Genomic DNA, 144179 nt, shown 5'->3' with positions numbered 1-144179 from the left:
TTAACCACTTTTAAGTGTACACTTCAGTGGCATTGAGTACATTTACATTGTTGTGCAACCATCACCACCATCCACCTCCAGAACTTTTTCATCCTCCAACTGAAACTCTGCACCCATTGAACACTAATTCCCCATTTACCCCTCCTCACAGCCCCTTGTAACCTCTACTATACTTTTTGTCAGTGAATTTGACTACTCTAGGTGCTCAGGCAAGTGGAATCATACAGTATTTGTCCTTTTGTGTGTGGTTTATTTCACTTAGCATAATGGAAACCCCAGTTGATGTTGGTGACCAGTGATTCACGGTAGCTCCAATCTGTGAGACTGAGTGATTTTCTCCAGCCGTACTCTTGGTATATAGAAATCAGAGAGATGGACCACTCCATGGGTGCTTGGCCTTCACTAGACAGGAGTGATAATGGGGCAAGTGAATCAGCCAGGAAGAAAGTTGGAGGAGTAGGAGGTTGTGGCTAGAGTGGGATGTTAAAAGTTATCTGGAGAGCAGAGAGTTCACGTGATGGCAAGACGTGCAGGTGTAGTCTTTGTCATGGGAATTGAGGACTGAAGAAGAGTAGAAGTCGGTGATTAGGAGTCAGTAATTAGGAGAAGGTCAGAGAACTGAATCTGAGTGAATATTCATCACGTTTTCAAATAGTAGTGCTTTGGGCAACCCATGTATATCACAGTTATCACACCATTCACTTGGTCTTCCTTCAGTACCATGTTGTTATTTGAGGTGAGTTATTTACCGTTTAATCATACTTTCTCAGATACTTTATAAGGCAAAATTCTCATATGTTCAATAAATACTTGATCTTTTATGCCAGATTGACATTAAACCTCTATGGTAGATGCTAGTTAGGGTCTGGCATCTACCATATTTCTATCTGGCACATCAAAGGGCCCTCTTCTCTGGGAATTCCTAGGGTTGGGCCCCCACTGGACATGTCAGGACTACATGAATATGAACTACATAAATAGTATTGCCCTTAGACCCAGGCAAGAAGGGCTCCTTCCCTTGACCAGCCACTTTGAAAGCCTTATGTTTCGCCAGAATGCACAAGAAAATAATAAGTGTATTTACAAACACATGAGGCTCTGGAACTCTGTGCTGACATAACCTGATACCCTAAACATTTACTCTCACGATTCACACTGTTTAGGGGCCAGGGAAACCCTTAACTGCACCCAAAGGCTTTGAATGTGTGCAGATTGTGCTTCTGCTTCTGAGCATAGGGAGGCTCGGAATAAAGGAAGCAGCTGGGGAAGAGAAAAGACAAATTCATTAACTTGCCAAATTCTTCCCCAGCATGAGTATAATAAATACTTGCATTAAAATGGGTGTCATTTCAGTAGTCGAAGGGTCTAGATTTTTGTCCTTCTTCATATTCCAATGTGTATTTGCAACACTTGTCTATGGACTCTTTAAAAATTAGCAATATTAATTCATATTACTTTTTTTTTTTTTTTTTTTTTTTTTTGAGATGGAGTCTTACTCTGTCACCCAGGCTGGAATGCAGTGGTGCCATCTTGGCTCACTGCAACTTCCGTCCCCCCGGGTTCGAATGAATATCCTGCCTCAGCCTCCTGAGTAGCTGGGATTACAGGTGCCTGCCACCGTGCCCGGCTAATTTTTGTATTTTTAGTAGACATGAGGTTTCACCATCTTGGCCAGGCTGGACTCGAACTCCTGATCTCATGATCCACCCGCCTTGGCCTCCCAAAGTGCTGGGATTACAGACATGAGCCACTGCGCCTGGCCCACATAACTTTTGAATTGGTAGGCATATAGGTATAAAGGAAACATGCATGAAGTATGATATCCATTGTTTACATTAGTAACTAAATGGACAATGAACTTCAGAATTGTAAATTGTTCTATTTTACAAAAATCATAGAATTAACTAAATTTTCAAAAAATAAAAATATTCAGCATTATTTAAATAATTTGAATTTAAAATGTTGATACTCAATACTGTAATTTGTCTTTTAATTTTAATAGATAATTTAAATATTTTAAAAGAAAAATAACCGAAAACATTTTTAAAATAATTTTTATTTTTGCATTTCTTTGATTTCCATTTTTATGAGAATATATTAAATTGTGTATACTTTCAATACAGTTATATTCATTTAATCCTTTAAGTAACTGCTGTCTTTGGAACATAAATTATTAGATGACTATAACAGCATAGTGATTTTATTAAGATGAAAACAGGAAAAACAATTTTTATGGGCTTTTATTACTGTACATCCCTGACCCAGAAATGGAATAGCTGGATATAGCTGGATGCTCTGTTTTGCATCATCTGGCAGCTGGCTACAGGGGATCCAATAGAGAACACTGAGGCCCTGGGGGATAATGGAACCATTGATTTTTTTCTTGGCCATGGGGAACAGAACCACCCTCCCACCCTTATCCCTGCATTGGAATGTGACATGAGCGAGAAATAAACTTTTATTATATTGTACCACTAAAGTTAACATTGTTTGTTACAGCAGTTAATCTCCGATCAGAGCAAGCTGTACCTCATCTCCTGTGATTTTCTTAGCTGATCATTTTGGCTAATATAGATTATATATCCATATGTAGATAAAATAGATTGTACATATAGATTAAAACTTGGGTGAACACCTGTGAGGGTGTGCCAGGACTATTAGGATTCTCTGTGCTAGGATATTAGGTCAGTTACCTCCATGGATATCTGTCACATGCAGAAATCAACGGAAGATGACAGATCTTGGGGTGGAGCAAAATGTAACGAAAAAGTTGTCAAACATTCACTTGGCAGATGAGGAAATTGAAGGTGATAAAAGTAGGTCAGGAAGATATCTGCCTTGGACTAGCAGTGATGGTAAGAAAAAAAAAGTAAAAAAAAAAATTAAAAAATAGGTTAAAAATCATAGAATGTCAACAACTTTATAGGGTTCAACATAATATGATAGTATCAGTAGGACACAGACTTAATAAGGTCAATTTATTATGTTGTGTAATAAGAAGTCCCAAGGGAACACAGCTCCAGTCTTGGTTAATTCAGTGACTCACTACCACGTCATCAGCAACCCAGATTCTCTCTCTCTTTCCTTTCACCACCCTCAGCATGTGAGCTAGTTTTGGGGCCAGCCAGCTTCACTCATGGACTCAAGATGATGGTTTTAATCATCTTGTGAATGATTTAGCCATGACACATTTAGCCATGACAACATCTAACAGGAGACAGAAAATTTCTTCCTGTGCCTCATGTTTTAATCAATGAGGAAGCCTTTCCTAGAAGCTACCGAAGAGGCTCCTTCCACATCCCACCGGCCATGGTTGAGCCACATGACTTTTCCATCACCATCACTTGCAAGGGAATGTGATCCGCACGGTTGCTTTGGGCCAGTGGCTCACAGTCCCGACAGCCCATCAGAATCACCTGGGTCGCTTTCAAAAACATTTTCCCAAGGTGAGAACAATGAAATATGGATCTCTGTGGTGAGGCCTGGGCTTTGGCATCTTAAATATTTAAAAATACACAGCCAGAGTTGAGAACAACTGCGATCGGTTAATCATTCACAGAAAGCAGAGGTAGACACTGGAACAAAGCCAGAGTAGGGAATGACTATTGGGTGACAACTAACAGTGTCTGCTGAAGTTATTAATGTTTAATTTTCAAGTAAGTTATAAGAATATTCTGCTTTTAAAAAATAGAAAAATCATTTCCCATTAATCCTTCCCCAGGATAACCTCTCTTACACATTCATTATATATTGTTTTAGATCTTTTTCCGTGCTTTTACATACCTATATATGTACTCATAGAAAATATATATTATATGTGTGTAATTTCAAAATATAAGTCTTACTACACAGAACACATCATTCTGAAATTCAGTGTGATTTAGCCAAGTATATACGTGTATAATTATTTTTTAAATATAATGATTTTTGGAATAATTACTCCAAAATAATTATTTCATTGTATAATCATACAGAGATTAGTATATAATTGTTTATAAGTATAAGTATATTTTTATAAGTATATATTTATATTAGTATATATAAGTATATTAGTATGTAATCATTAATCATGTCAGATTGTATAATCATACCAGAGATTAGTTTTCCCCAACTGATAGACTTTTAGGCTATTTCCATTTTTTTGCTAATATGAGCAATGCCTCCTCTTTACATACATAGGCTAATGTTACTGCAGATATTAAGAAGCTGAATTGCTGATAGAAATGGCTTCACCATTTCTTCCACTCATAACAGCAGTGTATAAGAATATCTATTTTTCTATATTTTTGCCAATATTTGCTAAACTTTCAAATTTTTGACAGTCTCATGGTTTAAAATGGTACAATGGCATCTTGTTTTAATTTGTAGTTCTCTGATCACTAGTCAGGTTAAATATCTTGACTTAGGTATATTGGCCATTTGCATTTCTTCTGAAAATGTCCTATTTATAACTTTTGCAAAGTTCTCTGTTGGGTTCTGTGTCTTGTTCTTACTGAGAAGTAGAAGTTCTTTAGATGATAACTGACTGAGAGTGGTGGCTCACACCTGTAATCCCAGCACTTTGGGAGGCCAAGGTGGGAGGATCACTTGAGTCCAGGAGTTCGAGATCAGCCTGGGCAATAAAGCGAGACCCCGAGTCTACAGAAAAATGAATAAAAACATGGGTACTACTCTTTTGTGTGATACATATTATCTATATAAATATAAGATCAGTCTTATATACATATACATCTGCAGCAAATGCTGTGGTACACCACCCGGATTCCCTCCTATGGTTTGGTTCTGTGTCCCTACCCAAATCTCATCTGAAATTGTAATCCCCATGTGTTGAGGGAGGGACCTGGTGGGAAGTGATTGAATCATGGGGGTGGTTTCCCCCATTCTCTTCCCGTGATAGTGAGGGAGTTCTCATGAGACCTGATGATTTTAAAAGTGGCAGTTTCCCCTGCACTCTCTCTCTCTCCTGCCACCTTATGAAGATGTGCCTTGCTTCCCTTTCACCTTCCACCATGATTGTAAGTCTCCTGAGGCCTCCCCGGCCATGTGGAAGTATGAGTCAATTAAACCTCTTTTCTTTATAAACTATGCAGTCTCAGGTAGGATCTTTATAGCAGTGTGAGAACGGACTAATATATTCCCTTTAGAAATGAAGCACACAGCTAGGCCTAGTGGCTCATGCTTGTAATCCCAGCACTTTGAGAGGCCAAGACAGGAAGATTGCTTGAGCCCAGGAATTCAAGGCCAGCATGGGCAACAGAAAGAGACTGTATCTCTACCAAAAAAAAAAAAAAAAAAAAGAAAAGAAAAGAAGAAGAAATGAAGCACTCATTCTCCCAGATGCTGGAAATGTACACAGCTGCCAACTCTCAGCTGAGTTTTTATCTAGAACTTGCCCTCACCCAGGTCATGCCCCCTCCCTGAAAGCTGCCTACACCCAATTACTGGTCACTGCAGGTGTTTAAAGACCAACCTCCTTTCCTCAATTCAAGACAGCTGAGCTCCAGAGCTCCCTGTGGAACAGGATCGCCTAATCCTTTAGTGTGACTGCGTCGCAGTTCAACTTCACCCTCTGCCCTGTCCCACTTCTCTCACTCCCCTATAGATGCCAATCCCAAGAGTCCACCTAATAAATTTGCTGTGTGCAAATGTCTGTATCTCAAAGTCCATTTTCCCTAGAATATCTACCCTAAAACCATTTCAAATATGTTCACCAATATCACTTGACTTTGAACTTTATTTGTGGTATGCTTTTTAGATGTATTCCTCTTTTCCCATATGCTTTTTGCTTTTCATGTCTTAAGAATGCTATCCCTCTTCCAAGGACATAAAGGTATTCTCCTATAATTTTTTCCAATACTTTCACAACTTCTTTTGCCTTTTAATCCACATACTACTCATTTGTATGAATGGCGTGACGCAAAGAATCTAACTTAATGTTTCATTTGGATAGTTATTTGTCCAGCACCACTTATGACATTGTCTGTTTTTCTGACTGATTTGAAATGCCTCTTCTACAATATGAGAATATGATAGTGATATCAAAATAACACATACGAGAATATCATAGCTGTAGAAGAGGCAATACCCAATACCCAATACCCAATACCCAATACCCAATACCAAACTACAGTTGAATGCTTCACAGTGAGCATTTGACCCAAGCCAAACCTGGAATTTTTTAAATTCTAAAAATAAGAAATGGCTGCAGGAACTCTTCAACGATAGAGGGAGAGGAGTCTGGTGTTGCTTGGCGCTTGAGTTCTAGTTATTTCTGAGATACATCTCTGCCCATTCCCACTTTCCAGTTTCAACCCTTCCTTGAGTTTAAGAGCAAAATATTCCATAGTTTGAGACTTAAGTTTGCTCAAAGTGAGTGTCCATCTCAGAACTAAAAGAGACCAAATACACAAGGTATATCCTCCTGGGCTTGGGATGCATGGCAACATTGTATACGAAGTTGAGTTGGACAAGGGCCAAGTGCCAACCAAGGTAATCTGTGGCAGCTAGTCACCACCTAGGAAATCGGTGCTCTGAAACTGTTTGCTTCTTGAGTTTCATATGTTTCTTTGATTTCCTTTTCCTTTAGTTTCCCATTGAAGTGTTATTTTTAGGGTATTAGGACAGTCTTGGCCAAGCCAAAGAAAAGATTTTCCACCCCAGTCTACATTAGCTAAGGGTTTGAGGCTAAAAGAAGCCAGGAATAGCGAAGGCAGTGGAACTGGGGCAGTTAGAGAAGCATCTAGGAGGGAAGTCTGGAACAACTGAAATCCCTGAGCCCTTCTCATCTGGGATCTTGTTTCCTGTACGTTAAGGGGCACTCTGTCAAGGCAGGAAGCCATATCCATATCCAAGCACAAGTCAATAGCAGAAAAACAGCCCCAATGGTTGCAGGGGAATTCAGGGAGCCAAGATGGGAAGGTCGAACTGTGTCTTAGCCACCAATCCCCAGCATGGTTTGTGCAGAGTCAAGGCCTTTCACTTGCTCAGATGTTAACTTGGGGCAAGTCTTTTCTGGAAACATGACAAGAGGCCAAGACTGGCACATGTTCCTTGCCCAGGCTGAGCAGACTAGACGGTCTTTTTGGTGTTTGGCAAGACACTACAGAAAGGTGAGATGTAGCCTGAGAACGAGGCGATTCTGAAGAAGTAGTGCTGAGGGAGGCTGTGTCTTATAGGAGCACCTGAACACTAGAAATGATGGAGTCTGGAATCTGAACAAGGGGAACAACTATCACTTAATATTCTGAAAATGCCAACCACATGCCGAATCAATACCCATGCCTACCTTTGTTTTCTTTTGCATTCTTTGCTGCTCAGCTTCCCAATATTTGGTGTCACTTGCTGTTGGTTGTAAGTGCATCTAATAATTTGGGAAATGATGGAAACTTTCAGATTTTAAATATTTTCTCTAGCCAGATATTTAACAAAATGCCTTTAAATGAGAGGCAGTACAGCATTGTGGTCAGGAGTATCCACTCCCAGCCCTGTACCACTGTGAGCTGGCCAAGCTGTGATCCTTGCTAAGGATGGCAGGAAATGATGCGTTCTGCAAGTGGAGCCTCCTTCAGGAAGGAAGGAGATGGGGATAACACAGAGAATCGCACTCCTTTCCTAAAAGTCAAGGGGAAGAGTGTCTCCGTCATCACTCAAATTTCCTAAGGCCATTAGGCTATGGGGGAGTAAAATCCTTTCCCTTTGGGTGCCAGATTCTCACTGAAACTGCTTTTGTCTGTCTGCCTAACTCAGATGGATTCCTCCCAGCAGCTACAGACTCTGAGCATCCTACATTCCAGCTGCTGTCTTTGCCCTGAGTTCTAGGCCTAGGCCTGCTCCTTGCTATTCCCCAGTTCTTGTAGCCCAGATTTAGGCTACTAGTCCCTCACCCTCAGCAATTGGCCTCAAGGTTACTGAGTATCTTAGAGAATATCCAAAGAGATTTCTCAAATATTCAGGTTTCAAATATTTGACAGAAACCAAGAATAGGATGATCTTTTTTTTTTTTTTTTTTTGAGACGGAGTCTTGCTCTGCCGCCCAGGAGGATGATCTTAATTAAGCCAATCATACTAGCCAGTAGTGTGGCAAGCTTGAAAAGTTTATAAAATAGAATAGCCCAAAAGATTCCAAACACACAAAATATAAGGACTCCGTCTATACTAAGGAACACTCTTTTCAAGGTGTTATTCTGTTCTCTCAGAAAAAAAGGATGTCTTATAGAAAGAAGATTCTAGTGAAATAAAAATGGCTATGTTTGAATGTATGGAAATGGAGGAACTCAGCCTTGTGAGCAGGTTTGCTCAAGAACCCTGTGTCACCAATACCAATACCAGCGTGATGCTCCAGATGTGGCAGCTGGGGTCAGCACCTTGCAGCCCATACATGACTTGGTTCCTTCTGCCTACAGCCAACCTCATCTGATATGCATAATGGGCCCCAATCCAGGCCTGCCCCCTTGCATCACTGTTTACAATGATTAGCTCTTAGATCTGGGATGAACGCCTGGCACACATGTGTGAATCCTTGCTCTCACACCCACGGTTTGTTTGCTACACAGAGAGCAGCCCAGCATGCTTGCCCTTCATACTCCATGCTCCTGGTTTTCTGTTTGTTCAGCCCAGGGAAGATATCCAGGATCATCATCATCAACGCCCTGCATGCTCTGTCCCCCACCCTTGCATTACCTTTTCCTTGCTTTTCCCCTCCTCCATCTTCCCTTCATTCTTTTCCAAGCTTTCCAGTGGACCCAGCAGTGTATAAGGCACAGGTCATAGGTCCCTGTAGTAAACATATAAGGTTGCTTCCTCAGTATTATTTCCTCCCTTGGCCTATTCATGGTCTTGGATTTTTCCTTGCAGTGATTTGCAACTTCCTCCACCATGGGAAGCAGTAGGGAATGGCTGTTAAGAGTGCAGGTTCTGGAGTCAGGCTACCTAGCTCTACTCTATGACTTAGCAGGTGTGTGAACTTTGAGAAGCTATTTAATTTCTCTGTGCCTCGTTGGCCCCATCTGTAAAATGGAGTTAATGAAACCTATCCCAAAAGATTCTTGTGAGGAATTCTAAACTTATTACTAAAAGTGCTTTACATTAGCTATATTCTTCCCCACTGGGTGAGGTGAGAGGGATAGACCCCAGCTCTAGGTGGGGGTAGTGATTGGCTTAAGCCAATTACCATAGCCCATTCCCAGCCTCAGTGATTGGTTCAGAAGGGAGCCCAGGATTCACTTCATGCTAATGAGCCACAAGGAGATTTGCTAGGGCTTATGAAAAGAAAAGCTTCCTCTCCTTTCAGAAGGACCATTCTCTTTCCCTGATTTGTTAGACAAATGGGGAAACATGAACTCCAAGTATTAAATGATGTTCAAGAAGTATTAATGTTGTTAGGAGTGATAATGGTATTGTGGTTTTGTAAAAAGCAAAGGTTCTTATTAGAAACACATACCAAAGTATTTATGAGTGAATAATATGATACTTGCAATGTGCTTTAAAATATCCCATGCCCACCTCCCCCAAAAAATGTCAGAAACAAGATTGATAAAATGTTAATAATGTTGATGCTGGATGATGAGTACATGAGAATTCCTTATACTCTTTGCTCTACTTTTGTCTATTTGAGAATTTCCATAATAAAGGTTTTTAAAAGTCCACTTGCTATTGAAGAAAAGAACATTTTTGTCACCTGATGCCCTTTGGATGCCTTAAAAATGAAGCCAATAAGCATGACTTATTTTGTTGATCAGCTGAAAGATTAGGCACATCTCTCTGCCTATTCATGGTGACCGTCAACCCTTGAGGCAAGAAGCAGGTCACCTGGGCCACAGCAAAGGACAGCAGAGAGACCGGAAGTGGGAGAAGCTATGAATTTAGGACAAGAGATTATCAAGGCTTGGTTTTCCTGTATCTGTGGATCAAATGAAGTCCTACATCTGGCCTTAATCTGTGGTGGAGCTCGGCATATCTGTAATTGAAGACATTCTTCTCTTTTAGATAATAAAATGTTACCGCTGGAAGAAAATTAACAAACGACTCAACTGGACCATCTTATTTTGCCCCCAGATGCCATAGTCTAAGAAGGTATGGGTGGCTGGGTAGGGTGAAATGCTACTCACTAAACTAGCAGGCTGGTTCCCCTGCTTTGTTCCATTTCTCTTCCTTGCTGCCCTGAGAAAATAAATAAGACAATAAGATGAATGCAGTCTTTATTTTCTCTAAAATTTGAAAGGTAAAGGGAACACTTTACAAAAAGAAACCATCTGCATGATTGAAATGGGAAGGTCCAGGTGAGAGGAAGGAATCTACTTGACCAGGGTTAGCCAGGATCTTTGTGTGTTGGTCCAGACTCCAGGGTGGTGGCAAATAGTTTTAAAAAGAAAGAGGTCAACCAAGAGTTGGATTGTATAGCCCCTGGAAATAGGCAGTGATGATGCTCTTCTTGCCTCAGCTGAGCATCTGGTGCTGATGAAGGAATTGACCCAATTTCTCAGGCTCTTCTGCCACCCACATGCCCAGCCGGGGATCTACCCAGTCCTGCTGCCCCCAGAGGGTTGCTGACTCTCCAGGTCTTAGAGAAGAATGCTCTGTAGGTATCCACATCTCATGCCATAAGCCAGTCTCACAAGAGTGTGAAGAGTGCAAACATTCCCAGAAGGGTCAAGAGGATCAGAGCAGGCAGGATTCGCAGCACCAGCCAGCCAAGAGGACAATCCTTTAGGGTTGGCCTTCTCCTTGGTCCCCATTCATTATGGCATAGATTGGGCCTGGTAAAGCTGCGGCTCTTCCACCAGCTACTCCCACCGGATTCCTAGAAGCTCACAGCTGACATTCCATAGGCGCTCAGCTGTTTTGTTATTTCGGGCCCTTGGAGACACCCAGGTCCTCTTGCAGTCACTGGAGGGCAGAGGAAGACGGTAAATTCCAGGAATGAGAATTAGCAGTCTGGAAATCTTTATGGTCCCTTTCTCAGAATGTTTCTAAATGTATAAAATACAATATATGCCAGACTCAAAGAAACTAATTATATAAAATGCACTCTAAGAATATGTTAAAAACAAATTTGTGATATAGTAATACACAGGCTTATTTATTAATGTATTCTATAACAAGATCTAGTACCAGGTCTAATTATCAAAAGATTTCAAAGTAGTGGCGAGCAGAAGTGACATTCTAGGATACCTGCAACAACTGCAATGTGATATGAAAATATTTATAATTCTATTGACAAAGTCACAGGTATCACTACTACTACTACAGTTCAGTGCCTACATTCATAATTGAAGAAAATGCCAAATCTCAACTGGAGGTTAAACTAAAGATGAAGTTATTTTCCCATCCAAGTTCACAGGCCCCTTGAATTCTGTTGACAGGCCCACTTGCATCATGAACCCCAGACCAAGCCCTCCAGATTTGCTTTGGAATGAGCAGGGGGCCCGAGGACCAGAGGGATAGGGGGTGGGAAGAGAACACAGTTCTCATCATGTTTGTTTGTTTGTTTGTTTTTAATGTTCCTTTTTTCTAATTATAAAAGCCCTGTAAAACAGTTGGAACATGCAGTGCTGATAAAAGAAGAAAAGCCTATCATGGCTGGGCATGGTGGCTCACACCTGTAATCCCGGTACTTTGGGAGGTTGAGGTGGGCGGATCACCTGAGGTCAGGAGTTCAAGACCAGCCCGGCCAATATGGCGAAACCCTGCCTCTACTAAAGATGCAAAAAACAATTAGCTGTGTGTGATGGTGTGTGCCTGTAATCCCAGCTACTCAGGAGGCTGAAGTAGGAGAATGGCTTGCACCCAGGAGGCAGAGGTTGCAGTGAGCGGAGATCATGCCACTGCACTTCAGCCTGGGCAGCAAGAGCAAAACTCTGTCAAAAAAAAAAAAAGTCTCTCATTCAGTTGCTTTCTGTACAGTCTTTTTTCTTTGTTTGGATATAAATAGAGATGTAGTCTCTCTCTCTCTCTGTCTCACATAAAACCGGGATCATACTGTGTCTAGTTTGAGGAGGATTTTTTTTTTTTTTTTTGAGATAGGGTCTCACTTTGTCACCCAGGCTGGAGTCCAGTGGTACTATCACGCTTCACTGCAGCCCTGACCTCCCAGGCTCAAGCCATCCTCCAACCTCAGCCTCCCGAGTAGCTGCGACTACAGGCATGCACCACAATGCTGGGCTAATTTTTTGATTTTTAGTAGAGATGGGGGTCTCACTTTGTTGCCCAGGCTGGTGTGGAATTCCTGAGCTCAAGCAATCCTCCTTCCTTGGCCTCCCAAACTACTGGGACTACAGGTGTGAGCTGCCGCACCCAGCCTTAAAATTTTTTTTTTTTTTTTTTTTGAGACAGAGTCTCATTCTGTTGCCCAGGCTGGAGTGCAGTAGAGCGAGCTCAGCTTACTGCAGCCTCTGCCTCCCAGGTTCAAGTGATTCTCCTGCCTCAGCCTCCTGAGTGGCTGGGATTACAGGCATACACCACCATGACCAGCTAATTTTTTGTATGTTTAGTAGAGATGGGGTTTCACCATGTTGGCCAGGCTGGTCTCTAACTCCTGACCTCAAGTGATCCACCTACCTCAGCCTCCCAAAGTGCTGGGATTACATGCATGAGCCACTGCACCTGGCAAAATGTTTAAAAAATAAAAAACACCTAGCATAAAAAGATAAAAATCATCTTTCACACTCTGCTTGGCTCTCCCTAAAACTCCCTGGAAGTAACCACTACTGCCCAGTGGCTGGGTGTCCCTCCAGACTGTTCTCTCTATGTATAAATAATCATATAGTTTTGTATTCCAGTTTTTTTCCTTACAACATTATATCACTAACATTTTTCTATTAATTACGTATTATATAAAAATATGATACTTAATGACTGTGTATTTTATCACATATTTAAGGCAGCAATGTTAAACACTTAGACTCTAGAGTAGCAACTGTCCAATAGAAACATGACAGCAAGGCCGGGCGCAGTGGCTCACGCCTGTAATCCCAGCACTTTGGGAGGCTGAGGTGGGCGGATCACTTGAGGTCAGGAGTTCGAGACCAGCCTGGTCAACATGGCAAAATTCCATATTGACTAGAAATACAAAAACTAGCTGGGTGTGGTGGCGTACACCTGTAATCCCAGCTACTTGGGAGGCTGAGGCAGGAGGATCCCTCAAACCCAGGAGGTGGATGTTGCTGTGAGTCAAGATCATGCCATTGCACTCTAACCTGGGCAACAGAGTCAGACTGTCTCAAAAAAAAGAAATATGATGAGAAACACAAATGTGAGCCACATATGTCATTTTGAATTTTCTAGCAGCTATATTTAAAATGTAAAAAGAAATTGGTGAAATTTATTTAGTAACCTTTAATTATACATTAATTTATTGAGTTTTAAATAAACACTTTATTTAACCCCAAAATAGCAAAATCATTTTAGCATGCAATCAATATAAAAAATGAGATATCTTTTATCTCATTTAAAAATGTAAAATGAGATAATTTACACTTCTTTTTTATACTATAGGTTGAGCATCCCTTATATGAAATGCTTGGGGCTAGGCACGGTGGCTCACACCTGTAATCCCAGCACTTTAGGAGGCCAAGGCAGGTGCATCACCTGAGGTCAGGAGTTCAAGACCAGCCTGGCCAACATGGTGAAACCCTATCTTGACTAAAAATACAAAAATTAGCCCACATGGTGGTGGGCACCTGTAATCCCAGCTACTCAGGAGGCTGAGGCAGGAGAATTGCTTGAACCCATGAGGCAGAAGTTGCAGTAAGCCAAGATCATGTCATTGCCCTCCAGCCTGGGTGACAACAGTGAAAATCCATCTCAAAAAAAAAAAAAAAAAAAAAAAAATGCTTGGATCAGAAGTATTTTGGATTTTACGTTTATTTGAATTATGAAATATTTGCATTGTACTTACCAGCTGAGCATCTCAAACCCCAAAAATCTAAAACCTGAAATACTCTGAAATCCAAAACATTTTTAGCACCAACATACAACTCAAAGGAAATGCTTACTGAAATATTCCAGACTCCGAATTTTCAGATTTGGGATGCTCAACCTGTATGTCTTCAAAAATCTGGTATTATACTGCATCTCAATCTGGACTAGCCATATTTCCAGTGCTCAATAGCAACATGTGGCTAGTGGCTACCACATTGAATGGCACAGCTCTAGAGCCAGATTGCCAGGGTGTAAATCCCAGATCTACCACTTACAAGCTATATGACCTTAAGCACGTTTCTTAATTATCTTGTGCCTCAGTTTCATGTGAAAACTTGGGGTAATGTTACCTGCCTCACAGGGTTGTGATGATTATATGAATTAATACACATTACACACTCAGAACTGAGTACCAAACACATTATAAAAACTCAAGCAACATTAGCTATTATCACTTATCCATTCCCCTCTCATCAGACACTAAGATTATTTCCAATGCTTCACAGAATAAATACTGCACTGATGAAAACCTTGAACAAAGAGGGACAACAGAGCAGACAGGGCTGGATTCTGTCATGGAATCGGAAAGAGATTTCACCCTGGGCTTCCCTTTATTCCCAGACTCTAGTTGCTCATTGAGTTCATGATAAGATTCAGCACTAAAATTTCTACATCTATATTTCAACAGATAGTGCCAATCTTGGCAGCATTGAGGGACAGAGTTCACACCGAAGAGAGAGGACATTCCCCCAGCACTTTGTGCTAATTGGTATTAAAAAATTCATGAATCAAGTGAGCCAAAAGCTTAAAGAAGGAGAAAAAGGATCCAGAGGGTCTGCTCACATTCTCTCCATGGCATAACCAACAGCAACAGTCTTCTTTAAAAGCTTTCAGAAAGCTGCAAAGTTTACATGGAAAAGTGGCACACGGGTATAAAATAGAGCCAGAAAAGCAACTCTTCCCAACACATAAGTTTGTAATGTAAGTTTCCTTAACAAAGCAACAGCATTCTGTTTGCAGGCCTAACCCAAACCTGGATTGCATCATCAGGAACAAACTTAGCTGCTCAGGATGCACAGCCCAGTGAGTCCTACACCGCCCATGCGCACAGGTGGTGGAGAGAACCGCACTGCCTTCACACACCTGAAGTACTTGCCACTCAGGGGCTCCAGGCCCTCAGCCAGGGCGCAATGCAGGCTGGTCTGCGCCCCCTCCCGCGCCGTCTTGACAAAGGGGGAGAAGAGCCGCCAGAGCAGGCAGAGCAGGGAGGAGTGCCGGACCAGCTCTGAGCGGACAACACCTGGGTGCACTGCGTAGGTGGTGACCCCGGTGCCTAGGACAAAGAGGGCACAATTAGATCAGGGACACACTCTGAGCCCAGGAAAACAGCTTATCTCCTGCAGCAAAATACACAAGTGAGAAAGAGGGACTCAGGAAACATAACCCCCGGATTCAGCAGGTACCACTCCTGGCCAGGCGGAATTTGAACAAGAATGAATTGATCTCTTTCAGAAAGATCTATAGCCTTCTCAGCCTTCTATGTTCCAAAAGGAGTGCCTGGTTCAAGATCCTTCTATTTCAATGTTATTTTTATACTGTGGCTTTAGTACTAGTAATAAACATGACAACATGTAGTGAGCAGTATCAATTATTGACAGTGGTATCTTTATCATTTCTACAGGAGGAATTTAGGGGTAGCAGTCTGATTGGAAAGTGGTGGGTAGGACTTTATTTTGAGCTGCATTTGCCTGCCAAGCACATTTTATGAGGTATAGGTTGAGGGATGGTGATGCAGATTATGGGGGTTAACACCCCCCCAAGATATCCCTGGTGCCATCACTATTTTTCAGTACCAATTATGTGCCAGGGCTATACAACATGCTTTAAATGTATTATTTCATTTAATTCTTAAAGAGGCTTGTGAAATAGAATATTTCACAATATTATGATGCCCATTTACAGCAAAGAAAACTAAGTCACAGAAAGTTTAAGTAAATTGCCTAAGGTTATACCTGGCAGGGTACAGGGCCAAGATCTGAACTCTGATGTAAAGTTAAAAACATGGAATGGACTGTCTGCATTTGAATACTGACTCAGCTAGGAATCTTCCTTGGGCAAATTTCTTAATCTGTCAGTGCCTGTCTTTTCGTATTTAGAGTGGGGGAAAATAATAGCACCCACCTCACAGGAAAGTTGGAAGTATTAAGTTAAGATGTGTAGTGCATGGCACACATAAACCTCTCAATTATTATTGTAATTGTTATTGTTTATTTTTATGATTACCGTCTTCTTGTTCTATAGGCATTCTGGAAGTAAAGATCATTGTTCCCAAACTCTGGTTTATTCACAGTAACAAATGATCCCCTAGATCTGCAGATGTCAGAGCCAGCAGCTCACCCAATGCTCCAGAGGGGCACATAATTATTAAGGAGTAAGAACCGGCCTGACCTGATTTTACAGCTGAGAAGATGAAGTCAGCGGAGGTTAAAGGGGCACATCCACATCCACATCCACATGAGGCTATAGCATGTGGTAGAGCAAGAGCTTGGACCCAGGGGTCTGAAATCCAGCGCTAACTCCCTGAGTCCAGGCAGTGGCAGCTCTGTAGCTCAGATCACCATATGGACCTCAGCAAATGGCACCCAGAAGGAAGCACCCTAGGTTTAAAGCCGAGCACCCACATTTCAGTTCTGACGCCCTCACCTGCCATATACTCTTCAGCTGGCCATTTCCTTGGACCTCAGTTCTGCTCTATAAACCTGTTACAAAAGGCCTCTGCCACCAGATCACCTGAGATCAGGAGTTTGAGACCAACCTGGACAACACGGTGAAAGCTCATCTCTACTAAAAATACAAAATTAGACAGGTGTGGTATTGCGTGCCTGTAATCCCAGCTTACTCAAGAGGCTGGACAACACGGTGAAAGCTCGTCTCTACTAAAAATACAAAATTAGCCAGGTGTGGTATTGCGTGCCTGTAATCCCAGCTTACTCAAGAGGCTGATGCAGGAGAATCACTCGAACCCAGGAGGCAGAGGTCACAGTGAGCCAAGATCGCACTACTGCACTCCAGCCTGGGAAATAAGAGCGAAACTCAAGTCTCAAAACAAAACAAAACAAAACAAAACAAAACAAACAAAAAGCCTCTGCCTGTTGCAAAAAGCTATTGTGAAAATCAAATGAGATCAGAGATAAGATACGACATAAATACAAGGTAACTTTATGAGGTTCTTAACCCCTGTTTGATTTTAAGCTCCCTGGGGGCAAGGACTCTGTTTTTACTTCATTCATAACCTCATTCTCCTTAGTGCACAGTGCTATTACTGACACGTGCATGTTTGACAGCCTGACTTCCCAAGTTTTTGTGGACCTCTAATCTGGTCTGAGGACCGTTTTTGCTATTTTAAACCTGATCCTTTCTCCAGACTTACCTTGGAGCCTCTTCGCCAGCTCACGAGTAAAAAGTATATTGGCCAGCTTGCTGTGGCAATAGGCAAAACCCCTGCTGTAGCGCTTCTCGCTCTGGAGGTCGTGGAAGCGAATCTTGCCAATGTGGTGAACCACCGAGGACACGTTAACCACCCGTGCAGGGGCAGACACCTTTAGCCGCTCCAGGAGCAGGTAGGTGAGGAGGAAGTGGCCTGTGAGGAGAGCCAGTTGAAGGTGGAACGGCAGCTCAGGCTCAGCATGTGGGAGCCGAGAGGACTTCAGTGTTAGCTCACTATCTTCTGGGTGTGAACCAATTTTGATGCCATGAGTAACTCTAATGGTCAATTTGGTCTGAGTCTGTGGATTCCTCAAAGCAAGAGCCAAAGCTGGACTACAAGTAAGGCAATCATACTTAATCTATATTACTTTGTACCTCTGCCCTTGACCCACCTGCTGGCTTCCTACTCCCACTCTGTCCATGATCGCATAACTAGGGACCCAGGTACACTTGTGTATAGACAGAGGGATAGAATAGTCAGGGAAGATAACATCTGCTTAGGATCAGAAAACACATTCCATGCTCTCCTCCCTAAAGTCTTCGCCTTGAACGCTGAACCCCAGCCTGCCTTGTACCTCAAGTTCTCAAGGATTGCCTACCTCCATGGACCAACCTATGGCTTGGTTGGCCCTCATGTAGATGTGACCCCTCCAGCCAAGCCCAGATTCCTGCATACCCACAGGCCTGGCCCTGCCTGGCAAGTCTTGTACTGCCACTGCCCCATCCAAGAATGACATTCTTCTCCCTGGTATTTCCTGAAATTTGGGGCTTCTTAATGGTATGGGTAGGAGGATCTCACTTTTTTAGACTGATCAGGAGAGGTACAGCGAACAAGCCAATGGGTCCAGTCTATTGGAATTCCTAGGCTCTATGAAGGCCCCTGGACATTCTCCACATTTACACAGGGTCATCTTCCTAAAGAAAAGATAGTGGGTGTACCTCATTTTTTAGTCACCCAAAGATACTTACCCAGATGGTTGACTCCCAGGTGGGTTTCAAAGCCATCAGCTGTCTTGGAATATGGACACATCATTACTCCCGCATTGTTGATCAGGATATGGAGCTGCTTTTCCTCTATAGGGCACAACCAAGGAGATCCTGTGGTTAGCAAGGAATCCCCTGGCTGCCTGTCATAGACCTGCATAATTGCCCCTTCCCTTTGTTCATTAGTTGTCTTTGTTGGGGTAAGATTTTGATAGGAGTCACTTGCTCTGCCTCTTCCTTTTAAAACAAGGTATTGCCTCAGCAGTCAATAACTATCCTTCATTTGGATCTATCTCAGTGACATCCAATAAGCATTGTCACTGGGTTTCTAATGAGTAATTTTAGTTACTATTATCTTCCTGGACATTGTTCATTCATTTATTCAGCAAATGTGTACTAACTACCAACTCTGGACCAGGTGCACTCTGCTGGGCACTAGGAATCCAGTGGTAACACAAGCCAGACATGGTCCCAGGATGTCCCTCATGGATTTCATAGTCCTTGGTAGAAGTTGGTCATTTTCCAAGATCCAGAAGAACTTGCCAGCAGCACAACTTCGTCTCATGCCTATGGCCACAGAAGGTTGATTCTCAGGATGAAAGAAGAGAGTGGCATTGTGGCCACACCTTGATGCCAAGGTGCAAGCCCAGACAGGGAACTGACACCTCCAACATTCCCACTGCTGAGGCAAAAAGACGATAAGGATCCTGCCCAGTCTGTCTACCCACCATGCTCTTGCCAATTCCCTGTCCTGCTGGTTCATGTGGCAGAACCTGTCTAGTGGCATGGATCATGGTTCTGATGTAAAGACCATAGATGGTCCAGGATGGAGCAGCCACTCCCATACCTGATTTCCTGCTTTTCTAGTTACCCATCAGGACCTCACCTGCCAGAAAGGCCTCAGCAAAGGCTCGGATAGATTTGGTGTCTGATAGGTCCAATTTCCGCACCAGCACCTGGGAGTTCTTTGTATCCACTCGGATTTCACTGGCAGCAGACTCCCCCTTCAGTACATCTCTGCAGGCAATATAGACTCGGGCTCCTGGGTCCAAGACAAAAAGAGAGCAGTATGTTCATATCCTAGGCTATAAAAGAGGTACAGTAAGTGAGCTTGGGACCGGTGGACAGAGCATTCATTCTCCCAGCCCTCCCTCAATGGTAGAGTGGCCATATTGCCACTTTGGGCTTTTCACAGTAATTCAGTCTTCTTGCTGTCAGTTTAATCCCGGGCTGGGAACCTGGTTCCGAGGTTTTACATTCTGATATTTAATGTCGCTTAGTATCTCCTTTTAGAATAACTGACTTGGCTATACACAGACATCATTGTTTTCCTTATTTTATTTAATAGAGAAGGAGTAGGGAAGAAGCAGTTTATTGAAGGCCACAGTGTAAGTTGGTGTCACAGTTGGACTTGAATCCTAAGTTTCTTGAATTTCTAGTCAGAGCCCCCAAGCCTAGGAGGAAACATAAAGAAATATGGACAGAGGCCCCAGTGGAAAGAAGGGTGGGAGGCATGGCCCTTTGGAGACTAAAGGGGAAACACTTACCTCGGCTAGCAAGCTCTCTAGCCGTCTCCTTGCCAATGCCTGTGTTGGCGCCAGTGATCACCACTACCTTCCCAGGAAGCTGCACATTTGTTCTACACACTCCACCAGCAAAGAACTTCCTATCGGCAAGGGAAACAAGAGCGTCATGTACCATCCTTCACTAGCTCACACTAAGATACATTAAAAAATAAATAAATAAATAAATAAATAAATAAATAAATAAATAAATAAGCTATCCAGTCTCAAAGAAGGATATCTTTAAGTTGCAGTCAGGAGACTCATAAAAGCTCATCTTCATGGCACAACATTTTTCCATGGGGCAAGGTAGTCGCCTGTTCAGCAGTGCAGGTGGGAAGGTCACTTGCCCAGAAGCCACAAATAATCATATTAGCAAACAGAGTAAACGCTCTAGTCAGGGCCAATGGAGATTTTCCCTGTTAGATAATAAATACATCTAGCTCTTATCTCTAGAGGTTCCAGAGGAAAGCTTTCCCCTCTAACCTACATTCAAAACATACGCATGATAAACATTAGCGGAGTCAATATTCAGTAACCGTTATCATGAGTAACTGATGAATAGCACTCTGTGGTGGGTGATACACAGGTACTGCTCTTAGCACTCTGGGGGATGGCATACACGGGTACTGATCTTAGGCTGCCTCTCCAGTTTTAGGGAGTGGGGCATTTCCAAGGCTTTCAGCCATTGCATTAGAGATTTCATTCTGGCCAATGGCAAACAGAAATAAAATCTCCTTTTTTCAGATCTCTGGGCAGAGAGCACTCTTTTACACGAAATTGACTTCACAGGTCCCAAAACAGAATACAGAGGAGCAGAACTAACATTTCCTGCACAACATCTGACTGCCAATTACTAGGCTAGGCACTTTCCATATGTAATTTATTTTAATCCTCTCAACTTCTCCAGTATTATTTCCACATTACAGTAGAGAAAACTGAGGCTCAGAGAGGTTCATGTCACATACTGGTGGCAGAAGTGGGACTTGAACCCAGATCTCTATGGAGAACCTAGAATAACACTGCCCTTGGTAGGTCCATTTAACCTCCTTTATCATCAGAAATTTTTTAGGCTGAGCCCAGTGGCTCATGCCTGTAATCCCAACATCTTGGGAGGCCAACGTCGGGGAGGGTCGCTTGAGCCCAGGAGTTTGAGAGCAGCCTGGGCAACATAGTGAGACCCCTATCTCCACAAAAAATTTAAAAAGTAGCTGGGTGTAGTGGCACATGCCTATATTCCCAGCTACTCGGAGGCTGAGGCAGGAGGATTGCTTGAGCCCAAGAGTTCAAGGCTGCAGTGAGCTATGATCACACCAACGCACTCCACCCTGGGGTGACAGAGCAAAAATAAAAAAGAAGAAATTAAAAAATTCTCCACTTAGAACGCACATTTATTTGACACCTCTAGAAATCCCACAGCAAAAGAGTCATCCCAAAACACTAATTGAGGGTAGTCTTAAAGGGAAGAGAGTTCGTTTCATTCCCAAACTACCTGGTACTTAACAGCATGACAAGCCAGCAGGGCCACCTTGAATAGGGACAGAGTCTCTGAATTCTTCAGAGACACCCAAAGGAATAAAATGAAAAAGCAAGGACTCCCACCTAAGGTGTCTGTTGAGCTACTTGACAGAGTCATCCACGCAGCCTTCCGCTGGCAGTAGAACTCTCCCCAGAGCTCAGGTGGGGCCAGAACTCAGCCCCACCTCTACCCAGCTGCAGATGCTTCCTTCTGGTTTTCCACCATGGTAGCCACAGCACCCCCTTCCTTTCTGCTTTTCCTGCTCTGACTTTCTCTCCGTCAGCCTCCTTCCCTTTCTCTTCTTTCAGCACCTGAGAACCGGCTTCCAGTGCAGGTCTTTGTAAACGATTATTTGAGTTGCTGAATTAAGACAAACCTGATGGATGGAGCTACCACATACAGGAACGAGAAGAAAGAGGTGAGCAGTCCCAAGGTGACCAGCATCCTTCCAACTTCTGTAGCTGCTGTTGCTTTTGCTGCTGCTCCAGCTTCAACCCCAGCTCTGGCTCAGGCTCCTGATCTGGCTCCAGCTCTTGGCTGCTTCTGCTGCTTCTCTGCTCCTCTCCGTCCTGGGTGCTCAGCAGCAGCCTGACTCTGAGCAGAGCCCAGAATCCTATTTAAATCCGAGAGCTGTCAGAGCACAGCCTGCTGGGAGATGTAGTCCTGGCGGGGAGGGGACGGAGGCAAGGTTAGAAGCTTACTTAGGTTTACCGGCAAAGAGAATGTGGGTAAACTAAAGCAAGTACCCCCTAAATCCCCCATCCGCAATTGTTTCTCTTCTCTAGGAAATGTGTTCTCCCAACCACTGCCACCCCTACTGTATGATGGACTGTATAGAATATTTCTAACTTTAGCCACAAACCCCATGATGCTTAAAATACCGGTGGATTAAAATAGGACAGGAAGGAAACTCCCAGAAGAATGGTGAGAGAAGTCAGAAGAGCGATTAACCTTAGGGAGGAGGGGGCAGTGACTGGGAGGGAGATGACTGGAACCCCTGGAGGGTTGAGAGTGTTCTGTTACTTCATCCGGGTGATAGTAGACAGGTGTGCTCACTTTGTGAAAATCTGCTGAGTCATATGCTTTCGACTTGTGCAGTTTTCTGCAATTTATAGTATACTTCAATGAAGTTAACACACGCACATGCATATTACAAGGAAAGGGTGTGGTGTTTAAGTGCATGGACTCTAGCGCTGAATCTATTTAAAAGCTCCATGGCCCTGGGCAAGTTACTAAACCTCTCTGTTAACTCAGTTTTCTCACTTCTACAATGGGCATGATTATACATATATATAGTTTACATATATATAGTTTATATATATATAGTTTACATATATATAAAACCATATATGATATATATATATATCCCCACTTGTTTTAAGTGTTCAATTATTACATTGGTGGAAAATGAAACTAGCATATGCTAAACAGTGTATAAGAGTCAGCAGTTATGGTTAGCTGTTCTGATTCCTATCTCCCTTGCTTTACTCAAGGCCATGGTGTAGAAAAGGGAGCGATGATGAACGTGGGTGGTGTTTCAGTTGAATGCTATTGATGAGGGGAAATACAAGAAAATGCTGGTAGAGAGCTCAAGGTAGGGGAATCACTTGAGGCCAGGAGTTCAAGACCCAGCTTAGGCAACATGGTGAGACCCTGTCTCTACAAAAAATTAGCTGGGCGTGGTGGTGCTTGCCTGTAATCCTAGCTACTTGGGAGAGTGAGTAAGGAGGATCACTTGAGCTCAGAGGTCAAGGTTGAAGTGAGCTAGGATCATGCCTCTGGATGTGTGTGAGATGGGAAGAGGGTAAATGGGATTCATTGCCCTTCCTCGCTCTGTGTTCCTCTCTTGGACAGGAGAATAGGCAAAGAGCTGGGACAGGACCCCAGGAATAATTTCCCAGTTCTTTCCCTTCCTGTGAAGCCAGAGGAGCCTTCAGGAATACCCATGCATGAAAGAAGACTTCTGTGGCAGGCAGGTGTTCACGTCCTTATTCGTCAATTCATCCTCAACACACACTTACTGAGTGTTTCTCTGCACCAGGAATTGTGCAACATACTAGGAAGACACATTTCTGCCCCTGGGGAAACCCATGGACCTGACCAACAGAACAAGGAGTGATCAGATAATTCCCAGCAGACACTTCTGGACTCAAATCTAAGATCTTTGCATTTATGAAGATGATACTCACCTTATCTTTAGCTTGTCCAGGAAGCAGAGAGTCCTTAAGAACAGCATGCAGTCCTCTGGAGAGAAGATATTAGAAGCACCGTAAGGCATCTAGAATTACAAAAATATACAAACCCTTTGCTAAAATAAAATGTTAAATATTATAATCTAAAAACCACCATCAGATCATTGATAAGTTGTACCAAAATGTTAAACCATACTATTAAGTCCAGGTACGTGAATAGACAGACACATCAATAGAACAGAATGGAAAGGCAAGAAATAGACCCAAATACACATGGGGATTTAGTAGCACCTAGGTATCCAGTTGGGAAAAAGCAAACTTGATCCTTCCAAAATTCTAATAGCTCAAAGACATAAATATGAAAAATGAAACCACTGAAGTATTAAGAAGAACCACTGGACACATTTTTAGGGTAGTAAGACCTTTCTAGTAAGACAGGAAATCAAAAACTAAAATTTAAAAAATGAGCATGACAGAAACCATCATACACAAGGCAAGATAAATGAGAAACTGGGGGGAAATATTGATAACAGGCTTTGAAGACAAGAGACTAATTGGTTTAGTAGATAAAGAACACCTACAACTCAATAAGAAAAGGAATAACAACCCAATTGAAAGAGCAGTTTACAAAAAAGGAAATACAAGTGTCTCTTCACCCTCGCTCATATGAGAGATGCAAATTAAAATTACACTGGGAGCCACTTTTCACTTTTCAGATTGCCAAAGGTCAAAAAGATTGTAGTATGATCTACTGGCAAGCATGTGAAGAAATAATGCGGATGCATTGCTCATGGGAGAGTCCATTGTTACAGTCTCTGTAGAGAGAAGTATTGTAATGTCTAGTAAAGCTGTGCATGCACTCATTCACCTAAACATTCTACTACCATGTATTTATAAGGTTACCATTATAGCATTGTATATAATAGCAAAAGTTTGGAAACCTCCTAAATGTCCATCAATAGTAAAGCCACATAATAGATAGTATACAGCTGTATAAAAAGAATAAATAATTAAGAAACAGAATAACTAAATAATTTACGTAAATAAACATTACATTTTGGTTGGGCACTGTGGCTTACATCTGTAATTCCTGCACTTTGGGAGACCGAGGCAGGAGGATCATGTGAGACCAGAAGTTCAAGACCAGCCTGGGCAACGTAGTGAGATCACCATCTCTACAAAAAAGAAAACTGAAAATTAGCTGGCCTGGTGGCACAGACTGTGGTCCCAGCTACTTGGGAGGCTGAGGCAGAAGGATCACTTGAGCCCAGAAGGTTGAGGCTGCAGTGAGCCATGATCATGCCACTACACTCCAGCCTGGGCAACAGAGCAAGACCTTGTCTCTAAAAAAAAAAGAAAAGAAAAAACAAATAATGTTTTCAGCAAAAACACCCTGACAACTTACAGGACACATTTCACAGGCTTCCAAATGAACTGCTTGGAAAAGGTCTTAAGACTGATGGCTTACATCCTGTCTCTGAGTAAAGAATTTTATTGTGAGTCACTCAAATTCTATCGCGAGTTCCTCAAACTATGTATTGATTAATTATCAGGTTACTGATTAATACTGACATTGAAAAGGACACCGTTTTGTGTTCTTTTCAAAAGAACTAAATCATAAAGCTCTGCTGATTTGCTTTTACTGATTGTCTTGTGCATAAAACATTTTAGCCTGTACACTGTCATCCATAGGCAATGATTGTAACCTCTGTATTGTACCCGCCAATGGAAAAGGATTCCTTCTCCTAAACGGTCTTATAAAAGCATTTCAACTTGTAAAAGATGTTGGAACATGCCCAACTTTGTTGGTGCATCTTACTGGATAGATTCTCACATTTGGCTTCCAATAAACTTTTATCAATTTATCTCTGCCCCAATGGCCTTAATTTCTCTCAAAAACCATATCACTTTGCAACAACTGACATGTTTATCTTTGTTAAATTAATCACTGCAGTATCACAAATAAAGCTATTTCTCAAACTGGTATTAAGACATTCTTAAACACGCTTTGTCACATAAGCAAAGCCATAATCATCACCCACTTCATTGTAATCAACATCAAAAAAGCCAGGGACCAATAGGATACCTGCTCTTCAGGGATTTTCAATCTGAGACAGATGTAGATATAAGTCACAGAGAGAAAGAGATGAAAACACCAGAGGAACCAGTGCAGGAATGGGCCTGAAATTCAGTGATGACAAAGCACTCATCACTTACAACACCTTTGAGAAGGATCCTCCTCTAGTCTCACCATGAGTGAATCACAGGTCAAGTTCCCAGATCAGCCATCCTCCCAGGGCTGACACTGAGGCAGGGATGTGTGGAGATCACATGCTATGAAGCAGAGCTGGGAAGCTGCTTGCTGATTTGACCTTTGGTCATAAATCATCTAGCAGCTCATACTGTACTGGTCTCCTGGTTATCCCTGTCATGGATACTCTGCTAAGAATGGAGCCTTTTACAAACTAGAGTGAGAGGGCAAACTGTAAGCCTCTCTTTCTCTTCCTTCTTTCCTCCTTCTCCTTTTCCCTATTTTTCAAATCACATATTTTGGAAGCCAGATGAGACAGGTGGAAGATGACAGATTCCATCTTTCTACTGCAACCCCTGCCTGACTTCCCTAAGGAGCTTGTACAGCACCGCAGTTATTTCCATTTCCAGCCATGAGGAACTTGCTGCCTCTTCCCATGCCCTGACCCTAAACAGCAAACCAAAATGGAAGCACTTTTTTCTGTATATTTTTAAACCAATAATAATGGCTTATTGTTCCTTTTTCTTGATTTTAAAAGCTGAAATAAACACACTGTCTTTCTCAAAGAAAAATAATTTTTGCTGCTGGTATGTAACTTTCATTGATTTTTCCCCCTATGGATCAGCAACCCTTACTCTTAACTCACAGCACGCACTATTGATATTAAAAAATTATATAGAGAGAGACACGGTCTCACTATGATGCCCATGCTGGTCTTGAACTCCTGGGCTCATGTGATCCTTCCACCTTGGTCTCTCAAAGTGCTGGGATTACAGGAAGGAACCACCATGCCCAGTCTATTGACATTTTGAGCCTGATAATTCTTTCCCGTGAGTGGCTGTTCTGTGTAAAGGAGGATGTTTAGCAGCATCCCTGGCCTTTACCCACTAAGATGCCTGGAGCACTACTATCCCCTTGTGACAATCAAAAATGTCTCCAGGCATTGCCAACTGTCCACTATGGGGCAAAATCACCCCCATTTGGGAACCACTGCCCTCCAGAATGTAAGCCTACAGGATAACCCTGTTGTATGTAGTATTGAAAAGGATTAGAGCACAGTAACGTTTTACTTAGTATCCCATGCCTTTCACTCAGCTGTAGCCAAGCTAACCTGCTTACTGTCCACAGCAAGTTATTAATATCCTCTCAGGGCCTGGGATGCTGGCCATCTACTAATCCTTTTGTCCTTCGAAACTTTACCTTCTCCCAGCTTAATTCTGTTTACCTCTAATCACTCCATTAGTCTACAATGCCTGGGATCTGCGTCCACATAGACTTCAAAAACACACCTCCACTGAGTGGCTTTCTGAGACGATGGAAATGTTCTATCTCTCAACAGGCGTTTGGGTTACATGAGTCTATGCCTTTGTCAAAACAGCAAATATATACCGAAGACTTGTGCAGCTCACTGTATATAAATTTTACATCCAAAGGAAAAAAAGCTAAATACATATTGAACTCTAGTTAATGAATAATATATACACATACTGAATTTCTTAAAGGGGAAGGGTACTGATGTCTGTAATTTACTTTGAAGTACAGTAATAAAATAGATTGATAGAAGGAAGTAAAGCAGGTGTTTCACTATATTTGTTTTATATATGTGATAAAACTGGTATAGTAAAATGTTAATGTAGAATCTGGATAATGGATATATGGATGTTTATTGTAAACTTCTTTTTTTTTTTTTTTTTTTTTTTTTTTTTTGAGATGGAGTCTCACTCTGTCACCAAGGCTGAGAGTGCAGTGGTGTGATATCTGCTCGCTGCAAACTCCGCCTCCCAGGCTCAAGCAATTCTCCTGCCTCAGCCTCCTGAATAGCTGGACCCACAGGTGCCCACCACTGCACCTGGCTACTTTTTGTATTTTCAGTAGAGATAGGGTTTCACCATGTTAACCAGGCTGGTCTTGAATTCCTGGCCTCAAGTGATACCCTGGCCTCGGCCTCCCAAAGTGCTGAGATTACAAGTGTGAGCCACCACGCTCAGCCTGTAAAATTCTTGAAACTATTATACATGTTTGAAAATGTTCAGATTAAAATGTAATGGAAGTACACATGCAGACACACACACAAACACATGTGTATGCACACGCTCCCTGTCATGGAAAATCAAGAAGCACAACATTTCAAAATGAAAATTTGTTATAAATTGCCATATTCACTTTTTTAAAAACTTTCTAACATAAATGGAATTTGTTTTCAGGTGAAGAAATCTTTTATTTTGTTTAAGGTCCAACTTAAATGTCTCCTCTCTGCAGCTTTCACCCATCCTAATCAATCATCCACTTTTCTTGCTCCCATACACTATATTTGCCTTTTCTGTACAGCAGTCACAATGGTTTGACTTATAACTTAGTTAGGCAACTTCTTTTTTCCTTTTTTTTTTTTTTTTTTTTTGAGACGGAGTCTCGCTCTGTCGCCCAGGCTAGAGTGCTGTGGCGTGATCTCGGCTCACTGCAAGCTCTGCCTCCCGGGTTCACGCCATTCTCCTGCCTCAGTCTCCAGAGCAGCTGGGACTACAGGCACCCGCCACCACACCTGGCTAATTTTTTTTATATTTTTAGTAGAGACGAGGTTTCACTGTGTTAGCCAGGATGGTCTCGATCTCCTGACCTCGTGATCTGCCTGCCTGGCCTCCCTAAGTGCTGGGATTACAGGCGTAAGCCATTGCGCCTGGCCTCTAGGCAACTTCTTATCTCACCAGCTCAGGGACAGAAATAAGGTCTACATTTGTGTTCCCCCAGCACATGGAACCAAGGTTTGCACAAAGCAGATATGCGATAAATAGTGGTGAATATGGTTGAGTTTACAGTAATCTCTCCCTGGTTATGAGATTCTAAGATATCCTAATTTAATTATTTGCAACTTTGTGAATATTGCAAAATTTGGATTCCAATAGAAGTGAATGGTGAGTCACTCCTTCAGAAGATACTTAGAAAAAAAACAAACTGGCATTGGGAACTGAAATAAAGTAGAAATGAAGCTAAGGGACTTTTGCAATTAAACGTTGGGAAATTTTTTTAAATAAAAGAGGGCCGATAAGCCCAGGCCTTACACCTGCACTGTGGTGAGGTGCTCAGGATGGCAGAAGCAAAGCTGTGCAAAGCTTCTGCCAACTCAAGGGCTTACAGCAATCAGTGAAGTCATAGGCATCCAACATCAGGACCAGGACAGATAAAGAAAACAAAGCCTCTTAGACAAAATGTTTTACTAGTTTGTGTTTGGAGTAAACCAAATAATATAGAGAATCATTTAAAGAATACTCACCATGACTTACTGCACAGCTTATGAAATAAAACATCATCAGAAGTAGATCTGGATATTGTAGGGCCTGAAGTCTATCCGATTTAGGGGGCTCTTTTCTTTAGTTGTTTTTTTGTTTTTTTGTTTTTACAGCTATTATGCTATGAATTCGCAGGGAACAGGTCCCAGCAACTTAGGCTTCTTTCCATTGGTTCTCACAAAGTGAGCTTCACAAAGTGGAGAAGGCTGGCACTTCAGGTACTTTTCTCTTTTGCTTCCTTCTTTTTCTGATCCTTTTCCTTTACATGTTTTGTGATACCCTACCTTGTTTTGACCTGAATTGACTCTCCCTTAACTAAGAGAGCCAGACAGACTGCATCTTGGTTCCTTCACTCGCAGCCCCTTGCCCACCCTTCTTCCTCTAGGACTTAATTTGTGCGAGCTGACTCCCAGCACATCCAAGAATGCAATTAACTGATAAGATACTGTGGCAAGCTATATCCGCAGTTCCCAGGAATTCGCCTGGTTGATAGTACCCTAAGCCCCCGCATTTGTGTCCGGTTGATAGCACCCAAAGCCCCGCATCTATCACCTTGTGATAGATTTAAAGCCACTGCACCTGGAACTGTTTGCTTACCTGTAACCATTTATCCTTTTAACTTTTTGCCCACTTTACTTCTGTAAGATTGTTTTAACTAGACTCCCCCCCTCCCCTTTCTAAACCAAAGTATAAAAGAAAATCTAGCCCCTTCTTCGGGGCTGAGAGAATTTTGAGCACTAGCCGTCTCTCGGTCGCCAGCTAATAAAGGACTCCTGAATTCGTCTCAGAGTGTGACATTTCTCTACAACTCGCTTGGTTACAACAGTTTCAGGAAGCTATCTTGGCTCTTAGACTGCTTAATATGCTCAATAAAACATTAATTCTCTCAGCAAGAATCTTGCCTTTAACTTGTTTGTGTCCAACAATGCCAACAGCATGCTGGGGAACACTGTTGATAGGCTCTTCCAGTTTTGCCTTGGTAACATGTGTGGGGCATTCAGTGAATGCCTTGAGTTGGCAGAAGCTTTGCACAGCTTTGCCCCTGCCATCCTGACCACCTCACCACAGTGTAGGTGTAAGGCCTGGGCTTATTGGCCCTCTTTTATTTAAAAAAAAATCCCTAATATTTAATTTCAAAAATCCCTTAGCTTCTTTTCAACTTTATATCCTATTTCAGTCCCCAATGCCATGGTAACATGTGTGGGGCATTTTTGAACAGTTCCCATTCCCTTGATGTCTACAACATAACCTTTCTTGTAGATTTGCATGGATGTGGCCAAAGGAACAACTCCATGTTTTCTAAAAGGCCTAGAGACCATATATTGGTGTCCCTCCTCTTTCCCTGAGTGTTTGTTGTTTTGGAGAATTACCGAAGATGGCAGTTCCTTTTGAAAGGCTAGGGAGCTCTTTTTAATAAAAAGAATATAAAACTATGAATAAATATTAGGTACAAAAATAAAACAAGGCTGGGCACAGAGGCTCACACCTATAATCCCAGCATTTTGGGAGACCGAGGCAGGAGGACTGATTGAGGCAAAGAGTTTGAGACCAAGAGCAACATAATCAGATCTCGTCTCTACTAAAAAAAAGTGGGAAAAAAATTAACTGGGCGTGGTGTGCACTCCTACAGTCCCTGCTACTTGAGAGGCTGAGGCAGGAGGAGAGGTTGAGCTCTGAAGGTGGAGACTGCAGAGAGCTGTAATCACACCACTGCACTCCAGCCTGGGAGATGGAGCGAGATCCTGTTTCAAAGTAAAGCAAGAGGTTAATTACAAGAGAAAAGTAAATAGGAAATTATGATTTTTAAAAATCTAATAGTTGCTACTGTGAAAGGAAAACATTTGGACTTCCCAAATCACCAAACTAAAGGGAAAATTCAAGCCAGGAACTGTTTAGGGCAAACCTGCTTCGCATTCTATTCAAAGTCATCCCTCTGCTCACTAAGATAAATGCATATCTGATTGCCTCTTTGAAAAGGCTAGACAGAAACTCAAAATAATGCAGCTGATTTTCTCTCACCTACCTGTGACTTGGAAGCCCCCTCTCTGCTTTGAGTTGTCCCGGCTTTCCGGACCAAACCGATGTTCATTTTACATATATTGATTGATGTCTCATGTCTCCCTAGAATGTATAAAACCAAACTCTGCTCTGACCACCTTGGACACACGTCGTCAGGACCTCCCGAGGCTGTATCTTGGGTATGCACCCTCACCCTTGGCAAAATAAACTTTCCAAATTAACTGAAACCTTTCTCAAATTTTCTGGGTTTACATTTAGGTAACCACAAAGGGATTCTGAATGCAGATGCCCCTGACCTTTGACAAATGTCCTATGGGTGCCTGGTACCAGCACGAGCTAACTTTATGTCTCAAACCAACAGGACAATTTGCTGAGGTCTGGGAATATCCCCTCCAGAGAATCCCTCATGTCCCAAAATTTGGTCAAGATCTGAAGTTTATTTTGCTGTACAACTTCTCTTTTTTTTTTGGAATTTTACTTGCTTTCAATAAGAAAGGCAAGTTTTTCTGCTTCCATGACGATGGAAGGCAGGTAACCCCTTCATGGAGTTTGAGCTCACTTCCAATAACGAAGAGGAGGTTGTTGTTGTTGTTGTTTTTTCTGCTTCTAGGATGATAGACAGCCATCTTCAGCCTGAGACCCACCTCTAGGTAAGTAGCTGAATTGGGGTTTTGTCTTGGCTAAAGTTAACAATCAGCTGGTCTTAATTTCTCCTTACCATTAGAGTGCTCAGTAATCATATAAGTTGTGTGATCTTTTGTTTTGCTTAACTGGTTTTTGTTGTTTGTTTCTGTTTTTGTTGTTGTTTCAGTCTTTTTCCCCTTGGGTTTGATCAACTCTACCCAACTTGATCAAATCCAGAGGAAAGTTCCAAATTATGGGGAATAAGGCCTCTGAAGTGGTTAAATTCCCACACACAAAAAAAGGTGGTGTGGTTTGGGAGAAAAATGGCCAGCAAAAGAAAAAAAAAAATAGAGAGAGAAGGGAACATTTTTTTATTTTGACTACTAAAGGGGCTTTATTTACATAACTAGGCCACCTTTTTGCTAGCCAGGCCAACTGAAAGCAATGGCTATCACCCCACCCTGAAGTTCAATAGCTAAAGTTTTGCCTTCTTTTTTCCCTACCACACAACAGCCTAAGTTTGGCTCCTAAATCAAACCCTTTCTGGTTTGATATTTGGTACGTCTGAAATAGCAGCAATTTGTCCTAGATGAAATATAGTAATGAGATTTTAAAAGATTTTTTAAAAGGAGCTCAATGGTTAAAAGTCAGCTTAATTAAAAGTTAACATCCAAGATGTGTTTGTATTTAAAAAGCCTTCATGTTTTTGTTTTTGTTTTCTTTTCTCTCCCAGGACTTTCTCCTTTTTTTTTTTTTTTTTTTGCAAAAGTGTTTTTCTTCTCAGTTGACTGAATCTGTTTTCTTCATTAATAGCTATTGCAACAGAGGGCACTCTGGAATTTTTAAGGAAGACTGTAGTTTAGACACTTAGAAATGTCTTTATTAAAAAACAAAAACAAAGCAAACAAACAAACAAAAAACCATTTTAAGTGCACTACAAAAGCATCACATGATTTAACCTCAAAATAATTCTCCCTTTTTGGAGACCCAGGATTCAGTGTGGGCTCCTCCCAGAGCTCAGACATCCAGTTAAAAGACAGGTAGTCCCAGGCCAGGTGCGGTGGTTCATGCCTGTAATCCCAGCACTTTGGGAGGCCAAGGTGTGTGGACCACATGAGGTTAGGAGTTCAAAACCAGCCTGGCCAACATGATGAAACCCTGTCTCTACTAAAAATACAAAAATTAGCTGGGCATGGTGGCACATGTCTGTAATCCCAGCTACTCAGGAGGCTGAGGCATGACAATCACTTGAACCTGGGAGAAGGAGGTTGCAGTGAGCCTAGATCGCAGCATTGCACTCCAGCCTGAGCAACAAGAGCAAAACTCCATCTCAAAAAAAAAAAAAGAAAAAAAAAAGATAGGTAGTCCTTATCTAAATAAAATTTATCTCTGTATATAATCTTATGATAGTTTTCTATATTTTTATGTTTGATTTGACATCCATCTTTAATATCCCTCTAGCACCATCAGACTTTTTCTCTTTGTACCTAATGGTGTACATTTTGCTATTTGATTTTTCAGCTGAGTTGTTTCCTTTAATATGAAAATTTAAGGCTATTTAGCTGACAACTGCCTAGGGTTGTAAAACAGGTTATCAAGAATCTGAAAGTCTAAGACAGGAAAGAGAAAATGTCTTTATGAATCTATAAGATGTACTTCTATCGGCATGACTAATATGTCAATGCATTTATGTGTTGTGTACACAATGTTTCACTACTGAAAATATATAAAAGAGTTCTAATTAGCTGGCTTAAAGAAAAATAAAAGCACTTAAATAATCAAATACTTTATCAGAAAAAGGAAGACTAGTCAAAAGCTTTTTCAAGTTTATGTAACTTAAGTAAAATATTTAATATGTAATCTAGCTTTAAAATTATTGGTAAAGTAATATTAGAAATGTCTTAGGAATTGCCAGCATACATTTTTGTTTGCATTTATTAATCAAGCAATTTCATACTTATCCCTGCCAAATACTATAAGATGTCAAACTTTGGCATAGGGATTAGAAAACTATAAACCCAGACCAAAACAGAATGATCTCTGCTTGTGTAATCTTTAATAAATAAGACATTGATATTAGTTTAATAAAAATAGCTACATCTTAAATTTAGTAAGATTACCATAACTTTAATTTTGTGGCTTTAGGCAGTCTAGTCCACAGGAAGTAAGGTTTGTTATCATCTTTGTTTCAAAGCTAAACTATAAACTAAGTTCCTCCCAAAGTTTATTTGGCCTATGCCCAGGAATGAATAAGGACAGCTTGAAAGTTAAAAGCAAGATGGGGTCAGTTAAGTTAAATCTTTTTCACTGTCTTAGTTATAATTTTGCAATGGTGGTTCCATAACTTTAAATGATGACTATCACAGTTTTCATAAATAATCTAGGTAAACAATTAAAATAATTAGGTAAATGTAATAGAATAAATACTTGTAGACACAGTCATCATAATTTAGAATCTAAAGTTATATTAAATTAAATAATAGATATTTCATTATTTGGGTACTTTCCAATCAAAATATATTTGTAGGAAAACATTCTTTCTAAAAAAAATTGTGTCCTTTAAAAAAAGTGAAGAATTTTTGTCTAATTCAAAGCTCATTTAAAGACCATGTATAAAACAAGGTAAAAGGAACCAGGAAATAAAAGAAATGTAAAGAAAGTTATAAAAATAAAGAGGTTTTTTTTTTTGGTAAGAAAGTTTAGAGAGAAATAATTTCATATGAAAAAGAATATTGTATGGTAAATTTAGTCCTAGAGTAAAATGACTGGTTATTTAAGAAGGAGGGATGTTCAGGACAAACTGGAAAGTCCAAGCATGTCACAAACGGTCTATGTAAGTCACCATAAGAGGATTTATAAAACAAACAAAACCAAAAACTTTTATATGATCAAGTTGTCATATTAAGTTTGGTTTGCTTAGAAAAAAGATTAAAACTTTTTTTAAATTAAGTTTATTACATCCGTGTATCTCTCTTGTGAACCCAGAAAATCTCAGACAGGTCTCAGTTAATTTAGAAAGTTTATTTTGCCAAGGTTGAGGACACACCTGTGACACAGCCTCAGGAAGTCCTGATGACATGTGCCCAAAGTGGTCAGGGCACTGCTTGGTTTTATACATTTAGGGAGACATGAGACATCTATCAATATATGTAAGAAGTACATTGGTTCACTCTGGAAAGGTGGAACAACTTAAAACAAAGGCAGGAAGACTCAAAGTGGGGAGGGAGCATCCAGGTCACAAATAGGTGATAAACAAACTATTACATTCTTTTGAGTTTCTGATTAGCCTTTCCAAAAGAGGCAAATGTATCTATCTCAGTGAGCAGAGGAGTGACTTTGAACAGAATGGAAGACAGGTTTGCCCTAAGCAGTTTCCAGCTTGAGATTTCCTTAGTGATTTTGGGGGCCCAAGGTATTTTCCTTTCATACTCTTTATGCTCTTTTAAAGTACTTGTGACACTGAGTTACAGGGCTTTGACACCTTGGCCTAAAAAGGACCCCAAGTCCTGCTAATTTTTTAAACACTGACAGCCATTAAAGCCCAATCTTCGGGCCCGGTCGAAGATGCCAATCAAAATAAACTACATTCCTGAAACACAGGGCCAGAAATTAAAGCTATTAAACTCCTCAAGGCCCAGGGACTATCATGGAAGAGATGGGCATGTGAGATTGTGAGGGCCAATTTTAAGAGATAAAATAAGTTATGTTTCTCTACATGTTAGTCATTAATGTCAAAGGCATACTGATGCAAGACCAGCATACAGGCCTCTATGTCAGATTAACAAGGTTTTCTTGAAGCATTAACCAACTCCTAAAGGTTATAAAGGTTATGAAAGGCTTATGAAAGTTATATCTTATGGTCAAGATTAGAATGTTATAGATTGTTTATAAAATTTTAAGAAATGAATTTAATTGACTTCATGCTGTTCTTATTAGGGCTTATTGTTTGGAAAATTAAGTCTCCTCTCTCAAAGAATGAAGGTTTTCACCTTTTTTTTTTTGGAAATCCTTGAGTTAAATGAATAACTTATTTCACAATGGCCTATTAATTCTATTTTGTTATTTCAAGTGTTTTAAACCTTTGATATTTGACAAACTTTCCAAAATCAAATGATAAATTATGTCTTTTTCTGACCTAATTAATCCTTTAAGATATTGTTGGACCTGGCACAGTGGCTCACGCCTGTAATCCCAGCACTTTGGGAGGCCAAAGCTGGGGGATCACGAGGTCAAAAGATTGAGACCATCCTGGCCAACATGGTGAAACCCAGTCTTTACTAAAAATACGAAAATTAGCTGGGTGTAGTGGCGTGTGCCTGTAGTCCCAGCTACTTGTGAGGCTGAGGCAGGAGAATCACTTGAACCCGAGGGGAAGAGGTTGCTGTGAGCCAAGATTGTGCCACTGCACTCCAGCCTGGTGATGGAATGAGATTCCACCTCAAAAAAAAAAAAACAAAAAAACAAACAAACAAACAAACAAAAAATATATATATATATATTATTAACAGGTTCCCTAGACTCCAAAAATGACATATTTGGCTTATTTGGTATAAAAATTATACAGGAAGCAGAGTCAAATATGAAATGGTGTTTGGTTTTCTTTGGGCTGTATTTGTATAAATATGTTACTGGTGTGTGTTCCAAAATCATGGGAAACTCCTATAATTCTGATATGACTTAGTGTATATTATCAGTAATAATTATAACTGTTATGTTAAATTATCTTATGCCACAGAGATAACAAATTTCCTTGTCAATTGTTTCTTTATGGCTGCCCTAAAACCTTTCATCATCCACAGACAACTGTCTTGTTTTGGTCCTCATTAGAAGGTGGTTTTATAATCAGCTATAGAACTCTAACAGGTGTTCTTAAATGCAGGTTTCTGATAACTTTGGAGATTGTGACCTTAGAATAGAGGAAAAAACTTTCAGGACTCTCATGGAGAGCTGAAGTGTTCAAAAATATCAAGCAGAACAGGAGTTAACTGTGTAAACTAAACTGATAGAAGACTAAAGTAATCTTTTTAACTTTTTGCTTAAAACGTTGCTGATGCTTTGTTTTTCAGAGTCAAGAAAACTTTTCTTTTAAGCTATTTACAGCTTTTAGCAATTGAGTAAAGTATACTCCCATGAACAAAACTTGGAGCATATTTGTTTCTCTCTGCATAATTTCCCCAGAATTTGGAAACTATTTGTGAGTATTTTTACTTATAACAATACAGTTATTTACATAAGTGCAGTCAGAATTTGTTTTCATTTGTAACAGGACAAAATTGGAGAAAACGGTTATTTTATTAAGACTTTGACTGGAATGGTGTGATTCCCTTGGAATCAAACTTGACTTAGGGAGCCAAGATAGCCCCTTGGAAAAACTGGCCTCTTCACCTTTATCTACCCAGCCCCTGTACAGGGTTCCTGACCTGTGGTAGGTAAAGAATGTCATTTTCTGAAAGGCCCAGGAGCCCCAAGTTTACCTTGGAACCTCAAGAGGAGAGGTTAACTCAATTCATAGGTATTTGATGGCACAAATCAAGGGCTGGGCTCAGTTTTAAAGAAGTCTTATCTAAGATTCTTTCTACAGAACACAGTTTCATCAAAGCCAAATTTAAAAGCCTATGTAAAAAATAATTATTCTTACCAGCCTGGCCAACATGGTGAAATCCCATCTGTACTAAAAATACAGAAATTAGCTGGGTGTGAAAGCACATACCTGTAATCCCAGCTACTTGGGAGTCTGAGGCAGGAGAATCACTTGAACTCAGGAGGCAGAAGTTGCAGTGAGACGATATCACGCCACTGCAGTCCAGCCTGGGCATCAGAGTGAGACTCCATCTCAAAAAAAAAAAAAAGTATATATATATATATATACTATATATATATATATATATATGTGTGTGTGTGTATATATATATGTATATATATATATTCTTGCTTCACTGTATACAAATAATTAGGCCAAGTATAATAAAGCAAAAAAGACATACCATAATTTGTCTTTAGTAAAGATGGGAAACTAGAGAGAGAAAAAATTGTTTCAAAAAGTATAGTACACCTAGCCGGGCACGGTGGCTCAAGCCTGTAATCCCAGCACTTTGGGAGGCCGAGACGGGCGGATCACGAGGTCAGGAGATCGAGACCATCCTGGGTAACACAGTGAAACCCCGTCTCTACTAAAAATACAAAAACTTAGCCGGGCGAGGTGGCAGGCGCCTGTAGTCCCAGCTACTCAGGAGGCTGAAGCAGGAGAATGGCGTGAACCCGGGAGGCAGAGCTTGCAGTGAGCTGAGATCCGGCCACTGCACTCCAGCCTGGGTGACAGAGCGAGACTCCGTCTCAAAAAAAAAAAAAAAAAAAAGTATAGTACACCTATCGTTAGATTTTAGTCTTGCCTAATGTTTTGCAATTTTTATTGTTTTCTACAGTTTGGACTGAATTCTAATTTTTCTTGGCTACTAGTCTTCAAAATAATGTTTTCAATTTTTTTCCTTCTTTTTTCCCCATTTTTCCTATTTTGGAGTCACTAACAACTAAGTTGTGCTTTTGTAAAGCTCTGTAAACTGAAGCTAGACAACTTAAACTTCAGAAGAAAATAACAGCAACCTATTTACATACATAAACCACTTTCATACCTGACTACTGATGTATGGACTACAGAGTAATGGCCTATATCAATTTTCCAGGATTTTTCTTTTGTTTACTGTTGTTTTTATCCCTTCCTCCCCCTAATTTCTCTTCATAGGACATGAGACATCACAACCTTCTAAAAGTGGGCTTTCCTAATAACTTAGAACCTACCTGTCTAGGAAAAAAACATCCTAACCATGAGAGATCAGACAAAAGCTGGGACCAGAGACTCATTTTCTTCTAAAACGCTTTCTCCAGAAAATTTTTTTAAAGGATGGAGAAAATGTAAAAGGAAAAGGAAAAGATCTTGGTCCCCCAAAATCACTAAGCTAAAGGGAAATTCAAGCTAGGAACTGTTTAGGGCAAACATGCCTCGCATTCTGTTCAAAGTCGTCCCTCTGCTCACTGAGATAAATGCATATCTGATTGCCTCCTTTGAAAAGGCTAAACAGAAACTCAAAAGAATGCAGCTGTTTGTGTCTCACCTTCCTGCGACCTGGAAGCCCTCTCCCCACTTCAAGTTGTCCCGCCTTTCCAGACCAAACCGATGTTCATTTTACATATGTTGATTGATGTCTCATGTCTCCCTAGAATGTATAAAACCAAACTGTGCATGTGTAAAACCAAACTGTGCTCTGACCACCTTGGACATATGTTGTCAGGACCTCTGAAGGTTGTGTCATGGGGGCACATCCTCAACCTTGCCAAAATAAACTTTGTAAATTAACTGAGACCTGTCACAAATTTTCTGGGTTCACACTACAAATATCACAAAATTCAGAAAATGACATCATATTTTTATTTTATTTTTAAAATTAGAGACATGTATTGCTATGTTGCCCAGGCTGGAGTGCAGTGGTTGTTCATAGGCACTATCTTGCGACTGATCAGCACCTGTATTTTGACTTGCTCTGTTTCTGACCTGGGCCAGTTCTCTCCTCCTTAGGTAACCTGGTGGTCCCCTGCTCCCAGGAGGTCACTATATTGATACTGAACTTAATGTGAACAGCTGATTGGCACAACACACTACAAGCCCAGAGCGTCTAGGCTAAAGGGATCCTTCCACCTCATCCTCCCAAGTTACTGGAACTATAGGCACATGCCACTGCACCTGGCTATATCTTTATTAATTAACTGCTTGACACACTTAATGATATTTTTTCTTATATTTTTGGCTGCATAATTTTTGAGGGCCTCTTCCTATAAAAATTATTTTTTAAATATAATTTTCTGTAGTGAAAATAAAAAAAGATAAAAAGATAATTCAGCCTTTCCTCTATCATGGCTGATCAAATGTGTTTTTTAAAACATCTTATTTTGAAACATTACAAAAAGCTGCAAAAATAATACAAAAAATTCCCGCATACTTTTCACTCAGCTTCCCCAAATGTCAACATTTTAAATAACCTTAGAACAATGATCAAAACCAGGAAATTAACATTGGTACAACACCACTAACTAAACTAATGGCTTTATTCTAATTTCACCAGTTTTCTCACTAATGTCCTATTTCTGGTCCAAGATTGAAGTCAGGACCCCACATTGCATTTAACTGTGATAACCTGCAGGTCACGTTTGGCAATCTTCCAAATTAGCCCACCTGGGGCAAGTCTTATGATTCATGGCTTACATCCCATTTCTGAGTAAAGAATCTTATGATGAGTCTCTCAAATCTTATTAAGAGTTCCTCAAACTGTTGATGTACACATTAATATGTAACCTATGGACACTGAAAAGGACACTTATTTGTTTCTGAATCATGACGTGTTACTGATTGTCTTAAACATGGATTGTCTTAAGACATGTCTTAAAACATGTCTTAAAAATTTGAACTTGTATGTTGTCATCTGTAGCCAATGATTGTAACCTCTGTATTGTGCCCTTCAATGAAAAAGGGCAATTCCAGTATGAAGAGTCCCCCTCCCTTCTCCTAAACTTTCTTATAAAATCATTCCAACTTGTAACAACAAACTTTGGAATACACCCAGCTTTATTAGTGTGTCTTCCCACATTGATCCTCACATTTGGCTTCCAATAAACCTTTATCAATTTATTTCTGCCTCAGCAGCCTTAATTTCCATCAACAAAATGGCATAACTGACAGGATTTCAGAGTGACCTCGCTGGACTACCTAGACCTGCTTCCAACCTTCGTGCATGTGCCAGCACAAAATGCATTGTGTTGCTGGACTTCGACGCCCCTGCTGAGTGCTACAGATGACTTCCTCCTGAAATCAATGAAGTTCCTGTCTTAGTTGAAGTTCTGGTTTATTAAAGGTGGTTTCCTCCTTGGCTACGTGGTACAATGACTGTCTCAGAACAAGAGCTGCTGCTATGAATTCAAGATAAGGGTTTTTGTTAAATTCTAGGGCAGGGTAAAATAGAAGCTCTGTAAATTGTTTCCCTGGTGATTTGGGATGAGATCTTTCCTTAGCTTTTTCCTCTTCCAGTCTCATGAGGGCACTCTTACTCCACTCCATAACTTGTCTCACACAAAGCTTAGATGGGAAGTGCCCTCTAAGACACCTGCTGAGTTTTATGTATAATACTTACCATCTTTCCACTTGCGAGTGCCTAGATAAGTAGTAGATCCACCTAATCCAGGATGGTTATAAGCCGCAGTAGCCAAAATGGAGCTGTTCTGAAAATGCCTAAGATAATTTGTTTGCACACACAATTGAAAAAAAGTTGGTTTTAGATCCAGACAAATTGAATGGAAGATTTACTTCCAATAACACCTACAAGCTTTTAAAAAAATTATTTTAAAAATGCCTCAATTCAAGAGGTAAAAAGATATGTGAAACGATTTGTAAATTTTAATGATTTAGGAGGCTTTCTCCTTCTTGCCTCCAGCTGCTCCTCCTCCTTCAACCCCTGTGATCTGAACTCAGCGCTTTCTGTTTGTTCTCCTGGCTCCCATACACCTCTTAGGCAGAGATTTTTAGAATTTCACAATACACATGTTTCCTTCCCTCAAAAGGCAGAAATATATTTAAATTTAAAACAAGGGGAACAACCAAAACAACTGCAGAATGAGAATAGAGCTACTGAGATCATAAAAATACGAATCCAACATTTTTTTTTCTAAACCGAGAGATTAATATTTAAAAAATGAGATTCTCAAACATTAAGACATGCCAGGCCAAGCACGGTGGCTCACGCCTGTAATCCCAGCACTTTGGGACGCCGAGGTGGGAAAAACACTTGAGTCTAGGAGTTCGAGACCAGCCTGGGCAACATGGCAAAACCCCATCTCTACCCAAAAAATGCAAAAATTAGCCAGGCACGGTGGTATGCACCTGTAGTCCCAGCTATTAGGGAGGCTCAGGTGGGAGGATCACTTGAGACCAGGAGGGAGAGGTTGCAATGAGCTGCGATCATGCCACTGCACTCCAGCCTGGGCAACAGGGTGAGACTCTGTCTCAGAAAAATAAAAAAAGACATACTGGGTTTTCTGAGACTCCAGCTAGATACATATTATGGCCCATTGTTGTGCACATCTTAAAATAATATACAGATTAGAACTTAAGTGGTCCACCCAGAACTATAGAGCTAACATGTAGGATCTTCTAAGTTCTCTGTCTACCTCTATATATTTTTTCTGCCTACTTTGAAACTACTGACTTTCCTACTTGTGTTGAGATAAAGCTCACTGTTTGTAGTATTACTAACTTAAGAAGACTTAGAAATTTTGTTTTTCTTATACAATTCAGCCAGTTCAAGCTAAAATGTTAATATTAAAAATCTAACTCTAAACGTATTTGAAACTGAATAAAAGGATAAAAGATTTTTAAAATAAAACTGCCATCAAACTACCCAAAAACTTTGGCTCACAGCCTTCATTAGATTACCTATTGGGACAAATGAAATTTAGCCATGTGGACTAACAGGTTCCAATTTTTTCCAGAAATACTTCAGATCCAACCATCTTTTATAAACTGGTGAGTTTGTATTACTATCTCATGACTAGAATTCTAAAATGAAAGCTATAAGGGCCAGGTGAGGTGACTCATGCCAGCAGTCCCAGCACTTTGGGAGGCCAAGGTAGGAGGATCACTTGGGCCCAGGAGCTCAAGACCAGCCCTGGCAATACAGTGAGACTCTGACTCTACAAAAAAAAATTTTTTTTTAAGTTAGCTGGGCTTGGTGGCATGCATGTGTAGTCCCAGGCACTCAGGAGGCTGTGGTGGGAGGATCACTTGAGCCTGGGAGGTCAAGGCTGCAGTGAGCCATGGTCACACCACTGCTCTCTACCTTGGGCAACAGAGTGAGACCCTGTTTCAAAAAACAAATAAAAAAATAAAGGTATAGGATTTCTATTTGTGCATATATATATGTGTGTTTAGATGTGTTTACATATATACATGTAGTATGTTATATGTTGTATCTACATGATACCCAATTGACTTATAAATAAATAAGCAATCATAAATTAGTAAGCCCAAAGGTTTTCCAAGTTCACATGACTTAAGTAATTCTTTAATAAATAAACTGGCTTTAAAATTATTAGTAAAATAAATATTAAATGTGTGATTTTTGATAAGTAAGACTAATTTAATATTGTTGGTTTAAGAAATACAGCTAAACCTTCTAAGTTATCCACAAAATACCCATATATTTAACTTTAAAGTTCTTGCTTAGGTGAATATCTGACATTCACAGGCTATAAAAATGGTTAATAGAAAAAAACTTTAAAAACTGAGCACAGGTCAGGCATGGTGGCTCACATGTGTAATCCTAGCACTTTGGGAGGCTAAGGTGGGAGAATCACTTGAGCTCAGGAGTTTGAGACCAGCCTGGGCAACATAATGAGATCTCATCTCCATTGAAAAATATATATATATTAAATTTTTTTAAAAGCTGGGCACAGTTGTTCATGCCTGTTATCCTAATGCTTTGGGAGGCCAAGGCAGGTGGATCATTTGAGACCAGGAGTTCAAAACCAGCCTAAGCAACATAGTGAGACACTGTCTCTACAACATAGTGAGACACTGTCTCTACAAAAAATTTGAAAATTAGTCTGGCCTGGTGGCACTTGCCTGTAGTCCTAGCCACTCAGGAAGCTGAGGAGGGAGGATTGCTTGTGCCCAGGAGTTGAGGTTATGATGAGCTGATCATGCCACTGCATAATAATAATTTATTACATGGTAAATTATTTTCCTAAAGCAAAATGACTGGTTAATTATAAAAGAGAAAGTGTAGGACAAGACAAAAGTTCAAACACATCATAAATAGTCTATAGAAATCATAATAGGCCTGGCGCAGTGGCTCATGCCTGTAATCCTAGCACTTTGGGAGGCCGAGACAGGCAGATCACAAGGTCAGGAGTTCAAGAACAGCATGGCCAAAATGGTGAAACCTCATCTCTACTAAAAACACAAAAAGTAGCCGGGCGTGGTGGCACATGCCCGTAGTCCCAGCTACTCAGGAGGCTGAGGCAGGAGAATCGCTTCAATCCAGAAGGTGGAGGTTGCAGTGAGCCAAGATAGTACCACTGCACTCCAGCCTGGGCAACAGAGACTCCGTCTCAAATAATAATAATAATAATAATAATAATAATAATAATAATATAATAATAATAAAGTTCTTTAACATTTTTAAAAATTTGTATGTGATTAAGTTGGCTATAATCAAAAAGAAGTTATAAGTGTTTCTAAAGATTGAGATTTTGGCCCTCTACGTTAAAATAACACTGTCTTAAAGTATAAATTTGCTCCTAGTGAATTATAAGAGGTTTTGATTTTATATTCTACAACCTATTTCTTTTCTAAAACTTCTCAAATTTATATCTCAAAAAATTCTACTTGTGCTATACCTCGCTGCACATGATTCCCAAGTCATGAGTCACTGTTGTTAGTTCTTTATACCCCTAAAAATAGACATCTTTTTCTTGGTTGAAATGATAGTCCTCTCCTTCAAACTTTTTGCCAACTTCTGTAATCTTTGGGTTTTTCTTTTTTCTTTTTTCTTGACATGAAATTTTGCTTTTGTCACCCAGGCTGGAGTGCAGTGGCATGATCTCGGCTCACTGCAACCTCTGCCTCCCAGGTCTGGAACAAAGCCATTTTCCTCTGATATAACTTGATTCTGTAGTCTTGGCTTTTCTCAATACATCTAAATGATTCCCTATAACCAGGGGACTTTTGATGCTGTTACTAAGATATATTTATTGTCTTGCTTAAGATACAAGTTTCCTTGTTTACTTTCCTCAAAAATATAGTGTATGTTCATAACCCTGGACACACTCTTCCTGTATTTTAATTAAATCCAAGTATTCTTTTTTTTTTTCTTGCTCTGTCTTCAGGCTGGAGTACAGTGGCACCATCTCAGCTCACTGCGACCTCCACCTCCCGGGTTCAAGCGATTCTCCTGCCTCAGCCTCCCAAGTAGCTGGGACTACAGGTGCGTGCCACCAGCCCAGCTTTTTGTACTTTTAGTACAGACAGGGTTTCACCATGTTGGCCAAGATAGTCTTGATCTCTTGATCTCATGATCTGCTTACCTCAGCCTTCCAAAGTGCTGGGATTACAGGCATGAGTCACTGTGCCCAGCCTAAATCCAAGTATTCTTTTCATTGAGTTTGTCTTCCAGGTTATCTAAATAGAGTTCCAATAAAGCAAAACAATCATATTACAAAAGTTTTTTCTTTACTTTTTAGTAACTAGCCTAAAACTTTTCTAAATGTTTTATCAAGGTAATTCCTGTGACTTACTGTTTTTTGATTACTTTAAAAAAAAAAGCTTTAAAAAGGTGAAGATTTTTTACATACACATAACTTTCTTTCTCTCTCTCTCTTTCGTTTTTTTTTTCTTTTTTTTTTGAGATAGGGTCTTGCTCTGTCTTCCAGGCAGGAGTGCAATGGCACAATCACAGCTCACTGCAGCCTCAACCTGGTGGGCTCAAGAAATCCTCCCACCTGAGCTTCCGGAGTAGCTGGGATCAAAGGCACACACCAGGACAGTGCCTATTTTTTTAAAATTTTTTTTGTTAATTTATTTATTTTTTAAATTTTTGGTCGAGACAGGGTCTCATTAGGTTGCCCAGGATGGTCTTGAACTTCTGGGCTCAAGTGATCCTCCCGCCTTGGGCTTCTAGTATTGGGATTACAGGGATGAGTCACCACATCCAGCCTTCTATGGGTTTTTTTTTTTTTGGTTTTTTTGTTTTTTTTTTTTCCTGAGACGGAATCTCGCTCTTGTTGCCCAGGCTGTAGTGAAATGGCATGATCTCAGCTCACTGAAACCTCCGCCTCCCAGGTTCAAGCGATTCTCCTGCCTCAGCCTCCCAAGTAGCTGGGATTACAGGTGTCTGCCACCATGCCCAGCTAATTTTTTTGTATTTTCAGTAGAGGTGGGGTTTCACCATGTTGGGCAGGCTGGTCTCAAACTCCTGACCTCAAGTGATCCATCCACCTAGGCCTCCCAAAGTGCTGGGGTTACACGCGTGAGCCACCGTGCCTGGCCCTTTTTATCTTTTTAAGAGTTCTCTTTTCTTCTCACTAGCACACAGGTTGGCAAACCATGACCCACAGACCAAATCCAGCCTACTGTTTGTTTTTGTAAATAGAGTGTCATTGGAACAGAGTAACATTTGAACAGTAAACACAATAACATTTGAACACATTTGTTCAAATATTATCTATGGCTGCTTTCGCATTTACAACAGCAGGGTTGAGTAGCTGCAAATCCTCCTCAGAGCATAAAATATTTATTTTTCTTTTCAGGAGAAGTATAACAACACCTATACTATCCAGTTCCTCATTATTCCAATCCCATTATGGTTAATAATTTTTTTATGTTAAACTTTCCCTCTTCAAATTATTATGTAGTTTCTCTCTTCCGATTGAACCCTGTCTGATACATCTCCAACCTCTCTGGCTGTTTTCTCAGTCAATTTTTGGGCTCCCCTCCCTCTACCCATTTCATAATGTTAGAGTTCCTCAAGGCTCTCCTCTGCTTTTAGACAGGTTTTTGCTCTGCCACCCAGGCTGGAGTGCAGTGGCACAATTCTAGCTCACTGCAGCCTCCAACTCCTGGCTCAAACAATCCTCCCACCTCAGCCTCCGAAAGAGCTGGGACTACAGATGCGTACCAGCAACCCCGGCTAATTTTTTAGTAAAGATAATCAATGGTTTTTAATCTGGGTTCCATTAATGGCTCCAATGTGTCTATAACTTAGCTGAAATTATATCCAAATTTTATATGCCTATGCAAATACACATAAGTATGGGGAGAAATTTCCAGCTTCATCTTTTGGCAGAATAGCTCAATAGTTAAGGGCACAATAGACCCTGCATACAACTTGGAGGACAAAAGTGACTGCATCTGGGATGCTAATCTGCAATGTTGACTTCTGATTAGCCCCAGTCCTGTGAATATATCCTGATTCCTACTTTATTTACTGTCCCTAGTGTAAGAACATGTCAACCTTGATGTTACTGCACAGCTTATTATCTATTACACTGTAGCATTCTTGCCTGTTCTGGAGGGCTACCTTTAATTGTCTTGCACAGAGCAGTTTGACTCTTTCCCTACAGTATATCAACTCTGAGTGTGGAACTTACGTGTGCAGAAATCTGCCACCCAAGACCACACTTCTGTCTGTAAATTCCCCCAGTAAAACACCCTTATGAAGAAACTGGATTTGTCTGCCTCATCCTTTGGTGTCTTGGCTCCTCTGGCATTTGGGGACCACTTTGCATACAGGGCCCTCTCATGGAACACTACCTGCTTCAGTTTGAATCCCAGCTCTGCCCCTTTGACCTAGGCTAGCTTACATAACCTCACTGTGCCTCAGTTTTCTTGTCCGTAAAAAGGGAAAATTATAGTACCTACCTCATAGAATTGTTTTGGGAATTAAGGCAGTTAATATATATAAAGCATTGGGACAGGGCCTGGCCATAATAAACACCATGTAAGCACTGGCTATTATTGCCATTTCTGGCACTCTCCCTTCTCCCTAGACGGTTTTCTGTTGCTCTAGTGCACCCTGCTCTCTCTGTGAGCCCTCAGGTGGGTTCTTTCCTCTGCACAGCACACTCTTGTCTGTGTTGCTTGCCCACTAACTTTCCTCTGGCCTCCGCTCAAATGTTATTTCCTCAAATAAGCCTCTCCTGATTTAGAGCTCCTCTCCCTGCTAGAAGCTCCCAGAACTTTCTCTAATTCCTCTCATAACCCTCACCACGATTTATATATAGTGATCACCTATTTAAGGTCTGCCCTGACAGTCCATGAACTCTGGGCAGGCAGAGATTTTGTGTTCCTGGCTCCCTGCTGGACCTCAGCACAGTGCCTAGTATACTATAGGAATGCCATAAATGTTTGTCAATTGCAAGAATGAATGAATAAGGAACAAAACAAATGAAAGGCTTTTATAAAGTTATAAAACCCAATACAAATATTAGGTAACACAATAATGAGAATGTGTGACAAAATGTGAGGATTGCTAATCAAATGTTAAATTGGTAAGAATTACTATTGTGTGAAGGAAACCCTCTTCTCTCCAATTTGCTATAAAATATATTAGTTCATTGGAACATGTGTCTTTTAACCAAATGGAAATTATGCAAAAGGACCAGAAAATATTACTGGGTACAATTAAGGAATCACAGACAGATACTGATTGGTTAAAACACCCTCCACATTCACCCCGAGGAAATAGGCCTCAGATGAAAGAAACAGTTAAACAGGGAACCTATTTATTCACAGAGAACATATTCATGGTCTTATTCAAGACAGGATTAAATACTTTCACGAGCTGGCAAAAACAACTGTGCCAATGAAGACACAATAAAGTGATTCTCCTGGGAATGTCTTCAAGGACTTACTGCTTCCTCTCCACTGGAAAAAGGAAACCTCGAGGAGGAAGCGTTTACATTCCCCCACCTTCCCAACTGTCAGAATCCGACCACTCCTCTCCTGTCTAATCCGCCTTTCATTTCCCAGACGTCCACATCTGATCTCCAGGAGAAACAGTGCGGTAACTGCCTAACCAGGATTGGGGAAAACTGAACCAGGGACTGGACTTGGGTCTGGGGAGATAGAGGACTGCAGAGATTTCACAAACACCGCGGGCGGCCATAAGGGAGAGCCGGGTGAATGATCCCACAGGCCCTAAGCCCTAGATGGTTGGGGATTAGCGATGTGTAATTCAACTTCTGCCAGCATCGGCCGCAGCGTTCCCCCGTAGCCCGCCAGAGGCTGCCAAGCTCTGGACTACATTTCCCAGAAGGTCTGCTCCCCGGGCTGTCGCAATTTGAATTGGGGCGTGTCTAGAAAGAGAAACCACAGTCGGCGAGCGCTGCTGGGGCATCCTGTTCTGGTGCCGCTGCAGCCGGCAGAGATGGTTGAGCTCCTGCTCCTGCTGTTGCTCCTCCTTCTGCCCTTCCTTCTGTATATGGCTGCGCCCCAAATCAGGTCTGTGCAAATGTATTGCCTTCTCTTGCGAATTCTTGTTGGGGGCGGCAGGGAAACATAGAATCCCCACCAAAGCTTTCTTGGAAAACGCCTCTGGGGGGGGGGCTCCAAGATGGCGGGGCCCAGAGTTCGGTGGGTTGGTGGCGAGGTCCAGCTGTCCTGGATGCCAGGAGGAGAGCCGAGAGCCCAGGCGGTGAAAAGGGGCGGCACTCCGGGGCACCCTGCTTTTCCCTGGCCCGTTTTTCTTTTGTCTAAGCACCCCCTGATTCTGGCTCCAGGGAATCCCGAGGGTAAGGCTACCTCAAACTCTTGAGTTTCGGACCCCTCAATGGGATATGGCCCCACGCTGTTTTCCCCTTAATTCCCACGCCTTAAACCAGCCTTCGAGGTACAAAGGAGCGATTCCACATTTCGCCCTCTGAAACTGATAGCAATCGTAACATCTGCGGCCCCATCCTTGCTCTCTCGTTGCTGTTAGAATCGCTCGTTCTGTGGGCGGATTTTGTAAAGGAGAAAAGTGAAAAGGAAGAGGGTTTGGTTATGAGCTCTTATCCTGCCTTGCGAGTAGGAGCACGGGGGATCTGCGTTAGGAGCTAGGGTACTGCGGCGGTGAGGGCTGGGAGAATGGTGGAAAGGTATTGACCAGGGGATAGATCAATCAGCCCAAGGCTGGCCAAGTGCCCCAGTGAATCAGCAGCGGGCTGTAATACCGGCAGCCTGCTTATTGGTTCTAAGTAAGTCACCAGTGGTGACGGACCAGTTACTGAATAGACTTACCCAGGTGGGGCGGTCTTCGTCCCAGTGGAACTTGAAGGCAGGCCAGATCACAGCCATTTCTTACCACGGTCACCTACTTTCCTTCTTTTATTTTTATTTTCTCTTCCCTCTCTGGCGCCCCTCTTACAGTTATATATTTTCTCCCTTCTGAACACTCAGTTTTCCCACCTCTAGGCACACGTGGTTGCTCACACGCAGATGAAATCACTGCTTTTTATCTTTTTTTCACTACAAGATCCTCTTATCCATATAGAATCTCAATGAAAAGTTGAACCAGAACTGAAAATAGTGCTCATACCCCAGTGGGATTTTTCTGAAAAAAAAAAAAAATTATACTCCAGGAGCTGTATTCCCAACTCAGCAGGGTTATGGGAATCGGGCCAGAGCTGGACTTTTATAGTTGTCTCTTTCATTCCTGCTGGTTAAGGAGAAGAAAGAGCTAAGTACAGGTCCTACTAAGTTGTCACTCCTGGAACTACAGTAAGGGGATGTGGGAAACAGCCTGGAGGCTTGTTCTCTGAGGAGGGAGGTGATGGATTGTGGGGACCATGAATTAATCTGCCTCCCTGTGGCATTTTGCACTAAGCAGGTAGCTTCAATGGCTAAGAGTATGTACCTTGCAATTCCAACTTCAATGAAAAAGGCTGAGGTGCTCTTTGTTTTTGAGACGGAGTCTTGCTCTGTCACCCAGGCTGGAGTGCAGTGGCGCGGTCTTGGCTCACTGCAAGCTCCTCCTCCTGGGTTCAAGCCATTCTCCTGCCTCAGCCTCCCCAGCAGCTGGGACTACAGGCGCATGCCGCCACGCCCAGCTAATTTTTTTGTACTTTTTTTTTTTTTTTTTTAGTAGAGACTGGGTTTCACCGTGTTAGCCAGGATGGTCTCGATCTCCTGACCTCGTGATCCGCCCGCCTCGGCCTCCAAAATGCCCTTTAAGAATGCATCTCCTGGTCAACAGATTGTTTTAACCAGAGTCCCAACATTGCCAAGAAGAGAATAGGCCAGTTTGAGAACCGCCAATCCATGTTTGTGCATTCGTTAATTTGGAAAAGGCAGTATAGTACAGTGCTTAGAAGTAGGGACTCTAGGCCGGGCTCAGCACTTTGGGAGGCCGAGGCGGGTGGATCACCTGAGGTCAGAAGTTCGAGACCAGCCTGGCCAGCGTAGTGAAACCCCGTCTCTACTAAAAATACAAAAATTAGCTGGGTGTGGTGGCGCCTGGGGGCCGGGGAGCGGGGGTGAGGCATGAGAATCTTGAACCTGGGAGGTGGAGGTTGCAGTGAGCCAAGATCATGCCATTGCCCAGCCTGGGCAACAAAAGCAAAACTCTGTCTCAAAAAAAAAAAAAAAGAAAAAGAAAAAGAAAGAAACAAGGACTCTGATTAGACAAAGCAAGACTTGAATCCCAGCTCCCCTTTGTACATACATAATCTTCTCTTTAAGTGTGTGTGTGCATGTGTGGGTGGTTTTTTTTTCTTGTTTATTGTGTACCAGAGTCACAAGCTTTCATAGTTTTAACTTTTTGTATTGGATTAGCCATTTCTCAAGGCCATAAAATGCCAGTTGTGGACAGATTGACCTACAGAAACTTGTTATTTCTTCATCTGGGCTGAATCTTGTGATTTCCTAAGTCACAAGTGCCTTAGGGAGAGCTCAAACCAAAGGTGCCTGGCTAATCAGATATTCATCCAGTTCTTGTGTTGCAGGGAACAGCTGTAAGCTTTGCCCTTGTAATAGAATCACTTTTGTCTTTGAGCAAAAGCAGAAAACTTTTGTCATCTTTCCTCCAAGTTTCCTTAAACCTTTAAAAGGACAACAGTGGAAAGAACTAAAGCAAACCTCAGCCAGAAGACACAGGGAGTTGCAGGAACCTACTGGCTGAGACAGGAGACAGGAGAATGAAGAATTGATGAGCTCTCCTTCTCTGTCTGCAGGAAAATGCTGTCCAGTGGGGTGTGTACATCAACTGTTCAGCTTCCTGGGAAAGTAGTTGTGGTCACTGGAGCTAATACAGGTATCGGGAAGGAGACAGCCAAAGAACTGGCTCAGAGAGGCAAGTTCACCTGCTTTCAATTCCCTATTACTGCTGCTTTACCCCTCACAGTAATGATGATTCATTCTCATTGTTTCTTCCCAGTTTTGGAATTCAAGAATACCTAAGGGTTCCACTGATTTGCTGATCTGAAACTAGTACTATGCTCTACATATAATTAATGAGTATTATTAATGAGTATTATTAATTTTTCTTTAACTATTTGCTAATTAGATACCTCTGTTGTGAAGAAAGGGTAAAAATGTGTGTTTTTAAAAAATATTGGAAATAACATCAGATTTATAATGCCAGCTCAAAAACAGAGCTGACCGTTTCTCTTTCATATGTTGGCTGACAGGAGCTCGAGTATATTTAGCTTGCCGGGATGTGGAAAAGGGGGAGTTGGTGGCCAAAGACATCCAGACCACGACAGGGAACCAGCAGGTGTTGGTGCGGAAACTGGACCTGTCTGATACTAAGTCTATTCGAGCTTTTGCTAAGGGCTTCTTAGCCGGTAAGTGTAGAACTAGAGAGACTATGTTGTGGGTCTTGAGATCAACATGGCAGATTTAACTAAAAGGAAAAGGTCCCTCTCCCTCATGGAAGTAGTGGATAAAATGTAGCCAAAAACTTTTGTAGCTGAACTCATAGTCACTGGGACACGATTTATGTCAAAGGGGTATCTTCCAGAGGCAGAAACAAAAAAGGAATTCAAAACGTCATAGCAGTGAGCAAGAGCTGAAGCCAGAAATCTCATTGGAGTCTCAGCATTCAGTATGGGCTTTTAGGGTCTGAGGTCTAAATACCTATACGGGCCTTTGAGAGCTGGAGCTGTGTTTGAGGTTCTACACAAGGTTGAGATTCACAAAGGGCCATCTGGTCCATAGTATAGAGGCTAATAAAAACCCTGGCCACCAGCTCAGGGACATGACATCTCTTTAGGACATAGATGGATAAAGAGTCATCGGCAAAAAATTAGAACCCCAAGCTGGCATCATCTGTGGGGTCTGAATTCATACCACCAAATGATATGAGAATATTTATGGGTTTGATTTGTGTGTGTGTGTGTAATAATCTATGGGAAATTAACATAAAAACCTGTAGTGTGTCATCAAAAGCAAATCCAAGAGCACTCTATAGGCATATCCCCTCATAGCCCAGGGATCTAGGCCTCCAAGGAAAAAACTTTCACTGGTGTGAACTCATAAATTACAAACCACATGAGGAAATGAACCATGAGAGAGAATTGGAAGATGCAATAAAGAGGTGAAGCCAGTATTTATTTCTTTGGGGACCTGAATACCAGGGCAGAGGTACATAGAGAATCTTCTTTTATCTCTTGCTTTGGAATCTTTCCATTCAGCTTGGGAAGTCTTTTTATTGGGAGAGGTGGATGAAACAATTCCCAAAAGCAGTGAGTAAGTAGCTCCCGAACTACAAAGATCGAGAAGGTCATTTGGTAGTATAAAATGGAATTTTGCCCCATAGTAAAAGTAGGTGGGATTCAACTAGTCTTAAAATGAAAAACAATAGAAAATAAGTATGAAGGGAAAATGGAGGGAAGATTGAAGTCCTGCATCCTCACTTTCAAAGCCTGAGCATGAGGCAGCTTTCTAAGATGTAGTAGCTTTGGCTAACCACTTCCGCGCTCCATTGTCTTGTCCCTGCAGAGGAAAAGCACCTCCACATTTTGATCAACAATGCAGGAGTGATGATGTGTCCCTACTCGAAGACAGCAGATGGCTTTGAGATGCACATAGGAGTCAACCACTTGGGTAAGAAATCTGGCCTTATCACAAAGCTAGAGACAACCAAAATTCTCTTTGGGAAACTTAGGGGTCAGACTGAGCCTTCTTGTGATGTGACTGAACCTACCTGACAGCTGAGGAATACCTGAGGGCTACTCCAGGTTCTGCCCACTTTTTAATCTGTGATTTAGATTCAGTTTGCTTTGGCGCATTTTTTAACAGCCTAATTGGTTTAGGGTACTGTCTTGCTTTCTAATTTTTTTTTTTTTTTTTTTTTTTTTTTTTTTTTTTTTTGAGACGGAGTCTCGCGCTGTCACCCAGGCTGGAGTGCAGTGGCCGGATCTCAGCTCACTGCAAGCTCCGCCTCCCGGGTTCACGCCATTCTCCTGCCTCCGCCTCCCGAGTAGCTGGGACTACAGGCGTCCGCCACCTCGGCCGGCTAGTTTTTTGTATTTTTTAGTAGAGACGGGGTTTCACCGTGTTAACCAGGATGGTCTCGATCTCCTGACCTCGTGATCCGCCCGTCTCGGCCTCCCAAAGTGCTGGGATTACAGGCTTGAGCCACCGCGCCCGGCCTGTCTTGCTTTCTTAGTAGTGATCCTTGTGGCCATCATCAGGTATAGGTCATCTGCTCTTTTTTTGTAGAGACAGGGTCTTGCTATGTTGCCCAGGCTGGTCTTAAACTCCTCGCCTCAGGCACCTTCCTGCCTCAGCCTCCTTAGGTGCTGAGATTGCAGGTGTGAGCCACTGCACCCAGCCGACCAGCTCTTAAGAATGAGATTAACCAAAGTAGGAATGAGCTGGGACTTCATATTCACGTAGTCTAGACCTATCTCGCTCATATAAGGATGCCTCATGTCTTTGGCTGTTGTTATTTCCCTAAACCTTCACTGAACTTGTTTTCTAGTTGATAATGAAAAGTTGGAGGGAAAGATCTTATTTCTGAATTATCTGCCTCCCATAGCTGAGGCCTGCTTACCATGACTCCTGTCATTCCCACATGGCCCTGAACTTCATTAATTCTAGTATTTCTCAACAGGTCACTTCCTCCTGACCCATCTGCTGCTAGAGAAACTAAAGGAATCAGCCCCATCACGGATAGTAAATGTGTCTTCCCTTGCACATCACCTGGGAAGGATCCACTTCCATAACCTACAGGGCGAGAAATTCTACAATGCAGGCCTGGCCTACTGTCATAGCAAGCTAGCCAACATCCTATTCACCCAGGAACTGGCCCGGAGGCTAAAAGGTGGGCCTGGAGGAAATGAATGTGTGGAGACATGAGTCAGAGAGAGGCAGGTAAAAGCCACAGGAATGGAAACTGTTTCCAGAGCCCATCACTTGGAGAGGACCTGCTTCCATGGCTATAATTGGGTATAGTTTTAGTAAGTAGTCTACAACTGAATATTGAAGGTGGCTAGCTGGGACAGTGGACTCTGACTTTGAGTCTGAAGACCTGGCTTTACCACTTATTAGCTGTGTGATCTATAGCAAGTTACTTAACTTTTTTTTTTTTTTTGAGACGGTGTCTCGCTCTGTCACCTGGGCTAGAGTGCAATGGAGTGATCTCGGCTTACTGCAAGCTCTGCCTCCCAGGCTCACGCCATTCTCCTGCCTCAGCCTCCCCAGCAGCTGGGACTACAGGCTCCCGCCACCACGCCTGGCTAATATTTTGTATTTTTAGTAGAGACGGGGTTTCGCTGTGTTAGCCAGGATGGTCTCGATCTCCTGACCTCGTGAGCTGCTCACCTCAGCCTCTGAAAGTGCTGGGATTACAGGTGTGAGCCACTACCCCTGGCCTTTTTTTTTTGTTTTTTTTTTTTTTGAGACGGAGTCTTGCTCTGTCACCCATGCTGGAGTGCAATGGCGCAATCTCGGCTCACTGCCAACCTCTGCCTCCCAGGTTCAAGCGATTCTCCTGCCTCAGCCTCCTGAGTAGCTGAGACTATAGGTGCGTGCCACCACGCCTGGCTAATCTTTGTATTTTTAGTAGAGACAGGGTTTCACCATGTTGGTCAGGCTAGTCTTGAACTCCTGACCTCAGGTGATCCACCCACCTCAGTCTCCCAAAGTGCTGGGATTACAGGTGTGAGCCACCACACCTGGCCATTACTTAACTTTTAGGACTTCCTTCTTCATATGTAAATGGGACTACTTCACAATTTATTGTCATAATTAATTCAGGCTTCATAAGCAAGTCAAGATTTTTTACTCATAGTGAGACTGAGTAGGAGGGAAGGACCTGAACTGGCACTAGATAAAGGCAGTAGACTAAAACAGGTACTGGAAATATGGAGGAGGAGGGTCTTCCTTGCAAAGGGTCAAATAAGAGGGAAATACATACTTGAGAAGGGGAGTTTCCAGTAACAAATACACAGAGGTCCTTAGCACTGTCTACTCTGGATTTCTAATAAAGAGAAAGGAAATCGAGGGTGAACTGTGCTAAGAATTGAGGCGGGCAGAATGCAGGCTCAAGGAATCAGGCACAGTTGCTCTATGGTTGGAACAGGATCATCCTACCAAATGAACATCTGTGAGATGGGAAGGAAGCTGGTGGTTAGCTCAGTCTGTGCCCAGGGCATGACATCTTTTATCAATTTATGATAGATGAGGGTAACTGGATGGCAAAAACTATCCAAAGAGTTGATCAGGGAGCCTCAGTGACCTGGAGGTGTAAAGATGGGTCCAGTGGTGAGAATTCACAATATGTGAATGAGGTAACTCTGATCGTTGTGAGGATTCAGTGGAAAATCTTTATGGTGCAGTAAAAGAACCCTGGTTTGACAGAGGATTCATTCATTCAGCCATTCAGCAGACATGTATTCAGTGCCCATGCTGTTCCATGCACTGGGTTAGGGGACAGGGGATGAGTTGGTGAACAAGATAGGTATAGTCTCTTCTTTGGTTTGGTTTACATCTAATGGGGGAGAAAGACAATTAGCAAGTCTTTATACAAACTGTTAAATGTAGAATCAGCCTAGTAATGCATGAATAATTCTCATTGTAAAAAGTTCAAATAAGGCCAGGCACAGTGGCTCACACCTTTAATCTCAGGCACTTTAGGAGGCCAAAACCAGAGGATTACTTGAGACCAGGAGTTCAAGATCAGCCTGGGCAAAATAGTGAGACCTCATCTCTACCAAAAAAAAAAAAAAGTTCAAAGCATATGGAAGTATGTAGAATTAAAGGTGAAAAACCCCCTTCATTCCCTTCTTCCCTGCTCTTCTCCCTTCACGTGACCATTGTCAATAGCTTGTATGCCCCTTTCCAATAATTATCCAATGCATTTACATATGTATGTATCATGCACAAGGAACTGAAACTCCAACACAGTATCTTGGAGATCTTTCCATTTAGTACATATGGATTTACCCCATTCATTGTATTGGCTGTGTTGTATTTCGTAGTATAGATGTGCCTTAGTGTATTTATGCATTTCTTTAACAACATCTGGATTGTTTCCTTTTTGTTGTGGCTGTTTAATTATAATTGTGATAGATGTTATAAAGGAGAAGTACCAGGACTTATAATGGATTTTAGTGGGGGCCTGGGGGGGACCTTATTCAGTCTGAGGGTTCAGGGAAGACTTTTCTGAAGAAGTGAGTTGCATGCTGAGCCCCGAAGGATGATTAGAAATTAAAGGGATTAGAGGTACTGATAGAATGTGGAGGCTGAGGACAGGCGCCATGGCTCATGCCTGTAATCCTGGCAGTTTGGGAGGCCGAGGCAGGTGGATCACCTGAGCTCAGGAGTTCGAGACGAGCCTGGCCAACTTGGTGAAACCCCCGTCTCTACTAAAAATACAAAGATTAGCCGGGTATGGTGGCAGGCACCTGTAATCCTAGCTACTGGAGAGGCTGAGGCAGGAGAATTGCCTGAACCTGGGACAGAGTTTGCAGTGAGCCAAGATCACGCCATTGCACTCCAGCCTGGGCAGCAAGAGTAAAACTCTGTCTCAAAAAAAAAAAAAAGGAGGGGGGGCCAGACGCGGAGGCTCACACTTGTAATCCCAGCAGATCACCTGAGGTCAGGGGTTCAAGAGCAGCCTGACCAACATGGAGAACTCCGTCTCTACTAAAAATACAAAATTAGCCAGGCATGGTGGCGCATGCCTGTAGTCCCAGCTACTCAGGAGGCTGAGGCAGGGGAATCTCTTGAACCTGGGAGGCAGAGGTTGCGGTGAGCTGAGATCGCGCCATTGCACTCTAGCCTGGGCAACAAGAGCAAAACTCCATCTGAAAAAAAAATAAGAATGTGGAGGCTGTGAAACGTTCCAGGCAGAAGGAACAGATTGTACAAAGGTCCAGGCTCAGTTTGAGAAAGGTTACCATCGGTAGGCTGTAGAAAGCAAGAGTAATAAAGATCTGAGCTGAGACTGAGGTAGGTAGAGGCCAAACCCTTAGAGGCCACAATAAGGATTTTCATGTTTATTCTAAGAGCAATGGGAAACCTTTAAAATTAAAGCCTTTTCAAAATGGGGGCAAGAGGGGTTGCAGCCGTTGATTTCATCAGCAGAGGCGAGAAATGAGGGTAGTTTGGACTAGATGGTGGAGATGGAGGGTAGTAGAAGCTTCTGAGAGATATTTGGGGTGGGAGAGCTTGTTGACTGGAGATGTATGCTTTAGGCGAGCATTCATCAAGAACCCTTTTGCCTGATTGGGCATGTCAGGAACACTGCAAGAACTGGGTTTGGCTTTAAAAGTAGAAATCTGGGACCTCTGAGTCTGCATTACTATGGGTCATCTAGGGAGATGTCGAGTAGGCAGTTGGGAATAATGCACGTCCACAGGGCTCTGTCTGCAGCTGTCAGTCCACAAAGACCCGAAAAATTCTGTTTCTTCGTAAGCTTTACACCAAAACTCATTTGGCAGCAAAACATTTCCTGTACTAGGGAGATTAGATAATAGGCAGTGTATGTATACATTTCATATTACCTTTCTACAATCAGAAAAAAATTGAAGTATGTCTGGCCCCAGCATTTTCAATAAAGGATTGGGGACCTGAAATAGCATGTCATTTAGCACTTACCATGCATCAGGCACTTTTTTTTTTTTTTTTTTTTTTGCGACGACATCTCACTCTGTCACCCAGGCTGGAGGGGCAGTGGCATGACCTCGGCTCACTGCAACCTCTGCCTCCTCGGTTCAAGTCATTCTCCTGCCTCAGCCTCCCGAGTAGCTGGGATTACAGGTGCACGCCACCATGCCCGGCTAATTTTTGTATTTTAGTAGAGATTGGGTTTCACTGTGTTGCCCAGGCTGGTCTATAACTCCTGAGCTCAGGCAATACACCTGCCTTAGCCTCCCAAAATGCTAGGCTTATAGGCATGAGCCACCACATCCAGCTGCATCAGGCACTCTTCTAAGATCTTTAACATATACGAACTCATTTCATCCTCAGAACAACCCTGTGAGGTGTAGGTATTATGATTATTCCCATTTTAGAGATGAAGAAATGAGTCACAAAAGGGAACTTGCCCAATATCTAATGAGTGGAGCCAGGATTTGAAACTGGGCAGTCTGTCTACAAAGTCCATGCCCATAACCACCACACTGTGTTGACTCCCAGTATGTCTGTAGTTCAGGAGCAGTTTGAACTGTGGACAAAATGTGAGCACCGTAGAATTATGTAGAGTGAGTCTGGTGAGCCACAAGAACTCCAACATTTAATTTTTGCATAGAAGATGATGAACTGGTCCAGAAAACTGAGACAGAGCAGCCAGAAAGTTTAGGAAAACCAGAAGTGGTGTAGGCTTATGGAAGCCAATGAAAAAGAAGACTTTAAGAAGGGGATGGGCGCCTGTAATCCCAGCATTTTGGGAGGCCGAGGTGGGCAGATCCCTTAAAGTCAGGAGTTTGAGACCAGCCTGGCCAACATGATGAAATCCCGTCTCCACTAAAAATACAAAAATTAGCCTGGCATGGTGGCCCATGCCTGTAGTCCCAGCTACTCTGGAGGCTGAGGCAGCAGAATCACTCGAAACTGGAAGGCAGAGGTTGCAGAGCTAAGATCGTGCCACTGCACTCCAGCCTGGGCAACAGAGCGAGACTGTCTCAAAAAAAAGAAGGGGATGGGGTGGGCATGGTGGCTCATGCCTGTGATCCTAATACTTTGGGAAGCCAAGGTGGGAAGATTGTTTGAGGCCAGGAGTTCAAGACCAGACTGGTCAACATAGGGAGACCCCATCTCTAAAAAAGAAGGGGAAAAAAAGAAGGGGGTGGTCAACAGTGTTAAGTGCTGCTGAGAGGATGAGTCTTGGCTTTGCTGATTCCTGACAGGGAAGTTTCCAGTCACAAATACACAGAGGTCCTTAGCACTGTCTACAGCCTTCTTAAATCTGTGAGATAGAAGTATAAATTACTGTGAGCAATACTTCTGATGTCACCATGGGCAAAAGAGTCCATATGTGAAAGTCACATGTTTATTTACATCCTTTTCTGTTTCGGGCCATTCTGCAAAATCAAGTCCTGTCTTCCTCTCTCTTCTTGGCACCCCCAACCAGGCTCTGGCGTTACGACGTATTCTGTACACCCTGGCACAGTCCAATCTGAACTGGTTCGGCACTCATCTTTCATGAGATGGATGTGGTGGCTTTTCTCCTTTTTCATCAAGACTCCTCAGCAGGGAGCCCAGACCAGCCTGCACTGTGCCTTAACAGAAGGTCTTGAGATTCTAAGTGGGAATCATTTCAGGTATGCATGTTATCTCTTTCTGAAGATGAGATTTTATTGCTCAAAGGAGATATTTGGGTTTGTCTGGGTATACCCTTTTTTAAAAGTACATTGTCTAATATAGCTTTTGTCTTTTAACTGTAGAGTTTTTACCTTTTAATAGGGGAATCTGACTCCTTTTTTTGTAATAATTGCTACATTTGATTTTACTTATGCCATCTTTTATACTGAAAATTATACATTGTTTGTTTTCTTCCTGTCTTTGTTATGTCAGTCCAGTCATCTTTATTCTATTTTGGATTCCTAATTCTATTGTTTTACATTAAAAAGAATTTTTAAAAAAATTGAGGCCGGGCACAGTGGCTCATGCCTGTAATCCCAGCACTTTAGGAGGCCAAGGTGGGCGGATCACCTGAGGTCGGGCGAAACTCTGCCTCAAAAAAATAAAAAAAAGAATTTGAATATGTATTTCTCTATTGTCTTCAGGATTGAAATACTACCTATGGACTCCCCTCTCAAATAAGCAAAGACATTTAAAATGATTTAAATGTAGAGAATTTTGAGTATAACACAGGGGTAGATAAAATAGTGCACTGAACCTGCATATAATGGAGACTCAGCTACCATTAACCCATGACCAGTTCTGCCCTATCCCCATTCTCTACCCCTTTCCATATTTTTCTTCTCCCATATTATTTTGAAGCAAATCCCAGGCTCACACAAGATCAAAATTTTAACATGTTTTTACCTCTACTTCAGGTTATTGTTGAAATGACCTGAAATTTTAGGAAAGTAGCTAAAAGTAGCTTTAAGATTGGAAAGAAAGGCAGACAGATTATGAGAGGCCTATAATGCCGGCCTTGTGGAGGAGCCCCAGAGTTGTTTCAGTAGAGAGACATAATCTGGTCTGTGCTTTAGAAACTTTGTTTCATGAATGAATAATTAACCTAGTGAGAGAGAGAGTTCCAGAAAGTTGGGATGAAAGGAATGGTAATGTGAAAGAGGCCCTGAAGCAGCAGAATTTTTATCACTGGATGATTAATAAATGAGGGGATGAGAGAGGCTTTGCTAACCTCAATTTCAAGCCTGACTGAGGTTGATGATGACATTAACTAAGACAGCAGACATGGAAAAGTAATGTGTGGAACTTCTGGTTCCTGGATTCCAAAGCAGTGGAAAGGGACTTTGTCTAGCTTAAGCAAGAAGGAAATTTATTAAACTATTAGTAGGGAGAGGAGGGACCCCTAGGTTGAAAGGGAAGACTGAAGAGCCAGGCTAAGAAGAGTCAGAGTGGCAGTCAGCTAGCCAGGGCATTGCTGCTAGGGTGAGTGAATGCCAGCTGTCTTTAGTCTTTAGGTTTTATTGCTTATCATCGACTCTCTAGGGAGGAAGCATTGGCTCTCCTTCTTCCCATCCCTTCATTTTTACTTTTTTGATTAGAGGCAGACAGGGACTTTATTAATGCTCTTTTCAAACTATATTGAGGGGAAAAGGTAATTCTGCAGAAGGAAATCAGGTTGCTATTGCCAAAAGAAAGTAGAATGTTCAGCCAAAGAGTAACAGTTGTCCACTGTGTAATAAACCTGGCTCTGTACATGTTGTGTGTGTGTTATCTATAAGGCATGCAAGTAGAAATGTATAGCAGATAGTTGGAAATGTGGTTCTGAAGTACAAGAAGATAGATTTATATAGTACACTGGATTGATTTTCCAAGAATGACTGGATTCTTCTTCCCTGGAGATTTTAAGAAAAAAAAAATAATAATAACCCTTTATCTTAGCTTTGACCGAGTGGTTTAAAGAAAGTCAGCTCTAAATCCATAACTTACTATTGAACTGACTTTTGAAGAACCTTTCCTTTGCTATGGATTCTTAATTCATTTTGAAGATCCAACATCAGCGATGTAGACCACCATCAAGAAATGATCATAAAAGTCTGTTTTGATTGAAGCCTTAAGATTTTTGCACTGGCTCTTCTTTCTGCCTGCAACCACTAGTCTGCTTTATGTCTCTAAGAATTTGCCTTTACTGGACATTTCATATAAATGGAATCATATGATATGTGGCCTTTTGTGACTGACTTCTTTTACTTAGCTTAATGTTATCAAGGTTCACCCATGCCAAAGCATGTGTCAGTAGCTCATTTCTTTTTATTGCTGCGTAACATTTCATTATATAGATTTGCCACATCTTATTTATTCATTCATCGGGTGATGGGCATTGGGTTTGCACCTTTTAGCTATTTGAATACTGCTGTGACAATTTGTGTAGAAATTTTTTTGTGGACATTTCTCTTGGGTACATAGAAGTGGAGTTTCTGGGTTATATGGTAACTCTGTGTTTAACTGCTGAGGAACTGCCAAACTTTTCCAAAGTGACTGCCCCATTTTACATTCCCACCAGCAGTGTATGAGTGTTCTAATTTCTTCACATCCTTAACAACACTTGTTATTGTCTCTCCTTTTGAGTTTAGCCATCCTAGTGAGTATGAAGGAATATTTTGTTTTTATTTTCATTTCATTTTCCTACTAATGATGTTGAACATTTTTTCATGTGCTTTTTGGTTCATTTGTTTCTTTGTTGGGGAAATGTCTATTCAAGTCCTTTGCCCATTTTTAAGTTTGATAATTGCCTTTTTATTGCTGAGTTGCAAGAGTTCTTAATAGTCTAGATACAAGTTCCTTGTCAGATATATAATTTGCAAATATTCTTTCATTCTGTGGGTTGTCTTATAACTTTCTTAATGGTGTCTTTTGAAATGTAAAACTTGTAAATTTTGATGAAGTCTAGTTTATCTATTTTTTGTCACTTGTGTAGTCGTAGCTAAGAAATCCTTGCCTTACCCAAGGTCACAAAGATTTACTACTGTCTTTAGTAAAGACAGTTTTCTGTTACTATAACAGAATACCACAGACTGGGTAATTTCTTTTTTTCTTTTTAATTTTATTTTTTGATTTTATTATTTTTTTACTTTTATTTTTTATTATACTTTAAGTTCTAGGGTATATGTGCACAACGTGCAGGTTTGTTACATATCTATACATATGCCATGTTGGTGTGCTGCACCCATTAACTCGTCATTTATTTATTTATTTATTTATTTATTTATTTATTTATTTTTGAGACAGAGTCTCGCTCTGTCGCCCAGGCTGGAGTGCAGTGGCGCAATCTCGGCTCACTGCAAGCTCCGCCTCCCGGGTTCACGCCATTCTCCTGCCTCAGCCTCCTGAGTAGCTGGGACTACAGGCGCCCGCCACCGCGCCCGGCTAATTTTTTGTATTTTTAGTAGAAACGGGGTTTCACCGTGGTCTCGATCTCCTGACCTTGTGATCCGCCCGCCTCGGCCTCCCAAAGTGCTGGGATTACAGGCGTGAGCCACCGCGCCCGGCCAACTCGTCATTTATATTAGTTATCTCTCCCGATGCTATCCCTCCCCACTTCCCCTTCCCCACAATAGGCACCGGTGTGTGATGTTCCCCTTCCTGTGTCCAAGTGATCTCATTGTTCAATTCCCACCTATGAGTGAGAACATGTGGTGTTTGGTTTTCTGTTCTTGCAATAGTCTGCGGAGAATGATGATTTCCAGCTGCATCCATGTCCCTACAAAGGACACGAACTCATCCTTTTTTATGGCTGCATAGTATTCTATGGTGTATATGTGCCACATTTGCTTAATCCAGTCTGTCACTGATGGACATTTGGGTTGATTCCAAGTCTTTACTATTGTGAATAATGCCGCAATAAACATACGTCTGCGTGTGTCTTTATAGCGGCATGATTTATAATCCTTTGGGTATATCCCCAGTAATGGGATGACTGGGTCAAATGGTATTTCTAGTTCTAAATCCTTGAGGAATCGCCACACTGTTTTCCACAATGGTTGAACTATTTTACAGTCCCACCAACAGTGTAAAATTGTTCCTATTTCTCCACATCCTCTCCAGCACCTGTTGTTTCCTGACTTTTTAATAATTGCCATTCTAACTGGTGTGAGATGGTATCTCATTGTGGTTTTGATTTGCATTTCTCTGATGGCCAGTGATGATGAGCATTTTTTCATGTGTCTGTTGGCTGTATAAATGTTTTCTTTTGAGAAGTGTTTGTTCATATCCTTTGCCCACTTTTTGATGGGGTTGTTTATTTTTTTCTTGTAAATTTGTTTGAGTTCTTTGTAGGTTCTGGATATTAGCCCTTTGTCAGATGAGTAGATTGCAAAAATTTTCTCCCATTCTGTAGGTTGCGTGTTCACTCTGATGGTAGTTTCTTTTGCTGTGCAGAAGCTCTTTATTTTATTTAGATCCCATTTGTCAATTTTGGCTTTTGTTGCCATTGCTTTTGGTGTTCTAAACATGAAGTCCTTGCTCATGCCTATGTCCTGAATCGTATTACCTAGGTTTTCTTCTAGGGTTTTTATGGTTTTAGGTCTAACATTTAAGTCTCTAATCCATCTTGAATTAATTTTTGTTGCTTCCTTACATGACTTTAAAGATTGTAATCCATTCACTCAATCATTTTTTTTAAACTTTGATTGAATGCTTACCAGATGTATACCACATCCAGAGAATACAAAAATGAGTAAGAATTGTCCTTAAGAAAATTTTCTGCATCAGAATTATAGGCTGGGCACGGTGGCTCACACCTGTAATCTCAGCACTTTGGGAGGCCGAGGAAGGTGTATCACTTGAGGTCAGGAGTTTTGAGACAAGCCTGGCCAACATGGCAAAACCCTGTCTCTACTAAAAATACAAAAATTAGCCAGTCATGGTGGCAGGCGCCTATAATCCCGGCTACTCCGGAGGCTAAGGCAGGAGAATCACTCAGACCTGGGAGGCAGAGGTTGCAGTGAGCTGAGATCGCACCACTGCACTCCAGCCTGGGTGACAGAGTGACTCCGTCTCCAAAAAAAATAAAAGAAAAACAAACTTGGAATTAATTACAGCAATGAAGAGAGGGTATATATATGAAACACTTTGCTATGATTTGAATGTGTCCCTCAAGGTTCATATGTTGGAAACTTAAGCCTCAGTACAACAGTGTAGAGAGGCAGGGCCTTTAAGAGGTAAATTAGGTCACAAGGGCAGACCTCATGAATGGATTAATGCCATTCTCTCTGGAATGGGTTCATTATTGTGGGAGTGGTTCCTTACTAAAGGATGACTTGGGTCCCCTTCCCTCTCTTGCCCATGTGATGCCTTCCATCTTGTTATGACACAGCAAGAAGGCCTTCATCAGATGCCAGCCCCTTGATCTTGGTCTCAGCTTCCATAATCATAAGCCACTTTCTGTAAGCTCATTATAGTTCCCCAGTCTGTCATATTCTGTTACAGCACCACAAAACGGACCCAGACACCTGGTACCTTGGTTTTACCATTTCTTTTCTGCTGTCGCGTTTTCCTTTTGTTGTTTTTGAAGCTGGCTTTACTTCTCATATGAGTTTACAAACAGTATAACTTCAGGTAGTCCAGAAATCAGCTTTTTTTTTTTTTTAACTACTCCAAGCATCTCTGACCAATGTGAATAGCAGGATCTCAGCTATATGACATTGTCCAAGGCCCTGTAGAATGGGCCCTGTGGAGTTACTTGAAGAAGATAGATATACATGGGTATCAGGCAGGCACTGATATTAAATTATATAAATAGGGGAATATAAAGACCAGATGTATGCATTATATATCAAACAAAGCATTCTGATGAGAGGTGGTCTAGCGAGGAGATCTAAAATGGGAATTACATTTTGTCTGGCTAAGGACTAGAGGATAAAGAGATAGGACAAACACTGGCCCTGTGAAGTACATGGAGAACATGTGATCCCTGGTTGTTTTTATGTCATATTCCTTATCCCTGGCAGATGGCAGACTTCATTCTTAACACTGTGCTTCATACCTCTCTCTTTACCTTCCAGTGACTGTCATGTGACATGGGTCTCTGCCCAAGCTCGTAATGAGACAATAGCAAGGCGGCTGTGGGACGTCAGCTGTGACCTGCTGGGCCTCCCAATGGACTAACAGGCAGTGGCAGTTGGACCCAAGAGAAGACTGCGGCAGACTACACAGTACTTCTTGTCAAAATGATTCTCCTTCAAGGTTTCCAAAACCTTTAGCACAAAGAGAGCAAAATGTCTATCATGTCCAGATTTACTTTGCTTCTGTTACTGCCAGAGTTACTAGAGATATCATAATAGGATAAGAAGACCCTCATATGACCTGCATAGCTCGTATTCTCCTTCTGAAAGAAACTACTACCTAGGAGAATCTAAACTATAGCAGGGATGATTTATACGAATTTGAACTAGCTTTTCTATTCACAATTCAGTTTCTCCCAACCAACCAGTCTTCACTTCAAAAGGGCCACACTGCAACCTCAGCTAAACTCCATGAGCTCAGGAGTAGGGCTTGACCAGGCATGGTGGATCACCGGAGGTCAGTAGTTCAAGACCAGCCTGGCCAACATGGTGAAACCCCACCTCTGCTAAAAATACAAAATTAGCTGGGCATGGTGGCACACACCTGTAATCCCAGCTACTCAGGAGGCTGAGGCAGGAGAATCGCTCAAACCCGAAGGGTGTAAAGTAAGCTGAGATTGCATCACTGCACTAGAACCTGGGCAGCAGAGCAAAACTTTGTCTCAGGAAAAAAAAAAAAAAGAGCAGGGCTTGACCCTCACCTCTTTAACTGTCATGCACCAGCTTCTGGATTCTTTCAGGAGATTCTTAACTGAAGCTGGATTATGGCATGGTCTTATCTCTGACAACCTAAAGCCACTGCTGTTAAGATGCTTTCTCATGTCTAAACCACAGAACGGCTTCCTTTTCTAAGAAGTTTGTGAGGTTTGGGGAATGGCAGAAATGTAATCAAGTTCAAACTGTCATTTTCCTGTTTCTTGAACCAGGAAGTAGATAAGGAAAGGAGCACTCTGAAAAGTCAGGCCACTGGACTCCAGTTAGTGACCCCAGGCCCATGGAAGACTCCTTTTTTGTGCCTTAGTTTCTCTTAGAAAATGAGAAGAAAGGCTTTTTGGTCATCGTCATTGTGTCTATCTTTGTGTGTCTTCTTGTTTATGTATGCTAAGGGAGTATTTTCACAAAGTTCAAAACAGCCACAATAATCAGAGATGGAGCAAACCAATGCCATCCAGTCTTTATGCAAATGAAACACTGCAAAGGGAAGCAGATTCTGTATATGTAACTACCCACCAAGAGCACATGGGTAGCAGGGAAGAAGTAAAAATAAAGAAGGAGAATACTGGAAGATAATGCATGAAATGAAGGGACTAGTTAAGGATTAAGAAAATATCAGAAGACATTAAATATACTAACATAGCTATGGAAGAATTGAGGGTGAGCATCCAAGACTGATGAGGTCTTAAGAAAAACCAGTGTAGCAAAAAAAAAAAAAAAAAAAATCCTAAAAACGAAAAGAAAAAACCCAATTCTTTTATTCAGAAAAATTATCTTAGGGACTGATATTGGTAATTACGGTCAATTTAATAATCTTTTGGGGCATTTCCTTACATTGTCTTGACAAGACTAAAATGTCTATGTGCCAAAATTCTGTATTTTATTTGGAGACTTTTTTTTTTTTTTTTTTGAGACAGAGTCTCGCTCTGTCGCCCAGGCTGGAGTGCAGTGGCCGGATCTCAGCTCACTGCAAGCTCCGCCTCCCGGGTTTAGGCCATTCTCCTGCCTCAGCCTCCCGAGTAGCTGGGACTACAGGCGCCCGCCACCTCGCCCGACTAGTTTTTTGTATTTTTTAGTAGAGACGGGGTTTCACGGGGTTAGCCAGGATGGTCTCGATCTCCTGACCTCGTGATCCGCCCATCTCGGCCTCCCAAAGTGCTGGGATTACAGGCTTGAGCCACTGTGCCTGGCTGGAGACTCTTTATCAAAAGTAATGCCAGAGGAAGTCTGAGGAATTAGTAGTGTTCCCATCACTTGTTTAGAGTGTGCTATTCTAAAAGATTTTGATTTCCTGGAATGACAATTATATTTTAACTTTGGTGGGGGAAAGAATTATAGGACCACAGTCTTCACTTCTGATATTTGTAAATTAATATTTTATTGAACTTGTTTTGACCATTAAGCTATATGTTTAGAAATGGTCATTTTATGGAAAAATTAGAAAAATTCTAATAGTGCAGAATAAATTAATGTTTTACTTAATTTATATTGAACTGTCAATGACAAATAAAAATGTTTTGATTATTTTTTGTTTTCATTTACCAGAATAAAAACTAAGAATTAAAAGTTTAATTACAGTCAAAAGAAGAAAACACTGTTCATTATTATGGTTATGCAATGATTTCTCATTCTAAAGAATAATTTGTCCCAGAGTCTAGCTACAGTGCAATCTCAATCCACATGCTATTAATTTAGGTTGTGTGATAATCTGATTATTCATTCACCATTTCCTACTTAACATTTTTTGACACTCTTCACAGATACTTTTCCCACATTTCTTGATCATCCCGGGCCATTCTTTTTTCTTTTCTTTTTTATTAGAGACAGGGTCTTGCTTTGTTGCCCAGGCTGGCGTCAAACTCTGAGCTCAAACAGTCGTCCCACCTCGGCCTCCCAAAGTGCTGGGGTACAGGTGTGAGCCATGGCGCCCGGCCCCAGGCTATTAATCTTTTTTTTGCACCTGCCCCTTATTTCTGTACTGTGACAAGTCCCAGCATTGTGTTGTGGGACTTACACAGTATACTGACAGTTACCTCAGACTTGGTCACGTCTGTGCTCAGTGCATATTAAGAGCTCAACCAAAGTGTGCTGAATCAACAGCCAATGAACTTGATCTAACAAAAATGAGGGCCCAGGAGATATAAATTAGCAAAGCATTTTCTCCTGAGCATTCATACATCTTTTAATATTTGTAGGCAGTTTAAAATTGAGCTCCCAAGCAAACATTTGAGAACAGACACCTTGAGCAAACCGTGAAATCGGTGAAAATAAGAATTTATTTTAATTTTTTTGAGATAGGATCTTGCTTTGTCACCCAGGCTGGAGTGCAGTGGCATGATCTCAGCTCACTGCAACCACTACCTCCCGGGTTCAGGTGATTCTCCTGCCTTAGCCTCCCGAGTAGCTGGGATTACAGGCGCCCACCACCACGCTCGGCTAATTTTTGTGATTTTAGCAGAGATGGGGGTTTCACCGTGTTGGCTAGGCTGGTCTCGAACTCCTGACTTCAAGTAATCCGCCCGCGTCGGCCTCCCAAAGTGCTGGGATGATGCTTGAGCCACCATGCCCGACCTGAAGACCGGCATTTATACCCATGGAGTGCAGGAAAGGACCTTGTAATTGTTAACAAGTGACACTTAGTGGCAGATGAGACCTAATGAAGCCAGGCCCACCTTCCACACCAGATTATAAATTCCCTCGGAGCAGAGAGTAAATGTTTTATTCACCAACATGCCCAGATCCCTCGCAATGCCTACGCTTGACAAACACCTGTTGTGAACAAGTGCACGAGGCAGCCTAGCAGCTAGAGTATTTCGAGGTCATCCTAACTGGGTTCCACTTTTGAATTTTTGTTTTTTGGGTTTGTTTGGAGACAAGGTCACCCTCCACTTGGGAGCAAAGTCTCCCAAGCTGGAGTGCAGTGGTGGGAACTCTGCAATCTCAACCTTGTGGACTCAAGTAATCCTCCTGCTTCAGCCTCCGGGGTAGCTGGGGCCAGAAGTGCGCGCCACCTTGCCCGGCTCCTATTTTGGGTTTCCGGTAGTGCTCTCGCTATTGTGACCAGGCTGGTCTCGAACTACTGGGTTCAAGCAATCCTCCCACCTCGGCCTCCCAAAGTACTGGGATTACAGACGCGAGCCACTCGCCCGGCCAAGTTCCACTTCTGAAAGCTTGGGGAGCAGCTGGGCCTTCCAGGAAAAGTGCTCCACCTCCCGACTGCAGGCAGAGCCCCCGGCCCGGCTCTTTCCAGGGCCTAAAGCTAACATTCGGTCAAGACGCGAAATGAGGAATTCGGGTCAGGGTGGCAAAGCAAAGCGCGATGACAGTGAGGACGACGTCTAGACGCAAACACACATCAAATCGGGCCGAAGCCCGCTGTCGCCTGGCGGGCTAAACCTGGCACCCCGGGCAACGCGCGACTCCGGCACCAGACGCTCTCCGAGTCAAACTACATCCCCCGGCGTGCACTGCAGCGCCCGCCCCTGGCCGGCCGGCGGGGCCTGGGAGGAAGGCGGCCGAGCTGCCCGTCCCGCAGGTCCCCTAGGGCCCTTTCTCTGCGGCCTTTCCCCACCCCGGACCGGGCACTTCTCGGGCTCTGCGACTACCATTCGCCCCGCTCGCTCCCTCAGGAGTCGCCTAGGCCGCGCAGTCTGCCGCCTTCCCGTCAGGCCTTCGCGCCGGCGCTCCCGCAATCACGGGCTAGAGAGGGTGGGCGTTCCGGCTCGGGAGGACCCTTCTGCGGCCCCGGAAGAGCCTCGTCCTGGGCAGCGGTGGTGCGGCGGTCGCCGTTATGGCCACGGGACTGGGCGGCTGACCGCCGGGCTAGGAGAGGGCCCAGAGCCCCGAATCTGGGTGGCCGCTGCTCGAGCGCGTCCTGCGCCATGGCCGCCTCCGCCGCCTCCTCGGAGCATTTCGAGAAGCTGCACGAGATCTTCCGCGGCCTCCATGAAGACCTACAAGGGGTGCCCGAGCGGCTGCTGGGGACTGCTGGGACCGGTGAGGCGCGGGTGGGCCACGCCGTGGGGAGCGCGGCCCCGCGCGCTTTGGAATTTTCCCCCACCTTCCTCCCAGACCCGGGCCCGCGTCTCCTTCCTCCGCGTCCTCAGACACGCCCCCTAGGGCTGGCTGGGTCGCAACCCCGGGTCTCCCTGCCACTGAGAGTGAATTGGGGACGCGCCCAGGGACGCGGGGTTCAGTTCCCTGGGTTCCTTCTATGGCCTTCCACATTTTCTCGTTTTTTTCCACTGCGGCAAACAGAGCAGAGGGGCTTTTACATCTGCGGTCCTGTAATGTAGCGTGGGTTTCTTTCGTAGCTGTTTTTGTTTGTTTTATGCATTTAGAAGCACTAGTGTCAAGACAGGTCTAGTTTTCACCAGACTGACAGAGGATCTGTAGCACAGAAAAAGGGTTAAAAACCCAAAAGAGTCATAATTTGGGGCGTTGGTATATACCTGTTATTGGAGGGTAGAGAGCTGGCCTTTAAAACCGTATGGTGGCGTTTAGATGTGGTCTTGTTTTGAACGTTTTTACTGCTGAGACTATTTACTACCCCTTCATTTCATGGTTCAGGTTGCTACAAGTTTTGTCTGGAGGAGCTAGAGTTTTCTGGCCCTAGATCCATAGGAAGACCTGCTATATATAGTTCTTGGCCTCCGGATATATAGAACTTGATGGCAAGGACAAAACTTTGTTTTATTGCTTTTATTTAAGGATCAGAGCTTGAGTGTTTGCTCAACGAATTACTCAAGGTCATAGGAATTGAATGACTCTGGTGAGAATGAAATGCATGTATTTAATATATATTTATTGTGAGGCTGCTGTGTGCCAGGCACTGTTCTAGGTGCTGGTGAATATTGCAAATTACAGTGAAAAAGACATGCACGTCCCCATTCTAGTGGGTAGGTGATAAACAATATATAACTATTAAGCGGCAGTGTTAAAGAATACAGGAAAATAAATCAGAGTAAAGGAATAGGGGATGGGACTTCAGTTTTATTTTATTATTATTATTATTATTATTATTTTTGAGACAGAGTCTTACTCTGTCATCCAGTCTGGAGTGCAGTGGTACGATCTCGGCTCACTGCAGCCTCCACTTCCCAGATTGAAGCAATTCTCCTGCCTCAGCCTCTGGAGTAACTGGGATTACAGTTGCGCCACCACCCCTGGCTAATTTTTTTTGTATTTTTAGTAGAGACGGGGTTTCACCATGTTGGCCAGGTTGGTCTCTAACTCCTGACCTCAAGCGATCCGCTTTCCTCGGGACTTCAGTTTTAAATAGGGCGGTTGTGAAAGTCCTCTGTGAGGAGATGGCATTTGAACTGAGACTTGAATGAAGAGAGGGAGTAAACCAGAAATCTGGGAGAAGTGAGTGTCAGAAGGAGGGAATAGCACTGCAAATGCCCTTAAGCGGAAATGAGCTTGGTGTGTTCAACGAAGAGCAGGAAGTTCCATGTGTTTGGGATGAAGTGAGCAAAGGAGAGAGGTAGGCAGGGCCAGATCATGTAGGGCCTTGTGGACCATGGTGAAAGACTTGTGCCTTTTTCTAAATATGATGGGATGCAGTTAAAATATATTGTGCAGAACCATTGTGGGATCTGATTTATGTGATTGAAAAGTTGACTGCAGGCAGGGCACGGTGACTCACACCTGTAATTCCAGTGCTTGGGGAAGCAGAGGCGGGCAGATCACTTGAGGTCAGGAGTTCAAGACCAGCCTGGCCAACATAGTGAAACCCTATCTCTACTAAAAATACAAAAATTAGCCAGGCATGGTGTCAGTTGCCTGTAGTCCCAGCTACTCAGGAAGCTGAGGCAGGAGAATTGCTTGAACCCAGGAGGCAGAGGTTGCAGTGAGCCGAGATCCTGCCGCTGCACTCTAGTCTGGGCAACAGAGCAAGACTCTGTCTCAGAAAAAAAAAAAAAAAGGAAAAGAAAAGACTGCAGGCTAGGCGTGGTGGCTCACACCTGTAATCCCAGCACTTGGGGAAGCTGAGTTAGGAGTATTGCTGTATTGAATGATTTTGAGAACAGCCTGGGCAACGTGGTGAAACGCCATCTCTACAAAAAATACAAAAATTAGCCAGGCATTGTGGTGCGTGCCTGTAGTCCCAGCTCCTGGGGAGGCTGAAGTGGGAGGATCACTTGCGCCCTGGAGCTGGAGGTTGCAGTGAGCCAAGATCGCACCACTGCACTCTAACCTGGATGACAGAGCAAGACTCTGTCTAAAAAAAAAAAAAGTAGACTGCATTTTCAACCTGGCACTGAGTTAATTTTTGCATTGCCCATTTCTATAAGGCTAAATAATGCAAAAGAACATTGCTTGAAAAATAGAAAATTGAATTCATTATTACTATGGTTTGAATGTCCCCTCTAAAACTTATGTTGAAATTTATTTGCCATTTTAATCGTGTTAAGAGGTGGGACCCATAAGAAATGATTAGACCATGAGGGCTCCATCCTCAGGGATTGGATTGTTATCCTGAGAGTGGGTTGGTTGCTGAGAGAGTGGGTTAGTTCAGCCCTCTCCTGCTTGCCTGCTCTCTTGATCTGTTGCTCTTCCACCTTCTGCCATAGGGTGACACATGGGTAGCAAGAAGGCCCTTGAAAGAATCAGGCCCCTCAGCCTTGGGCTTCCCAGCCTCCGGAACTCTGAGAAATACATTTCTTTTCTTTATAAATTACCCAGACTCAGCTATTCTGTTATAGCAACATAAAGCTAAGATAGTTACATTCACGTTTGTTGTCTCCCCAGCCTTTTTCTCCATCCTGCAAAGAGGACAGTCGGAAATATGTGATTTTTTTTTCTTTTTTTTGAGACAGAGTCTTGCTCTGTCACCCAGGCGGTGATACAATCTCAGCTCACTGCAACCTCCACCTCCTGGGTTCAAGCGATTGTCATGCCTCAGCCTCCCAAGTAGCTGGGATTACAGGCGCATGCTGCCACACCCAGCTAATTTTTGTATTTTTAGTAGGCATGGGGTTTCACCATGTTGGCCAGGCTGGTCTCAAACGCCTGACCTCAAGTGATCCACCCGCTTCGGCCTCCCAAAGTGCTGAGATTACAGGCGTGAGCCACTGTGCTCAGCAGAAATAGGTGAATTTCTACCCAACCACAAAATATTCTAAGTTGCTGGCAACAGACATAGTTGTAAATAAAGTATATACATATCCCTAGAATTGTAATAAGAAGTCCAGCAACTTTACCTCTTATTCACTGCCTCGTTCACACTGCTCAATAAATATTTGTTGAATAAATTGAATTTATCTAAGCAAACACATGATGCCTCATCTCTGAATCCGTCTTTTTCTAGTTCAGAGACCACATCATAAAGTTTTCAGCACTTTAATGCCCATCATGAATTATTAGGCACAGCATAATGTACATAATACAGCCCTTGCATGTAGCTTATGCTGTGTAATTGAATTATTTTTCAATAAACACTGAGAATTATTATGTATCAGCCACTGTCTGGGTCCTGAAGACTTCCAGAGTACTTACCTTAAAAAGAAACAAACGGCCGGGCACAGTGGCTCATGCCTGTAATCCCATCACTTTGGGAGGCCTAGGCGGGCGCATCACAAGGTCAAGAGATAGAGACCATCCTGGTAAACATGGTGGAACCTTGTCTCTACTCAAAATACAAAAATTAGCTAGGTGTGGTGACATGCGCCTGTAGTCCCAGCTACTCAGGAGGCTGAGGCAGGAGAATTAACTGAACCCAGGAGGTGGAGATTACAGCCAACAGAGCGAGACTCCATCTCAAAAAAAAAAAGTAAACAAACTTACAACAAAGTGTGTGATTAATTCTAAAATAAAGTTCTCAGAGACCATAAAAAAGGCTGGACTTGAGCATGGGGAAGAGAGGGGAAGCTTCAAAAAACTTCAAACTGAATATAACGGGTTAAATGGGAGTTTGCTAAACAGGGGAAATGCAAAGAGGCAACACAGGAGTTAAAAAATGGAATACCCCCAACTCTGGAGCTTAGAATGTATATGGGAAAGTAGTAGTAGATGGGGCAGGTGAAACAGCCAGATTGTGAGGGGATCTTAGTGTGACATTGAGACGTTTGGACTTGATATGGAAAGTCAGTAAAGGACTTAAAGCAGTTGATTGATGTGGATTTTCTTTTAGAAGGAGGGCATTAATGGCTAGACAGAGGATGAGAGAGATCTCAAGAATCTGGGTATAGGGGACTGTGTTAAGAGCCTTTTGGGCAGTTGCCTTGGTAACACAGGAATTTGTTTGACACAGGGTCTCACTCCTGTCTCCTGTCATCCAGGCTGGAGTGCAGTGGCACCATCACTGCTCACTGCAGCCTTGGCTTCCCAAGCTCAAGTGATCCTCCCACCTCAGCCTCCTGGGTAGCTGGGGCCGCAGGCGCATGCCCCTAGGCCTGGCTAATTTTTTGTAATTTTAGTAAGGGTCTCCCATGTTGTCCAGGCTGTTGTCGAGTTCCTGGGCTTAATTAAGATCCACCCACCTCAGCGTCTTAAAGTGCTGGGGTTACAGGTGTGAGCTACAGTGCCCGGCCCAAGAGGTGGTTTTGAGGCAGAAATTAGGAAGAAAGATTCCAGGGTGTCTGCATTTTTTCACTTGGTCAACTGGGTGAACGATGAACTTAAATAAGAAACATAAGAGGAGAGGCAGAGTTTGGGTTGTGGATGAGAATATCAAAGGTACCTGCAGAACAGATCATGACATAATATATGTCCATTCTAGCCTCACAGAGTATTTCTTCATGGGTGCAGCACACCAACATGGCACATGTATACATATGTAACAAACCTGCACATTGTGCACATGTACCCTAGAACTTAAAGTATAATAAAAAATAAAAATAAATAAATAAATAAATAAAATAAAACATGGGGGCCAGGTGTGGTGGCTCATGCCTGTAATCCCAATATTCTGGTGTGGTGGCTCATGCCTGTATTCCCAATATTTTGGGAGGCTGAGGCAGGAGGATTGCATGAGGCCAAGAGTTGGAGACCAGCCTTGGCAACATGGTGAGACCTATCTCTACAAAAAAATATATATATATATTAGCTGAGTGTGGTGCTGCTCACCTGTAGTCCCAGCTGCTCAGGAGGCTGAGGCAGGAGGATCACTTGAGTCTAGGAGTTTGAAGTTTTAGTGAGCTGTCATCACATCATTGCACTCTAGCCTGGGTGACAGAGCAAGACTTTGTCTCTAAAATTAATAATAATAAAACATTTATGAAGAAATATGTGAATTGAGAGGCCATATAGTATAATATTTAACAGCAAGAATTCAAGAGCCAGATTGCCTGAGTTTAAATCCACCTTTTAGTAGCAGTGTGACCTTGGACAGGTTACTTTAACCCAATTAGTTTTCCCTGAAAAATGGGGATAAATTTTAGTGTCTACTTCACAGGGTTTTTGTGAGGAGTAAATGAGTTAATATATGTAAAGTCCTTAGAATATTGCTAATATAGATAATAGAACTACTAGCCGTGTTATTTAAATGAAAACTAAGAATACCAGCCCTGTATACAACTACTCTTACCTTTTTCTTTTTTTTTCCAGAGCACTTATTTTCTGACGTATTAGACACTTAGTATATTTATGATATTTACAGTATATTGTTTGTCTTCCTTTCACTAGGACAGTGGTTTCATTGTGGTCCATGAACCAGCAGCATCAGCATCATCTGGGAACTTGTTAGAAATGCAAATTCTTGGGCCCAACCCCAGACCTATTGAATCAGAAACTTTTAACAAGCAGTGTGTTTTCACAGCCCTCCAGGGGGTTTCTGATGAAGGCCAAGTGTGAAAGCCACTGAGCTAGAATATAAGCTCAATATTATGTCTTTTTTTCACTGTGTTTCCTAAGAACCAGATGCCTAGCACAGACTAGGTGCTCCATAGGTATCTGTTGGATGATGGAATATGTGAGTAGTGTGAATTGTTGGAAAGAAAATATTAATATATGATTGTGATTTGTTTCTATTCTACTGTTGTCCACATTTTCATTACTTTAAAAATGGGTATATTCTACCTATTAAAACAACAAAAACAGTATTTCTCCAAAGTACAGTCTCCATTCACTTTCTGCCTTTGAAGGATATTAGAGACAATGTGTCCTATTTTAGGAAGTTTTTGTGGCAGTGACTGTCCATTACCACATACAATAATTATTAATCCATTTAATATCTCATTAAGTACATATGGCCATAATTTCTAGTCTTGGTTTTACAATCTCTGAAGAGTTCTCTCCAATTACTTTGGAGTACTATAATGTGCTATAATTTCTTAATCTAATCAATAATGTTAAATGCCTGTGGTCATGGTTTCTAGTTTTGTTTTTGTCATACCTGAAGACGTCTCTCCATATGTCTTAATGGGTATCGTAAAAATATTCAAAGTTTTCCATTTTAAATCATTTAGATCAGTATGTATAACACAAGACCCTATTATTTTTGGAGCCAGAAAAAATAATCACTATGGAGTACTGTAGTCAGCTGACTGATAAACACTAATTACTTATAGACTGTAGAATTTCAACTATTCTAACTCCTCAAATTTTCTACTGAATTCTGTGTTTGCTCTTAGGTTTTTGTAAGTATTTACTTTCAGAAACAATGGTGGTTCCTATTTATTGAGCCCTTATATTTAGCACTTGCTAAGTGAATGTTATGTGTATTATTTCTTTTAACCCTTTCAAACAACCCTTATGAGGTCAGTAGTCTTATAGTCCCTATTTGCAGATGAGAAAACAGGTTGGTTGAGAGGAATCTGTTGCTTTTAACTCCTGCATGGTGTGGGATCTAGTCAACTGTCAAGGTATAGAAATAAAGGGTGTAAGTCCTCCATTTTGCCACAGTGAGGCGCCAAAAGCAAAGTAACCACATATTTATGAGCTGGTGAAACTGAAGTTATTTCCACAACTTTAAAGGGCCAAGATTAGGCATTATTGGACTGGAAATTCAAACCCCCATAAGGAAGAGAGGCTGCTCACCTTGGTCAGACATTAAGGTAGGCTTTCTGTAGTTCTGTTTTTCAGAGCTGTCTGTTTCTATTTTACTCCATGTCAGCATCCACCCAGTTTCCCAAAGGAGACAGAGTTGGTCCCAGAGAGTCCCTCACATGTGACTGATTTGGGCAGGCTTGTGGGGTGGGGGATAATGGTATTTGAAGTGGTTCATTCTTGCTCATGGTGCACATTCTTCCCAGGATGCCACCTTGCTGTTTGTAGTTGATTGTGACATCAATTCTAACTCCCTAAAAAGAGGAAGAGGTGTTTTGTTTTTTAAGCAAATTTTTTCCAGTTGTTAAAGGCTATACCCTGGGCGCACAAAAATGCCCCTCAGTTGTGTACCGTATACAGTTGTTTACTGTACAGAAAAGCCTTGGACTGGGAGTCAGCAGACTTGCACTCCAGAACTAGTGCTGCCGTACATTTGCTGTTCCGACGACTGGGGAGGCACTCCGTTTCTCCAGGGTCTAGTGTCCTCAGTGGTAAAGGCAGGAAGTTAGACTAGATGATCACTGAGGTACATCCTAGTTCTAGCATTCATTGGTTTCATAATTCTGAGCCTGAAGAATTTTTGAAAAGCAGCTGTCGATCCCTCTCAGTTGGGTAGAGATCAGCTTCTTGAATAATCTGCCTCCCTGGCTTTATTATCACAAGAAATGATTTCAAAGGCTTCTGTTTTGTTTTGTTTTAAATCTTAGAAGTCCAGAAAGGATCTCATAAATGTAGTGAAGTTCCAAGGCTTTTCTGTACAGTAAACAACTGTATACGGTACACAACTGAGGGGCATTTTGTTTTAAAAAAGTATGTTAAGTTATAGAGCACTCATAAGAGGAAAGTGTTTTATGAAATCAGGTAGGAAACGGAATATTCCAGCACACAGAAGTTAGTGAAAGGAGAGAGGTTCTGTGGTCTTCTTCTCCCCCTTTCATTTATGTAGTTACTTTCCTGGAATCATTCTAGAATTTGCCTCTTGAGAATGCAGATTTTCATACCCATTAACAAAGGAAGAATAAAGGAGGAGACTTTATGACTAAACACAGTTGTAGAAAAATCTAGGAAAGGAACGAGCTAGGAAGGGAATGTACGTATGTGTACAGTACTGCTTCCTACTGTCTGGCTTGGATCAGGAGCGAGCATGCCTGAATTTGGAGATGTGCGGACTCAGAGCAGTGATGATGCTCAGCACTTTTGGGACAGCTTATTACAAAGTGATATAATACTGCTCCGTGGAAGTAGCCGTTTTTGACTGAAGGTATTATTTCAGTACTGGTAGCTAAGAACACAACCCCCTCACAGATAGTAATAGCTGCTTTGGTGCTCATTTCAGTTACATCATAGATGGTCAAGAGTCATACTGTTTGCCGTGGTGAACCTTCCCCTACTTTTTTTTTTTAAAACAACAAACAGAGCCATGGGTTTTGTGAGTAATATGGAGAAAAATGTCTGGAGTATCTTGTGTATATTAAGGGGGTGTCACACAACAATGAATGAGACGTAGTAAAGAGTGTGTTGTCATTTGCGCTTTCAGGCAGTAGCCGTATCTAAGGAGGTTTATAGTTCTAGGATCTATGGCACAGTAAAAATGACAAAATAAATTTATGTGTTTCAGAGGAACTTGGTCTCAAGTTGAGATTATAGAACATATGCATCTAAAATGATTTATGGTCACTTAAAAAGTAGGATACATGGACAGGTGTGGTGGCTCACACCTGTAATCCCAACACTTTGGGAGGCTGAGGTTGAGGATTGCCTGAGTCCAGGAGTCAAGACTAGCTTCGGCAACTTGTGAGGTTGCCATGAGATAGTGAGGCCCCGGCCGGGCGCGGTGGCTCAAGCCTGTAATCCCAGCACTTTGGGAGGCCGAGACGGGCGGATCACAAGGTCAGGAGATCGAGACCATCCTGGCTAACATGGTGAAACCCCGTCTCTACTAAAAATACAAAAAACTAGCCGCGCGAGGTGGCGGGCGCCTGTAGTCCCAGCTACTCGGGAGGCTGAGGCAGGAGAATGGCGTAAACCCAGGAGGCGGAGCTTGCAGTGAGCTGAGATCCCGCCACTGCACTCCAGCCTGGGCGACAGAGCGAGACTCCATCTCAAAAAAAAAAAAAAAAAAAAAAAAAAAAAAGAGATAGTGAGGCCCCATCTCTATCAAAAAAAAAATTAGCTGGGTGTGGTGACTTGCACCTGTAGTCTCAGTTACTTGGAAGGATGAGGCAGGAGAATTGCTTGAGCAGGTGGGAGGATTGCTTCAGTCTGGGAGGTCGAGGCTGCAGTGAGCCGTAATCATGCCACTGCACTCCGGCCTGAGTGAAACTGTCTCAAAAAAAAAAAAAAAAAAAAAAAGATACAACTGACATTAGATGCTGTTGTGGTTAACAAAATGTAAATCCATATAAAGCATTACAGTGACATTACATCTTATGTAGGATTGGATTCAAAAGTCGGGGCTTGACCAGGTACAGTAGCTCACGCCTGTTATCCCAGCACTTTGGGAGGCAGAGGTGGGTGGACCACATGAGGCCAGACTGGCCAACATGGTGGAACCCCCTCTCTACCAAAAGAATAGAAAAATTAGCTGGGTGTGGTGGCACACTCCTGTAATCCCACCACTCAGGAGGCTGAGGCACGAGAATCACTTGAACCCGGGAGTTGGAGGTTGCAGTGAGCTGAGATGATGCCACTGCAGTCCAGCCTGGGCAACAGAGTGAGGCACAGTCTGAAAAAAAAGTCAGGTCTTAAGATGAAAATCAGAGTAGACAAATCATCTAAGAAAATCTCAGGACAGCAACTGAATACCCACAGGCTATTTCTTCATAAGCCCAGCTCATCTGTTCTCTTTGCAGTGGAATGGCCGAGGTGGATGGATCACTTGAGGTCAGGAGTTTGAGATCAACCTGGCTAACATGGCGAAACCCTGTCTTTACTAAAAATACAAAAAAATTAGCCAGGCATGGTGGTGGGCGCCTGTAACCCCAGCTGCTCGGGAGGCTGAGGCAAGAGAATTGCTTGAACCTGGGAGGCGGAGGTTGCAGTGAACCGAGACCAAGCCACTGCATTCCTGTTTGGGCGACAGAGTGAGACTCTGTCTCCAGAAAAAAAAAAAAAAAAGGTTGCTCTTTAGTTAGTGGAAGTGCTGCTGGCTTGTGTTTAGGCGTCACATTGAAAAATACATAGCTGTAAAAGACCATATCCCCATACATGCTACAGCATAGATGAACCTTGACTTTATGCTAAGTGAAATAAGCTACACACAAAGGACAAATACTGTATGATTCCACTTAACAGTGTACCTGGAGTAGTGAAATTCATGGAATGGGGAGATGTTTAATGGGTATGGAATTTCAGTTTGAGATGATAAACAAGTTCTGGAGAACAGTTAGTTGTGATGGCTCCACAACGGTGTGAATGTACGTAGCCACTAAGCTATACACTTACAAATGGTCAAAATGGCAAATTTTATGTTACATGTATTTTGCCACAATTTAAAAAAGAAACAAAGACTATATCCCCAGACTATGAAGGTACTTCCAAAAGACGAGTTCAAAAAGTCGGAGGTTGCAGTGAGCCGAGATCACCTCACTGCACTCCACTCTGTCTTGAAAAAAACAAACAAACATTGTAAACGATGGTAACTTTGTGGTGATAAGTAGATTATGTGTAGATTTCCAGGGAGAACATTCATTTGGATGTATAAATTGTTTTTAAAAAATCAAGCTCCTCATAAACAGAGTTAATTTTTGCTTGTTAGATATGAAGGGATGACCTACTTCCTCATTTTATAGTCAGTGAAGGAGGAGGTGCAGTCCCAAAGAAATGAAGGAAATTATCCAAGTTTACATGCTGAGTCAGGCCTGAACCTGGCACCAGAACCTCACCCCCCTGACTAACCAGGAAAGGCATTTGTATGCCTTTGCCCCATACAAATGTTTACCAGGTGACAGCATTCTGGTACCACCTTCATAATTTTTGCCATCCAAGTATCATTATTATGTCACTTACATTTTCTTTTCTTTTTTTTTTTGAGGTGGAGTCTCGCTCTGTAGCCCAGGCTGGAGTGCAGTGGCACAATCTTGGCTCACTGCAAGCTCCGCCTCCCAGCTTCATGCCATTTTCCTGCCTCAGCCTCCCGAGTAGCTGGGACTACAAGCGCCCACCACCACACCTGGCTAATTTCTTGTATTTTTTAGTAGAGATGGGGTTTCACTGTGTTAGCCAGGATGGTCTTGATCTCCTGACCTCATGATCTGCCCACCTCGGCCTCCCAAAATGCTGGGATTACAGGCGTGAGCCACTGTGCCTGGCCTTGTCACTTACATTTTCTTTGTGTCAACTTATTTCATGTAAAATACATTTATTTAAAACAACGTTATTTAAAAATGAAACTTGCTATCATATTTTTAGATGGAAAACCTGTAGTATAAGTGATCAGAAAATACAATGAAGACAATACTGTTTTAGTTAGATGTTGTTGTTTTGAAGCTGAAGCCTGTTCTATTTTTGTTCAAAGGGGAGATTAGTAATTTTTAGGTATTAAAGATACAGTTAACCAAAGGGATGGAATGGGAAAGGCTGAAAGGAGAATGAATAACGTCTCATTGTTTGAGTCATTACCAGTGCCACACCCAGAGAAAAACAAGCACCATACCAGGCAGTCTCCCAGCAAGCAGATTGGATAGAATTTTTAATTTGTTTTGCAGAAAAGTAGTAGATACGAGTTAACATAGAAGTGCTTCACTGTGGGAGTGAAGTTAGGGGGTTTCAGAGAGTCACTATTGATAAACATTCTTTTTTTTTTTTTTGAGACGGAGTCTCGCTTTGTCGCCCAGGCTGGAGTGCAGTGGCGCAATCTCGGCTCACTGCAACCTCCACCTCCTGGGTTCAAGCATTTCTCTACCTCCGTCTTCCAAGTAGCTGGGATTACAGGTGCCTGCCACCATGCCCGGCTAATTTTTGTATGGTTAGTAGAGACGGGGTTTCACCAGGTTGGCCAGGCTGGTCTTGAATTCCTGACCTCGTGATCCACCTGCCTTGGCCTCCCAAAGTGCTGGGATTACAGGCATGAGCTACCAAGCCCTACCATAGGAAGCTTATTCTAAGCAGAGGGAATGTCCTTTACAAATGTGTGGAAATAGTAATAAGCATTTGAAACTTATCTATCTTTTCTAGAAGAGAAGAAGAAGTTGATCAGGGATTTTGATGAAAAGCAACAGGAAGCAAATGAAACGGTGAGAACAAGGAACAAATTTTGTTTCTTCTACCTGGTGTTGGTCTTTTCCAGAAGTAATGCTATGAACTGATCACAGATTAACTGTTCCTGTCCATTGATCTTGATTTTGACTATTTCTTACTAAATGAAGCCAGTTGATGGGGATGGTTGTTGAGGGGGTTTGACAAACACAAATGGGTAAAGCCTGAAGACGCTTGTGAAATATGACTCTTTGGTAATATATTGCTGATGTGAGTAGTGAGGGCATTCTCATACTTTTACCCAAGCAGTCTTTTAAAATCTGTTGTTTCTTTTGCTTGTTTGTGTTTTTGAGACGGAGTCTTGCTCTGTCGCCCAGGCTGTAGTGCAGTGGGCAATGTCGGCTCACTGCAAGCTCCACCTCCTGGGTTCACGCCGTTCTCCTGCCTCTGCCTCCCGAATAGCTGGGACTACAGGCAGGCACCACCACATCCTACTGATTTTTTGTATTTTTAGTAGAGACAGGGTTGCACCGTGTTAGCCAGGATGGTCTCGATCTCCTACCTCATGATCTGCCCGCCTCGGCCTCCCAGAGTGCTGGGATTACAAGGCATGAGCCACTGTGCCCAGCCTAAAATCTGTTTTTAAGAGCTGGCCATTAAGATAGGTTACTGGTCAGTGTGGTGGCTTACGCTTGTAATTCCAACACTTTGAAATGCCAAGGTGGGAGGATCACTTGAGGCCAGAAGTTCAAGACCAGCTCGGGCAACCTAGGGAGACCCCCCCATCTCTACCATAAAAAAAAATTACCGAGGTGTGGTGGTGCATGCCTCCGGACCCAGCTACTCAGGAGGCTGAGGTGGGAGGATCACTTCAGCCTGGTAGGTCAAGCATGTGGTTAGCCACAATTGCACCACCGCACTCCAGTCTGGGTGGCAGAGCAAGACCCTGCCTCAAAAAAAAAAAAAATTACTGTTCTTTCTTAAACTTACTGTCACAGAAAATATAGTTTAGAGGTAATTCTAACCATGTCCCTTTCTGCCTTAAAAGACAACATAGTAGCTGGACTTGGTACCTCAGGCAAGACATGCATGAGTCTCAGTTGGCACCCAAAGTTTGTCAGAAGTTGGTTCAGTTTACTGAACAGTTTAATAACTGCTTCTCTTCACCTGTGGCTTTTCTTTTTTTTTTCGCTCCAGCCCTATGGAAGCAAGAGTTCTTTGACTCCATCTCATTATACTCTAGCTTCAGCAAACCCATTAAGATTGGGGCCAAAATTCTGGTCCCTGCTAGTACTCTGCAGAAATAATTGCCCCTGTATTTGCTACCCCAGAGCAGATAAAGAAAAAAATTCTCTTTTGGCCAACGAACTTCCTTCTTGCTTGTTCAGTTTGCCAGTTATCACAGTGAAGTTCTGAGAAGGAAGCACATCTGCATCCTTTTCTCTGTTTTGCATCTGTTTTAAGAAAGACCAGGCCACCAGACTGTGGAAACTATCTTCTTCCTAATGGGGGTACTAGGAGCTTTTCTTAATACCTATGTGCAGCTGGGCATATCCATGATACCTGTTTGTAGCCATTCTCCTGTTTCAGTTAATACCTTGGTAGCATTTTTAAAATCTTCTAGCTACTACTGATTTGTTTGATGCTCAGATACTTGTTTTCTCCAAACTCAACAAAAGTAATAATCCTAGTCTGACCATTCCAGGCAGATGAAAATAATTTAGGGCCTCTTGTGAACATGTCCAGGTGTTATATTTTACTTATCCCAGAAAAATAGAAGTCTGATTCCCCTAAAGCACCCTGCTCTAGAGTAGGCCCCTGGTTGTCTCTAGACAAACTTAATTGATTTTCAGAAAGAGGAGCAGGAGAAGGGAAGAACCCTGATGCCAGACCCCTATCACTTTTAGTACGGTAGACTTCAAAGCACTTTTTGATGGCAGTGTTCAATCATACCAGGCTAAAAACTTGGTATATTGAAGAGAGCTGAGAGAATTTGAAGATTTTGAACCCTGACTCCTTTTCTGTTTAATTTTTTTTTTTTTTTAAATAGAGATGCGGTCTTGCTATGTTGCCCAGACTGTGCTCAAATGATCCTCCTGCCTCGGCTTCCCAAAGTGCTGGGATTACAGGTGTGAGCCACTGTGCCTGGCCCGGACTCCTTCTTTTTGTGTAATCTTGAGCAGGTTTCTTTAAGTTTTTTATATGAAATGGAGCATTTCCTACCTTATTGACTTGTTGTGAGGATTAAATGGAGAATGTATATAAAAATGTTTAGTAAGCTATAAAGTACTTCCTGTTTTTCCATTCATTCATTCAGTTCATATATTTTGAAGGCCTGCTCTGTGCTTGCTAGACAGTACGCCAGGCATTCAGAATGAGAGGAACATGCCAGACATGGTCCCTGCCTCATGGAGCATATGGTTATTTGCTTGGTGTAGTCCAAATAAATAAGTAGTTTGATTAGTCCAAACTAGGCATATTTCCAAATGAGTGCGGGAAGAACCAGGCTATCCACTCACTACTTTCTGCCTTCCCAGCTGGCAGAGATGGAGGAGGAACTACGTTACGCACCCCTGTCTTTCCGTAACCCCATGATGTCTAAACTTCGAAACTACCGGAAGGACCTTGCTAAACTCCATCGGGAGGTGAGAAGCACACCTTTGACAGCCACACCTGGAGGCCGAGGAGACATGAAATATGGCATATATGCTCTAGAGAATGAGCATATGGTAAGTTTTAGCTGTTGTTGTTGTTTTTTTTTTCCTTAAGGGCCTATATTGTTGGGGTATTTCATGTTATCAATGTACACTAGACTCTTGTTTCATTTTTTTCACCCTTATCCTCTTTTTTGCATCCAGGTCCTGTTATCCCCTTGGTATCTGCTCTATTTAATGCAGGCCTTTTGAACCATATGCATATTTAGATTTATTTTTATCCTTAATATAATACAGTCTTACAATAAAAAAAAAACAGTGCTTTGTATGTAGTAGTATATAAGTGTTACCTATTCTTATTATCTGGATTCTGTATTCTGACCCATTGATCTAATTTCTTTTCTCCTTGATCTTTTTTATTCTTTCATATAAATTTTAGAATCACTTTCTCAAGTATGCCTGGAAAATTCAGTTAGGTTTCTAATTTATCAGAATATTGTTACACAATCAATCCAAGCTTTCCTTTACCTTAATGTCAAGATGGCCCAACAACTGAGATACAGTAACCAATGCAGGACGCTTCTCCAGAAGGAACTTTCTTTTTTTTTTTTTTTTTTTTTTTTTTTTTTTTTTTTTTTTGAGATGGAGTCTGGCTCTGTCGCCCGGGCTGGAGTGCAGTGGCCGGATCTCAGCTCACTGCAAGCTCCGCCCCCCCGGGTTCCCGCCATTCTCCTGACTCAGCCTCCCGAGTAGCTGGGACTACAGGCGCTGCCACCACGCCCGGCTAGTTTTTTGTATTTTTTTTTAGTAGAGACGGGGTTTCACCGTGTTCGCCAGGATGGTCTCGATCTCCTAACCTCGTGATCCGCCCGTCTCGGCCTCCCAAAGTGCTGGGATTACAGGCTTGAGCCACCGCGCCCGGCCGCCGAGAAGGAACTTTCTATCTTTTTATTCTGTGGTAATGGAAAGTAAGCCAGACTGCCTGTCTGGCTTTCAGGATTCTGATTTATAAAATTGGACTAATTGAACATCTGTATTCTGAAACCATCTAGAGCAGCTGGATTGTTAAAGGAATAAAACGTCTGAAAGATTAAATGTGCTGCATTTGGTCTGTCTTCCACAAACACAACACAAAGTAGAAATTCTCTGGCAAGTAGCATGGCAGAGAAATAGAAAGGGGCCTACCAGTTCAGACTGAACAGAGGTAGAAAGGCTCATACTCCAATTTTAAACAAATCCTGTTTCACGATGCATCCTGATTATAGTTTAAGAGACATTCAGAATGATATTGGCTTGACATGGCTGATGCCAAAACTAGACCGCTTGAGAATGAAGTATTTAAAATTTTCAAATGGATGCCCGAGGGATCACTACAGACTAGAAGCTGACAGAAGATCACTTAAAGGGAGACTGGAAAAAGGCAGGCAGGTGGAGCTGGTGAAAGTGGGAGTTGTAAAAGTGACTTTAGTCATGTTGCCAAAGTTGGGGAGGAAGTCCAAACAATTTTGCCTTAAAATTATGAGTTTCAGAAATTATTAAAACATAATTTAGGTATCCATGCCTTCAGTAAAATTATTGTTCCAAATCTGTCTGAAGTTCATTTATGTGATCTGATCTTTTCTTGGTCATTTTTTAGCCTACTCAGTTGAAAATCTGCATCTTTCATTTTGAAAACCTTTTTCCTTCTTCCTTTGTGCTAACCTAACTGATTTTATTTGAACCTCATTCAGTGGTTTCCTCATCTGCTGGTCTGTATGCCATTTATTAAGTCAAAATGCTACAGAGCGCGGGGCATGGTGGCTTATGCCTGTAATCCTAGCACTTTGGGAGGCCAAGGCCGGTGGATCACCTGAGATCAGGAGTTCAAGACCAGCCTGGCCAACATGGTGAAACCCTGTCTCTACTAAAAATACAAAAATTAGCTGGGCGTGTTGGCAGCTGCCTGTAATCCCAGCTACTCGGGAGGCTGAGGCAGGAGAATTGCTTGTACCGAGGAGGCAGAGGCTGCAGTGAGCTGAGATCGTGCCACTGTACTCTAGCCCGGGCGACAGAGCGAGACTCCGTCTCAAAAAAAAAAAAAAAAAAAAAGGGAAAAAAGAAAATGCTTCTTGCTACTTCTGCTCTGGGAGCCAATCTTTTGGCTTCTTGGTCCTGCCAGTGGTCACCTGCTCTGTAATAGGCCTCTGTGAGCTGGGTTCCTTTTGAGTCTGTGTATGCGCGTGCGTGTGTGTGTGTGCACGCGCGCTTTGAACAGCTAAGAACTTGGAGCTGCCTCCATTTCTGTCAGTGGTTGTTAATTCTGGCCTGACAAGGCTACTTTTGTCTTCATGCTGTCTGTGTTTAGGATTACAGGTGGGGTAAAACTTCGGTGGGGATTTAGAAAATTAGGGCAGTTGAGAAATTAGGGCAGATGGGGAAGCTTGCTCAAGCCCCAGATACTAATTTCCCTGAGACCAAATCACCCCCAGTGTGGCAGCCTCAAGGCTTTTTGTTTGACCTTAGGTGAAGTTCTTTGTGGGGCTCACCAAGAGGGTAACCACATACGTTTTTTCCAGAATGTGGTAGTGTCTCAGACTTCTACAAAATTTCTTTAGATGCTGAAAAGAAGAATTGTAGTCATCTAGGCAATACCACCCCGAACCTGCCTGATCTCAGAAGCTAAGCGAGTCAGGCCTGGTTAGTACTTGGATGGGAGACCACCTGGAAATACCAGGTGCTGGAGGCTTAAAACAAAGAACAGAATAGCTTGTTCATGGTCCTTCAGTTCTCAGTACCAGTCAAGTGGGAATCTTCAGTGAATTAACCTTTTTCTAGGGCTGCGGAGTTTAGTTGGTTTGCTCATAGCACTATCGAAGTTACAGGCTATATGCATTAATCAGGTAGCTCCCACATCTGGGCTGCCACCTTTCAGAAGTTGATAGTCCAGGAGACACATGAACCAGTTCAGATTCATCACAAACACAGGGAAAGTGCTCCAGTATTTTTAATCCATCTTTCCTTGCCTCACGTAAGTGTAAAAGACAGTGGAGTGGGGGTATTGTGATCCTATTGATTCATTTCAGGTTCTGCTTTAGTCTGTGACCTTGAAAAGAATCATTAGCTTCTTTGGTTCTGTCTTAAAAGGAATGAAAATTATTGCTCACTGTATGCTTTCTAACATGGGGAAGGTCATGAGGAATATGCTGGCAATGAATTTATAATGGAAAAAGTCTAACATTTCTCTTCCATACTCCTTTCAGAATCGGCTACAGTCTCAAAGGGCAATGCTTCTGCAAGGCACTGAAAGCCTGAACCGGGCCACCCAAAGTATTGAACGCTCTCATCGGATTGCCACGGAGACCGACCAAATTGGCTCAGAAATCATAGAAGAGCTGGGGGAACAACGAGACCAGTTAGAACGCACCAAGAGTAGAGTAAGTCTGGGCAGACAGGGAAAGGGGCAAGTATGGGAAAATTAGGGGGCCACTGCACCTGGAAACCATACTAAGACCAAAAGCTACAGCAGTTCTGTATTCAGGGAATAGTCTTTTTTAAGTTCATATGCTTTTCTCAATTTTTATTAATTTTTTTATTACTTATTTATTTTGAGATAGCGTCTCACTGTGTCACCCAGACTGGAGTGCAGTGGCGTGATCTCCACTCACTGCAACCGCCACATCCTGGGTTCAAGCGATTCTCTTGCCTCAGCCTCCTGAATAGCTGGGATTGCAGGCATGTGCCACCACGCGTAGCTAATTTTTGTATTTTTAGTAGAGACGGGGTTTCGCCATGTTGGCCAGGCTGATCTCGAACTCCTAACCTCAGGTGATCCATCCGCTCTGGCCTCCCAAAGTGCTAGGATTACAGGCATGAGCCACTGTGCCTGGCCGCTTTGCTCAATTTTTAGTTTGCTTGGCCAAGAGATCTCCCTTAGAAGCAATTTTACCCCTAAGAATTAGACATCATTGGAAATTTTTGCTTCAGTGAAGGGAAAAAAAGATGGAAGAAACCTGATTTCTACACTTATAAGATTACAGGAATTAATAAGGATAAAGTGGCTGTATTCTCTTTGGCAAGAGAAATAATACGTCAAAAGGCACTTAAGGATTCAAAGCTTCCAATCTGAGATTTTAATTTTTCACACATCTAATAGAGTATTCTGCTATTCTTATGAAAACATCATCTACTTATACCCTGTCATTTAGAGCCAAGGCTATTTTCCAGATTTCGTAAAATAGTACCAGTTTATAGATTTATAAATTATGCTTCAATCCTGGACTATAACCCTTTACTATTATCTAAGTAAAAGTAAAAAAAAAAAAAAAAAAAAAAAAGTAATAGGGAAAAAAAATCTCTAAGGATTATCCAGTAAGGTAAACTGGATCATTGTGGAAAGAAAACAAATATTTAAACCAAATGATGACTATATCAGGGACCTCTAGTCTACTGTCACTCTGAGAGCCTCAGAAAAATAACTCATTTATTTTTTCCTTTCCATAAATGAGTTAACCTATGTATGAATTTTTTAGTTTTTTAGAGACAGGGTCTTGCTCTGTCACCCAAGCTGCAGTGCAGCAGTGCAATTAGAACTTACTGTAGCTTCAAACTCCTGGGCTCAAGTGATCCTCATGTGTAGCTGGGACTGCAGGCATGTGCTACTGTGCCTGGCTAATTGTTTTAATTTTTTGTGAAAACGGGGTTTCACTATGTTGCCAAAGTTGCTCTCGAACTCCTGGGCTCGAGCAATCATTCCACCTTGGCCTCCCAAAGCGCTAGGATTACAGGCATGAGCCACTGTGCCCGGCTGGAATTTTTAAATTAGTACAATTTGCCAATTGAATGCTGTATTCTTAATAGCAGAAGGCAAATCAATTTGAAAAACATACTGTGGCCAAGATTTGGACAGGAAAATACTAGCTCAGTGTGAAGATTTGAGTAGATTTTCTTAGTAGCTACAATTCTCCATTAAGTCAGAGTAGTGCCTGCCCTCTTCAGTGAAAATTCACAATAAAGTACTACATTCAAGGAAAGCTATGGAGAATGTAACTTGCTTTCAGATTGTGTGGGTTTTGGTTTTTGAACATACCAGGTAGATTGGTTGAATTTAAAAGCCCAGGAGGCCAGGCTCACACCTGTAATTTTAGCACTTTGGGAGGCTGAGGTGGGAGGATGGCTTGAGCCTAGGAGTTTGAAACCAGCCTGGGCAACATAGTGAGATATCATCTCTACTAAAAATCAGAAAAAGTAGCAGGGTACGGTGGCATGCACCTGTGATCCCACCTTACTTGGGGACAGGTGGGGGTATTGCTTGAGCCTGGGAGGTCAAGGCTGTAGTGAGCTGCGATTGCAGCACTGCACTCCAGCCTGAGTGACGGAGCGAGACCCTGTTTCAAAGAAATAAAAGCCACGGAATGAGCTGAGAGGTCAGCTTACCAAGGCCACTGGGGAATGGGAACAGATGGCAGGTAGCCATCTGCTGGAGGTGAAATATCCTCCAGCTGTCCAGATTAGTAGCAGGCAGTTGAAAGTTACATGGAGGTTCTTTTCACAATTCAATGCAACTGTCTCTTAAGAGGGTGAAGAAAAAAGATAACCAGATCCCAAAAGTAGTAACAGGCCAGCCTACAAAAACAAATGCCAACTCAAGAGGCTGTCCTGGAATTTGGCTGATGAAATTCAAATCTTTAGTTGCTCTAGGTAACTGGCTGTCCAGTCTGCTGGCTACACTTGAAGCCTTCCCTTTTGGAGTACCCACGGTAGAAGATTAGCTCAGTCTCAGGAGTCCATCCCCAGTAGCAACCTAGGAAGATGATTCCTAAGCCTACTTGATGAGTACTAAAATATCTTGTCCTTTCCAGGTTCTTCTACTTACACTCGAAGGCCGTCATTTAAATTGGCTTGATTTCTTGGAATTTTTCAACATATATTCCTTAATGCCTAGTGTTAATCTAGGGATATTCAGTTGTACAGAGTATACTTTTTAAAGAGGGAAATAATCACTATTTTCTCTTCTCAGCTGGTAAACACAAGTGAAAACTTGAGCAAAAGTCGAAAGATTCTCCGTTCAATGTCCAGAAAGTAAGTTTTATTAAAGTCATGAAATTTCTCTTAACTCAATGGCTTTCAACCAAAAAGCTTAAAATAGTGACTTACGAAGGTCCTAATAAAGCACCTCAGCAGCTGACGATAGTCCCCATATACTCAGTACCACCCAACAGAACAGAATAAATACACTAAGGAATATGGTCTTGGATCATTAAATAGCTCAGGATAAAATCATTTGTTAAAAGTATATACTGCTTTGACTTGGAGCAGTGAAAAATTTCTCCACTGAAAAGATATTTAATCACAGCTAATGTTCTTTAGAGAAGGCAACACATGGGAATAACAGCTTCCTATTCCTTGAAATATATTTGTATAATCTCGGCCGGGCACGGTGGTTCACACCTGTAATCCCAGAACCTTGGGAGGCCGAAGCGGGCAGATCACAAGGTCAGGAGTTCAAGACCAGCCTGGCCAAGATGGTGAAACCCATCTCTATTAAAAATACAAAAAAATTAGCTGGGCATGGGGACGGGCACCTGTAATCCCAGCTACTCAGGAGGCTGAGACAGAGAATTGCTTGAACCCAGGAGGCAGAGGTTGCAGTGAGCCAAGATGGCACCCCTGCACTCCAGCCTGGGGGACAAAGCGAGACTCCGTCTCAAAAAAAGAAAAAAAAAAAAAAGAAATATATTTGTAAAATCTTGATTAGAAAGCAGTTTTCACCTGCATAGTACTTGCTTTTGGCTCTGCTTGCCCTTCATGGGAGTCAGCTCCTTTTCTGGAAGTTCTGTCTTGTAGGGAAGAAGTAGACTTTTAAAAATAAAACCCTTGGGGAGTTGTCAGGGTTGGTGGGCAGTAACTGAGCCAAGATGCTGCAGAATCTGCTGGCACTGTCAGGTTGCCCAGAGGACCATGAGCGTTGCTTCACGCAGGCATTTTGAAAATAAAGGTCTAGAAAACACAAGCTGTTTCAGGAGAAGAACAGAATTCCAGTGCATCTAAAGGGTGGTGGAGCTGATGACCTCCTGTATAGAGCCACCGTGGTTCTCAATTAGTGAAACAGCATATGCCATGCATCAGCTGACTGTGGTTTCATTTCCCAAGAAACAGGATTATCTTCAGTCATCACAGCAGTGACTTGATTCAGTTTCATTCAGCTCTCTATGGACTCCTAGTCTGATAAATAACTAAGTCCTTCTTTGAGGATCAAACTTTGAATTGTACTAATTGCCACCAATAAAGTAGTCTTTATCAAAAATAAAAACCAAAATCGTTGAGTGCTAACAGACAAATCCAGGGCAGAAATATTGCCACTGAGGTTGAAGTTGGGGGTAAGAGGGTATTGTACGTGACCTTGGACACAGGTGGCCTAGCATGAAACAAAACTACAACCCACTCATGGAACTAGCAGGAGGGGTGGGATTTTCCTACAGTGATAAATTCCTTGTGGAACAGGGAGAAACCTAGAGTGAACATGAGAACTAGAGGTTGGATTCTTTGTGTAAACAACAGATAGTAAAATTTTTAAGCTCCTATAGTACCTTTATAACATATCCATTTGGGTTGATATAGTAAAATTTTTAAGCTCCTATACTACCTTTATAACATATCCATTTGGGTTGATAGGAGAGCAAAGGGAAAAACAGGGCAGAGGGAAGAAGTTTCCAAGGGATTGAAAGGTATTACCCAGGCTTCTAGTTACTTATCCTAGGGCTGGACCCATCCTGAGCTGGATGTATATATGATTACTTTTTCTAGCTAACCCCTCTTTCTAGAAAAGCTATTTTTAAAGGAAGTAACTACCATTTGAACACATTTCAGAATCCATTTTTATGCTTTGGTTTTTATTGTCTCAGTTTAACATTTCTGTGAGGTAGACAGTATTATCCCTAAATGACAGCTAAAGAACCTTATGAGTATTTCCTGGTAAGTGGCTGTGTGATCAAACAAACAGCCTCAGAGTATCCAGCTGTGGTTCCAGGTCTAACCCCAAAATGTTTAGAAGGAAGGTTATCCAAACTTCTGACTACTCCCCACTTTGCTTCTCTTTGTAGAGTGACAACCAACAAGCTGCTGCTTTCCATTATCATCTTACTGGAGCTCGCCATCCTGGGAGGCCTGGTTTACTACAAATTCTTTCGCAGCCATTGAACTTCTATAGGGAAGGGTTTGTGGACCAGAACTTTGACCTTGTGAATGCATGATGTTAGGGATGTGGATGGAATAAGCATATTGCTGCTGTGGGCTAACAGTTCAGGGATGCACTGTGTAGCCAAACTGTGGGAGGAGGGAGGAAAGATGGAAAACCACTTAAATGTGAAGGAACAGCAACAAGACCAGTATGATATACCAAGGTAATAAATGCTGTTTATGACTTCTTTAAATTTACATAGTACTGTAGCATATTAATACCCTGTGAACTGCAAAAAGCCAAATACATTTACAGTAGTATTGGTCACCAAAATAGAGGGGAAACTTTACAATTGTGAGAATGTGTAAATGTTCTCATTAAGGCAGTATTGACCCAGACAACCATTTTGTATCTATCTGTCCCCTCAATGCCTCATAATTCTGGAATGCCCATTGTGAAACATGTCAGTGCACAGTATATCCTAAATTCTCACACGTGCTTGATTTTCTGATTCATCTGGTGAACTGGGAGTAGGAAGTTGGCCATAGACAATATGCCCTCCTTCTCTTGTCTGACCAAAACTTGAAGCAATCACATCCACTGCCAGGTTAGCTGTAGTCTTCGCCTCTTCCTCTGAGGTGGCCAACTGAGGATTGACTTCAACAAGATCCAGTGCTGACAGCAACCCTGGAGGAACAAAGTGTGACAAAACCTCAAATTCCCTTGCTGCTACTCTCAGTGAGGGTCATCCCACTGGGACAGGGAGAACAAGCCAAGGTAAAAACAAGAGTCCGTTTTGTAGTAGAAAATACCTATTTTCAGGAAGCCCCTTGCACCTCATCCTCTTGGCCGTGAATTTAGGTTAAAACACTGTTATGCTACAGTAGATTAAAAGAAACCTTTAAGATAACGAAATAAACCATCTTTGTTCAACTAACATAATAGGCATAATTGTCAGGCCTTCTGGAAAAGGAAGAGGCTTGGTGTTGGGTGGGGGAGGTTTGCATCCTGCTTGTTGGCAAAATGTATGCCATCTCCAGTATGACTAGGAACCTTCCAGATGCCTGCCTGGAAATGAATCAAGTATGAAGGCAGAGGAAATCTCCCACTTTGACTAGCTAAACTCCATTCCCACTTTTGAACTCTAATGTGTTATCTTCATCTGTTAGAGCACCACACCATATGCCCTGAAATGTAGTTATTACTGCAAGCCTCATTCTCATCCCTGCAGGCCTGAGCTCTGGAGGCAGGTTCCACATCTAACACATCTTTTGTCTCCCAGCAGACTGACCCAGTATCTTGTACTTGATCAAGAGAAGATTCAGCCATATGTTAGTTATTTTATTTGGACTCCAGTTACCTTCTGTTAAGGTTTGAGAACTTCTGTCAAAGTTCTCAGTATTGTTCCTTTGGCCTGGAGCAAGTGGAAGGGAAGCTTAAACCAGAAGAACCTATCCAGACCTGCTAACATGCTTACCCTTCTAAATGCCTCATTGCTCTGTAGAAATTAACTTTTTAGTTGGTTATTCTGGATGAAGCATGATCTGAACAAGCTAGTATTCAGGAATACAAGTATCTGAGAATATTTAGGGTGGCCATAAAGTCTGGAAACACAGGCGAATGTACCTGATGGTTTATTGATATTACACTATAGTACATGATGTGCTCAATGCCATATGTCCATTCAGCATCTTCCCTTATTAGCAATGTGTAGTTGAGTGTATGGTGCCAAACTGCAACCAACAGGTGTATTACTGTAGCATTTCCATCATTTCCTGCACACGGACCTGTGTTCCTGATTTGTCTCTTGATTTCCACTGACTAAACCTGCACCTTTAGCATATCCCAGAAGTGGGAATCAAGGTTTGCAGTATTAGAAATACATACATGATTTATGTTTCCAGACTATTGCCACCCTTTAAATTAAGCAAACTGCTTTAGGTATCTAGTTGACAGCATTATAACAGTGCAGTGGCACAGTCATGGCTCACTGCAGACTCAACCTCCCAAGTAGTTGGGACACCTGGCTAATTTTTGGTAGAAACAGGGTCTCACTATGTTGCCCAGGCTGGTCTTGAACCCCTGGGGTCAAGTAATCCTCCTGCCTTGGCCTCCCGGAGTACTGGGATTATAGGTATGAACCATTGTGTCTAGCCCCATGAGTGTCTTTTGGAGTAAAATATTGTAGCATGGGAACAAAGAGACAAGCCATGGCCGCTGCCACGTATAAGTGCTAGAGGTTATAACCCCTGCTCTAAAGTGGTGTTTTTAGGAAGCAAAGCAGAGAATTGAACTCCCAGGTTCTCTGACCAATAACCTAAGGACCACTGGCAACATCTAAGATTGCAGATCTGAGAATCAGATACTACCTGCCTTTCTATACTGCCTAAGGTTCTAGCAGGCTGTGGCACTAAGGAGACCATTTCTCAATGTCAGTTTCTATCCCATCTAGTCAATGGTTCTCTATAGCCCCGAACCTTTCAATCTGGGGTCTCTATCCATACCGTAGTTCCATCAGATGGTTACTGAAGCAGTATGATTTGGTAGTTCTTTAAATTTTGGAATGAAAGGTCATTTGAAGTAGCTTTAAAACCAGAAGCTTTCTGACAGAAATGGAAACTGTTTGCAAACAAGTATGAGTTTTGGAAAAGTAGCCAGTCTTGTAGCCAGTCTTGATAACGTAGAATTCATCTTAGTACTCTTTCCATCAGTCATTCTCATCTAACTGTATCCCCCTTATTGGAGATCCTATCAGGCTCTAGTACAAGACCTACCCTACATAAAGGACCCAAGATATTGTCCAATTTGCAGATTTCTTCAAGAGATCAGCTTTAACTCCAAATTCACAACTCCCAATGAACCAACCTCTTAGAGTGCAATTTACAGTCTTGGTCTTGCCTTCTTATCTTAATCTGTCTTTAGATAACTCAGACACAAAGAACTGCATCAGTTTGACAATTTATTCTGGTATTTAATGTTTAAATTATTAACAATTAATTTTTTACTCCTTATTACCTTAGTGTAATTTGGCAAGAGCCATGTCCAAGCATGACTCTAAAGTAGTCCTTTTTATTAGCATGGCCATATAATTTTTAGCTACAAAAGTTCAAGCAAAAACAAACTCTGCAATGATGTGGAATATCAGAAAAGATCCTTTGCAGGCAAGAGACTCCAGCATATTTACCTATTTTGTTAACAGGCTGCAGACCTGGTTGCTACATACCTGTATTGTGTATTTCCTCAGCAATATACATGCCTTCTCGATAGGTTAGTCCCCCTACAACAGGAGTTCCTGTGGCTGGAGCCAGTGTAGGGTCAAATGCATCAATATCAAAACTCAGATGGATTGGTCTTTGTCTCCTAGAAAGGAAGAGAATAAAATAATACTTAACTGGTTGTGCTTAGACGCTCATCCTTCTCATGGTTGCAACTCCTTGATTTTGTTGCTATTAGTCCTGGTACTTTGTTAATAAAGCTATTAATACATTTCCAGGCTTTCTATTCTTGGAAGTTACTGAGATTGGCAATATTAACTTCCTACCTACCACTTCATGATACTGCCATTTGTTCTGCATGCCTCAGACAGACTAACTCTCATGTATGTTTCTGCCTTACCCTGGGTATTAGAACCTCTTACACTAATAACTGTCAATAGAGGGATTTCTTCATTTCTAGATGAGATTGGGCTCTGATACAGTCTAATTTAAATTGGCTTGATGTAGGTTATGGCTGCTGTTATTCTCTGAACCTAACAGCAGCTGAAGTGAACTCTAATTTTAGGTCTGCAGTTTTAATATCTTCCATTTCTAACTTCATTATAGCCCCAGTATCCAAAGGCTGAAGCTAACAACTAAGTTTCTTAACAGCTTACGAAATGACATACTACCAGATAACAGTTCCGACATTAATCACCCAGAAGTAAATAGTTGGTATTGGGAAAATGCTCTTAAAACTACTGTTTGATTAGTATTCATCTGCCATCTTTCTACACTGCCAAGATTTGCTTAACATAAAACTCATATGAAACAGTCGTGAGACTGGGAAGAATGGGACAGTTGAAACAATAAATGCTTGTCATCTCAGAAGATAAGCATTAAAGATGGAGATCAAGAAAAATTCCTGAGACAGAAGATCTAGGCAATGATTTAGAGGAAGCCTCCTCCCAAAAACCCCAGAGGAAGAATATGACCTGTGTTTCATATTTTACCTTTCTGAGCTATTTAAAATTATGTGTATGTTTTTGCTTTTTATTTTAAAAGTAAAGCTGCTGTTCTCAAGAAACAGGCTAAAGTGTGTTGCCCACTGGGGGTTTGCCCTGACATCAGTTACAGTTACTTACTTGCCAATCAGCAGATCAAATGTTTGTTCCATGACCTTCTGGATACCAAGTCGATCAATGTCTCTCATGGAAAAATACTGGATATCATAGTTCTTTAAAATAAAACTGTGATGAGATATAAAGGAAGGAGTCCTTAGTTTAAAGAGCATTTTAAATAAATGCATATTTGGGGGAGGGGGTGGGTTTGTTATAGTGACCTACAATAGACCAAGTCGAGCATCAGCCTTTCAAATGGAACATAATTGGCTAGGACGGGCCCTAAACTTCAGCCAAATGCATCAACTTACTGTTCAGGGGGGTCCACGTCTCTTAGACCAATATACACAATACTTGGGGAAGAGATACAAGGTTTGATCCAGGAAAATCCTGGTAGTTGTGGTACCTATGAAAGGGAGGAATGGACAGGATTAATCAAGAATTCTTGGTCTCACCAAGATCATCACCATGTGCCTCCTGGGTATGCAATCTACTTTCTTCTGCCACCCACAGGGTAAGTTTAGAGCAACACAGGACACACTCCTCGGGGAAGGAGAAGTGATGAAAGGTGGAAATGTTTCAGAAGGGCAGCTGAGGAACAGTAGTGCTTTCTCATGAAGAATAAAATCTCTAAGGTTGTCTTGGTTTCTCATTAACTTACCTAGTAGCTGGAATACTGCTGATTAGCCCTTTTCTATCCCATTGCACATTACTGACTTATTTACAGATTGGTTCTTGAAGCATAACCTGGTTGCCATCTCAAGTTGGCCAACAGCCGACACAGGACTTCTGCCCAATGAATAATCTTTGTAGTGTCCTGGTTTGACTTGGTCTTTCACTGAGGGGAGGGATATACAGAGTCTAGTCTATGCCTAACAGGGACTCCCATAGCTTCTGAGCTGCTCAGGAAAATGTTACCCAGAGGTCATCATGGTTTTATTTGTCTTCTAGATCAGTGTGTCTGAGAATATGGCCTGGGAGCCTCTAACCAAGAAGTCCTCAGGCTGTGGGTATACCAGTTGCTATAGTTACTATCCCTCCTTGCTTTCTTACAAGGTTATGAGCCCCCCCCCCAAAGAACAGGGACCATGTCCTAGTCTTTATACCCCTAGCATCTGGCAGACTGCCTGGTCCATAATAGTGATGAACAAATGAAGGAGTGGTAATCCACACTCAACCCCACCCTTCACACAATCTTACTGAACTAGACCAACCCCAGCAAAACCCTGCAAGCATTCACCTTTCTTTCCATTTCGGCCCACTGACCTTGTCCTGTAGTTCTCTGAGGAGAAATGAAACTGGCTGTCCATGGAGATTTCCTGATGAAGTGGTAAGGGGTGTGTTGATGTCAGCATGGGCATCAACCCAGACAACGCAAAGGTCTGGGCAGTGTCGGGCATGGCCGCTAATGGTACCAATTGCCAGGCTGCAAAGAACAAATATAATCTTGAAGGCCCTCTGCTTGGCAAACATGACCAATAACAAATGTCCTCAGCCAAAACAACTTATACTCTCTCCACAGGGCAAAGCCAGGGCCTAGACGGAGGCTGGGTTTGGGTGAAGCAAGACCTGTAGTTGTAGTTCCCAAAGATTAACCTTGAGTGATTTAGACAGGAAGAAATATAAAGCCCTAGAGATTCCAAGCTGGTGACTGGCTACCCTGCAGTGTGACAGATGTCACTGCTGTCCGCAAATCCACGTAATTTTATCCATTAGCCCTGGCTCAAAAAAGTACCTCAAATATTTGTTCAATGAATGAAATCAAGTTAAGCCAGACAAGATGGTGTACACCTGTAATCTTAGCTACTCAGAGAGCTGAGGTGAGAGGATCACATGAGCCCAGGAGTTCAAGACCAGCCTGGGCAACATAGTGACACCGTGTCTCCAAAAGTGAAAAAAAAGAAAATAAATCAGCCGGGCGCGGTGGCTCAAGCCTGTAATCCCAGCACTTTGGGAGGCTGAGACGGGCGGATCACGAGGTCAGGAGATCGAGACCATCCTGGCTAACATGGTGAAACCCCGTCTCTACTAAAAAATACAAAAAACTAGCCGGGCGAGGTGGCGGGCGCCTGTAGTCCTAGCTACTCGGGAGGCTGAGGCAGGAGAATGGCGTGAACCTGGGAGGCGGAGCTTGCAGTGAGCTGAGATCCGGCCACTGCACTCCAGCCCGGGCGACAGACCGAGACTCCGTCTCAAAAAAAAAAAAAAAAAAAAAAGAAAAAAAAAAGAAAATAAATCTTGGTAAATGATATGGTCTATAGGTAACAACTCACCAAACTCTGAAAGAAAAGCTCTTGGAGACATTAACAGGGTAAACCAATTAAATACCTCATTTAGACCACTAAATCTACCTGCTTCCTAAGTAAAAAATCACTAAGTAAAAAGGTTTATTGCATGTTACCTTATATATATTAGCATGGCATTCAATTTTTTTTTTTTTTTGAGACAGAGTCTCGCTGTGTTGCCCAGGCTGGAGTGCAGTGGCACAATCTCATCTCACTACAACCTCCACCTCCTGGGTTCAAGCTATTTTCCTGCCTCAGCCTCCCGAGTAACTGGGATTACAGGCACATGCTACCGCACCTGGCTAATTTTTTGTATTTTTAGTAGAGATGGGGTTTCAACATGTTGGCCAGGCTGGTCTTGAACTCCTGACCTCAAGTGATCCACCCAGCTCAGCCTCCCAAAGTGCTAGGATTACAGGCTTGAGCCACCATGCCCGGCCTCAAATATTCTTAAAGTGTTTTTCTGTTTTTGCTTTTCCTTGTCCTTGGGCTCTGCTTAAATTAGCCAACTGTCCTGTCTCAATTCTAAGAATACACCTGATGAAATAAATGTGGGAGAGCTTCCCAGTAACCAAGGAATTTGACATACATGGGAAATGCAGCTTAAGCATCTTAGGACTTCAACCATCCTTGGTCAATATAGCATGAGACAACTATTCTAGGCTCCATGTCCCACACTGGTTGGGTCTTCTGAGGAATAGCATGGTCTAGTGAAAAGGCAGTGGATTAAGTCAGAATACTAGAGTTTTAGTCCAGGAAGAGCTGTGTGACTGAAGACAAAGCATCTAATTTCTTCAGACTTCAGTTTCCTTTTCTATGAGATAGGGATAATAATAATACTTGACCTGTGTAAATCAGAGTTGCTTTGATGATTAAGGTAGTAATATATGTTATGCCACATAAAAGGAGCAGTGACCTAAAAATGCCTCTTCTTGAAAATGTTCAACATCTGTTCAAGTTACGCACTTATCCCTTCCTCTCTAGAATTTCAGATTGCCTAGGTTTTAACATTGAGCCGGTAATCAGTAACATGGCTGCAATACAGATAGCCACAAGAAAAGAAAACAAGATCTCTGGTAATCACATTGATAGGGGTCCCCAAACAGTGAGACTTGACCAGAAGTCAGACGAGAAGACAGACTAAATTTCCAGAGACCACACTGAGAAAGGAGGCAGGAAGCTTGCCGACTGGTTACTTTAATTGAATGGCCTTGTCATCTCAGTAGAGAACCGGGGTGTGACCATTTTCTTCAACCTGAGTCTTTTTTTTTTTTTTTTTCATCCCAAGGAGGAATCTACCTGCTTCACCAGATGTAACAAAGATTTCATTTCTGTTCAGTGATCTGAAAAGCTCTCTCAGCACCTCAGGGAAAATAATCACCGGAAGAGTCACACTGGATTTGAATTCCAGCTGTATTTCCTGGTTCTAGACCTTGCATAAGTTTTCTCTCTTTCTTAATTTGTTTATTTTTAAGAGAACTGATCTCACTGTGTTGCCCAGACTGGCCTCAAACTCCTGGGCTCAAGCGATCCTCCCACCTCAGCCTCCTGAGTAGCTGGGCCTGCAGGCATGCACCACTGTGCCCATCTTGGATAAGTTCTCATATGTCTGTCCCTACATGCTTCCAGCAGTAAATGATAAAACCGTATCTACCACATAGCATTGTTAGCAGGATGAACTGAGAATATATATGGAGTGCTCAATACTCCTAGTACTTCAGTGCCTTTTTCCTACCAAAGACCTTCATTGCTTAGTTCAAATCACATTCCCTTGTGAAATCTATTTTAGTCCAGATTGATCTCTTTCTCCTTTGAAATTCTGTAGAATTCAATATTGTTGTTTTATTCCATGTATATTTATTTCATCTAGGCCTTAATATATCACAAATTTCCTACAATCTGTAGCACTGCTGAGAAAATATCAGAACAGTGCTCAATCAAGTACATGCTGATTCAGGAGGAGACAGGATCAAAGGACTGACTGCATGAGTCACTAGGGTGCATATTGTGGAGGCAGAAAATGTATGCATGGCTGGGCACAATGGCTCACGCCTGTAATCCCAGCACTTTGGAAGGCCTTGGTGGAAGGATCGCTTGAGCTCAGGAGTTCAAGACCAGTCTGGGCAACATGGCCAAACCCCCTCTCCACAAGAAATACAAAAATGAGCCAGGCATGGTGGTGTGCACCTGTAGTCCCAGCTACTTGGGAGGCTGAGGTAGGAAGATGACTTGAGCACAGGAGGTGGAGGTTGCAGTGAGCCGAGATCATGCCACTGTACTCCAGCCTGGGAGACAGAGCCAGACCCTGTCTCAAAAAGAAAGAAAGAAAGAAAGAAAATGTAGTAACATGCCAAAGGGGATTTCTAACAGTTCTGTTAGCAGAAATGCTAACAAAAACTCTCAAATTCAGCCTATCAATGGACCTTTCTAATTCTCCAAAGTCAAAAGATAGTGTCTCAAGAAAGCTTCCCAGGAGACAAACATGTAACACAGTGCCTAGGAACCTTGCCTAGGCAGTTGAACCTCTGAACTTGCTGTGTCTGAATGTACTTTTCTTACTATACAATGTGTCATACAAAGAAAGCCACAGTGCCCCTTCAGCAGCTCAGGATCTTAGGCGTTTAAATGCTGTTTATTTTAATATCTACCCTAAAAATTCTGTAGAGTATTTTTCTCCAGATAAGGAAACAGGTAAAGAAGCTAAGTGATGAGCCCAAAGCACCATGTAATCCAGTCCCTCACCACCCCTGGCTCCCGGCTTACCTGTGGTCTCCTCCCAGTGTGACACAGCTGTAGCCATCTGACACAGCTCTGCTAACCACCTCAGCCAGTTCCTGGTTGGCAAGACCCACTGAGCGTGGATTCACTATCAGGTTGTTGTAGAGATCATCTTTGGGGACTGGAGTAAAACTCAAATCTCCAAAGTCTTTTAGGTGGCAGCCTGGAAACAAATGAGGGATGGCAAGATGAATTTTCTGTGCTATCTCCAACTCTTACTAGCCTGGGCCACAATGATAATATGTGACAAAGTACACATCATAATCATTTTGTCACAGCAAAATTTAAAATGTCAAATGACTGTGGGAAGATTATCTTGATCCTATTATGAATAGTTTTGCAGATGTTGGAAACTGGAACTAAGAGATGTCAATTGACTTAACCCAACAATAAAAAAATGGTTAACAGTTAGACCTCAGATATTCCAGAGTGATAGAGTAGAAGTAAAATATCAAAAAGAACCAACAATTTTAAAGAAAATTAAGAACCAACAATTTTAAAGGAAATTAAGTACTATTAAGTTAGCAAAAATACACAGAGATTCTCATTTTTTTTTTTAAACTTTCTTTTTGTAGAAATGAGGTCTTGCTATGTTACCCAAGCTGGTTTCGAACTTCTGACCTCAACTGATCCTCCCACCTCAAACTCCCAAAGTGCTGGGATTATGGGCATGAGCCACCATGCCTAGCCAAGAAATTAACATTTTACAATCTTTTATAAATAAAAAGCCAATCTGAAACATCCTAAAAGAAATATCTAACATTTATTGATTATTTCCAAGATCCCAGGCATTGTTCTAACTGCTCAACATATATTCTTATTTAAGACTCAGAACAATTCTGTGAGGCAACTAAAATGTGCTTATTCTGTGGATGAGGAAACTGAAGCCAAAGAGAAGTAACCACCCAAGTTACACAGCTGTTAAGTGCCAGAATCAGGATCCGAATCTAGGCCATCCGGCTCCAGAGTTTGCACAGGTTGAGTACCCGTTATCCAAAGGCTTGGGACCAGAAGTGTTTTAGACTTTTTGTTTTATTTTTTCAGATTTTGGAATATTTGCATTATGTATATTGAGAAATCTTAGGGATGGAACTCAAGTCTAAACACAAAACTTGGGTTTCATACACACTTTATACACATAACCTGAAGGTAATTTTATATAATATTTTAAATCATTTTGTGCATGAAACAAAGTTTGTGCACACTGAACCATCAGAAAACAAAGGTGTCACTATCACAGCCACCCATGTGGACAATCTGATTGTTTGGCATCACCATCTTCCTGACTGTGAATTTATATGCTACTGATAGGCAGTAATTTTCTTGCTTTTTCACACATAGGTACTTAACAGCAGAAAATATGGCATACCATTAATACAGTGTGTTCAGGGTAACTTGTAATGTCATATTGGTGCTCAAAAAGTCTCAGATTTTGGAAGACTTCCGATTTTAGATTTCTGTATTAGGGATGCTCAACCTCTATCCTTTACTATGCAATTTGTCTCCTAAGGAATTCCTCATGAGTCCAGCACTTTAAGAACTAGTGCTATATTCTCACAGCTTTGAATATTTTCCCACCTAAGTTGGATGCTACATTTAGGGTGAGAACTAAATAATCTGACTCCATCAAACAGGGATCTGAACTATCAGAGAACAGAACATTGACATAGATTGTATTCTTAGGGTCCCAGTATTGGTGGGGAAGGGGCAGTAACAAGGTAGACATGGCATATCTTAATATTGGCAGAGATTTGTGTTAAAGGTTTGGATTAAGAGCAGCATAGACTCATCATGAATTTAAATTATAATTTTGAGCTTTACCTCTTGAACCCAAACTCGATCCAAAGCCAAAATTCTGAGGAAATATAAAAATAAAAAATGACCATAACAAAAACCCATGAGGCCAAATTGCTACCAAGAGATATTGGAAACAAGACAGAAAACTTTATCCTATTCTCTTTTTCCTCCCCAGCCCTTGTGTCACCCAGACCTATTCTTAAAGGTAAGATACACCTACAGCAAGAATTCTGTATTTATCTTTTGGCCATTACACTTTAAGGAATAGTCGTATAAAAGGCCCTGACCTGGAGAAGATCCAGACAACTAGATAAAAAGGTAGTGGGGGCAGGGGTAGGAGGAGAAAAATATGACAACAGGCCAAAGACATTGTGAACCAAGAGAAAAATGTGAACCAAATAAAACATCTATAAAAATCTTCTATTAAAAAAAGGACAAAGCCGGGCGCGGTGGCTCAAGCCTGTAATCCCAGCACTTTGGGAGGCCGAGATGGGCGGATCACGAGGTCAGGAGATTGAGACCATCCTGGCTAACACGGTGAAACCCCATCTCTACTAAAAAATACAAAAAACTAGCCGGGCGAGGTGGCGGGCGCCTGTAGTCCCAGCTACTCGGGAGGCTGAGCCAGGAGAATGGTGGGAACCCGGGAGGCGGAGCTTGCAGTGAGCTGAGATCCGGCCACAGCACTCCAGCCTGGGCGACAGAGCGAGACTCCGTCTCAAAAAAAAAAAAAAAGACAAAAAGGTATGAGTAAAGTCATTATGGACTTCACCAAATCTCAAAATATGGAGAAGATACTTTAGACTTAAGAGAATGAAAGTTTTAATTAACCTTCAAGTCAATATCAAGTCTTTACTCTGTTGACAACTCAATCCTGGACTGCACAGACTTTTTGTTTTGTTTTGTTTTTGAGACAGGGTCTTGCACTGTTACCCAGGCTGGAGTGCAGTGGCACAATCTTGGCTCACTGCAACCTCTACCTCCCGGGTTCAAGCAATTCTCCTGCCTCAGCCTCCTGAGTAGCTGGGATTACAGGTGTGTGCCACCATGCCCGGTAAATTTGTTTTTGTATTTTTAGTAGAGACAGGGTTTTGCCATGTTGGCCAGACTGGTCTCGAACTTCTGACCTCAAGTGATCCGCCTGCCTCAGCCTTCCAAAGTGCTGGGATTACAGGCATGAGCCACCGCGCCCAGCCTACTGCACAGATCTTGAACAATTCCTGGATGTTTCTACTTTCACCTCCATGTTTATCTCAGCACTCTCCTTAAATCACATCAACCATTAGGTTCTTATTAGATGTAAGACACCAGGGTATGCCTGCTGATTTATAGTATTAGGTGTACAATTATAACAGATTTATACTCTTTATAAATTTATATTTTGGTCATTGCACTTTAAGGAATAGTCATATAAAAGGCCCCAAACTGGAGTTAAATAATATTAACTAACTTTTCAGAACTATTTGCCAAGTGCTTTCATTCAATCCTCATATGACCAAGAAGAAACACAGGGGAATTAAAGTGCTCAATCCAGTGGATATGTCACAGAACTTGGGGACTACCCAAGTCCAATCATGCAAACCAGGATGTAGACTCAGATAAACGTGAGAGAAAACAGTACTCACTTGTATTAGAAAAAAGCTGCACAAAGCCTAAAAAATGAACCTAAAGAGAATTTGGCAATCTTACAGCAATATTCCCCAGGAAGAGAGATTGAATTTCATAGGATTTTGGTCGCTAATTCAGGCCATCACTCTGCTCTCATTACAGGTGCTAGAAGGGTACTAACTTCTGTCGGGGGTTCATCAGATTAATTCCCAACCTGGGTAGTGGATTCTGTCAACATTGTCCGACTCCATTTACTCCGATGCCATCTCACCAAACAGCCTTCTGGCTATTCAGTTGGTTTCCTACATGCCTTAATATGGGCAAGAGCTTCTAGACAGTGGACGCTGGAAGGACTACTGCTTCACATAATTATGCATGGGCACTTAGGTTGATCCAGCACCATTAGCATGAGTCTGTGGGTCTGAAAGCCTGATGAGCTATGCACTCAGCAACCTTGTGTTTCTGCATCCACAAAGCTAAGGGCCAGCCCCCTCTAAAGGGATTAATACCTTGAAAGGCCCTGCCTGAGTGGCCTACCTTCCTGCTCCCAACTCTGCTCTTTTTTTGCCCCCCTAGAATATTCAGGAAGAACCAACTCTGCTCTATAATCTGCACAGTTTCAGTGCCACGTAAGGACTTGTGACAATGAGTCCTAAAGGAGTCAAAGGAAGTTCTCTGAGGATCAGGGGTGTCAAAGAAGAACTCCTATGACAAATAGTTTGTACTTGCACTGTTTTGCTTTCTTCCCCCTCCTTCCCTTACTGGCAATTGAAATTCTCTGTAAAATTGGATGATAACGTGTATAACAGAGGTCCCAAACCTACTCCCCAGGTTTTACTACTGTATCCTTTTAGACTTTAATCTTTTTTTTCCCCTTTTCTTGGATTATTAGTAGAGACAGGGTCTCACTGTGTTTTCCAGGCTGGTCTCCAACCCTGGGCTCAAGTAATTCTCCCATCATGACCTTCCACAGAGCTAGGATTACAGGTGTGAACCACCATGCCTGGCCTAGTTATAAGCATAATACATAATATTAAGTAAGGTTATTAGAGTAAATTAACTGCCATAGCAACTCCCCCCAAATAATGGCTGAAACACAGTTTATTTCTTGTTCGTTTAGCATCCAGGGTAGGTATTCCAGGTCAGCAGGAGGCTTTCCTTTATGTGGTAATTCAGAGACCTGGCTTATGGCTCCCATATCTAGGACTTTGCCATCTGTGTGGCTAAGTCTAGGTCTCTCCAGGTTCAAGGCAGCAGGAGAGAAAGAAAGCACTGAGAAAGCACACCTCCTCTTTTCAAGACTCTGGCCTGAAAGTGGCACATTACTCCTGCTCACTTTTGGCACTGGCCAGCAAATGCAGGTCTAGCTTATGTCCAGAAGAGAGTGAGAATGGATTTTGGTGGATAGCTAGCAATCTATGCCACAGTGAGTACTTTTTTATTCTACTGCCATAACCTTTAAGAACAAAATATGAAAGTTGCTCTAGGATTACAAATTTATGTTAAACTATTCTAATTACAGAACTGAATCAACAAATATATGCCAGCCTGATGTCACCTCTTAAGAGCTTTCTCCTCTAATGCCCACTGTGCCAATAGTATTGAGGTACCCAAAGGACTGGTAGAACAGAACCCTAGTTCTAGGATTATCTGAATCCTGGTTCTAGTATGTTGTTGTAGAAAACATGAATTGTGACCCATCTGCTACAGTTTTTTTTCTTAAGAGGAGTGAGGAGGCTGATGGGATGTTAACATTTTGTAAGAGCAGGATGAACTGGGTAATATTAAAGCTATTCTTTTTTTTTTTTTTTTTGGAGACAGAGTCTTGATTTGTCACTCGAGTAGGGTGGAGTGCAATGGTGCGATCTCAGCTCACTACACCCTCCGTCTCCCAGGTTCAAGGGGTTCTCCTGCCTCAGCCTCCCAAGTAGCTGGGATTACAGGCGTGCACCACCATGCCCAGCTAATTTTTGTATTTTTAGTAGAGACAAGGTTTCGCCATGTTGGTCAGGCTGGTCTTGAACTCCTGACCTCAAGTGATCCTCCCACCTCAGCCTCCCAAAGTGCTAGGATTACAGGCATGAGCCACCATGCCCAGCCTTAAAGCTATTTCTTTATCAGGGTGCTGTGGCAAATTCTTCTGGTTCATAGGTCATAAGAAATGGTCTCGCTAATTTTTCATGAAGCTTAGGGTAATGATGAAAAATGCAAACATTGTAATGTGTAAGGAATATGTGTCTGGCTGTTATGCCTGAGGGAACTTTCCCTTTCTCTAACTGTGCATCAAGTCAGCTCATCTGTAAGTCCAGGTCAGGTGAGACCTAGTGTTTCATTGCTGCTCTTTCTTCTCTTTTAAGAGGACATTGTAGGACAAGAGGAGCCTGAAACTTCAAGGAAGTTCTCATGTCAAACAGATTTGGAAGCAATGTGAAAGGCTCTCATTTTTCACTTACTGTTTATACACTGGCACAGCCTTGTAGGTTCTCTCCTGAGTGCTGGTAATAAAATCCACCGAGTACTACACTCTGATCTTTCAGGCCCCAGATGTTACCTTTGGCCTTGATAAACCTCTCCAGGCTCTATCAGAGTGGAACAAGAACACAAGTGCATCAACAGAATGATGCAACCAGGCGGTAAGGAAGAAATCAAAACAGGCTTACCTGACCTTAGCAATATCTGTGAACAGCACTTCTATTTCAGGGCTAGTGAGTAAATCCCTGAAAGAAGCCAGAGACAGGAAATGGATAATAATTGTCTGCCTCTACACACCACATTGTGCTACACATTCTACAGATAGGTGCGCATTCTCGCATCCTCTGCTGGTATCACTATCCACACATTGCAGAGGAAGAATTTCAGCAAGGCTAAATAGCTCCAACTGTTTAACAGCAGCTGAATCACCCTTTGGTTAGAGACTCATATATAATTGATGAGTGAGGTTTATTTTTTATTTTATTTTATTTGACAGCATAAGACTATCCCATTCTCCTTACTGCTGTGACCCCTGTTGCTACCAGGGCTCTTAGCAAGTCAAGAGAGATGGGTTTCAAAGTGGGCTGACACACAGTAGGGTCTGCTGAGCCACAGGCAGCCCATTGGTAGAATAACAGACATGGAGAAAAGCTAGGGGCCTCTTAGTGTGCAGTTTTTCCAAATTGTTTCTACATATGAATAGGATAGAAATGTTTGTGACTTGTCAGGAATAACAAATCAGTGAAATCAGGAGAAAAACAAAGACTCTGCATCCTCACTTGGTGCTGAGAGGGTACTAATGGCTTTTAAAATTACAGACTCAAATATTATACATGGCAGATTTAGCCCCATGCAAAAGGAATTCTTGGAAATTAATTTTAAAAATTTTTTAAATTGTTCGTTTTAGATGGAGTTTTGCTCTTTCACCCACGCTGGAGTGAACTGGCACGATCTTGGCTCACTGCAACCTCTACCCAACGGATCAAGCAATTCTCCTGCCTCAGCTTCCCAAGTAGCGGGGATTACAGGTGCCTGCCACCATGCCCGGCTAATTTTTGTATTTTCAGTAGAGACAGGTTTCACCATGTTGGCCAGGCTGGTCTGGAACTCCTGACCTCAGGTGATCCACCCGCCTTGGTGTCCCAAAGTGCAAGGATTATAGGTGTGAGCTGCCACGCCCAGCCGAATTCCTGGAATTTTAAAGGGATGCGACTGCTAATTGTTAGAACAAGGTTGTACCTGAAATACTAGCTTATTAAAAATAAAGTTGCAATGTTACTAGAAGTCCAAACTGAAGGGTGGGGAATGGGGGATGCCGGGGTTAATTCAGGCCATTTGAAGTAAGTAGAATTTCTATTATCCATAAAATGTAATTTGGGCAATAACCTTTGGAGAGACTGTTGTTTAGGTAAACTCATTTGGTTACTACCAATAAAATGCAGAGATCTGAATTTTATTTGGTGCATTTAACTCCCAAAGACTGTACAACCTCAAGAACCCTGTCTCTATTTTTTTGAGATGATCTTACTCTGTCACCCAGGCTGGAGTGCAGTAGCACAAACATGGCTCATTGCAGCCTCAACCTCTCAGGCTCAAGCAATTCTCACATATCAGCCTCCAGAGTAGCTGGGACTACAGGCATGCACCACCACACCTGGCTAATTTGTATTTTTTTGTAGAGACAAGGTTTCTCCATGTTGCCCAGGCTGGTCTCAAACCCCTGGCCTCAGGCAATCCACCCGCCTCAGCCTCCCAAAGTGCTGGATTACAGGTGTGAGCCACTGTGCACCCAGCCAAAGAACCATGTGTCTTGAGATATCTGTCCCAGTTCATTTCTTCAGAGTTCCAGAGGAGACAGCTCCAACCAGCCCTTGTAACATCTCCTGCTTCCCTACTCTGCTCTCATGTTGCCTCTATGACAGATAGGTTTCTCAGAGGCAGTGAGGACCATGACTGAGAAAGACAGGGGCACAGATAGTGGCACTGGGGACTCAAGGAAAGTGACTGTGGGGATCCAGGCCAGTCACTTTGGAACATATCCATCTAACATACACCAGCGTTAACCTCGAGAGCAAATGATACAAATATGGTGTTAATAGATGCCTTTGCATGAATGTGATCCTTGAGTTAAAATATATATATGAATACAAAATACACTTGAAAATTTAGTTCAAGATAGTAACTGAGATGATTTACAACACCAGTTATATGTTTCCTGCTAATTGGCTCTCCAGCTACATCTGTCCTTCTTGCCTAAGGAGAACAGATGCTGTCATCTTCTAATGATAGGCTTTGGAATGTACACCCCTCTGAGCACCTGTAGACCATGATGAGCCAGCTCAGGCTTTCTCAGACAGACTGTCAGCTGATGGCACCCTAGTACACCCTAGAACCCGGTTCCAGCACAGGCAGGGGTGGAGGTAAGAGGAGGATTGCTCTGGCTTCATGAAGTCACATAACCATATCCATTCAGAACGAGACTGTTGAGCTCCTCTGAGAAGACAAGACCTGCTATTATTAACATGTTGATAAAACTTCAGTCTTTCCAGTAGCTAACAAGAAGAAGAAATAGCAACAGTCCCCAGGAATAAAATACTGTTCTTTAGAGCATGTGATGTTTGAAAATTGTTTACACCTTGGTGCAGTGCTCTACACCTGTAATCCCAGCACTTTGGGAGGCTGATGCGGGTGGATCACTTGAGGTCAGGAGTTCGAGACCAGCCTGGCCAACATGGTGAAACCCTGTTTCTACTAAAAATATAAAAATTAGCTGGACATGGTAGCACATGCCTGTAGTCCCAGCTACTTGAGTGGCTAAGGTAGGAGAATCACATGAACCCAGGAGGCAGAGATTGCAGCGAGGTGAGATCGCACCACTGCATTCCAGCCAGGGAGACAAAGTGAGACCCCATCTCAAAAAAAAAAAAAAATAATAATAATGGTTACACTCTGCCTTGTTCCAGAAAGAATTTTTAAAAAGACACATCAGGCTGGTGACTACAGCTTTGCAAATTACCAGTTTTGATGGGTAGCTCCCTGCCCCAGACCCTGGGCTAGCATCCTGGTGAGTCTGCCCAAGAAACCTCAAAGCAGCAGACTGCATTCCCTACTACTTTGGGCTGAAAGCACAGAATACTCAGACAGCCTCAGTTAGCCAAATGCTACACTGGATGCAAAGAAAAGAAGCCCTGCCATCTGCCCACTAACTTCCTAGGACAGTCCAGATCTCTAGTCAGGTTCAGTTTCTAAACCTGTCCTACCTCACATAGTGGTTTCAATGAGATAACAAGGAAAGACCTGACACATGCTAGAGATTACAGATTAGTTCAACTGGATGAGGCATCTTTGTGGTTTTTCTCCCCACCCTATCCTTTTCCTTTTTCTTGAAACTGATGGTGTAACCTAAGACTTCCCAAAATCTGTAATATTGCTATGTCATTTTAATAAAACAGTTTCTGGTGAGAAGTAGCAAACAGGCTGGCCGTGGTGGTTCACGCCTGTAATCCCAGCACTTTGGGGTCCAAGGCAGGAGGATTGCTTGAGGCCAGAGTTCAAGACCAGCCTGGGCAACATAGCAAGACCCCATCCCTACTAGAAAAAAAAAGAAGTGGCAAACAAATGCAGACCCACTGATTTCTCACTGGAACGACTCTTAAAGAGTCCTGCTCTCACACATAGTTTGAATTTCCTGCATTCCCTATAAAAGAATATAAAGGCAAGGCCAAGTAAATCTTAGAACACCGCTTCTCTGAAATCCCTAACCACAATGCCACAACCTGCAGTACTCAACTCTTGGGTCACACAGGAAGGTGTTTTCTACTTCTTTTTCTAGGCTGTGGTTCTCTTCTCTTGGCATAGAGGAGGGAGCCAGAAAGGGTCCATTTTTCTTCCCTTCAAAGCTGAGCATTACCACATATATTTATTCTCAATACTGGATTACAGGTGTGAGCCACCGTGCACCCAGCCAAAGAACCATGTGTCTTGAGATATCTGTCCCAGTTCATTTCTTCAGAGTTCCAGAGGAGACAGCTCCAACCAGCCCTTGTAACATCTCCTTCCTTCAAGGTTTGGTCATTAATAGAGAGGGATAAGTAAATGTATTCAAAGATTAAATTATTTAAGTCAACCACTGTAATCTCTTAGGTTCTGCCTCTGAATTGTACTAATTTGGATATTAAAATAACAATGCCACATCTGTCTAAACTAACTAGAGGTCAGCCTTACTTGAAGAAAGCAGTCATTATCTACTGCTGTCCCGGTTTAAAAATGTATCTCAAAAAAGGGAGCAATAACTCGTCATTACTACCTATTAGCGTTTTTTGTTTTGTTTTTTTTTTTTGTTTTGGTTTTTTTTTGAGACAGGGTCTGGTTCTGTTGCCCAAGCTGGAGTGCAGTGGTGTGATCTCAACTTACTGCAACCTCCGTCTCCTGGGCTCAAGCCATCTTCCCACCTCAGCCTCCCAAGTAGCTGGGACTACAGAAGCGCACTACCACACCCAGCTAATTTTTTTTTTTTTTTTTTTTTTTTTTTGGTAGAGATAGGGTTTTGCCATGCTACCCAGGCTGGTCTTGAACTCCTGGGCTTAAGTGATCCACCTACCTTGGCCTCCCAAAGTGCTGGGGTTACAGGTGTGAGCCATCACATCCGGCCCCTACTAGTATTTAGCTTGCAAGAGTTAAAGTTTGATATATGGCAGTTATCCTTTGAGTCATACATTTTTAAAAATCTGGGAGACCAGGTGGCTTCTAAGTAGCAGATCATTTTCAGAGAAACAAAATACTGGTTCAGGAAGACTCATCAAGGGTTGTGATGTGAATGAAGTTACAGGAGAAAGCTAAGATGCTTTGCTCCCTCTTTTCCTTCGACAAAAGTATACTGTGTGCCTAGCACTCCGCCAAATCCTAGGGATGCAGAAATAAAGGTATGGTGCAGACTTCAAGGAGCTCACAGGCTGGTGAGATGTCAGGCAGAGAAAGTGGCAGCCCAGCCCAGTGCTAACTGCTATGAACCAGCTGTGCAAAGGGTGTGGCGGGAACAGAGATCCAGGAAGAGAAGGGTCAGGAGAACTTCTCAGAAGCAGCAATATCTGAGTCTGGAAGACATTAGCCAGGAATAAGAGAGGAGGAGGAAATGCTTACTGCAGAGGAGAGAATACCTTCAGCCCTATAGAAAAATGCACAATTCCTCTGAACCCAGAGTGCACCTAGAGGACTGCAAAGAGATGTGGCAGGAGGAGGGGGCAAGGCCCAGATCCTAAATGTGGTGGGGAACAACTATGGTTTCTAAGCCAGGAAGACAAATCAAATCTGCATTTTGGATCTAGTGCTCAGACAGCAGTGTAGAAAATGACCTGGAGAAGCAAAGTGCCACAGGAAGCTAAAGAAAGAAATGAGAGGGAACAGAGAGTCTAGCAATAGAGGGACATGGGAAGGGAGGGAGAAGATGGTAAGTTCAGTCTGGGATATATTGACATTGACATGTTAGAGACTATCCTGTTGAAAGTACATGGAGACAGGTTAGTGGATAATTCTAGGCAATAGTCAGTGGCTCACAGCATCACTGAAATGTCACCTCTGATGAAGTATACATCATCATAGAACATGTCGTAGAACACAGGGCTCTAAACAGAGAAATTCTGCAGACAAATGACCTAGATTCTTCTACAAATAAACTGCAAAGAAGAAAAAAAAAAGAGAACCTATAAAGGTCTTAAAATATAAAGCAATATGGACCTTACTTGAATTCAACTCAAACTTAAATACAAAAAAAAAAAAAAAAAAAGAAACCTAAAAAGTGTAACTTAATCAGGCAATGTGAATAATACTAATTAAAAATTAAGAGGCTTAATTCTCCCTGTTGAAAATAAAGAAAGAGACCTCCCTTCCTTTTATTTCATAATTTCTCTATGCTTTTCAAACTTATGTGAATCTTCACAATGACTAAATAGGCCTCTCACAAGTCTCACAACGCAGGAATGTTTCTTCAAGGACCCAGGGAGCCATGTCCTGGAGATGCACACATTTAGGGAGATAGTGCCTCAACCTCTCAGTTCCTACAGAAGGGTAAGAGCCTAACTCCCATGGGTACAGATGGTGAGCACCTTGCTCCAATTTGCAAAACCACCTCCTATGTTAAGATACGAGAAGTCTGTTTCCCTTCTGAGTTGCCATAATAAAGTTAGGATACACTGTGTGTGATAAAAGATGCTGTCCAGTCCATGAAACAAGATATCTGATTTACTCCAAAATGGTCTGGAGGTGGTGTAAAAAACATTGCCTCGTATTGGTGATGATGCTGGCTGATGGATATATCAAGTCAGTTATGTTACTATCTCTACTTTCATTATGTTTGAACACTTCCATAACAAAAAGTTAAAAAGATGAGCTGCATGGAAGACATCTGTATACAGGTTTGCAGTTAGGAGGAAAAATAAGTATTAGAGATACAGTTTTTGCTGGGCATAGTGGCTCATGCCTGTAATCCCAACACTTTGGGAGGCTGAGGCGGGAAGATTGCTTGCATCCAGGAGTTTGAGACCAACCTGAGGCAACACAGTGAGACCTCATATCTAAAACAAAAAGAAAAAAAGAAACAAAATTAGCTAGGCATGGAGGCACAAGCCTATGGTCCAAGCTACCTGGGACACTGAGGTGGGAGAATTACTTGAGCCCACAAGGTAGAGGCTGCAGTGAGCCAAGATGACACCACTGCATTCTGGCCTGGATGACAGAGCAAGACCCTGTCTCAAAAAATTTAAAAAAAAAATAGAACTTTGGGTGGCATCAGCATACAGGTGACAGTAAAGCCATGGAAGCAAATTGCCAACCAAGACAGGATAAAGCAGGAGAATCAAGGACAGAATCCTGAGAACACCAACATGTAAGGAGTAGGTAGAAAAAGAGGATGTAGGCCAGATGCAGTGGCTCACACCCGTAATCCCAACGCTTTGGAAGGACCGAGGCAGGAGGATCACATGAGGTCAGGAGTTCAACACCAGCCTGGACAACATAGTGAGACCCTGTCTCTAAAAAAAATAAGTTAGCTGGTGTGGTGGCATGTGCCTGTAGTTCCAGCTACTTGGGAGGCTAAAGTGGGAGGATCGCTTGAGCCTGGGAGGTCGAGGCTGTAGTGAGCTGAGATTGTACCACTGTACTCCAGCGTGGGTGACAGAGTGAGACCCTGTCTCAAAAAAAAAAAAAAAAAAAAAAGAAAGGATTTACTAGAGGAATTTGAAAAGTTGAAGCCAAGAGAGAATAGTGTTGGTTTCAATAAAGAAAGCAAGATTAGTGGTGTAAATAAAGTGAATATTATACTGTTCATCTTATTAGGAAGTAGGTCAGATACTGCAGCAATACTAGGTTTACTGCAATGATGGCCTACGAAGCCACATTATAACAAGCTGAAATGTGAAAGGGCAATGAGAAAGCCAGGAAGTCGGCTCTGAAGAAAAACAAAATAACTGGACAACAGCTAGAGGGCTACCTAAGGTCAAGGGGGATGGTGGAGGGTAAGGGTTGCACAATTAATTACCAAAAGGACAGGTTAGGAGAGAAGAGCCATGACACGAGGTGAGAGGAGGGATAATGCTGGAGCAGGGACTGTCGGAGGGGAGGGGGTCTAGAGTATAGGTAGAGGCACTGCCGAGTGTTAGTTACCCAAAATTCATTCTTCCCTTTTTCCACAGAGAAAAGGCTTTTAGCTGGGAGCATAACCTCTTAGAATAGACTACATTCTACATGCTACATGGGGCGGGTGCAGAGGCTCACACTTGAGGCTGAGGAAGGTAGATCACAAGGTCAGGAGTTCAAGACCAGACCAGCCTGGCCAAGATAGTGGAACCCCATCTCTACTGAAAATACAAAAAATTAGCTGGGCACAGTGGCAGGTGCCTGTAATCTCAGCTACTATGGAGGCTGAGGCAGAGAATTGCTTGAACCTGGGAGGTGGAGGTTGCAGTGAGCCGAGATCATGCCACTGCACTCCAGCCTGGGTGACAGAGTGAGACTCCGTCTAAAATAAATAAATCAATAAATAAACAAACGAACGAACAAACTACATTTACTAACCTCACTTGTAACTGGATGTGGTCATGTGAACTAGTTCTGGACAATAAGATAAGCAGAAGTGTCCCGCAGCAACTTCTTGGGAGGGGAAGAGAACTGCTGTTGCCCCTTTCTTTGTTCATTCTTCCATCCTGCTGCTGAGGCTACAGCCATCTGGCACCATTAGGCAGAGGCCTTGCCAGTAGCACCAGATAAGAATCTAGGTCTGAACTTAAAGGAACAGAACCGCAAAACCAGCTCTGGACTACTTTCCAAACTGTTTGAGAGTCAAATGAACTATTTTTCTTTCCACTGTTACTTTCGAGCCCTTACCATGGGCACTCTTATCTATGGTATCCATTTCAATGCCAAAAACTGCAATTATTTTTGCATCAACCTAAGACAGGAACTAGACTCTCATCCTCTAAGGAGGGTGTTAAAAAAGGTTCTGTCAATACAACTGATTTGGGGGATGACAGGGAGAAAGCTGAGAGAGTCCCTACCCAAGTTGGAAAAGCATGAGCTTGAGGATCATGAGATGGCTGTAGTGGGAAATGAGGGAAGGAAGACCCTGAGAATGAGGGCTCTTCAGAAGCTGCAGGTGAAGATCATACATTTAGGATGATTTTTTAAAGATTTTTGAAACTATTTATATTTTTGTTTTTCAAATGATCACTTTTAAGTGGACTTTCTGTAACAAAGTATAACTCAAAAATTTGCCAAGTATCTATCTGAGGCACACAGATCCTTAGAAAGCTTTTCTGTGTAGTCTTCGTTAACGCAAGTCTTTGCGAATGTTTCACTTTTACTGTAGGATCTTGAATACATTTCACAATAATGAAGCTATAAAGTTTTTATGCAGTGCATTCATTATAAACTATAAATAACATTTCTATTAAAAAGAAAGCTGGGTAGTTCAGTTTCTTTCTTTGTAATAAGAGCCAAGAAGACTGAGAAGTTGATTGGACAATCCAAAATTCGGGTTGCATATGGCAAGAAATGAGGTTCTTCACTCCTTCTCAACTCTACTACTGACCTTGGGAAAGTTTCTGAACCTCCTCAGGTCATACTTTGTTTTTTGGTTTTTTTCCTCTCTTTTTGACACCAGAGTACAGTGGTGCCATCTTGGCTCACTGCAACCTCTGCCTCCTGGATTCAAGCAATTCTCCTGCCTCAGCCTCCAGAGTAGCTGGGATTACAGGCACCCGCCACCACGCCCAGTTAATTTTTGTATTTTTAGTAGACACAGGGTTTCACCATGTTGGCCAGGCTGGTCTCAAGCTCCTGACCTCAGGTGATCCGCCCGCCTCGGCCTCCCTAAGTGCTGGGATTACCGGCCTCGTGAGTCACCACGCCCTGCCCCCATAGTTTCCTTTTTTTAAAAAAATTATCAGCATTTATTTACAGATCAAAACAATGCGCTGAATAACAAATTGAAGAGTTTTCAGATATACTGCATTATGTTCATATACAGCATTATGTTCCTAAGAAGCCAGAACTTCAAGTGACCTTCCTCGTTCTTAATATACATTCTATATTTAAATGTTTCTTCTTAAATTGTGATAATATACCTAAAATTAAGTTTAGTAGCATTAAGTACATTCATATTATTGTGTAACTAACCATCACTACCATCATCCATCTCCAGAACTCATCTTGCAAAACAAACTCTGTACCCATTAAGCAATGATTAACTCCCCATTTCCTTCTCCCACCAAGTCCTAGTAACTGCTATTCCACTTTGTTTTTATAAATTGGACTACTCTAAAAACTTCATATAAATGGAATCATGCTGTATTTGTTCTTTTGTACCTGGCTTATTTCACTTAGCATAATGTCCTCAAAGTTCACCCATATTGCAGCATATGTCAGGTTTCTTTGTTTTGTTTCTTAAACAGAGATGAGGCTTTATTCTGTTGTCCATGCTGCTGGACTGGAATGCAGTGGTATGATCACAGCTCACTGCAGCCTCAACCTCCTGGGCTCAAGCAATATTCCTGCCTCAGCCTCCAGAGTAGCTAGGACTACATGCATGCACCAGCACACCTGGCTTTTTGTGTGTGTGTGTGTGTGTGGAGATGGGGTCTCACTAAGTTGCCCAGGCTGGTCTCAAACTCCTGGACTCAAGCAATCGTCCCGCTTCAGCCTCCCAAAGTGCTGGGATTACAGGCATAAGCCACCCCACCCAGCCCTGCTTTTTAAAGACTGAATAATAGTCCATTATATGTATGTACCACATTTTGTTTCTCCATTCATCTATCAATGAACACTTGGGTTACTTCCACCTTTCGGCTATTGTTAATACTGCTGTGAACATGGGTACGCAACTACTTCAAGATCCTGCTTTCAATCCTTTTGGGTACATACCCAGAAGTGGAATTGCTAAATCATATAGTAATTCTATTTTTAATTTTTAGAGGAGTTGCCATACTGTTTTCCATAGCAGCCCCATTTTATGTTCCTACCAATAGTGTACAAGAGTTTCAATTTCTGCACATCTTCATCAACACTTCTTATTTTCTGTTTTGATAGTAGCCATCCTAATGGCAGAGGTGGTCAAAATTTGCTTTTTACAAATTTTGAAAATGGGATAATAGCAAATGCCTAGCACAGTGTCTAGAAGATGGTAAATGTTAAGTATCAAAAACTTTTGATAAAAGGTATTAAGTTAAATAAAAGGTATTAAGTTAAAATCTTTTCTGTCATAAATGGGAAATATACGACTACATTGAAATTTGCCAAATCCCAACAGTATCTATTATAGATTTCCCTCTATGCAGGCACATCACTGAGTTTTCACTAAGGCATTAGCAAATTACTGATTATGTATTCACCTCCTGAAAGGAATCTGCAGCCGAGCACAGTGGTGCACATCTGTAATCCCAGCTACCCAGAAAGCTGAGACAGGAGGCTTGCTTGAGCCCAGAAGTTTGAGGCAGTAGTGTACTATGATTTTGTCTGGGAATAGCCCCTGCACTCCAGCCTGGGCAACATAGTGAGACCTATCTATAAAATAAAAGAATCTGCAATATAAAGGAGGCCCAGAAAATGAAAAGCTTGAACCCAAAGAAACAGGTCACTATTAGTGACATTCCATGTGGGATTGGAGTGGGCCCTAAAGTGATGCCACTTATCAGCTCATGCCTCAGCTCCTATTCTTCTGCTACAGGTGGCCCATCCCCCAAGGGGACTGTGGCACAGATGAGGTCCAAAGCAGGTTTGGTCTTTGCTAGATCTCTAAAGGAAATATAAAGCCAATTTTCTAGACATTTACTTTTCCAAATACATATCAGAATGACTTTAGAAATCGAAGAACCCAGCACTTTACTAACCTGAAACAAACAAGCTCATTCCAATAATTTAGCTTCCAATCACATATGCAGACCCTAGGCAAAGACTTTTTTGCGGGGAGTGGGACAGATGCTGTACTTTCATTTCTTCCTTGCTGTGGAAATAGACTCTTAAAAAATGTAGAGATGGGGTCTTGCTACATTGTCCAGGCTGATCTTAAACTCCTGGCCTCAAGTAATCTTCCCACCTTGGCCTCCCTAAGTGCTGGACTGACAGGCATGAGCTACTATGCCTTGACAATTGTTTAATAGAAGAGTGTGAATGGCGGAGGCAGAAGGTTTGGTGGATCATACAGCCCTACACTCTCTTCAGAAACATCACTGATATTTGCTGTTGAGTCAACCTAGCAACCAATTCTTGTCCCAAAGATATAACACAGTTCAAAAGGCACCTCAGAGACGCCATTTTCATCTCTTTTCAATGCCCAAAACTAAAGCTTAAAAATATCCATATCTATCAACAGACATGATTTGTAGTGTGTCTTTATTGTATATTTCATAAAATATAAACACATAAAACTTACGTAACAGATAGTTGTAAACACCCTGTAGTTACTACCCAAGTCACAAAATAGATCAATATTAGCAATTCAGAAGTTTCATATATATATATCTCCTTACTGATCACAATTGCCTAGTTTTTTAATTATTGAGATATAATTCACATACCATAAAATTCATCCCTTTAGAATTTATAATTCAGTGCTTTCTAATATATTCAAGAAGTTGTACAGCCATCAACACTATGTAATTCCACAACAGTTCCATCACCCTTCAAAAAGAAACCCATGCCCTTTAGCAGTCATTCCCAGCTCCTGGGAACCACTAATCTCCTTTCTGTCTCTATGGCTTTGCCTATTCTAGACAGTTCATATAAATGGAATCATATAATATGTGGCCTTCTGTGTCTGCCTTCTTTCATTTAGCATGTTTTCTAGGTTCATCCATGTTGTAGCATAAATTAGTACTTCATTCCATTTATGGCTGAATAATACTCCATTGTATGGATATGTCAAATTTTCCTCACCTATTCAATTAATGTACATTTGAGTTTCCACATGTTGACCATTATGAATGCTATAAATATTTGTATATAAGTTTTTGTGTGGCCAGGTGCAGTGGCTCATGCCTATAATCCCAGCACTTTGGGAGGCTGAGGCAGGTGGATCACTTGAGGCTAGGAGTTCGAGACCAACCTGGCCAATATGGCAAATATAAAAACACAAAAGTTAGCTGGGCATGGTGGCGCTCACCTGTGGTCCCAGGTACTCAGAAGGCTGAGGCCGAGATTGCACCACTGCACTCCAGCCTGGGTGAAAGGGCGAGAATTTGTCTTAAAAGAAGAGTTTGTGTGAATATGTGTTTTGAATTCTGTTAGGTATATACATAGGAATTGCTTGAGGATACAGTAACTATACATTTAACTTTGAGGGTCTGCCAAACTGTTTTCCAAAGTGGCTGCACAGTTTTACATTCACACCAGTAGTGTATGACAGGTCCAATCTTTTTACACCCTCACCAATACTTGGTATTGTCTGTCTTTTTTATCATAGCCATCCTAGTGGGTGTGAAATGTTATTTCCTTGTAGCTCCCACCCCCGCCCCCTCCGAGACAGAGTCTCACTCTGTTGCCCAGGCTGGAATGCAGTGGTACGATCTCTGCTCACTGCAACCTCCACCTCCTGGGTTCAAGTGATTCTCTCGCCTCAGCCTCCTGAGTAGCTGGGACTACAGGCGTGTGCCACCACATCCGGCTAATTTTTGTATTTTTTAGTAGAGATGGAGTTTCACCATGTTGATCAGGCTGGTCTCGAACTCCTGACCTCAAATGATCTGCCCACCTCAGCCTCCCAAAGTACTCGGATTACAGGTGTGAGCTGCCACGCCCGGCCATTGTAGTTTTTAATTTGCATTTCTGTAATGACTAATGTGTTTATTGCCCATTTGTATAAATTATTTGGAGAAGTGGCTAATTAAATCTATTGCTAATTTTTAAATTGGGTTGTCTTTTTACAGTTGTTATTTTATTTATGTTTGCTGAACACTACAATCCTACCAGGTATACAATTTGCAAATATTTTGCCCATTCTATGGGCAGTCTTTTTACTTTCTTTTCTTTTGTTTTCCATTACATTGATGAAGTCTTTCTACTTTCTTGATAGTGCTCTTTGAAACATAGATATATTTAATTTAGGTAAGTCCAATTTAATTTTTGTCATTTGTGATTTTGGTAGGATATCTAAGAAACCAACACCTGACCCAAGGTCACAAAAATCCAGTCCTATGTTCTCTAACAGTTATATGGTTTCAGCATTACATTTAGTACTTTGGTCCATTTTGAGTTAATTTTCATATATGGTGTGAGATAGGGATTTTTTTTTTTTTTTTTTTTTTTGGTATGTGGATATCCAGTTATCCCAGCACCATTTACTGAAGACTATTCTTTCCTTACTGATTTGTGTTGGTCAAATAAAGACAACCTTGTGAGTGGACAATTTTAGGAAACCACCAGACCAGTCAAATGGCAATTTTCTGGGGATGGTCTATGAGGAGTATTAACTCTGTTCTCCCTTTTCCAGTAACTGCCAGCCTCCTGGTTTCACTGTGATTGCAGGCTATTGGTTGTCCAGGCTACAGCTGATCTGGGAAAAGGCAGCATGGGAACAGGGCAAGTTAAAATGCCACAAATCTTAACGTTCTTACGGAGATTCAACATTTTTCCTGAATAAATGCTCCCCAGATTGCTGCAAGCCTTTGGTTAATTTCCAGAGTTCTGAAAAAGCTGATTCTGATCATTTTTGCCAGTGTTCTTGATATAATTTGGCTCTGTGTTCCCACCCAAATCTCATGTTGAATTGTAATCCCCAATGTTGGAGGTCTGGCCTGGTGGGAGGTGATTGGATCATGGGAGTTGTTTCTAATGGTTTAGTACCATCTCCCTAGTACTGTCTCATGATAGAGTTCTCATGAGATCCGGTTAAAAGTGTGTAGCACCTCCCTCTTCGCTCTCTTCCTCCTGGTCCCGCCATATAAGACGTGCTTGCTTCCCCCTTCACCTTCCGCCATGATTATAATTCTCCTAGGGCCTCCCCAGAAAAGAAGCCTGTACAGCCTGCAGAACCATGAGTCAATTAAACCTCTTTTCTTTTTAAATTACCCAGTCTCAGGTGTGTCTTTACAGAAGTACAAGAACAGACTAATACAGTTCTCATTCCTTTTTTGGAGGCCCTACACCATCATTTTCAATGGTGTCATTATACAGTATTTTAAAACAACACAGATTTCCCATTAAAATGCAAATTTCTCACTTTTCTTGAAAAACTGGAGAAAAGAGTACAAGGCCTACGCCTTCTCACATGGTAACAGGTGGCTAGAGTTCACAAATTACCATGGTTCTCAGAGCTAACCAAAATCAGGTGCAGATATACTGCTCCTCAGCCTTGCCAGAACAATGCCTTTTCATTTCTCTTCAGGCCCTCTTAAGCCCAGGAGTTCGGGACCAGTCTGGGCAACATAGTGAGACCCTGGCTCTATGAAAGAAAAAAAAATTATTCAGGCATACTCGCATGTGTCTGTAGTCCCAGCTACTCAAGAGGCTAAAGTGGGAGGATCGCTTGAGTCCAGGAGGTTGAGACTGCAGTAGGCTGTGACTATGCCACTGCAGTCCAGCCTGAGTGACAGAGTGAGACCCTCTCTCAAAGAAAAATAAAAGATGGCTGGGAGCAGTGGCTCACTCCTGTAATCCCAGCACTTTGGGAAGCCTATATGGGCGGATCACCTGAGGTCAGGAATTCGAGACCAGCCTGGCCAACATGGTGAAACCCCGACTCTACTAAAAATACAAAATTTAGCCAGGCACAGTGGCACACACCTGTAATCCCAGCTACTCATTGAGGTTGAGGTTGAGGCAGGAGAATTGCTTGAACCCGGGAGGCAGAGGTTGCAGTGAGCCAAGATCGCACCACTGCACTCCAGCCTGGTGACACAGCGAGACTCCGTCTCAAAAAATAAAATAAAATAAAAAATAAAAAATAAAAGGAAAGGTTACCTGAGAGAACTATTGAGTGTCCTTAGTAAGCCCAAGGAAATAAAACAAGCCCAGGCACTAAGTCAAATACATTCATTTGAGAGAAAACAGGAAGTTTAACTCATGCTATGTTAACACCGGCAGCCTGTGACATCAGAGCAAAGGCAAGGAACAAAGGGATTGTGAAAGTTACCTTTCCATGAGTCTCTCCTTCGAAATTTGACCCATGCTGTTTATTTGAAACTGCTCAAAACACTCAAGTTATTTTGGTACTGTTTAGGAATAGAGCAATTGAAATGTCTCTTGGTACTTTTCTCCAACATATTCCAGGAGATTAGCCAAAACCACATGCTAGAAATCTGCTGAGAGCCACAGTTTTATTTAATAGGCTATGAGATTCTATTTCAGACTGCTGGTGATACTGAGCTACCAATCAGCTACACAGTAAGGATATAATTGTACAATTAAATATATCTGAGAAAAAAGTCAAAGGGAAAGCCACATAAACTGAAACTTCACCACTACTTTAGGTTGGAGTTTAGAGAGGAAGCAGTAGGGGAGTAGTATTTGCAGGAGAATGGCTTCCCCTGCACTGGAGTGGAAAAATACCAAGAGCTGTGACAGGAAAGGAAGTCTACAAAGCATGAGTAAGAGAAGCTGCTACAAATGTGCCCTTCCCCCTCATTCAGCAGCCTCAGCTGATTATTATAGAGGTCTCCTCCAGAAGAGACTGAAACCGCTTCTTGTCAGGAGTCTCTTGTGGCAGAACCTACAGATGGTAGAGCAATTGGAGCAATGCTTGGCCAAGTTCAGATGGACTGCAGAGATGTCTCCAGGATTTAAAAATAGTGATAACCAGAGATTGTCGTCTTCAGTGTAAAATTATTCTTTTAAAAAGGCAATGTGTACAAGCTATTTTAAGAGACAGTATGCTCATTTATAGGCAGGAATAAAAACCTCCTTCCATTAGGTAACTTGCGACACATTAAAAGAAGACTAAATCTTAGTAGTTTGTCTTTAATCTTCGGTGGTGAACTTGGAGAGTTATTAAAATGACTAAGAGAGGCCTTAGTAAAGAAGAAACTGCAATTGTTTAATAAAGAAATAAGGTCTGAGTATTGAATCCAAGTCACCATATCCATATGTAGGTGGAGGTAAATGAAGGACACCTGAACTCAAGGTGGTTTCAGTGACTTCATTATTCCTGTCTTTTGGAAGGAGATGACTTCACTTGGACTGGACTTATGACCAGCAGATAAGATTTCAGAGCAACAGTGGGGAGTTAACTTAGATTCTGTATTATTATCTCCATAATCTCCGTGCTGCCTCACATTTTGCTCTTATATCACCTGAAAAGATATGTGAATGATCCAAACATAAACAGAGCAAATGGCCTTGAATGGAGGCTAGAAACATTTAGATTGGATATAAAGAAGAACCTTCCTGCCATAAATGTATTTATTTATTTGAGATGGAGTCTCACTCTGTTGCCCAGGCTAGAGTGCAGTGGCACAATTTTGGCTCACTGCAACCTTTGCCTCCCAGGTTCAAGCAATTCTTCTGTCTCAGGCTCCTGAGTAGCTGGGACTACAGGTGCATGCTACTATGCCTAATTTTTGTATTTTTAGTAGAGAAGGGATTTCACCATATTGGTCAGGCTGGTCTCGAACTCCTGACCTCAGGTGATCCACCCACCTCAGCCTCCCAAAGTGCTGGGATTACAGGCATGAACTACCGTGCCCTGCTTATAAAGGTATTCAAATTTGGTGCTGTTACTAAAAGAAGGGTTCTCCCTTACTATAGAAATGGCATTTATAGCTGGGCACAGTGGCTCGCACCTATAATCCCAGCACTTTGGGAAGCTGAGGTGGGCGGATCACCTGAGATCAGGAGTTCAAGACCGGCCTGACCAACATGGTGAAACCCCATGTCTACTAAAAATACAAAAATTAGCCAGGTGTAGTGGCACACACCTGTAATTCCAGCTACTTGGGAGGAGAATCGCTTGAACCCAGAAGGTGGAGGTTGCAGTGAGCCAAGATTGCACCATTGCACTCTAGCCTAGGTGATGGAACAAGACTCCATGTCAAAAAAAAAAAAGACAAAAAAGAACTCGGAAAACACAGATCTAAGCCTATTAGTTCTATAAGATCAATGAGTCTATAAGACCTATATTACTGCTTCCAGTAATAAAGATATTAACCCTAGAGAGGAAATAATTTGAAGACAGGAAACTGGTGAGACTGACAAATCATAAGCATCTCAAGATTGAGTTAGGAAAATGGAATTTTAAGGGGAAAGGTTGACTATGCAGTTGAAGCTGGAGTTAGTGTTCTTAGCATCACTTGCATTCACTGGCAGCTGTTCAGACCTTGCCTCACTCTACCACCTTGCCTTTCAACACACTCTTTATTGCACGAGGACTTTCCCTGATGACTCCTTGATAGATCTTAAGCTGTAGATGGAATCCAAAGGAGGATGCCGGATGTGGCAGACTGTTCCCAAACACAAAGCTGTGTGGTTCCTGGATGTCAGAGAAAAAGATTCTGAAATACTCTATTACTAGTCCTGCACTAATATCTAAAAATCTAACCACTTACCCAGACTGGAGAGCCTTTTCATCAAGCCAGCTTCTCTTATGGCAGCGGGACCATGCTCCACTCCTTTTCTTTTCTGTCAATCACAAAAATTACAGTTAGAGAAGATGACTGAAAAAACCACTTTGGTACACTTAGTTCCCAGCAGGTTCCTCTGAAAACCTGTGACAGCATCAGCCCTTCCATCTATGACTGTCCTTCTAACTCCATTGTTGGAATCACATCAGCTGCCCAAGCCAAGACGGGAGAGGCTGAGCCAGGTTAGGATCCGGGAACTAGGCGTGTGTGGGGCTGGCTGGGGCCAGAGACCGGGCTTCTAGAAGACTGAGCGCTCCCGACTGCAGGTTTCCTTCATTGAAGAGAACAAAACAGCTCCTCCCGGCCTCCCGCGCTGGAGAGGCCAGCTCCAATTTCCCTCCCAGTTAAATAAAGCTCATTCTGAGTGAATGGATCCAGAAGACTTAAATCCTCGGTCGCTCCCTTTAACCTCCTCCATCGATTCTCCACTGGGGATTCTGGCCAGTTTCGCCTCCTCCAGCCCCTCCAAGGAATCCTCCCTCTCATTCTCTCCCCTCCATCACCCCAAGCTGCATCCACCGTTTTCTCGGTCTTTCTGGGGAGGCCGCAGAAACTCGCCCTCATCCCAAACAGGGTGGCCTCCACCCCTCCCTCCCTCTCCATCCTCTGTCGGGGAAAGTCCCACACGCTCCCACGGTGCCCAATCGCGGGAACCCGCCAGCTCTTCCCCTCGCCTTTTCTCCCCATCCTCTCCTCGCCTCCCGGTCCCCCGCATCCCACCGCCGCCTTCTCCAGGTTCTGGGGGGCGGAGGATCCTGCCCGGCGGTGCCAGGTGCCAGTTCTCACCTGCCCTTGTGAGAACGGGGCTCCTATCACAGCCACAGAGTGGACGGATTTCTTCAGGATGGAATGCACTCGCTTCTGGAGGAGACGCGAGAGGCTGCCCCTTAGGGACATGATCCGTGGCACTGAGAATCTCCAAAGCAGAGGCTCAGGGCGGCTGGAAGCCGGGAGTGAGCGCCACCGTCGGTCGCTGCGCCTACCTACTCTCTCCAGCCTCCGCCCCGCCCCGTGACGTCACCGCCACATTGTCCCCGCCCCGACCCCGCCGCCCGCGCCTCCAACCAGCCCCCGGCACACCTTCGCAGGCCCCGCCCACCGCTCTGCAGGGCTGGGACATGCCTTCGATGACGTCACCCCACGCTGGCCTGGGCTCTCCGGCCAGGGACATGCCCCTGCCTCTGACGCCAGAAGGCCAATATCCAGGTCTGGCCAGTAAGAGCGGTGACCAACAGGTGTGTCCCTTCGCGGGAGGCGGCCGGCCCCTGCCAGGTTCCTGAACTTGGCGGAACGCAGGAATCAACACGAATCTTCACGCCCGGCTGATGCTGACTCTACCGATGGGCTGGCTGGGTCGGGCCTGGTCTAACCAGACCCCACGTGAGTGCCCTGCCTAGTCAAAACCAGCATCCATCTTCGTTCTGTCTCAAAGCTCAACGCCCACGAAACACTCTTAGACTTTGGGCATCAGTGAAATTTAGATTCGGAGATATAATATAGATGAGAGCTCTCTGAACCGGGCACGTTTAGAAAGAGCCGTCTACCTTAGGTATTTTGAATGAAAGAGGTTAGGATTTACAAAGCAAATTACTTCTAAATGTTTTTAATTCTTTACCTGAATAACGGGAGCGCTGGTTATTAAAAAGTAAATATAGCAACGTATTTAGACTATTTCTAATTTTGGGGTAGGCTAAAGAGCTGAAAGTACTAAGTAACTACTTAGAGTTTTAACAACTAATAATAATTTAATAATACTCAGCATTCCAAGAACTTTACCCCTCCAATTCTATACCACAGGTTACTTTTTAAAGCGAAGAAGACAAGATCAAAGGTGTAAGTAATTTTCCCACAGCCACATGGCTTGTAAGTGGCAGAGCTGACTCCACATTCCAAGTTCTTAACCAACACACCATGGCATGCACGAATCTAGACATTATTTCTACCAAATTAATTCTTTACATAAACACCTGAAATTTATTTCAACTGATGTCAATTTACACACTGCTTTCCAAAATAGTTCAGAGGTCTCCATGGCAACACCATAACTCCAAAGGAGCTTTAGTACCTTAAGGCATTTTATTTTTAGAGGCTCTGTTGTGTACTGTGTCCCCCTGCTGGTTTAACAATGCTGTCTTTGAGGCCTTAGCAAAATAACTGCTGTAAGTCAGTGGTTCTAAAAGTGTGGTCCCAGACCAGCAGCATCAGCATCACCTGGATACAGCATCAAGAAGAAACTGGCTGCACACGGTGACTCACCCCTGTAACTCGAGCACTTTGGAAGGCCAAGGCAGAGGATCTGAGTTTGAGACCAGCCTGGGCAGCATAGTGAGATGCTGACTGTACTAGAGATTAAAAAAAAAAAAAAAAAAAAAAAGCTGAGTGTGGTGGCATGTGCCTATGGCCCCAGCTACTCGGGAGGCTAAAGTGGGAGGATCTCTTGAGCCCAGGAAGTCGAGGCTTCAGTGAGCCATGATCACACCACTGTACCTCAGCCTGGGTGACAGAGTGACACCCTGTCTCAAAAACAAAAATAAATAAAAAGCAGCAAGAAACTTCTTGCTTCTGGAGCACCTGTTATGGGTCACCAGATACTTGTTAGAAGTGCAAATTCTTGGGCCCCACCCCCAAATGTACAGAATCAGTAACTCCAGGGGCAGGGCACCAGTAACCTATGTTTTAACAAGCCCTCCAGGAATGGGAGGGGGCGTGGTCAGGGATTCAGTCACAGATACATCATACTTGTTCAGTTCACTGAAATTATGTTGATACTTTTGTATTTCTTGCCCATCACCACATTCAACTTTTTCCCTTTTACTATGTTTTCTGAAGTTGATACTGGCACAGGTTGCCTCAGGGCTTCCTGTGCTACTGCAAAAACCTCTTGCTTCCACTGGGTGAGGTGGCTCACGCCTGTAATCCCAGCACTTTGGGAGGCCAAGGCGGGTGGATCACCTGAGGTTGGGAGTTTGAGACCAGCCTGGCCAGCATGGAGAAACCCCCATCTCTACTAAAAATACAAAAAGCTGGGCGTGGTGGCGGGTGCCTGTAATCCCAACTACTCAGGAGGCTGAGGCAAGAGAATCACTTGAACCTGGGAGGCGGAGGTTGCGGTGAGCTGAGATTCTGCCATTGCACTCCAGCCTGGGCAACAAGAGCGAAACTCTGTCTCAAAAACGAACAAACAAACAATAACAACAACACAAAACAAAAAAACCTCTTGCTTTTTGAGCATTTACTCTGGATCACCAGACTGACCTTTCCAAAGTGCTACTTTAATCCTGCATGTCATTTTCAGTGGTTTTCCACAACCTATAGTTTAGTCAGAGATAAATTACTAGTTCCACTTTATTATGCACTGGGAAAGTGAACAGGAGATTGTTATACAGGTTGAGCATCCTTAATCCAAAAATCTAAAATCCCAATCCAAATTTTCAGCACCTACATGATGACACAAGTGGAAAATCCCATACTGGACCTCATGTGACCAGTCCCAGTCAAAATGCAGTCAGTTTGGTCCGAAGGTAGTGAGTTACCTTAATAGATTGTTCACAGTCAGTTACAGATGGAACACTTTGTTCTATTTTTTCTCCCCTTCTCACTACTGCACTTGACTAGTCTTAAAAAAAAAGAAAGTAAAGAAAAAAGAAAGGGCCGGGCGCGGTGGCTCAAGCCTGTAATCCCAGCACTTTGGGAGGCCGAGTCGGGCGGATCACGAGGTCAGGAGATCGAGACCATCCTGGCTAACACGGTGAAACCCCGTCTCTACTAAAATACAAAAAAAACTAGCCGGGCGAGGTGGCGGGCGCCTGTAGTCCCAGCTACTCGGGAGGCTGAGCCAGGAGAATGGCGTGAACCCGGGAGGCGGAGCTTGCAGTGAGCTGAAATCCGGCCACTGCACTCCAGCCTGGGCGACAGAGCCAGACTCCGTCTCAAAAAAAAAAAAAAAAAGAAAGAAAGAAAAACAGAAAAGAAAAAAAAAAGGCTGCGTGCAGTGGCTCATGCCTATGAGCCATGATTGCATCATTGCACTGCGGCCTGGGTGACAGAGCCAGACCCTGTCTCTAAAGAAAATAAAAACAGGGCCTGGCATGGTGGCTCACGCCTGTAATCCCAGCACTTTGGGAGGCCGAGGTGGGTGGATTGCCTGAGGTCAGGAGTTCGAGACCAGTCTGGCCAACATGGTGAAACCCCATCTCTACTAAAAACACAATAAAATTAGTCAGGCGTGGTGGCGTGTGCCTGTTATCCCAGCTACTTGGGAGGCTGAAGCAGGGGAATTGTTTGAACCAGGGAGGTAGATGTTGCAGTGAGCCAAGATAGCACCACTGCACTCCAGCCTGGGTGACAGAGTGAGGACCCTGTCTCAAAAGATAAATAAATAAAAATAAAAATGAAATAATGCAGTCAAAACTTTGTTTCATGAACAAAATTATTTAAAATATTTTATAAAATCACCTTCAGGATATGTGTATAAGGTGTATATGAACATAAGTTTCATGTTTAAAGTTGCATCCCATCCTATGATACCTCATTATGTATATGCAAATACTCAAATAAAAATCCAAATCTTTTTTCGGGCCATATGCGGAACAGAACAAGAAAAAGGCTGAAGGAGACCTCTTAGGTGCATTGGGATCCTTGAACTACTTTTTTGTCTCCCCTTTAGGAGGGATATATGTTTTAATTTCTCTTTCATAGCGGGCCTTGTCCGCCCTTGCCATAGCTTCAAATTGTCCTTTCTCTTTAGCAGACATGGTCTTCCACCTCTCTGAGCACTTCTTAGGAAACTCTGAGAAGTCGAGTGAAGCATCTAGGTGCTTCTTCTTATGCTCCTCCGGACAAGTTTGCACACAAAACACATATGATGGCATTTTGCCTCTTGGCTTCTTAAGATCTCCTTTGCCCATGTTTAGTCATTTTTCCTCAGCGAGGCACAGAGTCGCCCAGGGCCCATCTGGCTCTCACTTGCCCTGGCACTGTCTTTATGGAGCTCAATGTACTGCTTATAATTCATTTTTACAACTCCAAAGTTCATAAAACAGCAACTCAAAGCAAAACAAAAAACAAACCCCAAAGTTCCAAATGAATACCTCCTTTTATTTTCAAAATAGGCATTTAATTTAAAAATCTGTTTTTAAAAATAAAATTCTAAAGTCATAAAGAATGAGTTACATTTTTAAAATTTACTTTAAAACTTGTACCGTTAGTGCATCGCTCTAGGATCCCTCCTCAGGTTTAAACCAGTTTGCTCCATTTTTCTTCTTCCTCTGTAGGAAAATCTAGAGAGTTGGCCTCTTTCCTTTAATTGCATGGCTGCCAACACACACTCTATCCCTTAATAGGTTGCTGGGAGTTGTGGGGTGGGGAACTGTGAGGGAGTGGGAATAAGTAAGATGCAATTGTCAGGTTTGCTGATTTCTGTGGTGTAAATACTTCCTATTTATGAGCTCCCATTGTGATGTCACTGAACATGGAGTTGGGAAGAGGTGCTCATTATACAATATTTCTACCATACAGATACAATCAACACAAAGAACCTCAAGGACATAAACAATAGGAAGACATAGTAAAATAATTAGGCAGTGATAAGTCTGGAGTCTATATTATCTTTGGTTTTAATATAATTTATGTAGTTAAATTATTACAGGCTGGAGTACAGTGGCACAATCACAGCTGACAGCAACCTTGACCTCCTGGACTCACGCAATCCTCCCACCTCAGCCTCCTGAGTAGCTGGGACTACAGGTGCATGCCACCATACCCAGCTAATTTCTTTCTTTTTTTTTCTTTTTTTTTTTTTTTGGAGAGATGGGGTTCTCATTATGCTGCCTAGACTGGTCTTAAACTCGTGGGCTCAAGCGATCCTCCTTGCCTCAGCCTCCCAAAGCTGAGATTACAGGCATGAGCCACCATACCCAGACTGTAATCTGATTATTAATGAAGGTTGTGTTTGACAACTGGCTCACAAAATCCTAAAAATTGCAGCTGCTAAGAGCAGGCTCTAGCACACCCTTGTTTACTGCAAATCCAAGGGGACTCACAGAAGGGTAAACTGCAAATTCTCAAAGGCAGTGTAGTGGCAGAAAAATGTGATAACTTTCCTCATCCATCGTAAGGAACAGCCACCACTCCTATAGCAAACGACAGATTAACAAGAGAAAAGAACCAGGTGCAGTGGCTCATGCCTATAATGCTAGCACTTCGGGAGGCCAAGGCAGGAAGATTGCTTGAGCCCAGGAATTCAGGACCAGCCTGGACAACATAACAAGGCCCTGTCTCTACAAAAAATAAACAAAATTAGCTGGGTGTGGTGGTGTGCACCCATAGACCCAGCTACTCAGGAAACAGGAGCCAGAAGGATCACTTGAGCCCAAGAGGTCGAGGCTGCAGTGAACTGTGATCATGCCACTGCACTCTAGCCTGGGTGACAGAGTGAGACTGTGTCTCAAAAAAAGAAAACAAAACCAAAAGAAAATTATAACAAATTTATTTCATCAAAGTTTTACATGACACTAGAGCCTTCAGAAATGAAGACCCATTATCCCCCAAAGCAGGGCACCACAGTGATTGAAAAGTGGTAGTGATTTATAGTTGTGGATGCTGCACTTGTGTGAGATGTTGATTCTGAACCTCTGGCAATCTTTGAATCTTCTTGGTTAATATCGTTTTGGCAAATACAGACTGTAATGGTTACATGATGGCAGTGTTTATGGGCAACACAGATGCACACCTGGCATTGATAACCCTGTTTCCCAAATACTCCCCAGATAAACTTCCTGCAGTAAGAGCAGTAGGTGGGCTGCCTCAGGTATGTGAGAATAATCTTGTTTCCATTGATCTGTTTTATTGGTGGGGAGGGGTTGGGTTTGGAGACAGGGTCTCATTCTGTCACTCAAGCTGGAGTGCAGTGGTACGATCATAGCTCACTGCAGCCTTGAACTCCTGGCTCAAGAAATCCTCCACCTCAGCCTTCCAAGTAGCTGGAAGCACAGGCATGCACCACCACTCCTGGCTAATTTTTATTTTAGAGACAGGATCTCACCATGTTGCTCAGGCTGGTCTTGAACTCCTGGTCTCAGATAATCCTCTCACCTCAGCCTCCTAAGTACCTGGGATTACAGGCTAGAGCCACCATGCCCTGCCCTATCAGGGTTATGACCACAGTTACTTTCCCCTGTGGCTGCAGATTCACCAAGCCTTGTAAGATGTTCAAGGTGTTGGCCATGCTGGCCGTGCACAGCCGCTCCCAGTGAAAAGAAAAAAAAAAAAAAAAGCTCAGAGCAATCTTTTGAATCTGTGCTCCTGTGTTGCAATCCTCAAGCTTGGTCCAAATAAATTCTCTAGTTACATTAATTTTGCCTCAGCTTCTTCCTTTTAGTCCACACTGGAATTGCTACCAGGGCAGCCCTAGAAATATAGCTGGGAAAGCTCATTATTTTCTTTCTTTTTTGAGACAGAGTCTCCCTCTGTCACCCAGGCGTGCAGTGGTGCGATCTCGGCTCCCTGTAACCTCCACCTCCTGGGTTCAAGAGATTCTTGTGCCTCAGCCTCCCGAGTAGCTGGGATTACAGGTGCACGCCACCACGGCTGGCTAATTTTTTGTATGTGTTTTTAGTAAGATGGCGGAGGGGGTGGTCTCACCACATTGGCCAGGCTGGTCTTGAACTCCTGGCCTCCAGTGATCTGCCTGCCTTGGCCTCCCAAAGTGCTGTGATTACAGGTGTGAACCACCGCACCCAGCCTATTTTCTTAAACCATAAACAGCTGTGAAAGCTCATTTTTTTTTTCTTTAACAGTGTTTTTCTAGTCTTTTTATCTGAAGGTACTTTGCTTAAAAGAACTCCAGATGGCCCGAGAAGCCACGGAGCTTCAGAACCCTTCGTCAATTACCAGAGGAAGAAAAGGCTGGTGCAAAACTGGTGCCAACCAGAACTGGAAGCTCCTTGTTACCTTTAGATCATTAAGATATCATTATAATATCAAAATCCCACCCATAGAAGAAAATCCCCACCATTTTATGAACATGCATTGTATGAAGATGCATGTTGATGATCTTGGGCTCCCAGCACGTGTTTACATACCTCCCCTTCCCACATCTAACTCCATAAAATTCCCCAGTTTCCCATGGCTCTGGGAGAAGGTGTCTTTAGAGCAGGGGTACCCAACCCCCGGGCCATTGACTGGTACTGGCCTGTGGCCTGTTAGGAACCAAGTTGCATAGCAGGAGGTGAGTAGCAGGTGGGCAAGCAAGCGAGTGAAGCTTCATCGGTATTTACAGCCACTCCCCATTGCTGGCATTACTGCCTGAGCTCCGCCTCCTGTCAGATCAGCAGCGGCATTAGATTCTCCTGGGAGCGTGGACCCTATTGTGAACTATGCATGTGAGGGACCTAGGTTGCACACTCCTTATGAGAATTTAATGCCTGATGATCTGTCACTGTCTCCCATCACCCACAGATGGGGCCATTTAGTTGCAGGAAAACAAGCTCAGGGCTCCCACTGATTCTACATTATGGTGAGTTGTATAATTATTTCATTATATATTGCAGTGTAATAATAATAGCAATAAAGTGCACAATAAATGTAATGCACTTAAATCATCCCAAAACCATCCCCCACACCCTGGTCTGTGGAAAAATTGTCTTCCATGAAACTGCTTCCTGCTGTCAAAAAGGTTGGAGAACATTGCTTTAGAGCAAGAGCTCTCTATTCATGGCCAGAAATAAAACCTGCTTGCCTTTTGTTTTTCCCATTGGTTGTTCTTTCTTTGCAGCTGACACAAAGTAGGGAAAGAACTCATTTTACCAGCGATAGAATTACAGGGTACATGTGGCCAGGTGCAGTGGCTCACGCCTGTATTCCCAGCACTTTGGGAGGCTGAGGCAGGCAGATCACCTGAGTTCAGGAGTTCGAGACCAGCCTGGCCAATATGGTGAAACCCCGTCTCTACTTAAAAAAAAAAAAAAAAAAAATTAGCCAGATGTGGTGGCGCATGCCTGTAGTCCCAGCTACTTGCGAGGCTGAGGCTGGAGAATCACTTGAACCTGGCTGGGAGGTGGAGGTTGCAATGAGCCAAGATGGCACCACTGCACTCCAGCCTGGGCGACAGTGTGAAACTCCATCTCAATAAATAAATAAATAAATAATTACAGGGTACATGTTTACATGAAGTGGTCATAGCCCAGGGGCATCTCATGGACGATGGCTGCCATCAGTGGCATTAGTGTAGAGCTCCTCATTGTACATGGGTTTGTTGGTTTGGTGCTAGTGTGGTCCACATTCACCTCGTCCACACTCACCATCAGGTATGGCTCCAGCAGCTGGTGGCCCTTCATGAGCAAGTGGCACAGGTATCACAGTCTGACGGGTTCTTCTTGCCTGCTGCCCTGAAAAAAAAAAAAACATTGAGACAGCAGAAGTTGTGTCAAAGAAAGACTTTAATTAATAATTGCAGGGTCAAGCCAAGTGAGGAAAACAGGGAGAAATTTCTCAAATCTCTCTCTCCAAGAATTTGGAGGCTAGGGTTTTTTAAGGGTACTTTGGGAGGCAGGGAGCTGGGGAACTGAAACAATTGATTGATTGGGGATAGAATCACAGGGGCCTCTAAAACTGTCTTTGCACAGCTGAGTCAGTTCCCAGGAAGCGTGGGTGGTCTCAGGACCAGGCGGCCTCTCTTGATCTACTGAAATGCTAAACCTGAAAAGGATCTCCAAGACCAGGTCTTTAGGTTTCACAATAGTGAGGTCATCTATAGGAGTAGTTGAGGAAGTTATCAATCTTGAGCCCCCCATTATGTGACTTTGGGGCAGTAAGCAACTTACAGAAAACAGAGGGAGCAATAGCAGCTCATTCTTTAACTATGTTCAAGCCCCTACCACAATTCTTCAGCAAAGTTCAAACCCCTACCATAATTGTAACCATGTCATATGAATGTGGCTTCAATCTCCAAACAAGGAGGGGGGTCAGTTCTCCTTGCCTCAAAGTTTAGCTATAAATTAAATTCCTCTTATAGTTATCTTGGTCTCTGCACTAGAATATACAAAAACAAAACAACAACAAAACCCCAAAACAATTTAGTTTGCAAGACTAGAAGCAAAATGGGGTCAGTCATGTTATATTTCATTACTTAAAATTCTGCAAAGGTGGTTTCTCAGGGAATGTGGATCCTTGAATAGCCATTCAACAACATGGTGCTGGACCATAGGCTGGCGCCTCTGCCCCCGGCTGGCAACCCTCGAAACAACCACAGGAGTGGAGGCAGCCCTGGGGAAAAGCAGCATCCAAGCGGCCCTTGACTAGCCATTCTGCCTTCTCCGTTGGCCCTTCTTCTCCCCTCATTCCCTTCGTCCCTCCCAAGGTCGAAAGGAAGGGACCGGGCTCACTAGGGAAGCCTGTCCCTCTCAATCTCACAGCGCTTCCAGGGGCCTTGTTGGGACTCGCCCTTTCTCCAGGGCCAAGAAACTCCTCTACTCTGAAAGCTGGAGCTACCAGTCCCGTTAGTGCCAGCCCCTAGCGGATCCCCATCCCCTTCGCCTTTTCCTCCTCAAGAATATGTTTTGTTAAAATATTTGGCCTTTTGTCTTTGGTTCCTGAAACAACTCTAGAGCAATAAAGGTGAAAGGCTCTTGTTATTTATAATGAGCCCCTTTCAACCACACCTAAATTTATGTTAAGGCGGTGAGTTTTGTAAAGTCCCTAGGTAACCACAGGATTAGGGGCTGGTTACCAGGAGAAGAAACCATGTGCTCAGGGGCTTGAAATTCATACCCCCACCCCGCCCCCAACACACACATACCTTCAGGAAGGGGAAGAGGGGCTGAAGGCTGAGTTGGCCACCAATGACCAGTAATTTAATCAATCAGACCTACACAATGAAGCCTCCATATATAAACCCAAAAGGACTGAGTTCAGCGGACTTCTACATATGGGGTACAGGGAAGGCAGTGCACCCCAACTCCATGGGACAAAAGCGCCTGAACTCAGGACCTTCCCAGACTTCCCTCTATGTATTTCTTCATCTGGCTATTCATTTGTATCCTTTAAAATATGCATTATAATAAACCAGTAAGCATAAGTAAAGTATTTCCCTGAGTTCTGTCAGCCTTCATGAGCAGTGGCACAGGTGTCACAGCCTGACCGGTTCTTCTTGCCTGCTGCCCTGAAAAAAACCACTGAGAACAGCGGGAGTTGCAGCAAAGACAGAGTTTATAGGAAATTAACTGAACCCAAAAGGAGCCTTGTGGGAATGCCAATTAATAGCTGGTTGGTGGGAAGTTCCAGAAGCTTGGGCTTGCGATTGATGTCTCAAGTCGGGGGTGCTTTTGTGGGACTGAACTGTCGACAAGTTCTGTAGGATCTGATGTGACTTCCAAGTGGACAGTGTCAGAATTGCTTGCTTGGTGTATGAGGAAAACCCCCCACACACTTGGTCACAGAAGTTTTCCGTGTTGTAAGAAACAACAGGAGAATGAAACTGTTTGTGTTTTGTTTTGTTGTTTTCTATTCCATGCTCTTCTAAAAAAGTGCCCAGAGAGCTGCCTTGCCCCTTGTATCATGTGAGGACACAGCAAGAATGTGTCATCTGTGAAACGGGCTATCACCAGACACCAAATTTGCAGGCAACATGATCCTGGACTTCCCAGCCTCCAGGACTGTGACAAATAAATTTCTGAGGTTTCCTGTGAGGAAGTTTCCTGATTGGGAAAAGACTGAGACTTAGCACCAGAAAGTCCTAATTCAGCATCATTCAGTATCAAAAAACCCAGTAGAACCTTCCATATATTCCCACTGAAGCCCTAAACCTCCCTCCTTTTGTTTAAGGTGATATATACAGTTGTCCCTCTATATTAGTTGGGGATTGGTTCCAGGACCTCCCTCAGATACCAAAATCTACAGACGCTTAAGTTCCCGATATAAAATGGCATCGTGTTTGCATATAGCCTATGCAATCCTCCTGTATACTTTAAATCATCTCTAGTCTACTTCTTATACCTAATACAATATACATTATATGTAAATAGCCATTATCCTGTATTGTTCAGGGAATGATGGCAAGAAAAAAGTCTACGCAAGTTCAGTACAGACATTATTTTTTTCTCTTTTTCTTTTTTATTTTCGAGACAGGGTCTCACCCAGGCTGGAGTGCATTGGCATGAACATGGCTCACTGCAGCCTTGTCATCCTGGGCTCAAGGGATCCTGCTGCCTCCACCTTCCGTGTAGCTGGGACAGTAGGCACGTGCCACAACACCCAGCTAATTTTTTTGATTTTTTGTAGAGACAGGGGTTTCACTTTGTTGCCCAGGCTGGTCTCAAACTCCTGGGCTCAAGCAATCCTCCTGTCTCAGCCTCCCAAAGTGCTGAGATTACAGGCGTGAGCCACCAAACCAGCTCTCTGAATATTTTCCACCCTTGGTTGGTTGAATTCATGGATGCACAATCGACAAATACAAAGGATACCTTTATCTGGATACCTTTATCTCTGACTATTCAGAGTTACACTGTACTACACAACACCCCAGTAGGTAAATTAACGTTTTCTCCTATTAAAGTCTATTGTCAGTTAATTCACAGGCCTCTAACATTAGAGCCTAGGATGGCAGAGGGAAAGATTTCCTCCCAAGAGTGCTTAACTCTGGCAGCTCCCTAAAAATAACTTGGGAGCTTTTTAAAAATACTCATGTCCAGGTTGGGCGTGGTGGCTCACGCCTGTAATTCCAGCACTTTGGGAAGCAGAGGCGGGTGGATCACGAGGTCAAGAGATCAAGACTATCCTGGCCAACATGGTGAAACCCCGTCTCTACTAAAAATACAAACATTAGCTGGCCCTGGTGGCAGGCGGCTGTAGTCCTGGCTTCTTGGGAGGCTGAGGTAGGAGAATCTCTGGAACCTGGGAGGCGGAGGTTGCCGTGAGCTGATATCACGCCACTGCACTCCAGCCTGGTGACAGAGCGAGACTCCGTCTCAAAAAACAAAAACAAAAACAAACAAACAAAACTCATGTTCATGTTCTCCTTCCCTCACTGCCCATTCTGATTTAATTACCTGGGATGGACCCAGGTGTAGTAGTTTTTAAAAGCTCCCCAGCTGATTGTACTATGCAGCAGGGTAGAGAATCCAGTATTAAGAGTTACATCTTTCAGTACTTCTCAAATTTTAATGTCTAAGAGTATCACCTGAGAATTTTGCTAAAACTCAGATTCTGAGTCTATAGGTTTGGTGTGAGACCCAAGAATCTGCATTTCGAACAAGCACCGAGCCACTGCTGCTGGTTTACTGCCCACACTTTCAATATATCAGGGTTTTTAAAACTCAGAGCTCTTGGCCATGCAGGGTGGCTCATGCCTGTAATCCCAGCACTTTGGGAGGCCAAGGTGGGCAGATCACAAGATCACGAGGTCAAGAGATCGAGACCATCCTGGCAAAGATGGTGAAACCTCCGTCTCTACTAAAAAATACAACAAATTAGCTGGGTGTGGTGGTGCGTGCCTGTAGTCCCAGCTACTCGGGAGGCTGAGGCAGGAGAATCGCTTGAAACCGGAAGGCGGAGGTTGCAGTGAGCCAAGATCACACCACTGCACTCCAGCCTGAGCAACAAGAGCGAAACTCCATCTCAAAAACGACAACAACAAAAAACCAACAAAAACCAGAGAACCTTTCCTTTGAAATCTTCATTAAAAAATAGTTACATAAAGGTAACTTATTTCCAAGCCTACACAGTTGTGGCTTGATCAAAATCATGAAACTGAGCTGAGGCTGTTATAGTCTAATTGAACCTATTTGTAAAACCTATGCCCATCAAATTAGATCCATCTTTTATCTAAACTTTCTCACAAGCTTGGTTTAGTACATTCAAAAACCTTTAGTGCACAAGAACAAAAAGTATCCTGATATTACAAGGGAAGAGAAACAGTCCACATAAAAGCCAGGTGTGTTCCTAAAGTTGAAAATACTAAGCTCTACTGTTTTAGAAAGTCACAAGATGGAGATGTGACTTCATGAAAAACAACAACAACAACAACACTACTTTCTGCGCTATATCAGATTCTGCCAATAGATTTCTTTCTATGTTTCCTTTCTTCTATTTTTTTCCCATTGTCATTTGTCCTTACTTGTAACAATTACTAGCCATTTTCACTAGCTATTAGAACAACAGGGTGACAGTAAGCAAACTATGGTAGATTAATGTCGGGGAAAAATAAGTATTTTTTCTTTTCATTGCTAGGTTAATGGCTGACAACAAAGCACACATCAACATGAGAAAAAGTATACAAGAAAACATATTAATCAGCTAGGTACAGTGGCTGACACCTGCAATCCCAGCACTTTAGGAGGCCGAGGCAGGCAGGTTGCTTGAGACTGACCTGGGTAACATGGTGAAACCTCGCCTCTATTAAAAATACAAAAATTAGCCTGACATGGTGGTGCGCACCTGTAGTCCCAGCTACTGGGGAGGCTGAGGCAGGAGGATTACTTGAGCCCAGGAGGTGGAGGTTGCAGTGAGCCAAGATTGCGCCACTGCACTCCAGCCTGGGTAACACAGCGAGACTATGTATAAAAAAAATTAATATGAGAGAAGCATATAAATTTATTTAATACAAATTTTATATGACATAGGAGCTTTTGTAAAGAATACTTAGGTGGCAGGATTATGGATGTATTTTGTTTTATAAAATTTCAATTTGATGTTAGGTAAATACCAAACATACCTTACTAAAAAGAGAGTGGCAAGGCTGGGCACAATGGCTCATGTCTGTAAGCCCAGCACTTTGGGAGGCCAAGGTGGGAGAATACCTTGAGCCCAGGAATTTGAAGTTATAGTGAGCTGATATTTGTGCCAATGGACACTAGCCTGGGTGACAGAGTGAGATGCTGTCTCTAAAAATAAATAAATAAAAACGGAGAGGTAATAAAATTTTTAACGTACATCATTTATAAGAATATCAGAAAACATCAAATACCTACAAATGAAGTCTAATGAAAGATGTGCAAATAATTGTTAAGCATTGCTAAAAGAAATTAGAGAAGACTTCAATAAATGGAGAGATGCCAGGTTCATGGATTGGAACACGTGGCATAGTTAAGATGTCAATTCTCCCTTAAATTGACTAATAGATTCAGTACAATCCAAGCAAAATTTTTGGTGAAAATACAGAAGCCCTATAATAGCCAATACAATTTTGAAGGAAAGGTACAAAATGGAAAGACTTAACAGAATGAGAAATCAAGACCTACTGTAGAGCTACAGTAATTGAGACAGGTTGCTATTAGCATAAGGGAAGACAAAATAGAACAACAGAACATAATAGACGGTGTGGAAATAGATCGACAAATATGTGGTTGCCTATTTACAACAAAGGCACCATCACAACTGGGGGGAAAGGGTAGTCTTTTCAACACATGATGCTGGGAAGAAAAATTACCCTTAACCTCTACAAACAAAAATTAGTTCAAAATGGATCATTGGCTTAAATATGAAAGGTAATATAATTACGCTTCTAGGGAAAGAAAGATAGGCAAAGTGTTTTTTTGTTTTTGTTTTTTCTTTGACACAGGGTCTTACTCTGTCACCCAGGCTGGAATGCAGTGGCTTGATCATAGCTTACTGCAGCCTCGACCCCCTAGGCTCAAGCAACCCTTCTGCCTGAGCCTCCCTAGTACCTAGTAGCTGGGCCACCATGCGCAGCTTTTTTTTTTTTTTTGGTAGAGTCAGAGTCTCGCTATGTTGCCCAGCATGGTATGGAACTCCTGAGCTCAAACAATCTTCCTTGCTCAGCCTCTCAAAGTGCTGGGATTATAGGCATGAGCCACCATGCCCACAAGACAGGCAAAGCTTCCTAAACCAGACAAAATATTGTACACTAGCCATAAAAGACAAGACTGATAAATTGGACTTTATGAAAATTAAAACCTCTGTTCATCAAAAGACACCATTAGAGTATGGAAAAGTAAGTCACAGACTGTGTTTTACTGCTTGGAGGATATACCTCAATTTAAAAAATTTCCTTAAATGGACAGATGAGGAGACTTCCACTTCTGAAAGGTGGAACAGACATACCTTTGCCTATCCATCCCAGTAAGAAAGCTAAAACCCTTGTGCCTGTAATCCCAGCACTTTGAGAGGTCAAGGTGGGCAGATCACCTGAGGTCAGGAGTTTGAGACCAGCCTGACCAACATGGAGAAACCCCGTCCCTACTAAAAACAGAAAATTAGCCGGGCATGGTGGCGCATGCCTATAATCCCAGCTGCTTGGGAGGCTGAGCTTAGCAGGAGAATCGCTTGAACCTGAGATGCGGAGGTTGTGGTGAGCTGAGATTGTGCTATTGCACTCCAGCCTGGGCAACAAGAGCAAAACTCCTTCTCAAACAAACAAACAAAAAAACCCACAAAGTAGTAATAAGGATTTTAGTGACTGGGCACAGTGGTTCACGCTTGCAATCCCAGCGTTTTAGGAGGCCAAGGCAAGAGGAATGCTTGAACCCAGGCATTCAAGGTTACAATGAGTTATGATTATACCACTACACTCCAGCCTGAGTAACAGAGCAAGACCCTCTCTCTAAAAAGAAAAAGAATTTTAGAGATCTTGTATTACCACAGTATTTATTCCTAATAATTGAATATTTTTTTAAAATTAAGTACATTTGGCCTTTTTCTTTCTATGACTCTATAATTGTAAAACTTCTTGGCCTGCTGGGCATGGTGACTCATGCCTGTAATTCCAACTCTTTGGGAGGCTGAGGCCGAAGGATCAACTGAGCCCAGGAGTTTGAAAATAGCCTGGGAAACATAGTGAGATGCCATCTCTACAAAACATGCAAAAATTAGCCTGATGTGGTAAAGTGTGCCTATAGCCCTAGATACTTGGGGGGCTGAGGTGGGAGGATCTCTTGAGCCCAGGAAGTTGAGACTGTAGTGAGCCGTGACTGTACCACTGCAGCACTCAACTTTGGGTGACAGAGCAAGACCTTGTCTCAAAAAAAAAAAAAAAAAGAAAAAGAAAAAGAAAAAAAGAAAAAAAACCAGGAAGAAAGAAAAAGAAAAGAAACTTCTTAGCCTGTAC

The 144179-nt window shown here is 42.5% G+C and overlaps 4 protein-coding genes and 1 long non-coding RNA gene across 10 annotated transcripts; 2 read left to right on the top strand and 3 right to left on the bottom strand.

Moving 5' to 3' along the window:
* Window positions 1–7988: 7988 nt before the first annotated feature.
* RDH12 (retinol dehydrogenase 12) lies at window positions 7989–43550 on the bottom strand. 4 transcript variants are annotated; one of them, XR_013395185.1, is made up of 9 exons: window positions 21845–22064; window positions 19935–20053; window positions 19274–19429; window positions 18373–18477; window positions 17348–17557; window positions 15061–15250; window positions 10302–10884; window positions 10107–10158; window positions 7989–8773 (listed from the first exon to the last, which is right to left on the bottom strand). XR_013395185.1 is itself a non-coding variant. In NM_001194401.2 (9 exon segments), coding segments are annotated over 7 exon segments (951 nt in total). In that variant the 5' UTR covers window positions 21913–22131; window positions 23658–23712; window positions 43501–43550; the 3' UTR covers window positions 10179–10781.
* A 5208-nt stretch (window positions 43551–48758) lies between these two features.
* Window positions 48759–66546, top strand: RDH11 (retinol dehydrogenase 11). Its single transcript, NM_001257659.1, is given in 7 exon segments — window positions 48759–48876; window positions 51585–51703; window positions 52041–52196; window positions 53353–53457; window positions 54470–54679; window positions 59933–60122; window positions 66003–66546. Coding segments are annotated over 7 exon segments (957 nt in total). The 5' UTR covers window positions 48759–48802; the 3' UTR covers window positions 66106–66546.
* Window positions 66547–70525: 3979 nt separating this feature from the next.
* On the top strand, window positions 70526–94467 carry VTI1B (vesicle transport through interaction with t-SNAREs 1B). Of its 2 annotated transcripts, NM_001266359.2 has the most exon segments (6): window positions 70546–70772; window positions 82941–82999; window positions 85499–85690; window positions 88855–89028; window positions 91611–91672; window positions 93694–94467. In NM_001266359.2, coding segments are annotated over 6 exon segments (699 nt in total). In that variant the 5' UTR covers window positions 70546–70657; the 3' UTR covers window positions 93791–94467.
* ARG2 (arginase 2) lies at window positions 70545–128109 on the bottom strand. 2 transcript variants are annotated; one of them, NM_001261253.1, is given in 13 exon segments: window positions 70545–70772; window positions 82941–82999; window positions 85499–85690; window positions 88855–89028; window positions 91611–91672; window positions 93694–94457; window positions 96994–97130; window positions 98110–98214; window positions 98397–98491; window positions 99352–99511; window positions 103134–103311; window positions 127046–127118; window positions 127907–128100. In NM_001261253.1, coding segments are annotated over 8 exon segments (1065 nt in total). In that variant the 5' UTR covers window positions 128018–128100; the 3' UTR covers window positions 70545–70772; window positions 82941–82999; window positions 85499–85690; window positions 88855–89028; window positions 91611–91672; window positions 93694–94251.
* Window positions 122519–126559, bottom strand: LOC144330314 (uncharacterized). The gene is made up of 2 exons (XR_013396365.1): window positions 126181–126559; window positions 122519–124168 (listed from the first exon to the last, which is right to left on the bottom strand). It is a non-coding gene; the product is annotated as an uncharacterized LOC144330314 (long non-coding RNA).
* Window positions 128110–144179: the final 16070 nt, after the last annotated feature.

Source organism: Macaca mulatta, chromosome 7 (assembly GCF_049350105.2).
Source record: "Macaca mulatta isolate MMU2019108-1 chromosome 7, T2T-MMU8v2.0, whole genome shotgun sequence".
Classification (NCBI taxonomy): Eukaryota; Metazoa; Chordata; class Mammalia; order Primates; family Cercopithecidae; genus Macaca; species Macaca mulatta.
The sequence above is the reverse complement of the archived record's forward strand: the minus strand, read 5'-3'. Positions and strand labels throughout refer to the sequence as shown.

Coding starts and splice junctions, on each gene's coding strand:
- ARG2 (XM_015143926.3), bottom strand. CDS start 128,017: ATGTCCCTAAGGGGCAGCCTCTCGCGTCTCCTCCAGAAGCGAGTGCAT. Junction 103,312..127,045: donor GAAAAGGCTCTCCAGTCTGG/GTAAGTGGTTAG, acceptor ATTTGTTTCCAG/GCTGCCACCTAAAAGACTTT. Junction 99,512..103,133: donor ACACTGGGAGGAGACCACAG/GTAAGCCGGGAG, acceptor TGTTCTTTGCAG/CCTGGCAATTGGTACCATTA.
- VTI1B (XM_015143927.3), top strand. CDS start 70,658: ATGGCCGCCTCCGCCGCCTCCTCGGAGCATTTCGAGAAGCTGCACGAG. Junction 70,773..82,940: donor GCTGGGGACTGCTGGGACCG/GTGAGGCGCGGG, acceptor TATCTTTTCTAG/AAGAGAAGAAGAAGTTGATC. Junction 83,000..85,498: donor AACAGGAAGCAAATGAAACG/GTGAGAACAAGG, acceptor CTGCCTTCCCAG/CTGGCAGAGATGGAGGAGGA.
- RDH12 (XM_077938365.1), bottom strand. CDS start 21,912: ATGCTGGTCACCTTGGGACTGCTCACCTCTTTCTTCTCGTTCCTGTAT. Junction 18,478..19,258: donor GGCAGGTGAGGTCCTGATGG/GTAACTAGAAAA, acceptor TGTGCCCTATAG/AGGAAAAGCAGCTCCATATC. Junction 17,558..18,372: donor CCTGGGAGTCAACCATCTGG/GTAAGTATCTTT, acceptor CTCTCCTCACAG/GCCACTTCCTCCTCACCTAC.